Source organism: Limanda limanda, chromosome 22, assembly GCF_963576545.1.
Source record: "Limanda limanda chromosome 22, fLimLim1.1, whole genome shotgun sequence".
NCBI classification, from domain to species: Eukaryota; Metazoa; Chordata; class Actinopteri; order Pleuronectiformes; family Pleuronectidae; genus Limanda; species Limanda limanda.
The window spans coordinates 17,355,169-17,467,645 of NC_083657.1; the positions used below are offsets into that span (position 1 = coordinate 17,355,169).

Below are 112,477 nucleotides of genomic sequence, written 5' to 3' on the forward strand. Positions count from 1 at the left end.
AATACTCCCAAAAACAGGAAGAAAGTCTTTCTGTTGATATACTGCATATAAAAACAAGATTCTATGTGTTAGTGATGATCAGTAAAACTATCGCAGGGATATTCCTGCAACTGAGTGTTGTACCTCCATAAGTTGAGTGCTTTGTGTGGGAGCTGTATGTTTCCTAATCTCTATAAACAGATTATGTGTGTGAGGTTTTTTAACTTCCATTTCATTATAAAGTACAAAATGAACATGGAAGCAGAGGCCAACGGAGGACTGTTTGTACGTTTTTTAGTAGTTTTTCCTTACTCTTGTTGAGGGTTAAGGACAGAGGATGTCACACCATGTTAAAGCCCTATGAGACGAATTGTGATTTGTGAATGTGGGCTATACAAATAAAACTTGATTGATTGATTGATTGATTTGTGACCTACATTTCCCATAATGCAGCTTTAAAGCATTTTTCTTTGCACCTGATAACTTCCACCTCCCTTTAAACTCTACTCCCTCCCTCAGTTTATAATGCAGGGTTTCAGTTATAAATGTGTCGTTTTCAAACTTTTGCCTAAGTAACCGGTTTACAAATCTTCTCAAAACCACACAATGAAAAGAGTTTAGAGTCTTTACTGCCCCCTGGTGGCTGACTGAAGTACAGGCCATACACAATGCCCCATCCATGTTAGTCGAGTGACATGGTGTCAGCTGTCATTGCTGCTTAACTGGTTTCTTTGCTATGGAGTAAATAAATAGAATTCATGTTCCACCTGGTTCTTCAGTGGGCCCAATGAAAGTACAAATTAACTGTATGCATTTCTGATGCCAGCTAAAGCATGTCTTTGTTGTTCGACCCAAAAAACGGCAAAGTCTAATTTATTGGGGTTTGAATTTGAATCTGGAGTTTGGACCTTTCACTTTCTGTGTCAAGTTAAACTTCATATTTCAGTCGTTGATGTGATGCTAATAAGCGTTTACTTTGTAGAGAAGAGGATCTGTGTTTTTGACCTGGTGTATATGTAGTGGTCAAAAGTTTAGGGTGACAGTTGAATGCCAATCGGGTTCACCACATATATCCAGAATAAACTGGACGGGAGGCTGATGATTCCAGAGATAGACAATTTATTCAATTTGTACAAATGATTTAAAAAGACTGATCGAACAGCACGGGATCAGGTGCAAAGTATTGAGTACTGGCCTGTTGATATAAATAACAGATTAAAAGAGAGAAGTTAAAGGCTCCAGACCCAATTTAACAAAGCTAAAATGTCATGCATAAAACAAGCACAGCACACTTTAATAATCCCAACACTGGTGTGATTGCACCAGTCGATTATCACTGCAAACGAATACAATGAAATAACAGAAGAGGGTCTCTAGTTTTCGGAGCCAATAACTCACCAATATTCAAGCCATTAAACCAGGATTGCACAGTACCCGTCAGCCATATTGCACATAGCCCATAGAACAAAGAACAAAATAAAAGAAAGAAAGAAACCAGAAATAAAACCAATTTATCAAAAAGAAACTTATTCTAAACAAGGCCAAATAATCTAAATGAAATCTAAATGTGGGGAAAACAGTGACCGTAATTATTCTGCCTGAAGGCTGCCCTATGAAACAAACATTTCATATTAGGTCACACAAGTATTAAACAAGTTTATCAAAATGTTTGAAAACATTTACAAACATAAAACACATCATTATGCCATACCTTCAATTCATTAAAATAAAGCAGAGACCCATGCCGTCCTTATCGTCTAGTATTGTTCCCATTAGTTTGTGGGTACGCGCTGACTTGAGGAGATTATAGCGTGCATGTATGGCGATGCTGACATACACACACACACACACACACACACTTACACTACAACGTGACTTTCAGTTAATTCCCAAAGTAACACTGCTAAAACTATCCTGTTTTAGCTAAAGCTTTTTATTAAGGATTGACCACATTACATATATAAGCGATAACAGATTGATTTATTTTAAAGTGTCAGTAGTTTCAGGAAAATAAACTGTTTCACTTTGGGGAACTACATGCAGCAGTTTGGTAAAAAAGACAATGTTCTGACTTTAATGTGAAATGTTATTTCCATGCATTGTGTCACACCTGCTGACACATGATAGTGTCTTACCACAAGCTTTGTTCTGTTAGTATCTCCTTCTTCACTCTGTTTCCATATCAATTGACTGTTTGTTATCTTATCTCAAATCCTTCCTCTGCTTGTGCTCGACTCCCTTCTTTGGTACTGGATGTTCTCTGTGTGCCCTTCTGTCTCTCCTCAGCTCCCAGTGCAAGGCAGCCTCTGACTGGGAAAACAAGTGTTTAATATCAACTGCTGTGCCAGACTGGCCAGTTGCATTTCCTGGTTCTTGTCAGGACACGTGCTGCAGCATTTTGGACAAGCTGCAGAGACTTTAAGGACTTACTGCTGCCTGAGAATTAGAAATTACAATTATCAAGTCTGGATGTAACAAAGATGTGGACAGAGAAAGAAGGCAATCCCTGAAATACGTTTTAAAAAAGAATCAAAGGAGAAATTGGTAAATGGATTTGTATTTATATAGCGCTTTTCTAGTCTGATGATGACCACTCAAAGCACTTTACAGTACAGTTTCACATTCACCCATTCACACACACATTCATACAGTGCATCTACTTGCAGCACTTTGTTATTCTATGGGGGGCCATTCAGGGTTCAGCATCTTGCCCAAGGACACTTCGGCATGCAGATGGTTTAGACTGGGGATCGAACCGCCGACCTTCAGGTTGGAGGCCGACCACTCTACCCCTCAGCCACAGCCGTCCCAGATTGGGATCAAAGATGACTCCCAAATTCGCTGATAGCAAGGACAATGTCATATAGAATAAATATATCATTCGGTTATGCATCTCTAAGGTGTTTAGGAAAGAGTATTAGAACCTCTGTTTTATCTGAGTTTAATAAGAGAAAATTGCTGATGATCCAGGTTTGTATGTCCTTGAAACATGCTTGAAGTTTAGTTAATTGATAACAATGTTCTTTTTTTTATTGACAAGTATAACAGGGTGTCATCCGCATAGCACTGAAAATGTACACAAATATCTGTACTTTCAACTCTCAACTCTCTATGGACAATAACACACAAAAGACAATTCCTTGTTCTGTATCTATCAGTGCATATAAGCACAACATACGTAACACAGCGTAACGTACTAATCAAGATTAAACAAACAAGAGAATCAAGATAAGCTTTAAATTAAAAATACTTCATTCAATACATTGAACATATTTCCTCCTGGACAGTTTTTGATGCTCACAAATCTTTTCTTGCTTTAACCTGTTTCAGTAAATAGTTTTCTATTTTACTTGATGTGAGAGTGGTTCAAGTTAAATAATCTTCAAACTAAATTAATGTGACATGAGTTCTTTTTACTTGTATACTTTGAGTACATCTCAGAACCTGTGCTTTCATTTGAGTCCTATTTTTAACAAAAGTATCTGTACTTCTATTTGAGTAAGAATGTGTACTTTTACCACTTCTGCTTAAAAGCAAACAAACAGACATACACTACTGAATTTAATGCATTATTAATAATCATGCAAGGTAAAAAGCAAATATCAATAAGTACAATTGAGAAAAAATTGGAAGAGAAAAATTGGAAACAGATGTGTAATGAAATCCACAACGATACTCACTTCTCATTTTGAACAAGTTTTCCTAAAATAATTATAATTATTTCTAAATTCAAAACAGTCCTCTTCTTATTCTGGAGGAACTGTGAAGAGAGTTTTACAAAGTATCTAGAAATATTTTATAAATCTTCTAAAATTAATTGAATTTTTTTTTTTTTTTTAAAGCTGTCAGTGGCAACTAGGGGTTGAGTATCTTGCCCCAGCACGTGGAAGACTGGGATCAAGCTGCCAAGCTTTTGGTGAGAGGACGATCCGCTTTTAATTCAATCTTATATTCTTTACTCCTTGATATGTATCATTTGTATTTTGATTGTAAACTCATGAATAGTAACTAGGATGCAGGCAAGCTGCTTATATGACAATGATATTGAATTTTGGACCTAAACCAGTTTGCATCAAACTTTTTTACCACTTTGATATTCAATTTATTTTACTTTTTTATTATTTTGGTGACTATCAGACATTTATGTTGCTGTTCAATAGCCATCTTATGAAGGGCTATAGAGTGCATTTGGCCTGACAACTACTGAAAGTCATTAACTACTCTCAATGTTGCCATATCTCAGCTTAGATGTCATTGAAGCTTTTTTAAATGCAAAAATGATTTTTGTGACATCACCATTTGGCTCTTGTCAAAGTAATTTTAAAATGTTTCCTGCTTCCAACAGATACAAATTCAAGAACTGACTGTTCACTCAGTTGCTACCTCACATTTCACACATCTAACAGTAATTTCAATTAATGCATTTAATGAAACAGGAAACAGGGCAGAAGGTCCTTGAATTCCATGTTTAAGGTTTGGGAAGCCCAATGAATAATCCGTCCATCAGTTATAAAATGTTTCAGTTCATATATTTATGGCAAAAAGGTTATCTGTAGTTCAACATTTTATTTATAAAGCTCCCTTGATAAAATCAACAGTGTAGTAACTGAACTCAGTTCCTGTTTGGTCGTATGTAAACTACAGATTACATTAACACAATGTCCATTTTATTAGGTTTATATGTATGATACAATCCATCAAGCAGTACTGTTGCAACATTTCTCTTTATCAAGTTTGAGGTGTTATTGATATTGCCTGAAATGTGCAAATACAGTTTTCTGTTTAAAGGTGCTTTTGTATTGGATGATATCATACTCAGAGTCCATTCTAATATTTACATTAGGAACAACCTCTAAATACACAGCAGTCCAGTACACCACCATCACTATATGAGCTCATTGATCGAACCTGTAACACAAACTAAACATTTTACGACAGTTAACAACACAACAAAATGATTTGCCAGTATTGGACTGTACAGGTGTACCTTGATTTTCAGAGATGGCTTTTGCCCTTGAATTTAGTTGACTCAAAATTTTCATCCTCATTGTCCAGAGTGTAAATCTACTGGAATAACTATTCTGTTCACCCATGATCTGAAACTTTCTACCGGGAAGGCCACAGAATATCTGATGAACTAAAGAGCAGGAGGGAGCTCTGATACGTGACTGTACAACAGGCAGTTTTCTACTTGGATCATCATGACAGTGAAGAAGTGATAGAGTTGTATCACGGTCAGTTGTCTTCTTGCTCTGTACTCTTCCTGTAGTTTTTACTCTTAGGTTTCCTGAAAGTGGTAAAGCTGGGCTTGGCAACCTCAGTCTTTACCCCCATCCCCTCCTCTCTTTCTTTAGGCATCTGATTCTTTTTCTCCTCCTCTGGTTGACCCAAAACTATAATTTTTTTCTCCTTGTCTGTCTGTGTCTCATTGATCTCTTCTTCCTCCTGCTTTGTTCCCTTTCCTCCAGACTTTTCTTTCTTTCTGGCCTCCACCCACCCCTCCTCGTCTTCCAGATGACTGAGATGCATTCCCCTCGTATTTGCTCTGACAGCTGATGGCTGATCTGCAGACTGGTCCTTAGGCAGTTTGTTTGGTCTGGAGAAGATCATCTTCTCCTGGATGTTACAGGGGGAATCACACTCTCTGTCCTTCTTCAGACTGGACAGGAATTGGTGAGCGACCCTGCTGTTGTCTCGATCACTGGTCTCAGTCACGTCCTCCAAATTGTAGTGGGTCCAACGCTCAGGGTGCGCCACGTAGTCTGGGAATTCTTTTTTTTTTGGTGGTGTGGAGCTGGTGGATTGAGGTTGGCTCCTCTTCAAGCTCGGACACGGGGGCTGAGGCAAAGCAAACACTCCATCTGTAATGTTATCCTCGCTCGTAGAAGATGCGGTCCGCTGGACCGCATTGTCTAGTTTGTCAAAGATACTCTGGCTGCGGTTGGAGAAAGCTGAGCCCCCTCCTCTCAGACTGAATGACATCTGAGCAGCTGGAGCAGAGACGACAACTCCTCCAAAGTCCCCGTCCTCATTGTCATCATGGTCCAGCTCTTGGTCAAAGGGAGTTGTGTTTGGTTGTTCTTCCGGCTCAGACTCCTCACTGTCGGACAGACTGTCCACATCACTGTGGTCACTTTTCTGTTCAGTCATTTTCAGAGATTCACCAGCTCAAACAAATCAGCAACCTGGTGAGGGTGAGAAAAGAAGAGCTCAGAACTGTAGCAATGCTTGTAATGTAAAAATAACTTTAGTGCAGGTTAATTTTATTTATTTTTTTAAAGCAAAGGAAGTCCACTTTTTAAATCATCAATAGAATATCCTTCACGATAATTTTGAAGGTGCTGTTTTTCCATAAATTATGAAAATATTTTATTTTGCTATGAACACATGTTGAAGTGCCTTTGGGGAAGATTTGCATTACTGGTTATTTCCTTAATTGAAAGATCCCAAAAGAAAATGTGATTTTTGGTATAGATAGAACACAACAATAATCATACAATGACATAATTATGTGGTCAACTTGTTAAGTGGTGCGATATAATTCAAATAAAATGATTCAGCAATTAACAGAATTATTATTCTTGGAAAAGAACACAAGAAATGTTTTTAAACAAAAAATGTTACAGTACTACTACTTCTCATCTCTGAAACTTATGGAGACAAATGCTTAAAAAATGTGTAACTTAATAGAAAAGCTTTAACTAGAAGATAGCCCTTATCGTTTTTGAATGATCTATTTACTTTCATTTTAAATTGTATAATCCCCCCCCCCATTATATTATATTATAAGCATTACTGCTTTATCTATGAAAAATAATGCCTCACATTGTACCATGCCATTTATATTTGTAAAGGAAGTTCTATGTTCATTGTTTCTATCAATAAAGATTGAAGAAAAAAAAAACACTCTTTACGTGTGGTATGACAGTGAAGACGACACATGACCCGATCACACATATTTTCCCATGTAAACCCTGAATCGTGCAGGATCTCTGTCTAATCTGCTTTTTTCGGCTGATCACTAATCAATGGTGTAAATAATATTATTTGTTGATGTGTCTGCTACTCGCGGTATCTATGCACTTCTGTCCGTCCTGGGAGACGGATCCTCACATGTGGCTCTATGAGGTTTCCACGTTGTTTTGGTAGTTTTTCCTGACTCTTGCTGAGGGTTACGGACAGAGGATGTCACACCTTGCTAAAGCTCTATGAGACAAATCGATGAATGATTCTCTTGGACAAAGAAGAATTTTGAAGAAAATGGAGGTACTCATCGGTCCAATGCTGCATACTAACTTTCTCTGTATTGTATTTGCTACATTCTATGAATACGTGCTTAACTGTCGCAGTACATGCACATCCGCAGAATCCAGAAGGGTGCCTGCCTTTAAAGTGTTTACACATCTGATCCGAAAACACCGCGTTAGCTCAAAGTAACACATCGTTAATATTCGTTATCACGGTACGGCTAACGGATGCGGCGATGTGCGTCAGCCGAGGGCTTTACACCGACTCCATGAAACGCAGCTCGTGACACAAAAGCTACAGACTCTGCAAAAAAAACCATATTGAGACTTTCGTCGAAATTCTCTGGGTTTTACCTGCAGGAAGAAACTGGCTCAAATTGTGGCGGCGGCAACTAGCAACAACGCTTTCGGTGGCAGCTGCTTCCGCTACTTGTCTGATGGGGGTTGGCATCCAGCTTACGGTGCATTACCGCCACCTGCAGCCCCGGAGTGTGAATCTGACAACAGACTGACAGAATATAAATAAATAAATAAATAAAAAACTCTGATACCCTTTCTTATGTGTGCCCTTTATATCCTATACACAACCCCTGTGGCCCTTAAGTAAGTTAAAAGAACTCTGACCTGTGATCTCTCCCACATACTCAGTATTCATTTTAAAGATAGTTCCTGCTCCCCTAACTCCCTCAGAATACTCCTCATCACTTTCTCTGCCACGCATACTGCATACAACTCTATATTTACTCTTCTATGCTGAGTAGTAGTTGGTGTTTCCCAACAATTTTCAAGGTTTAGTTTGTGCTCGAACCTTAACCTACTTAACACCACAAGGTCCAATGTTCAAAGTATCAAAGGCTTTATTGTCAAATGCAGAAATAACAAGTTATCAGTGCAATGAAAGTCTTAGTTCTATCGTCTCTGCCTGGTGTCGCCAGTTATTAAAATGGTAAATGGTTTTGTATTTATATAGTGGTTTTCTAGTCTTGATGACCACTCAAGGTGCTTTACAGTACAGTTTACACTCACCCCTTCACACACACATTCATACAGGGCATCTATTAGCAGCACGTTGTTGTTCTATGGGGGGGGGGGGGGGCAGTTCGGGGTTCAGCATCTTGCCCAAGGACACTTCGGCATGCAGATGGGTCAGACTGGGGATCGAACTGCCGACCTTCAGGTTGGAGGACGACCACTCTACCCCTCAGCCACAGCTAACTAAAATCTATACATAAAAAAAATAGAAACATCCAAAGTAAAATATAAACATTTAAATATGTATACATATATGTACTGTAAACTACGCTTTAATCATAAACAAAAGGGATGAGATAACATCTGAGGTAGAAAGTTGATTTAGGTGTTCTAAAAACAGTAAATTACAGATTGATAGAGTGTGAATGGGAGTGAGTGAGTACACTTCCTTGAGGGGTGCCCGACAAGTTTTTCTCTCCAGTTGCACCTGCCTATTCTAGTAACTTCATTATTTTGAAACTGGTAAAATGTCTTACCTTCTCCTCTCTGTGCCACTATTGCATGTTTGATTGACTTTCTCCCAGATTACACTTTGAGCCTCTGCTTTGCTGATCACAATTTGGGTTTTGATGTTATCATTCTCTAACCCCTCATTTGCCAGCTGATCCATTCCCAGGAATTTTTTTCATTTCATTAATCTATTTATTATAAAAGTAAAATCTCTGTTACATTTATATGGACTTGACTCAGTTAGAACTGGTTTACAGCATGTACCTGTTCTGCAGAATGCAAAAGACAGAAATACAAAGACAGGACAAAATCCAGATAGGGGCATCAATAGAGATGAAGACAATACAGACAGCTCAACAGACATTCAGAGGGGGAAAGTCTTACAGTATAAAATGACCAGTATGAGATAAATCAGTGGTTTCAGGTGTAACTGTCCAGCAGAATGTGTTAATATGTGACAAATGTTATTGTTCGAATATGGTATGGATCACATTCCAGCTTTTTGTATGCAGGCACTGAAAGAATTAGGACTGTGATGTGATCGTGACTTTATTTACTGTATTTCTGAGAAGTCATAGGATTCTAGTGTGAGAGTGCAGTGCAGTGGTGGGTTCAAGCAGGAAGGTTATTATAGTTATTATAAGCTCTATTGCATACTCTTGCTATTGGTTGAATTTAACCTGATCTACCTGGTTTACTATCTTTGTGAGCAGCTTGATGGCTGTTTGATTTTAAAGACCTTAGACTAGCTAAAAGTGAAGATGAATCTGAGCAAAGTAAAATCTCCTCTTGTCTGGTTTTCTCCAACCACGTTAGTGCTACCCATACTGCCAACATCTCCAATAGCAAAATACTGGTATTGCCACACCAAACCCAGTCACCCCTGACTTAGGGTTCTTAGCACCATCTGTATTTGTTAAAATTCCCTATCCCCTATCAGATCCACTTTATCTTATACAGGCCGGCAGGTTGGCTCTGGCCATCCTGAGGCAAAAAGTCATCTTTAGATTGGCCCGAGAGTGTTTCCCACTGAAGTGAACAATCTGACGATGAGTGGAGAGAAGACTTTCTAGCTGCTGATGAGGGGACTGCGTCAGATGTGGGACTCGAGCCAGGTGCCAGGAATGCCGTACAGGGGAGGAGGTGAATAGGAGTAGATCATAGGGAAGAGGGAAAACTAATGAACCGTGGACAGCCAGAGACTTTTTGTCCACATAAATCCGATCATTGGCTGCAGATCTTGAGTCCCGAAAATTCCTCAACCATTAATGGCGATGTCACCAAGCATAACCTGAAATTCGAACAGCTTCTTTATATGTAATCCCTCTTCCCACTCTCCCACACTATTCTTTGGATTATATTCTCCCATCATCACCTCACACAAGCAACATTATGGGTTCCTCCACAGCTGCAGCATTTTGGATGCACCCCTGCTCCATACTCATGTTCAACCCCACACCAAGCACACCTCTTCTTCTCTTTACAGTTTTTGGCTGTGCCGAACCTTTGGCAGTTAAAGCACCTCAACTGGTTTTGGCACAAACATGCTCACTGGAGAACTTACAAAACCCAGAAATATACTTTAACCTCTTCCAAAACTCAGCCATGAATGGTTCACTTTTTTCCATCCATCAGTTTTTTCAGGCTCCGTGCATCCACTATCTTTCCTTCATTGAGGGGCCGTTGCTGTCACCTCAGTCCCCTCCTGAAACACCTCAGATTTCCCCGCTGTGGTTGTCTCGTGGGAGACACCAATGGAGGAGGATAACGGAGGCAGACTCAACGCAGATCCTGACCTTCCTTTACCTCTCTCCCTTTAACTGGAGGGCCTCCCATTGCTATCTGCTTGCCACCACCTGCTTCCTCTGCATCGCAGAAAACGTCTTCATCATTTGGGCCAATGCAGACATGTATTACTCTATTGGCTGTGTTAGGTCCCACGTTGGGTGCCATTTCGGCAGAGTCCCTTGCCACGCGGGGGTCTCCCAACAGAACCAGACAACAGCCACCATCTGCTCAAAATCCTTAATCATCATAAATCCTAAATAAACAAACATAAATCAACCGGCATATAACCTTTCCAGGTGACGTAGCAGCTCGGCTCTTCATGTGTCTATCTGTTCGGTGTGGTAGCTCTAGCTGCTTCTACCAGGGAGAGGTATTAGCCCACTAGACTAAGCTGTACCCTCCTTGGTCCAGATGGAGATCCTCTGCTGACCCGCCTCCACAGGTCTAAACGTGAAACTGAATTTCTTCTGACATGCATTCTGGTTCCTCCTCCATAATTAAGGCATACAAGTGACCTCTCACCGATTAGTTATTTGATTGCTTCTCCCTAGGCGTCTGTATGATCACATCACCATAAAGTATTGTAAGTCGCCACACCATATTTCTCATCTAACAACACTTTCTGAGATCTCATGGAATGTTTACATTAACAGCTTTTGCAAAGATTGAAGGGCAGAGGGAGTTGCAGCTTGTTAAGTCATAGAGACAAATTGTTATTTTTGAATATTGGCTATAAAAATACAATTTGATTGATTGAATGAAGGATTTCACAAAATGACTTGTTTAATATTTCCTTTGGGACTACACATTTCTAGCACATTCATACTCACCTTGAACATTTACTCGTCCATATGCTAATGTATCCTTAATGAATGTTAAACATCCTCAACCATGTTTCCAAGATCTGTAAAATCGTATAGAGCTGTAACCTGCCATGACAAAGTCCAAGTGAGGTCTTAACCACGTTAGTTGTTAAGTAACATCAGACATAACTTTCAGATCAGCTACAAATTCTTAAAATCTTCGTTAATCTTCTTTATACATGGGTTTGAAGGATAGAATGGCAGAACAAGAGGTGGTGGGGACATGGGAGCATGTGGTTCTGTGTGGATAAATGAAACATTTACCTTGAAATTAAAAAAAAGATAGATCAGTCATGGCAGATTTCTACAGTAATGTGTATACACAATTTATTATAATAAACAATATATACAAATTATATCAGGTCTAATGAGTTTTTTTATCATTGTTTTCATTCATCATCATTTTTTTTATTGAAACATATTCTTATTATTAATAGTTCTATATTATATGTAATTGCAGCTTTATATCTATATATCTATATAGCTGCAATTACACTGATCATTGGGTCTCTAATCCAAAATGTTACTGATGCTGAAATCTGTGGGCGCCTTAAGAAGTCATGTGAAAGAACTTGGTCATCCTGACCAAAATTACAAAATCTTCTTTTAAAAATAGAATCAAATCAATTCAATTGCACCAAATCACAACACATATTATCTCAAGGCACTTAGAGTTGGGACTGTAGTATATTTAACTAAGAGATCTTCTGAGCATGGCTATTAAATACAATGACATTTTAACATCTTAGGTGTGTGATTCTCAAATTCTCAGACTCTTTGAACACTATCCCAGATGTTATTCGTTAGCTCTATCCCCCAGAGAATACTCTTTTAAACTGTAAATTGAAGACGCCTTACACTACAAGATACTAAACATGTCCTTATTTAGGTAAAAGGCCCGGTTGTGTGATGTCATGCTATCTCTAGTTTTGGGGTCCCACTTCCCCTATAAAAGGCCTTGCCTTGCAGAGGCAAAGCAGACTTTAACTATTGGCTTGTGATGACCCCGGGTATACCATGGTATCCGTCCTGACCTGTGAAACTTCCGTGTAATAAACTCTGTTGTACTGCAAGTTCTGGGTCTGCGGTCTTCCTCTCTTCAAACACCGACTTCAACAACACTGCTGCTTGAAAGACACGACAGGACCCTACAAAATTATAGAGTTAACACTACAAGCAAGCACTTTGACGACTGAGGAGAGAGAGAAAAAACCCTTTTAAATAGAAGAAACCTGCAGCAGAACCAGATTTAATGTGGGGCGGCCTTTTGCCTCAACAGGTTGGAGTGTTAGGGGAGAGGGGAGTAGAAAGAGTAGTGACAAGTGAGAAAGAGGGGAGACCAGGAACAGCTGTGTGACCGTCATATCAGTTTCGATGATCTGATTAAGGCAAAAATTCTGAAGTGTCAACAATTCTAAAGAAGAAATAATAGAAGGAGGAAGTGAGAAAATCTTGCACAACAGTGGATGGAAAATGACGTTTGAGCTTGAGACAGCAGTAGATTCCAAGTAAAATCAAATAACAGTCTCACAACATGTTATTATTAGAAACATTACCCCCCAGTCACATGCATGTGTTCATTTTGGTTGAGCTTTATCATCTTTGTAAGTGATTATAATTTAATAAATTTTTTCTCTATTTTTGAAAAAGTACAGACTGATGGAGGAATGTAGTGATAAATGTCACCAAAAGTACTTCAATTAAGTTGAATTTAAGCAAAGTTATTGCACTATTTTTTGAAAAAAGCGACAAATGTCACAAAAAGTAATTTGAAAAAGGTTTTTTATTTGCACATCAGAAATTCTTGAAAGTAATGTGAATTTAATGTTCATGTTTATGTCATGTAAATACACATGTTAAACTTGGCCCATTTTGTCGTCATTTTATTGGGGCAGGGGAGCGTGTGGGGCTAGAAAAATATTCTAGCTCCAAAGTGGGGCATGACAGAAAAAGTTTGAGAACCACTGCTCTAACCACACACACACACACACACACACACACACACACACACACACACACACACACACACACACACACACACACACACACACACACACACACACACACACACACACACACACACACACACACACACACACACACACACACACACACACACACACACACACACACAGTTCAACACCCAAATTGATGATGTGAGCAGCAAAAAGTTGTTTTCGAGTGGTGGAGGAAGTTTTCAGTAAATAATAAAAAAGTGTACATAAATGTAGTTGTGAAAATGTTCTTTAAGCATTATGCTATGTGTTAACAAAGTGGACATATTTCAATCAGATTATTATCATTAGTCTGTTCTGATGTAAAAGCAGGATTTTGTGGTTTTGGTGGTTTTGGTGGAGCTAATTTGGAACTATTTAAAAGATTATTGTCATTAAACTGCAGCAGATTATTTTCTTCATTAATGGAGAGATTGATTTGTTTGTGTATGAGGACGTCCTTTTTAACTTTACCCAGAGCCCCAAGTGGCATCTTCACACTATTATGCACAAGGGTCATGGATGTCAGACCAGAGACAGGTTCTCATTGCATTCTATAGGTTTCCTGTTTTGCTGTATTCTAAAGAGGTGAAGTAGCGGCACAGGAACTCAGCTGTCATAGGGGAGGGAGGCTCGCTTACGACATTCGTGTGATGAGTAGATGTAAACAGAGAAGACACTGAATGACAGGTTGGGTGTGAACAGGCAGCAGTGGATTATAATACAACATTTAAACATGACTGTGTGTAACTGTAGAATGTGGCCTGTGGCTGTCTACTTATTGTGGATGTGGATGCTGGATGCTGGCTGTGAAACACAAGATCAAGCAGAGGAGGGTGAGAATTCAGTTGCTTTACATTCAGCATGGAAAAAAAAGGTTTTTATTGTAATTGTGTAAAAGTTTAAGATGTTATATGTTATATAAGATGGCTAGAAAATATGATGGTATTTTAAACTCTGAAGGGGTTGTCACAAAGTGTGCCAAAAAAGCATATGGTGATTTACAGTTGAATAAATTCACTACAAGAGATATATGGTATTGTGTATATTTAGGCAATTGTTGTAATTTTCCCCTCAGTTTATTTGGATGAAAAACTAACCTACTGCTCAGGATAACTAAGTGATGTTTGAAGTCCGCAATGGTACAGTCCAAACATGATATTAAATATCAAGAGTGTGATTTCATTTTGTGCAAATGGCAGTGTTCAAGTGCAGATCCTCGAGCCAAGAAATGTGTAAGTGGGTAGAAATAACATTTATGATATGAAAATACAAGACTTGCATTCAAAATTGTTAAAAGTTACTTTAGTATTACCAATAAAATGCACTTATAACAAAAAAGTCAAAAGAGTCAAAACAAGCTGGTTATTACTGTTGATTTATAAACATTGAGCAATTCTTGTAGCTGGGATTTACCTTCTTCAAGTTCTGCTGAGTAGATAAATGTGTAACATTAAGAAATAAAATAATGTTTCTGTATGTAGGCTTTCAATCATTTTATTGTGGAAGTAAATTTGAACCTGCTAGTTAAGTAAAGCAAAATATACATTTCCCTCAATTAAAGTGAGATGCCTAAGCATTGCGCATGACAGTACTTTGTCTTTACATAGTTTTTTTTAAAACATCTTTTAACTCCTATTATTTATTTTAAAAATTGATCCCTATCAGCTTTTACAAAGCTTGACATTTTTTTGTTTTTGTTAACACTGTCAAAGTGTTGATAATTTTTGGATTTAATTTATGTCAATGTTCCTTTTAAAAAAGAGGAATTAACTTGAGTCACCACGCTGATGAAAGCAAAATGGCACGAAACACTTCTGCGAACACTTCTGATTTACACATCTTGGAAACCTCTTCAATTACTTAACTTATTGCCTTAGACCTGGGTATTTTACAGTGACCTCTCTTTTGACAAATAGTTAAGAAACATCTCATCATGCTCAGATCTTTGCCCTCCAGGGACTGATCCTGTAAAGATCATCAATGCTTTAATTATATCTCAACTAGAATACTGCAACTCATTGTATTCAGGGTTGAGCCTACCTTACATTGGTTACATGTCAGTTTTGAAATAATTTGAAAAAGATTTGACTAATTACCTCAAAAGCACTTCATGGTTCAGCCCATGAAAGTCTGTGAAAGTCTCTGTTTTAAGCGGTCCAACATGATTCAGCAGTATAACAGTGTTGCCTTTCTCCCGTCTCTTCTGCTCAGTGGAGATTTTCCACTCTGACAAACAAGCCAAACTGGGCTGGACATCTGGACCACCCTCAGAAGTAAGATTGATCAAGGGAAATGTTTACGGCACACCTTGTCATGTACAGGAAAAATGCAGTGTAACTTTTGAGAGAATTATACATTTTAATTAAAAAAAAATTTCTTCATTGCTTTAAATTTACAAACTGTGTTATAGTGTTGTCGATCTTTGCCTTTGTTGTACATTATTGTTTTATTTTACTGTGTTAACTTTGTTATAAATAACAGTACAAGTTTGTGCTAACTCATTTACCTAATTATTATCATAATGACTAATATAGCATCAAAGCCAGAGATGACAAATATCTTCATAAAAAAACAGAACAAACAAATGCAACATAATTCCTCGATTTGGTAAAGAAACAAACACACAAGTAAATAAGAAAACGTGTAAGGGGCACAGTTATGAAATGTAAAAATATATGATATTTCAAACAAGATTATGCTATTTTCTGTTGAAAATAAATTATTCAAAAGTGATTAAAACTCCTGAAATGGAAATTTTATAAGGGGAAATTAATTTAGTAATACTCCATGAGATATTTTAAATGGATTCGTTAGAAGTCTGACCGCTGCTAGTTTACTATTTGAAGTCTATAATTTCATAAGGCTGATTTCTATCAATAATATTAATAACATTGATGTTATTATTATTATTATTTTTATTATTATTATTATTATTCATTTTTTTTAAATGAGGGTACCAGTAGGCTCAGTTTAATTATGGCATGGGTACTAGATGATTAACATGTTAACATTATAATCGTTGTATAAATATTTAGTTATATTTTGAATATTCCAGTGGTATTTTAGGTTTAATCTGATAAATGTTGTTTTATATGCTTCTGTAAGTTTAGTATGTGGCTGTTCACTAATTTTTCTTCTTGTCACTACAGTGGACTGACATTCTTATGAAACTTGGCAGACAGAGTCCAGTGCCTGTGCTCCAAGCTTGTGGAAGCAGAATTACAAGAACTGTTTTAAGCCAGTGGATGGAGCGCCAAGAAGCTCACTATCTAATGATGGATATTGCATTTGCTCAAGAAGAGGAGCCACCTGGTCAACTTGGCCCACTGAGAGTTCATCTTTTCGATACAGACACAACCATCAGAAAGTTTCAGAATGGCTTCATGGTCCTGGAACTCCAGAATTCTAAGCTTTTCCCTGGAGACACTAGACAAATGTCCAGCTACCTGAATCACAGCGTGGCCCTGAGTCTGGGCTCAGTCAGCCGCAGAGGCTTCCAGCTCGCCTTCTCCTACTCGGGGACATGCGTGCTTTTAACGTCAATAAGACTCTACTACAAGAGGTGCCTGGACACAGTGGCCAACCTGGCGTTGTTCGGTAGAACAGGGGCCGGGTCTGAGCCGCTGACAGGTTCATGTGTGATGGGAGCAGTGGAGGTTTCTCCACCAGTTAGAGAGTGTAATTTAAATGGAGTGTGGGGGCCACTGCAGGGAGGGTGTACCTGTGAACCTGGGCATCAAGTCATGGCCAGCACCTGTCAAGGTATGGAGATATGATGATTTTTCAATTTCACATTTCATATTTATGTCACACTTGTATTGAATAAAGCAGCCATTTTTGAAAACCAATAAGCATTAAATAAAGGTCTACATATGAAAAACATCTTAACATATTACACATCTTACATACTCGTAGTATGTGTATGTGCATCTTATGTAAAACTAATGTAAAACTAATCTATGATTTATGACATATAAAACAAATTGAAAAGATGTTTGAGATTGAAGTTACAATATCACTATTGGAAAAGTCAGAATTCAGAGTTTAAACTTATAACCTTTTACTTTATATCTAAATTCTGGCTTTGATTTCAGATGTGGCTCTGAAAAAGCAAATTCCGTTTCGTTTAATTAATAACGATTATATAATTAATTAATTAATGTCCAGCACACAAACAATGAAGGGTGACAGTATATTGTACAACTGTTTGATGAGAACTCACTAATGACCAGTAATATTTCTGAAGCAGCTCCGCTGCATAACCACGGGCCAAGCAAACAGTCCACTTAGATCAGGAGGGCTCTGTCGGCTTGTGGAACACAGATTTCGCAGTATTTCAAGTGTTCATCTTAACGACTTTACACTTGGCATGTGTATTATATATTGTACAAGAAAGTGCAGTGCTAAGTTTGGTTCAGGTTCAGGAGACCCATATGTCTTATGCAGAAGCAGCTTAGTGAATCAAGGTGAGCGCACAACATCTCTGTCAAACAATGCCTGACTACTACTCCTATAATATATATATATGTATGAACATGTAGAAAACACGTGATAGTTTGAGTTTGGATAGAATTTTTTCATTACTACTATCATTAAGACCCTACATAACTCCAGCATTAGAACTGAGCCCAGTATGGGATCGAGAAGTTAAAAACATTTGGCAACATGATCAATGAATGTCTTATGTTACAACGAACAGTTGTCCAACACACTCATTGCGTCACTTTAGGTAATATACAATTTCTGATGTAAAAGGTTAAAAATAACAAAACTGAACTGAGCAATGAGCATTCCTGGAAAATGTTATTTTTGCCCTGTGTCGAGAGATGAGGTGACAACTACTTACAAAAAAAATTCCCAGCTGACCATCTTGACCAACATAATCTTGACTCTTGTAACCACAACTCAGGACTTTCACATCCACTTTCTCATGATCCTCTTCTTTCCCTATTTTTGACATGTTTCCTGTCCATTGCTTTGTTGGAACTAAAACAATGTGTTAGAGGAACCTGGGCCAAACCTTTTATAGTGGTCCCTGCTTATTGCCATGTACTGTATTAGATTATAGGTTTTTGGAAATCTATGAGGAATAATACTGTATGTGTCAGCCAAAATCAGTTTACTAAAATATTAGTCCTACTGAATTCCAGCTATACAGAGAGCCCTACCTGTAGTAAATAATCATCTTCTTTGGACCATGAACATGTCTGGACAAATGCGTCAGCTTTATGGAACCCTGTCACTATTTCAACTGACTAAAAAAATGTTTTTGAAAGAGATAAAAGACTATTCTTATTCCACCAGCATGTAAGATGGGCTACTACAAACCAACCAATGACAGTGCAGGATGCCGGCTGTGCCCCGCTAATTCCGGGACACATAGGGAAGGATCGGAGAGATGTGACTGTCTGCAGGGTTTCAGCCGCCTACCAACAGACCCCACAGACCTCAGCTGCACCAGTAAGACACTGAGCAGGGTTACTGGGAATAAACAGGTGTCTTCCTATAATAACTGTAGTTTATTGGATTACAGATTAAAGTCCCTACATGAATTAAATTGGCCAGCTATGGCACCCTCAACTGGTCAGAAAATACTTTTCTCGCTGATCTGATGTTGTTACATTATTGTTATGTTATTAATCTCATTTGAAAAATGCTACATCCCTTAAAATTTCAAAAAGGGAAAATATTTTAAAGGAAAAGATAATGGAAAATTTAGCTTTGCCCCTGTTGTATATTTCTGATATCACAGATTGTTTATGATTGTATTATACAAATGGCTGAATACATTTTTTTGTGTACCTTTGTAATTGCACATTTTAATGGATTTTGACAGTAAGCATGTTTTTGCTTGTCTGTTGTGTACGTCACAGAGCCGCCCTCTGCTCCAGTGAATCTAACAGCCCATCCTCACAATGACTCAGTGCTGATGGTGACATGGGATCCACCTCTTGACCGGGGAGGCAGACAGGAAGTGATATATGGCGTTGAGTGTGAGGAGAAAGCAGAGGCTGGTGGTCAGTGGGAGTCATGTGAGGACCATGTAATTTTCCTGCCAGACTCATCAGGGCTAACCAGCACATTGGTCAGCATCATGGGACTAAACCCACAGCGCGACTACAGACTCTCAGTGCAAGCCTCGAACGACATATCCATCCAACAAGGGGCACACCAAACATCTACCGCTACTGTTAACCTTCATAGATGTATGTAAGCCTGACTATGGATACATTCTTTCCTCCTCTGGTATGACCAGTAGGTAACTGTGACTAATATCAGCTGATATCAGTTCACTTCTTCTCTACTTGTGCTACTTTTCCTGTAAATGCTGCTCTGTGGCCAGGTTCAGCAAATAGGCTTATTTTAAGGGTTGCCTCACCATACATTTTTAGAATTGTTTTAAAAAAAACAACAAGAAAGGACTTTGTAAAAGTTACAAAGAGTAAATGTAACTTATTACTTCCTCTTGTGACAATTAAGAATTCAATTAGGATTAAGTCCAACTTAAGATACATCGCTTTAATATCTATTTTGGTCTCCACCAACAACTAACAGGAGTATTGGGCTCATTATTACGTGGTCCTCTGACTTGGTATTAAAGACACTCAAGACACATTGAGGACCGATCACTTTCGAAGGTGGTTTGGGACACAAGTGGCCACATTCTTTCAACAGTGTAAACATGAATGTGTCCTGGGCTAAATTATATCTCTCCTCTATCACACACACACTCACACACATGCAGATATTCAAAACAGACACATCTGTACAGTCCAACTGGCTAAAAACAACATAATGCGGCCTTTGCAGAGAAATATAGTACATGGCCCTTTGCCTATAGAGCAGAGAAGTGATCTGCCAGATTGGTGTGAGCCGATGAAGAAAGAGCTGTCCATTTGTGATCTGATCATTAGGGACAAATGTTTTTGCAGGTCTGAGCAGGGCTCATGTTTTAGTTGGCAGTGGGTTTATCAGACGATATAAACATAGAAGAAAGATGCTGAAAAGTTCTGCTTAGCTGGCCTTTGCACTCTTGCCGAAACATTGTATATATAAAAATACTGATTAGAGCTGCATTAACATGTTGGGAGCTTCACTGGGTATCATACCAAAACCAATAAGTGCATCTTTACAGTTAATTGAATTCCTTCTGAGCCACTCAACACAACATGTTTCCCTCAGGGAAAGTTCCGTCTGTTGTGATCACTGTGAGCCCAGGCTTAAACATCTCAGAACCTGAAATGACAGCAGCTCCTCAGGACCAGAGACCCGTCTCCATGTGGCCGACTGTTGGTGCTCTGTTTGGTAGCCTACTGCTCATGGCTGTCATCCTCTTAGCTGTTTGCATCATCCGACGAAACTACACTAAACTCAGGTAAAAGCCTCTTCCGTCTTAACTGACTTTTACCTTGGATATTCTGTTGAGATACTATACCATACTACTAGGGCGGCTGTGGCTGAGGGGTAGAGTGGTTGTCCTTCAACCAGAAGGTTGGCGGTTTGATCCTAAGTCTTCCACAGCTGCATGCTGAACTTTCCATGGATGACAAGGAACAAAACATACTTTATAGTCATCATTTTATAGTCAACATTTTATTTTTGCTTTTATTTCATTTGATGACACTTCCATTTTTAATTATATGAACATTTTAATTGTCCCACAGAACAGAGCCAGAAATTGAGCTTGGGCCAGTGAGCGTTGACTTTTCCTACCGACGTCCAGAGGTGGTGGAGGCTGCAGCCCAGCAGGCCGACAGTAAGTATCTGAACGATAATAGATTAATACTTCATCATTTTTTCATTTAATCATTATTGACCCTGAAGAATAGAATGTCTGTTTGATTATTACCACCAAAGAAGAAGTAGCCCCATAGATGCTGTTCTTGAGTAACTTGAAGCATTTGGAAATAACTGTGTGAAGAATTTGCGCTTTTATGCAACCACTACAGGTGATGAGAAGATGAATCACAGGTGAACAGAGGTGAATTGGGCGGAGGAGGAAGCTGGATTGTATAACTATGACAAATCGAATAAGCCTCAGTTGAAATGTTACAAATAAAGCCTGTGTCAAAAGACAGAGGATATGCCTTTTTTATTACACCTGAAAAGTTAATGCTTGGATTTTCATTTGAGTTCCAGGGGAGGCAGGGGTTGCCGAGATATTGGAGGGGTTCAGTGGCAGCCTGCTTGCCAGTCTGAAGGAGGTTCTGGTAGAGAGAAACAAGCTGACCCTGGGGAAGGAGCTTGGCAAAGGTTAGTATGATTCCTCATCAGCTGCAATCTGCTACTAGGATGCAATACTCATCAGATCACTGAGACCTGACTGACACCCGTCACTTCTGTTTTTACATCAACATGAACTCCGTTTTGACAAAGCAGGCCAGTACACTGGGGGATTATTGTCAGGCCAACACAGGGGAAGCTCCCAGATGCAGCCTTTCAAACAGCTTGTTCATTTCAATGATTTCATATAAAAAAGGGACAAGGCTTTCGGAAGGTTGGGGCATTAAGAGTCAAAAACCAGCCAGTGCAGACCAAACGGGAAAACAAATCCAGATGAGAGCAACAGCTGGTTTTTAATTTGAAGTTCAACATAGGATATGAATCTGACATTGGCCGTCTCATCTCTTCGATACCTGTACCAGGAAGCTACTTATTAACCGTCTCATACCCGGGTTTATGTGAAAGAGGCAATCTTGTTAATTATAGGCAACATTCTCAGAACCAGGATTAAGTTCTTAATCAGAAAAAACAGTGATTGCAATTTTCCACCAACTATGACAAAGTGAAATTGGAACTGATGATCATTCAACCTCAAGTCACAAGTGTGATTCACGCACTTGTGGCTGCAGTGGAGGATGTCAGAGGACATCTAGGCAAAAAATGGTGTAAATGAATAAATGTTGGGGTTTAGGGACGCTTGGATGATACTACAGGAGCAGTATATAGGCATTTTCTATAGACTCATTAGCATTGAAACCCTCAAAATAATGAAGGACTGAACCATTTCTCATGCAGGCTTAGTTTATCTACTAAAATCTACTTGTTTTCCCCTGGTGGTGATAAACAGGACATGATAACATTGAGCTTTCTTTCTTTTTCTTACAGGGGAGTTTGGTTCAGTTCGTGAAGGGGTTTTCACACCAGAGGAAAATTTGGACATCAAAGTGGCCGTGAAGACCATGAGAGGTGTGTACAAAATAAAAGACCACAGTCTTTATCCAAACACTACTGTAATTTTCTTATTTTTAAAAAAATGTTCTCTTACATAAACACAGTTGGAATCCACAGCCAGGAAGACTTGGATGAGTTTTTGAGAGAGGCCGAGATCATGAAGAACTTTGATCATGAAAATGTGGTCAAACTACTCGGTAAGCTAATCACTAAATCAGTGATCTAATCCTAAACAGGGTTAAATGTGTGTGCAACTGGACTGTTAAAACATCCATTCAGCCACACCATGGTTGTCCATATAAGTATGCATATATACAGAGAGCACGCTTGGTTTACTTTGTTGGGTAAATCAATAGCTGATTACATTGGACCATTTTACCAGAAGGTATTTTCTTAAAACGGCTAACCCTGCAACTCAGGTTGATGATTATGCTCAGGTTACATTGTAAATTATTTTGAATCCTTATTCAAAAACACATTTAACCATAAATGGATCACTTCACAGCAAACCCAATTTCTGAGCTGGCACTGCTGCAAAATACACTATCATTCAAGTTATGCAAACTACAGTAAATCAGATGTTTGTTTGTATCTGATTGTAGAGGCTCAACCCACAGACTCTTCTCTTTTCTGCTGCTACAGCATTGACCTGTGAAAGACGTGTGTGTTTTATCCTGCAGGGGTCACTTTGCAGAGGGAGCAGGACACTCCTCTGCCGGTTCCACTCGTCATACTGCCATATATGAAACATGGAGACCTGCGTCGCTTCCTTATTGCAACACGCTATGGTGATATTGCAATGGTCAGTACATGCATGTGCAGATGGGGCATATTGTTGAACGTATGTCGGCACATTCACACAAGATATACATGAGAAACCTTTAATATTTTCAATTAAGCAATCAATCAACTTTTATTGGTATATTCACAAATCACAATTTCTCAGGGCTTAACAAGGTTCGACATCCTCTGACATTAACAATACCCAACAAAATGCAGAATCACACACAGTGGCATAGCTCCTAATTATTTCATTATCTGATCACTCATCCTACACACTATCTAAATATGTGTAATCGAATGTTTTACAAATGCACCTTAAGTTACACCAAAGTAATTGGTTGTGCTTTAGGGAACTGAAAGATGAGAACCACAGACCTGTAACCAAGGTTGGGGAAAGATTTACTTAAGATTTTCATCAAAAACTAGTAAAAATGTGTCATGTGTCAGAATTAATGCTGATTTCCCAGACAGAGTGTTGAGCTCTTTATTTTTGCACACCTCCATTAAAACTACCCACAACACGATGCATATTTTTATGTTTACAAATTTAAAATAAACACCCGCCCTTCCAGTTTGTGCCCCATCAGAGTCTCCTGCGCTTCATGATTGATATTGCAGCAGGGATGACCTACCTGAGCTCACAGGGGTTTCTGCACAGGGACTTGGCCGCACGCAACTGCATGTAAGTCCGTTAGAGGGAGACACTGATAGGAAAAAAAACACATTACAGCAGGAAGGGGTGGCTTGAAATCAAGGCTTCCTTGTTTGTCTCTGACTGTGTCTCTGTCCTCAGCTATTGGTATTCAACCATGACTTGTATCCTGAAGGGAAGCTACTCATGTGTGTGTGAGATATGTGTGTGCATCTGTGTGTGTGTGTGTTTGTGTGTGTGTGTGTGTTGCGAGAAAATTTGATCTTATTCCAGAGAGTATTGCCTTATCATGCTTTACTTATCATGCAAATGCACTTTTTAATTTGCATGTTTTTTTCACACAAGGCTGGGGGACGATCTCAGGGTATCTGTGGCTGACTTTGGCATGTCCAAGAAAATCTACAGCAGCAATTATTATCGCCAGAAAGTTGCTATCCGTATCCCAGTCAAGTGGATGGCCATAGAGAGCCTGTCGGAGTCTGTGTACACCACCAAAAGTGATGTGGTGAGTTCAGCATTCTTTTGAACTTCAACATAATTGTTTTTAAGTAAATTAAAGTAAATTAAAGTAAATTGAAGTAATTTAAAAGACAAGGTCAGATTGTAGCTCACATTTAGCCCCAACAAATAGTTATTCCTGCTGACTTAATTTCCCAAAATTTAAACACAATAAAATAGGGCCCATATTAACATGTCTCCACTTCCTTCCACTCAATCAAAATGATGCCAAAGTATCGCTATTGTACAGCCACTGTCTGTGCAATAGCGATCAGGGGATGGAGCCGTGGTAGCGAGGCCCCACCATTCGACCAATCGTGAGTCAGTCTCAGCTGTCAATAATGTTTATAACTATCAAAAAATGGAATTAAAACCAATCTTACTGGAAAATCAGCACCTGGATATACAACAGTATGATAAGAACTAACTAAAATGCCAGCAACTGTCTTTGACAAAGCTCTATTTGATATATACTTTGACTTGTTGTTTGGTAATGAAATATATTCCCAATTAAAGATAGATGATAAAGATAACAGATTATCTAATTTGGTTTTGTGCCCTCATCCCCTCAGTGGTCATTTGGGGTGACCATGTGGGAGATTGTGTCCCGCGGAAGGACTCCTTATCCAGGAGTCCATAACCATGAGCTGCTGGACTTGCTGCTGTCTGGACATAGGCTCAAACCACCTGAGGAGTGTGACCAAAAACTGTGAGTTTCTGTGTCAGAGACAGAATCATTTTGTTCTTGGATTCGTTTCTAAATCTGAACAGAAAGCTGAGGATGCTAGTGGGCAGAGCCACCTAATCAGAGTGTATCCCAAAGATAGCTTAGACAACCACTTTAATGTTTTGTATAGTGGTACTACATTTAAATATTCATATATGATATATGTTTACTTTTAGAACATTAAGGGGACTATGAGAAGCAGGACTTGTGAAAAGTCTGTCTTAGTTCAGCCTAAAAAAGTGAATCTGTACAATATTTAAAAACATGTCTCAGAGCTGATGAGATCTAGTAAGGTAAAACTTGTAAAGAGGCATTGACAATGCTTGATTTTACAGTAAGCTATTGCTAAAAAGGTATTTTACACATAATCCATAACTCCTGCCTCTCCTTGCTCCATCTCACAAACTCAGTTATGAAGTCATGTGGAGCTGCTGGGATAAGGAGCCGAATCGGAGGCCTGGCTTCAGGGAACTGGGTGAAACACTGAAAGGTCTTCTGTTGGAGCTGCCCGTCCTGGAGGCCAGCCAGGAGGCCAGTTACATCAACCAGGGGCTGGAAGCTGCTGCTGCTGTAGCTGCAACTCTGGAACGCCAGACATACTCTGAAGAAAGATGGGAAAATGACTACCAGCCTACACCTATGGGTGCTTCTGCAGCAAGAGATGAGGATGATGAAGAAGAGAGTGGCTACCTTAAGGATTTTACTGCTTCAACAGTTATAAGAAGTCACAAAGAATAATTATGTATTAGAATGTTGAGTTGGCATGGCACGTGAGTGAGAGTGTGTGTGTGTGTGTGTGTGTGTGCGTGAGAGAGAGTGAGTGAAAAAGAGAAAAAAAGTTTTTTTCTGTGTATCAACCACTCAGGAGCATTTTCAGGCATACAAGGGTGGCAGCCACTGGAATCAAATTGGCCGCTGCGTGTGCCCTCACACCAAATCTGAAAGTCAAGTGACTAAAATATAAATGGGACTGTCTTTTGCATTTTTTACAATATTTTGTACACCTTCTATCATACAGCTTTACAATGAAATATGTTAAAGTTTCACAGTTAAAAATGATCTGATTAATTTTATTATGGATTCTTAAAATACCAATATTGGTCTTGGTATTTTTGCCTTTTCTCAGTAAATATGCACTGTACTAAATATTATGTAGCCCCTTGTAAGTTGTTAAGTTTGAGCTTCATTACATGTAAAAGTTCAGTGGAAAATATAAAACAATGTCCTTACTCTTATGGAGGGTTTAGGGCAGAGGATTTAGTTTGTGGTAACTGTTTCAACTTGACTTTTTTATAATAAACTACAAATTCCAGCACTGCAATAATTGTAGCTTTGTCCATGGGTTTGTTCAATATCATGGTTTGAACATTTAAAATGCTGTGCTGATGATATGAATGATAAAATTCTAACTATTAGAAATAAAATCAACCATCTCTTGCCCTCAATTGGCACTAATATCCACCCAACAACAGAGATCTCAGAAACAGCTGAGAATCCTTCCCATTACTTAGACAGCTTCTCTCTGATCACCCGTGATCAGTTTACTAAAATAATCTCAGGTTCTGAACTAACAACCTGTATCTTAGATCCGATTCCAACTAAATTACTTAAGGAATTCTGCCCCTAATTGATAATTCGTTACTTAACACAATCAATCTGTCATTATCATCAGGTTATGTACCTCAGTCTTTTAAAATAGCTGTTATCAAACCCCTACTCAAAAAACCCACCCTAGACCCAGAGGTTTTAGCAAATTACAGGCCAATATCTAATCTCCCCTTCCTGTCTAAAATCTTAGAAAAAGTTGTAGCCAATCAGCTGTGTGAGTTTCTCCAGGAAAATAATATATATGAAGACTTTCAGTCTGGGTTTAGAACCAATCACAGCACAGAGACAGCCTGGCAAAAGTTACTAATGACCTTCTAATAACTTCAGATCAGGGACTTGTGTCTGTCCTCGTTCTGTTAGATCTCAGTGCAGCATTCGACACAATTGACCATAGCATTTTATTACAGAGACTAGAACAGTTAATTAACATTAAAGGAACGGCCCTAAACTGGTTTAAATCTTATTTTTCTGATCACTCCCAATTCGTAAAAATTAATGATGAGTCATCTGTGCGCACCAAAGTTAACCATGGTGTTCCACAGGGCTCTGTGCTCGGCCCGATTTTATTCTCATTATATATGCTTCCACTAGGAAACATTATCAGGACACACTCGGTAAATTTCCACTGCTATGCGGATGACACCCAGTTATATTTGTCAATAAAACCTGATCAAAGTAATCAATTAACTAAACTTCGAGCATGTCTCAAGGACATAAAAACCTGGATGACCCGCAATTTTCACTTATTAAACTCAGATAAAACAGAGGTTATAAAACTCGGCCCTAAACACCTTAGAGAAACATTATCTAATGATATAGCTGCGCTAGACGACATTGCCCTTGCTTCCAATGAAACAGTCAGGAACTTGGGAGTGATCTTCGATCCTGATTTGTCCTTTAATAGTCACTTAAAACAAATTTCTAGGACCGCCTTTTTCCACTTGCGTAATATCTCAAAAATCAGACATGTCCTTTCGCAAAAAGATGCAGAAAAACTAGTCCACGCCTTTGTTACATCGAGACTGGACTATTGTAATTCACTATTATCAGGCTCCAGCAGTAAAGACTCTGCAGCTGGTCCAAAATGCCGCAGCACGTGTCCTGACGAGAACCAAGAAAAGAGAGCACATTTCTCCAGTATTAGCATCGCTACACTGGCTTCCTGTTAAATCAAGAATAGAATTTAAAATTCTCTTCCTCACCTTCAAGGCCCTTAATGATATGGCACCTTTTTACCTTAAAGAGATGTTAATACCATATCAACCTACTAGAGCACTCCGATCCCAGAATTCAGGTTTACTTATCGTCCCTAAAGTCTCTAAAAGTAGAGTAGGAGCCAGAGCTTTTAGCCATCAAGCCCCACTGCTGTGGAATAATCTCTCACTTTCAGTTCGGGAAGCAGACACGCTCTGTTCGTTTAATAATAGACTGAAGACCTTCCTTTTTGATAAAGCTTATAGTTAGAGCTAATTAGTGCGGCAGATGACGCTAAAACGCACAGGGAATTTATGACACATGACACACGGAGCTTCTCTTTCCTGCTTCTCCTTCCTCTTCTCCTTACTTATCACATCAAATTAACTCTTATCTCATCAGTACATGTTACTAACTTGACCCCTTTCCCGGAGTTTCTGTGCCTTAGCGCCCGCGGATGCAGGGCCACAGCTGTGGCCGCACCATGGATTAGGATCTGTGGATCGCGTGTCGGAGGTCGCAATGGTGGATCCAGTATGGTGGATTCTGTATCGTGCCAGGTGATCGTAGTGGTAATGGAGGATCCTTTGTCGCGTTGGCAACGGATGATGGTGGACCACGACCGAGGCGGCAGCTGATAATGGATTCTAACTGGCGGCAGTGGACAATGACTGTGGACTATAGTGGATCCCATCCTGATGCTGGATCGTGATCTTGCTGGCTGCTGACCAGAGACTATGATTGCAGCAGGACTGCTTCACACACAGTATTGAAAAATGTTTACCCTCATCGATGCTGCTAAAAACTTTAATCCTGATGATGTTTTCTTACACTTGACATCTTTTGCACTTCTGTCCGTCCTGGGAGAGGGACCCCTCACATGTGGCTCTCTCTGAGGTTTCTACATATTTTTACCTGTTAAAAAGGTTTTTAGTAGTTTTTCCTTACTCTTGTTGAGGGTTAAGGACAGAGGATGTCACACTATGTTAAAGCCCTATGAGACGAATTGTGATTTGTGAATGTGGGCTATACAAATAAAACCTGATTGATTAATTGATTGATTGTGCAAAGGGTATGGGGTAAGTATGTAATATATTGAGTTTCATCATGCGACACAAGATGATATGACAAAATACTGGACTGTAGTGAAACCTCAATAAAAAACATAAAGTTGGCAGCAATATGTATAAACCCTGGTGTTGTGTTTGAGTCTGTTTCCCTATCAAGATGGATTTCACCTGAACACAACCTTACCACAATGAACAACACATTTATTAGGGCTGTTTTTAAACTCATCATTTATCATGATTATAATTGAGGCCTACAAATGTACTGAGTTAAATCGTTGTCCAGTATGAATCAGGCATTTTCAAACTTAATCAAATGGCCTATTTCCCCAAAGGTCAACAAGAACCACTTTATTCACAAGGTTTACCCAGTGGCAGACTTTCTCAAAAAAGCTTCACTTTTGAGAGGTACCCTTGTATATTTTGTAATCACACAAGACATCAGAACACATGATTTCCCATGCCCTCTTCCTAAAAAGAATTGGCTAAACAATACAAACTGGTTATCATTTAAAGCAAATGACAGTCTGACCTTTAATTATTTTCTATTTTCTAATTTCTAATTATTATTATTATTGACATTGTTCTTGTTCTTGTTGTTATTGTATAATAATAATAATATGAATCTTATTAATAATATTAATAATTATAATTCATCTGTTTCTGACATGGTTAACATGATAATAATTTTGGGTAAGTATCATTTTCATTGTAGTAAATGGAGAGATCCCAAGCTGTCTTTTGAATGTTTTACAAATGATAAATGCAAAATATAATTAAGTATATATGCAAATTATTTGTATTTTGATCCTTGTCCCTCCTTTTGTATGTCCAGTGTGTCTGTAATTATATTATATATATAAATAACTTATTTATAATTTAGTATTAAATTATAAATAAGTACTTGCTCTTAGCCACAGAAATGTCCACCTTTCACATGTTTCACAGTTTTTGTCTATAGATATTTGCTCTCTGCGACTGTTGAGTATGTTTCTGTGTGTGTGTTTTTAAATGAAAGTAAAACCTTACCCCAGCTTTAGTGGAATGGGCGGAGGACGGTGCACCGAACACATTGCAAAATCCTAAAACGTCACAAATCCCCGTATTCAAATTAAGTGCGCATGTCCAACACAACTGGGTGTTCGACGCATGTTCTTGAACGCACCGCCGTTGCCATTTAGATAACCGTTCTGCCCACAAAGACGGACATTGCCTAATGGTTTTCCGACGTTTTTTCCGGGTCCTGAATACGCTCCCGACTTCTCTGTAGTGCCACGTCACCACACGTCACTACCGCACCTGCGCGGCCATCTTGAACCTCTTGTCAGCAGCGGACACAGAAAAGCAGAAAACGGACCTAAATACCCCGAGCTAACGCGACGAAACACGGATATGTCCACTAGAATCGAGGATATACGACAGAGCTAAGATTGAATTCAAACTAGGGAACTGCTGCGGAGACGATACCACAGCCTTCTAAGTGCCTCGGAGACCCGGACCTTCAAGTCTTATCTTTTTTTTTCCGGAGTAGGAAGGAAGAGTCGAGTCACCGACTGAAAAACACATCCAGAGTGAAACCATGAATCCCGAATAGTGAGTTTGACATCAGCTGTAAAGCCGCTTCCGTTGTGTTCAGCTCGAACGCATCGTTACACGTTCTGCTATCTGCTGTGTAATCGTTTCTAAACAATGCTAGGCTAATTGCTATGTGGTTGAACAGTGTTGGCAAACAGGGGCTAGCTTGCTCTCGGGAACAGGGCGCGGACAGCTTCTTTAATGTGTCAGTCTCGCGGACGTGTTTTTCCGTGAACGTCAGCTGACAGCCTGCTCGTGCTGTGACACGCGACCTTTCACGGGACAAAGTGGACGAGCGATCCAGTAGTGAAACCGGAGAAACACGTACAGCGCGGACATTTTTCACCGTGTGAAGCAGAATGTACACGATTAGCGTTAGCTCGACAGGTCGGGTACACGAAGTAGTGAAGCGACATCTGTGGGATGACTGACCTGTAGCCTCTATAAACAAGCTATGTGTTGCTTCTTACCACCGTTTCTGTCTAATTTGTCCTCTTCGTACATACTGTATACACATAATTCAGACCTAAAATAAATTCACCCCAAATTGTAGCTTCGAGAAATCCATTTACCGTCGAGCAAAGTTGACTGTATGCCTTACTTATCCAACAACAGTGAACATGTATACCTGTGTGGTTGGTGTCGCATTTTAACATGGTTACCATCCATTTTGTGAAGGGTCCTGATCCTGTGTAATTTCGCAGACAAAACGCTACTACAGGCTTCTCTCCGTCGCGGAGCGTGTCGGGGCTAACGTCAGGTGATACGACAGCTAGCAGATGTTTTACCCGCAGCCCTGAAACGAGAGGACACCCGCCTGTCACCGAATCCCTCTCTCGGGGCTGAACAGCCCAGTGTTTCACCGAGCGTCCTGTAGCTCACAGAAGAGGCTTTGCCTTTGAATCTACGTAGAACCCGGTCAAACTAGCTTAGCTAACATCCCACACCCTTGGCTTACAATCTTTGTTTACCTTTATGTTTACATACACAGTATGAACTTCGTTCTGGTTAAAAATGCCTGATATTCCCTGTCTTTATCCACTGAATTGTGGTAGACATCCACCAGGTTTTGGTAAAACTTTTAAGTAAGGCACACCTTGTCAAAGTTATAATTATAATGGTTTTATTATTATCGACATATCATTTACTAATACTTTATACAACAGTTAAGAATTTATTAGGAACACCCGTTGGTTTGTCAAATATAACAGTGTTTGTCCTCGTTCAGCATCACCCTTAAGTCCATCAGGAACAGGGCTGGACTGGGAGAACAAAACGGCCCGGGCATTTTTTGGCTCAGACCGGCCCACATAATTAGCCGAGCACATCTGCCATTAAATTGACGTAACTTATCTTCGTCTTAAAGTAGCTCATATTAAAAGTACTTAAGTATCAAAAGTATCTGGTGTTGAAATGTACTTAAGTATCAAAAGTACAAGAACTAAAATTAAAAATGCAAAGTGCTTTTTATAGTAGGTCTATACAGACACAAAACAACCCAAAATGTTTCTCCTCAAGATTTATCTCAACTGACTGAAAAATTACAACAACAATATGAATATAATGTATATAATGTATAATTTTACCAATTTTGAACCCTAGATGCTGAGGTTCAAATAGTAATGGACCAGTGCATCTGAACTTCTAATTAACTATAAACAAGTGCCTCTTGTGTCTGCCCAAGAACATTAATAAACCACAGTATAACCACTATACTATAGGCACACAAAATAAGACACTATCTCTTATCCTATTCTAGAGGAAGTAAAAGTCGTAACAAGATTTCTGAAGGTGAACCTGCGGAGGGATAGACCAACCTCTCGCGCTTTTTTTCCCATGCTTCTCAGCGCCACCCGGGCGTTTTTTTACTCTTATTATCCATTAAGTTAAGTTTCTGTCTCAGCAGCAGCCAGTCCCGCGACTCCCCCCCGCCAATGCCATGAGGTCCCGCCCCCCCCTGGTTTGTGTTGTGATTGACAGCACTGTCAGGGCTCTCTGAGCCTGTCAGCCCATGATTGATTGACAATGACAAACAATAGACCAATAATATGTGTGATGCTGGCAACACACTGCTAGCCCTCTGTAGCCAATTGGCCGGCCCAATTGGAGGGAATTTAGAGAGGAAGAAGAGAAAAAAAAAAAAACAACAACATAGCGGACCAGACCGGCCCACATTGGGTCAACGGCCCACCGGGATTATGCCCGGTATGCCAGATGGCCAGTCCACCCCTGATCAGGAAGGATCAGTTATCACTTGACATAAAGGAAATGGCTACCCTTCACCACAGTCTATTTATTAACAACAACTGACATACTTATAAAGCATTTACTAACCATAATTACTTGTAAATGTATGATTCAGATGATCATGAAATGTCTGATTTGAACAAAATCAGCTAGTTCCATATTTTGTTTCCATTACTTTGCCATTTGACACTTTTATTTCTGAAAAGTTTTTGGGAAGCCTTATCTTCAGCTTTCTTGGTTATGATAGGAAAAAGGTTTTTAGAAATACCTCACCTGTAGGCTAATTAAGTAATGCTATTACAATGGCAAATGTGAGCTGGTAGGTCTCAATTTAACTACATATCTTGTAGTACTCAGTTTAAGAATATATGATGCAGTGCATTAAGGTGGTCTTTGTGTTGTGTGTTGCAAAATAATGATAAGCAGTCCTGGTGGCCCCCAGCATCAAGCCACGTCGAGCCATGTTGAAATAAGAACTGGGCTGATTGCAACACTACTGCTGTTGCTGCATCCAGTGTTGATGACATATTGTCAGTTGATCAAGTGTCAGGCTGTGATACATGGCAGTTCTCAGTTTCCTATGACACAAGAATAGCATGCTCATTGGGTAATTCTCTTTGGCTGTCAGTGCTGCTGTGAAGGAAATTCTTGTGAGGTTGTTTTCCTCTCAGTGATTCAGGGTTGTGGCGGCAGGTGCGGGATGTTTTATTATTTTTGGGAGATCCTGTAAGTTTTATTAACGAGCAAAAAACCTCAACATTAAAACCAGTTTATATTCCTCAAGGTTTAATAAAGTATTGTTTAGGTATCAGTGCTGGTGGTCGGGTATGGACACTACCATTAAAATGTCTCAAACCCAGCTGTAACCCCAGGCCCTGTTTAACCTGCTTGGCCAGCCTCTATTTATTGCTCCCACTCATTTCTAATGCTGCAATACTTGTTACTTAGTGGTTTTAGAATTGCTGTTTGATAATTAGGGTTGAAACGATGCATCAGCATTATAGATTACATAGATATCCAAATACATTACAAAAGTGTGTGTTTGTGTGCATCTGTTTTTTACGTGCAGGAGATGCAGAAGTGAAACTATAGTGGGGAGATAGAAAATTACCAAATCTGAGTAAAATCTTAACCTTTGTGATGAATAGTAAACACAATAATTCCTTCAATAACATATGCCACAATTTTTCAGATTTTACTTTTAATTTTTGTGTTTCAGGAAGAGGCAAAGCAAATCTTTCAACATATCAAAACATAATTTGTGAAATTGGTACGGACTGATGAATGATCATTAAATGCAACCTTAATGATAATGTAATAAAATACCAAATAATAACCAAGTATTGTCTATCAAAATATTGGATAACTAACTTCTCTGGAGTTTTCAACCATAACTGACCACAGTATGCAGCTTATGATAGACACAGGTTGATGCAGTTTAATGCTCCCACCAAAAAAACAAAAATAATTATATTCTACTTACAAATATTGGGGACCTTTATTTCTCCTCTTAGCCACAGAGCTCCATTGTTCTAAAATCTATGTAAACACCTCAGTGAGCCTTACTGCTGCAATGAATGACTTGTTCCTTTATTGTCATACACACACTGTATTTTTTTTTCACTCACTCACAGGCATGCTCTGAGTTGGGAGGTCGATTATTTTAAAAACTGTAAAACGTGTTCCTTAAAGATTAGTAAAATATGGTATAACGTGTTGTGTAGGTTTGTCTAATCTGGTTTGTGTCAGGAGGGTGGCTTCAAAGCTTGATTCAGTCAGTTTCTGATTGTTTTCATAACAGACTGAGAGTTTAAAAATGCCCTCCCTGTTCTGACCCGATTTGTTTTTCTTTCAGTGACTATCTGTTCAAGCTCCTGCTGATTGGAGACTCTGGAGTAGGAAAGTCCTGTCTTCTGCTGCGATTTGCAGTAAGTAGTGTCATACTTTAAAAACATGTCCTTCCGTTTCTGTACCAGGTCAAACATTTAGTCTTTCCTCAAACTGCTGTTGAACTGATCCCTTCCTGTTCTCCCTCACTCTTCCTACAGGATGACACCTACACAGAGAGCTACATCAGCACCATTGGAGTGGACTTCAAGATCCGCACCATTGAGCTGGATGGCAAGACCATTAAACTGCAGATTGTGAGCATACACATAACCCACGTTATTACCCCAATATGAGCCAGGGTGTAGATCCAAACACATGAGAGACTGAGCGTGCGTGCCTTTGCGAGTGTGCCTGTGCATTCAGAGCAAGCTGTAACTGGATCCTGTTTTAGTTAATTTAACAGGCTGTGCCCCCTGAAAGAGATATGCAGTAGTTTGTAAGGCAGACATAGCTTTTCCTTTATACATTCACTAACACAAAAGCACATTGTTCACGGCACACTCTTATTTTTCACTTATTTTATAAGTCAGTCTAAACACCTGGAGATAAATGGAGCATCTGTAGGTGTTTTTTTAATTTAACAACTAGTAACCTGGAGATCCCTAAAGCCTGAAGATCCTGGGTTTGGCTTGGTTTGATACAATGTTCCTCTCGTGTTCCAACTTAATTTACAAATTACTGAGTGTTGATGATATTGTAAATGTCCATTGGCCCATGGCACAGCTGGGGCCGAACATGGCGTGCAGCATGTAAAACCCCCTTGTAGTTTTGTGATCTCTTTGTCATCCTTACAAGTTCCATAGTATTTCATATTATCCTAGTCTTATTTTTTATTGCTTAGAAATATTTTAGTCTATAACCCCTGACTGCAGCCTCCTCTACCCACATAGCTCAGACCTGTGGGTTTGTCTATTTCAAAGTATCTGGTGTCATGTTCATTACACATGCAGGAGTAAAACGGTTACTGTTCCATGTTTTTTTACTTTGTCTTGTTGTGATGATGTGGCATCATACCTGCTTGACCAGTCACGAGAGACAACACTGCTTTAAACCACTGAGCAACGGTACAGCTAAACTGTCTATGACCAGTTTGATCTGTATACATGGTATTTCTGCTGACATGCAAATATTGGTTATGTTGATGGTGTTTTCTATTATGAAACAACCTACTGAGAATGTCAGCTTTGTGATTGTTGATGTGACTAATTTATTAAGTATTTATTATAGTAAGTAGCTACATCCTTGATTCAGCTTCTGTGTGACACAAACCAGGGAAATTTCATCAGTCCAGTCTGTCCATTTCATGGCTTGTTGTAGCCTCAAATGTTAAACTTTTGAGGACGTCTTTGAAGTTGCCTGTCTCCCTCCACTTGGTTTTGCTGTTTTTCTGCAGTGTGCTCGCAAATTCAGTAATGAAACAGGGAGTTCCACCACCTTTTTCGTCCATAGCATCTATCTTTAACTGTATTTTCTTAACTTAAAATAAAAAATGTTGTCCTGTTACAATTCCATTACCACAAAGTAAAATAATATTTTTGCCATTATGTATGTAAAATGAAGAAATACACACGGTAGAGCGATCGTCCTTTAACCAGAAGGTCAGCGGGTTGATGCCAGTCCTCCCCATCCTCATGCCCAGGACACTGAACCCTGAATTGCCCCTCATAGAAAAAGTTCTGGCCATAGATGCACTATATGAATGTCTGTGTGAATGGGTGAATGGCAATAATCTGTACTGTGAAGCGCATTGAGTGGTCAGCCAGACAAGTAATTTACATACAGACGATCTTCCATTTTATCATGATTTACTGAGTCTTAATGCTGCCATTTGTAATGGTCGAGGACACCATGGGAGTAAGGAATTGGCAATGGAAGACCTGCCTCCTTAAGCATGACTTACTCTAACTTAGATAGTTTTGACTAAAATAAGCTAATTGAGTTGGGTTGAGCATGCTGTGTAGAGGAATGCTAACTTCACTTCTGAGAAAACTACAAACAAATCCACTGTCTGTCACAATATCCTAAATACCCAGAAATAGAGTAATAATACAGAATGTGGCATATACCCGCACAGAGATGCAGCCCCACAGGCAACTGCCAGACACTTCAAAGTATGAGTTTCTTAAATCTTTTTATATAGATGTTTAAAATAAGACAATGCAGATCATCCCCTTATGGCCAAATGAACGAAGAAAGGCTGCTAATAAAAACATTGACAGAGGTGAAGTTAACTGTTCTGTCAGCTTCTGAGTCATCATGGTAAGTTTAGTATGATGAACAACAGAGACATGTCATGCTCACAATGTGCTGCCCCCAGTTTTCTTTAACACAAGCTTTTGTCATCCACTAATTATTTCTAACCTCTTCTATTGTTTCGCTTATTAAAGTATTGTCAGTGAAACTCAACCTGTCCACAGATTTTTTACTTTGAAAGCCTAGGAGAGGTTTAGACAGTTTGAAAGTCTGATCAAGATTGCTCTACACATATTGATCTTAATACTGAAGAAGGATGCCACAATTTTCACCAGTATAAATGGCAAGAGAAACAAAAGTAGAAAAGATGCACAGGTTTTCACGAATTCATATTTTAAATTTAAATTGATTTGAAGTTGTCAGGTTCAGGCTTTTCATGGCTGGATCGGCTAAGCTACTAATGTTGCTCAAACAACTTCTGTCTTCATGAATTAAAATGAGATGAACTTAACCTTAAAAATCTTTCTCGATCTTGCATTGTCAAATATAATTCTTCTGTAAATATCGTACTCTCCCTGAACTGCTCTTTACTATCTAATTGGCTGTCTTTTGATGAACAGACTTCTAACCCCTTCCTCTTTCCCTTTCTTTGTATCTCTGTGTGTCTGTGACAGTGGGACACAGCAGGTCAAGAGAGGTTTCGTACCATCACCTCCAGCTACTACCGTGGAGCCCATGGCATCATAGTCGTGTATGATGTCACAGATCAGGTGAGTCGGTGGTCTGGACTGATTCCTCAGTGAAGGGAAGCAACCAGCTTGTAGCTAGACAGCAGAGGAGATAGCCCTATAAAGAAATAATCACTGAATGACTGACTGAAGTTACACCATCGTTTTTCACCATTTTGTTTTGCTCTTTCAAATTGAATTAGGGGGTGTTTACAGGTGTTAATACCAATTGAGTGTCTTTGTGGCTACAGGTACCAACCTTTCAGGCTCTTTTAGAGAATATTTTCTTAAAAATTAAAAAAGGACCTAACAGTGCTTGACTTTAAGCTACTTTGTGTCAAAAAAAGTCCCTAATCCTGGGCTGCCAGCTCCAGATCAGGCTTTTCCGCCAATAAGCGACTTTATTCAAGGAACTAAAAGTTTCTGCAGACTGTTGTTCGCCTGTGTTTCCACTGTGTTCTAAAGACCAGATGAGATTAGGCAAATAGCCTGCTGACATATGAACAACTAACAACTCCAACAAACTGTTTCACTCCAGTCTACAAGGTGGCAATAATGCAGAGGAATATACAACAATAATGACACTATAGCTGCTTTCAGACATTCACTGAACTCCAGAGATTCTCCGCACTTTCTCTGGAGCGTCATGTTGATATTGTTGTTCTTATTTGGCAGGAGTCCTATAACAATGTCAAGCAGTGGCTTCAGGAAATCGACCGCTACGCCAGTGAAAATGTCAACAAGCTTCTGGTGGGCAACAAGTGTGACCTGACCACCAAGAAAGTAGTGGACTACACAACAGCCAAGGTAGGGCTCTTTTCTCCTAGTTTCATGGGAACAAATTCATTGATGAGGAATTGAAAAATCCTGCCTTATTCAGTTCAATGGTTGAAAGCATAATTTCCTCTGACGTCTTCTCTCTCTAGAAGTAGCTTGTTCAACATAGTCGGTTCCAACTCAAACAGGAGCTCCTCAGTGTCCGTCACCAATGTTTGAAATACACACAAACGGTCTTAGAAAACCCATGATAATTTCTGCATCTGCCTGCAAGGATTGTTATTATCATTACAGATTTCTCCTTCCATTTGTTCTTATTTAATGGACTTATCTTTTGGAGTACAAAATATCAGAGTAGGGGTGTGCAATATTAGATTGTGAACGATTAAAATGTCTCTTCAATCTGCTTGTAAAGAGAGATAGTTAGATCTGTCTCAAAGAAGCTGATCTACAAAAGTTAGCAAAAATCTTGTAATTATAAATTACAACATTAATTACTACAGTTTGGCCCAAATGGTGTGTTATACTTTTTCCTTCAAATGTTTTGTTTTCGTGTTGGCCTGTTTTTTTTTGTGGGGGGAAAATAGTAAAATTGTTATGTTTAGCAACTTGCAAAATAGCCTTTTAAATCAACATATAAAATGTAATCGTGGTAAGATTGTGGATCTTTATCCTGCCTGAAATTTGTTTTTATATATTTTTGCAATATCTCCCACCTCTGTCAGAGGTAGGGTTGCAAAGGGGCGGAAAGTTTCCGGAAACTTTCCATGAATTTTGGGAATTTTGAAAAAAAAAAAAAAAAATACGCAAATTAAACGCTGAGCAATACAAACATCATTCAAAACTCTATTTTAAAGATGTATGGAATGCAGCACACGCTGCACGTTGAATTTCAACCCTCCACTGTGCATTCTTCCATCACATGCACAGATAATTCCCAGCATCCTGCACACTACAGCAGGGCTTTTGAGGCCTGCTGTAGTGTGCAGGACTAGTCTGGTAAGTTTCGATGATATTACTGGGGAAAATATATTAGCATGCTGATTGAGGATTGTTCATCTGTTCATCTAGCCTATTTCCATTCGCTTATCCATCAATTATAAAATAATCTTACAGATGATTCCAATTGTTTGGCTAACTATTTATATCTCTGGCATTGCATTTGTGTTTTTTTACAAACTTTTTTCTCATCTTATTCTACAGAACAATGCCACGTGCACTATCTCATGTGTGGAGACATTTCACCCCATCAAATGTAGAAGGATAGGCTGTGTACATTAGCAAATACTGTGCAAAGACCTATGTTAAGAATTACACAACGATACAGAAGCGTAAAGTCAAGTGCCCAAAGTTTCCTCAGGGCTCAAATCAGCCTATGACAAAACAAAATGTTTATATTTATGTCTGTATATGACAAGGTAAATACAGTTAGTATAAATTACCTACAACATTTCCAGTGTATTCCCGTTAATTCCTGTTAATTCCCGTATATTCCCGTTTATTCCCGTATATTCCCGTTAATTCCCGTTAATTCCCATGGAAAGTTTCCAACTTTGAATATTCCCGGAATTTTGCAACCCTAGTCAGAGGTGAAAAATACCCATCACAGTTTTCTTCTGTAAACTTGTTTTATCTGACCAGTCCAATCACCAAAGATATTTGTGTTGAGAAGCTGGAACAAGAGCATGATAGGTGTTTTTATTCATCAATACTTAAAATGATTATGACTGCATGGTCTGTACACACTGCACTTGTGCACACAGATATCCGATAAAATATGTTGCCGGCAGGTCTGTGATATGAGTGAAAGGATTGACTGTGAAATCTCTCCTCTTCTTTTCTAACAGGAGTTTGCTGACTCTTTGGCCATCCCCTTCCTGGAGACAAGCGCCAAAAACGCCACCAATGTAGAGCAGGCTTTCATGACCATGGCTGCAGAGATCAAGAAGCGCATGGGTCCCGGGGCCACAGCTGGTAGCGACAAACCCAACTTAAAAATCGAGAGCACTCCCGTCAGGCAGTCTGGAGGGGGCTGCTGCTAAAGGACCCCCACCATCACCATCTCCACTTCGACATATCCCTCTCCTCTCCATCTGTGTTCCCCTGCCATCATCTCAGCCATTCCCACACCCACCATTCCACCCTCTTACCCACACCCAGCCCTCTGACCCCCCCTCTGTCAGCCTGCCTGGAGACACAGGATTGTTGAGGCAAACAACGGACTGAACTGTAAGAGTGTTAAGATCAGAGAACCAATTTAAAGTTTGTGAGGATTTATTCAGACCTGTATGCGCAACAAACAACAGAGAAGTAAACAACCAGTGTGTGAGGGAGGAACAAAAACAGACACCAGGGAAACTTTTACTTTCTGCCAAGAGGACAGAAAGAAAAGAGATATGGGGGAAATTGATATTGATTTATAGTGGAGTGGAGGCAGTGGAAGATGAAGTTTAGATACCACACACACACACACACACACACACACACACACACACACACTCTCACATGGCATGGGGTTAAGAAATATAAGCCTTTTTGTCAAATACTTCTCTCCTCAGACTGCGTCTATCTTTGCTGATCTCATCTTATGTGCCCCCCCAACCCACAGCCCAAACTTTTGGTTGTTGGAATAATTTATCTGCACGAACACACCACCAGGTGTAGTGTGCTTATGTCATTCTCTGTAGATGCTCTGTACACAGTAGGAAGTGCTCACTGCTAACAGTGACTCATCATTGTCATTTATTGAGCAACATTCACCTCATTAGTGTGAAAGTGATCAGCGGACCGTCAGTGTAGTCCATGTTGATTGGCCCCAACCATCCAATATACCAGCTGTACAGACATTAGCTGTAGGTAGATGCGCCTGCTTCGTGTATGGGAATGTGCTTGTGTGTGTCTGTGTTCAGGTCCTTCTCTGACTGATTTCAGAGTTCAGTAGGAACTCTGGTTCTTTTTGTTATTTCTTTTTTTAAGCTTCTCAGCCTGTACCTTTGTTGTCTCTGTATGTTTATGAAGCATCTTTTGCTCAAACTCAAGTTCTTTCAACTTGCACAGATACGCCTTCTGCTAAGTTTGCGACAGATTTTCATCCATCTGCCATTACTTGTCTTTTCATTGATTTTATATGCGATTACATTTTGTAAAATTTGACTGAGGCCTCTAGTGCCTCTTCACAAAAGAAAGATGCTCAGTGTCATTTTCTATATTCTCTCAAAAGGAACATAGTGATTTAGTGACCAAAGTATGAGCCAGAAATGAGATCATACTGAAGGAAGCTCTACATGCAAAGACAGCATGACAAAAGCATTAACCAAGGGATTCCTTAACCAAACTCCCTGCTCAACGCTTGTGGTGGAAGAGGAGCTGGCGCCTCAGTTAAATCCTCATATAAACAGAGCTGGGATGGAGGCAGTTGTTTTGAGAACTTAAATATACTGTTAGTTTTTCTCTTTAGTCTTCACAGTAATAATTTCACTTAGAATTGAAAGAAATGTAACACTTAGCACAGTGACCTGCTGGAATGACACTAAATATTACAGTCAGAGGGCAGATAGCGTCGGACACATGACAAAGTATGATTAAAAAATGGGGAGGGGGGGTGGGGACTGAGTTCTGACAAACGAAAGCAATTGGCAATATTCTGCATTGATCTTACAATTACTGTTTTATTATTGTTGTCGTTTTATTGTTTTTTATGTTTCCATTGATGCTTCTGAAGGAGACAACTTGTACACTTAGCTTCAAGTCTCATTCAGTTCACAACAAAGAATGTTTTAGGATGTGGTCTCATTCATGCTTGTTTGCAGATGAAGCTGGGGTAGAGATGCGGTATGGGTGTGTCTGTTGGCCAAGAGGGCGGGGGGGTCTTACAGGTCTTACAAAAGCTGCTGTTCCTCCCCTGAAGAGGACCTGTTCGTCAAACATAAATATCCTGACACCCGTCCTTCATGTTTCTGGTTCCTCATCAGTTCAAACCATGCCTGCTCTCACAGCTCCACCTGCCCGAGGAGTTCAACAATGAGCACATTGTTCTGAAGATAACTGATGCCTTTACATTCAGTGCGGTTTAGAAGAAATTTCCATAATCTTTATACAGACATGGACACTGCAAAACTTCCCCTCTCCTTCAAATTCTACAAGTGTGATTGAGTGTGATCAAGTCAATCTTCTATTGAACTTCTCAAAGTTAATTCTTGATGTCAAGTTTATCTGAAGTTAAGGTCTATTCTCCAGAGAATTCACCTTGGAAAAAGCTAGTAAGTGGACATTGATTTGGGTGTTTTTGTCCCAGTAAGTGTATTTATTTTTAATGAACATGATGGCAAATCTCTGAATAAATGACTAATCAATTTCAAAGCCTCAAATAGAACATATGATGATTACATGTAAGGCTGGGTTTAGACTCTAGTGCTGATACAGTGTTGGAATTTTGACACCTATACACAACAAAAAGCCAAACAAGAACTTGTTGGCCAAAATAAAATAGTTTAAAAGTGGTTAAAATTAGTAGAACAACACATCTGCTGAATGGCTTAAGTATGAAATTCCATTAAAACAGAATCACACCCTTCCCAGTTACAAACCCGTAGCTCTACGATTTAAAAGTGACCTAAAGCTCTGGAAGAGGATTGTAAGTTGACACGAGTCAAGAGGTTTTTGTACAACTATCAAAGCTGCAATTTCAATCAGAAACTGATCAAAAATCTGTCAGGATTTTTTTGTCTAGTATAAATCCGCCTACATTTTGGACCTTTGTCTATTGGTAACAGGCTGTTCACTATGACTGTCAACGGTTGGCATAGTCATGCTGAAATCAGAGACAAGTATGAGGCTGTGTACATGCGTGTGAGCGGCTCCCTGCTTCTCGTAGCCGTGTTAGCTCTCTGGTATTCCCGGGAAACAGGAAGGAATGTGAAAGAAAAAGAGGGGCCTCTGCACTCGAACGACTCCTCAGCTTTTGTACATGAAACATTATCAGACTACAACTTTTTGCCCTGTTTTAAAAGGAACTGTAAACCGAGGTGGCGATAATGTAGAAAGCTGGTTACACTTTAGATGATATACATACTGTACTAGAGTAACGTTAGGGCCTTCAAATACCTCACTCTTTTAGTTCTAGCAATCTGTGGTATGATTGTACTCAGCCCATAGTGTGGTCGTGTTTGTGTGTTGAGAAGTTCAGGGACTGACTGGTCTGGTTTTCTGACCGGATATGAACTCCCTCCTCTCCTCCTCCAGCCGACCATGTCACTGCAGCTTGACCAATTCCTGAAGATCCCGTCTGATTGGCTTATCTACTCAAACTAGAGAAACTCACCTGGGCTTTGGTTCTTCTCCTTGTTCTTTTTGTAAGTGCAACGCCACCTGGGGCTGTGGTGATTTGTCCCAAATGCAGCGGAAAAAGTGCAATTCCAGAGGGATCAGTTTTGTCTTGTGAACAATAGCCTTCCATTAGTGATGCCCTATCACTGACTTGTGTTCCGACTTGCCACTTCTGGTAATGGTGGCACCACCAATTGAGTGTGTTTTGCCATCTTTTTACACTAATGTCTTTTTAAATTGGAATGTAGTAGTTTGATGTGCAGTAATCTCACATTAAGGGGGAGGGAAGGCAGCATGTGTGTGTCTGTGTGTGTGTGGAACGGGGCAGGGATGTGTGTAACATTCCCAAGCTGTTAGGCACATCCCGGCATCATGGCAGACTCACTTGAGTAGATGCAGAACAAGCAATCATTTTAAATGAACACTCAATTCACACACACATATACACCAACACACATATACACACAAATATATATATATATACATACTGGATAAATTGTGCTTTGATTGACTGATTTCTTTTTTCTTTTTTAATTTCCTGTCGACATGTCTTGATACTCTACTGATTTTAATGTATTCTATACTGTGTTGTCTAGTCCATGGAAGTATGCAGGGATACTGGGTAGGATGGGATGTCTGCTTTGGGTGGGATTGAACAGATGTAGGGTGTGGCTTTTGCTTATGAATGTGATTCTGATGAAACAATGCTTGACATTATTTTCTTTAGTTCTCTTTTTGTATCCATTTTGGTTTGTTTGTCATTTGCACACTTGTTTGACGCTGTTCAATGGCTTAATAAAGGCACTCTCTAGGTGTTTGTTAATAAAAGGCACTGGGCAGGAGTATGCCCGTCACTCACCTTCTGTCTTTTTTCTGTTCGGCTTGCTGACCTTGGTGCTGTCTTCTGCGGATTTTGATCATGTTTTTTTTCTGTACATATATATATATGTATATGTATATGTATATACACACTCACACATACATATATATATAATAAAATGATAAAGACCAACGTCAATATGAGAGCTGGTATTTTACCTTGACCCTACCTCAAAACAAAGGGAGTTGTGGCGGTTGGAGATGGTTTCATCCAACTCTGAATATATCAATGTAATGATTATTTTCAAAAAACCTAATCCCTGTTATCTCCCTAAATAGAGACCAAACTCCCTTTTGGATAATTCAAAATCACACATTTCCTAGTTGGGCCAGAAACAGAACACTACATGCAAATCAGCATCAAAGTCACTATTACATTACTTTGCCTTGATATGTGTTTCTTAATATTTTCGACTAAATAGGAAACAGCTGAACAATTTGAATTCTAAAAGATGCTTAGAACACTTAGAGACACTTAATGTCTTCCCACACACAACTTATTTGATACCAATCAATTATCGAATAATAACACTGACAAAGCTTCTCTTGTCCGGAGCATGAAAAGTACATAACTCCTCCAACACCTAGTAACGTGTCATCGGATCAAAGTAAGAGAACAAATTAATGAAAGAAAATCATTTGAAATGAATTACGTTTTCCAGTTGCTAATAATTTGTTCTCGCTGTTAGGTTTAAGGCTGTGTTAGTCACTGACAGTGTGTCAACTACAGCCACCAGTGGACTGAGCTGTCAGGATGATACTGCAGCATCCTCTTGCTTGTTTGTTTGCAGGTAGACAACCAACATATGACTCACAGAGAAATACATACACACAATGCAACACAAAAACACACTGATAGAAGATGATGCACCATTATGGCAGTGAGCGTTATTCTGACACCAGTGAGGCTCAGCACCATCTCTAGCCACAGTGTGGAAGTTAATGAGTTGATACTACTCAAGTAATTCAGAGGGAAGGTGTGAAGTTAAAGGAATAGTTAACCCAAATGGCAAAACAACATTCTCCTACGTAACCCTAATGTGTGGCGACTATGCACAGTTTCAAGCTGGTGTCCTGAGGTTTAATAATACCTGTCTGAGACCTTGTTCACACGAATACAATTATTTTAAACCAAGCAGCTCTGTTTGAAAACATGTCCACATGACCTTTGATTCACAGAATATCAGGACATTCAGTTCCATGTACATGAACACAAAAAACACAGACAAGCCTGCCAGGCCAGTAGGTGGCGTTAGAGTCTGTAAGAGCATGTAGAGGATCTTATTTTCTAGGCAGTAAAACCGAAACAATAGTAAATTATATTTTATTTGTTTATAGTTATTAAAGTGATACCACCTTTATATCTGGACGGATTAGCTCGTTTAGCATTTTATATTTCATCTCAGATGCCTTGACTGAATGTAATGAAACCCCAGTCATTTTCTTAATTGGTGTCAGGTTTCATCCACACATAGAGTATGTCCTTTCCATAGGGGTGCACTGTTGTATATTGTCAGGACACATGTCCCTGCTCAGCATACCATCACTGACCATACTAAAAATCTGCTCTGCTGCCTGTCATCCATGTGGCAAACGCCCTTGATCTGCACCCCATCCCTCTACCTCTGGGCCTTTAAATAACCACACACAGCAGTGAGCAGAGGATCTGTAGCTGCAGGCATCATTGTGTCAAATGGAGATGTTATTAAAGACAAATGAAGACACACAGGATGTTGAATATTGCCTGTTGTCCCAGCTGTGCTCCTGGCACTGGTAAAAAAAACCTTGTGGCTGCTATTGGTGAGACTACAGCCTCTGTATCCACTATGCATTGAGACCTTTACAGAACAGAAGAGCATGTTGATCGACATCTGTGAAAACATGTTTAAAAGTGGAGTTTGTGCAATATCATGGTGGAGTTCTTGAATCTGGACAAGCCTTCAATCTGTGTTGGTGTAACATTTCCAGAGGCGATGAATAGGTAATGTGTGCAGCCTCTCTGATCACAAAGCTGCCTCTCTCTCCCTCTCTCCCGGTGGGGAGGCATGGGGCTGCTGGCGACCTTGAGTTATTTTTAGCACAATGGGGGCACTGCAAACTGGGAGCAAGGCTTAGAGACACTGTGGAGTCTGCAGCTTACTACTGCGTAGTCTGTGTGTTGGCTGCACCTACAGATGGAGGGCTTCAATCTATCCAGCTGAGAGCAAACCTGCACTTTACGGGGATGGGTATAGTACAGCCCAGCAGCTAGATTGTTGAGGCCTTGCAGTGAACCAGGTAGTAACCTCTGGAACATGATCTCTGCATCTGCATGCAAGCAACAGCCAAGTAGATGTCTCACAGTTGACCAAGTTGTCCTTTCGAGGCGGGTTAAAGGGCCACTGTCACAAAGAGGATGACCGCTGCAGTATCGTTTCAAATAGGAATGACAGTGGACTTCTTTGTACAGTAACTTCTACAATCATAGTGCTATGCTTGGTTGGGCACAATAGTTTTGTAAAAAAAAGGTGAAAAGAGCAACTGGCCCCTTAAAATCAGTGCATCTGTTTCCAATCCACTTCCTGACAGAAAGATGTTTGCTGGATTGACACGCATGAATTCAAACTTACATTCTTGGTGAAGATGCGTAGACTAACCTTAGCTTTTTATTCACATTAAATGGTTACACAGGGATGGGTGTTTTAAGCGGACAGTTTGGGTTATCATTTCACCACCATTGTTTATTTTCTCTTCCACATCAGGCCACCTCGTCAACCGTGTCTGAATGACCCCCTTGATTCCCACTGCGTCAGGGCACTTCCTTCACGATTCAAATGAATGAGGAATGAGGCCTAAGTTTGACAAACCACTTTTGTTCGTTTCCAAACTATGTGGCCTTCTTGTTTCTTTCCCCCTTTATATTTAGTAATGGTGTTGTGCTCCTGATTCTTATTAATTAATTTGGCGAGCTGTTTAACAATTTTAGCTTTAGACCTCCTGTAGTAAGCTAGAATTATAATTGACAGCTCATTCAAACCTACTGTAGATCAATATGATGAGCAACCCAGCTACTTAAACACTGAGGCCAAGCAGCTACTGAAAGATAAGAAATGATCACTAAAGACATTTTCATTTCAACACAGTTTATTTACATCTCCTCCATACACCTCTTAGTCCATGTGAAGCCTTGGCATCTACTATTGCAGGTCGCTTTCAGTTCATCATATCAACAGTCCTTTCACTGTACTTGTCATCAGTGCTTTCTCTTTTACCTCATACTTGAAATGTTCAGATTTTTGTTCTAGCACACAGTCTTAACTCTGTCTCAACTCTGTGTCACCTCTGTCCAATCCAACATCACTGTCCTCTGAGTGGTTCCTGGGTCAGGGCTTCAGTCGACAGGGCCTTGGAAGATGAGTTTGATGTGGCCCTGTTCCCCTGTCAACCAGGTACCACAGAAGGGGCAGGCAGCGTGGAATGCATGAGTGCCATGGGGTAATGGGATCTGGCTCCACCCCACCACTGTCTTTTCTGAGCATACATGGCCACAGGGGCAGAAAGCATGAGTGGGTGGCCCGGCGTCCAGGTACAATCCTCCCTCACAGCCCAGCCACAGTGGCACATAGGGGCCCACTCGCCGGCACATGGGGCACTCCCTCTCCCCAGTGCTGGCCGGTGCAGTGCCCCCAGGGCCGGCTGGGCCCTTCTCCTTGCGGTAGCCCCAGTTGTGGTAGCCATGCACATGGCCACAGTTAACGTAGACCCAGGGCTGCTTTTTGTCAACAATCTCACGCTGGGCCAGGCTAGGAAAGGCCAGGGTGTTGAAACCCACGGGGCATTGTGGTCGGGCAGCATTTAGCTCCTGGCGAAGGGACTCCAGTTGTTTGAGAGTGGGGGTGTGGCGCAGTCCAGCGGGGGTCCTCCATAGCAGGGTAGCCCCACACAGATCAATCAGTGAACCGTCCTGTAAGGTATTGGACTCATTTTCAACCTTAAGAGAAGTAAAGAAGAAGTAGATGTGGCCGGGTAGAAACAGAAGGTACATCAATTTTGGTCACTGACATCACTGGTATTAAAAAAGAGGGGATACATTGAACCAACTTTTCACTCCAGATAACAATACAGTAGAGTGGATGCATGCATCCCTAGAAATGATGTGTTGTTAAGGCACATACTGGTGGGTTTTGTTCAAATAAGAACTAAAGCAACTTTTATTGAACCAGAGATATTGCAGTACAACATTCCCAGATACCTCACAATTTGTATTCTTTTTTTTCTGGGGGGTCTTTCTGTTGAAGTGAATGAAGGTATAACATGATAAATGGACTGCATTCATATGGCACTTCTCTATGTATTCACATCCTGAAGACACAGCTTTAATGTAGGATTTGAGATAAGGCCCTTAAGCGTTTTAGGAGCTCATACCTTCCTGTGTCTTCTGAGAAAACTAGAGAAACTGATTTGTTGCAGGGAAAGATGTTCTTTATTTATTTTATGATTTACACTTGTGCTGCACATCAATGTTTTGCCCCTTACGTACTGTCCTATGTACTCTCTTTATACATATTTCCTACTCCCTGTCTGTTACACTGTTAACATTTTTGGGATGCCCATTGCCCACTTACCCCAGGTCATATGTTCATGATAGTCCACTATTGGAGATCTACCGATTCTTGTGACAAATGTAATTACTTTCTGCACGTCTTGTAAAGCTCTTACACCAACAACAACTTCCTTTCAGTACTCTGTCCTTATAATGGTATGCACAAAATGGTACACCGCGTTAAATGTCTAATCTTTTCTGCATACCATCTTACTAATGTAATACCGATCTTTGTTCTTCATCCTTATTCTGGTATGTACAGCTGTAAAAAAACAATTTTCACAGAACTACCTGCGGTTTCACGCTCTTTGGTCAAGTCAAGGGTGGTAACTTTAACCCTTGTGATCATATTACAGCAAACATGGGACTCGTTTTCCCATCAAACCTTCTTGCTCTTACCAGTTTTCCTCTCTGCTGGGCAGAGCGTGTCTCTCTCAGGGCAAAGACGTTACCACACACTGAGATTTCCCTCCAGACGCCTGGAGCCGGCTCAGACACAAACTCCCCTGCTGGGTGCATCACCAGCACCCCATTGGTGGTAAGGCCATCCATCAAGCCATCTGACGTCCTCCATTTGGCTGCCCGCTCCTGAGAGACATCCACACACACACAAGGAGCAGGCAGACGTTAAGGTTAGAGGAGTGATGGGGAGTAAGAGGGATACAGTGGAGGTGGATGTCAGAGGTGGCAGGCGAAAAAAAATAACAGCCTACGTTGCTTTGTTCTGCTTCTATATTAAGCTCAGTACAGAGTAACTACTGTACTGACTAGTGCAAAGAGGAGCACCCACGCCAAAGAATAATCCCATTCCCCAAGAGAAAGACCGGGTGTAATACAAACACAAATTAGCTCATGAGGTAACAACAAATTTCTGGCATGTTTAGTTAAAATTTTAGAAAATTGCAACATGCAGATTTAGACATAGAGATTTAGATATAAAAACATCTTTTTGAGGTTGTTGCTGCTGAGGAAAGAAAAATCATCATTTAGACAAGAGCAAATGTTAAGCTGTACTAATCAGTGTGTTTATGTCAGGAATGGTTCAAATGGTGATGTGTAATGGGAAAGGGCTCATTCCTGTGATGAGTCCACCATTATCATAAACTCTACATCTCCTCTAATCTGAACAGAGCTTTTTAGCACCATTCGACTTATTGTTTTGGTTATACAAGCGGCGACCCTATCCTGGTTGAGTCTCACTACTCTCATCAGCTTTGTATCCAGCAGCTCTGATAAACTCACTGTGCTCCAACTGACAAGCAGCAAACAGGCAGACACAGTTGAACATGGAACATTCATCATAGTAATGCTAATTTTGCATCTGCTAACATGGAGGGGGTGGGGTTTATGACCTTTACTGCAGCCAACCACCAGGGGGCAATCTCCTCAAGAATTACTGTCGTTTTTGTAAATTGTCAATGACTGTAAATCATGACAATTTACAGTCATTGTGGTATAGTGGGACTACAATATAACAGACATTGTCAGCTTTTCATGTGTCATGTTTTACTCTGCACTTTCAACAAATGCAGGCGATTTGGAAATGATCTAATTAAATTGACTTGAATGTCTGCTGTGAAAAGGCATATGGAATCAAATACAGAATGGAAATATGTCTGGATACTGTTATTTTAAGGTCTTACTTAATAGACACATGCATAATTTATCTACAACAGTGTTATCTGCATAACATCCAGAGGTCAGAGGTGAAGCACAGAGCGTGAATGAGAACTGAACTTGAATAAAAGTAAATATTTTCCAAATAAGTGTAAATGTAGTTTTACTGGCTGGGGCAGTTACACCCCAGTTGCATGTGTGTTATGTCTGACCTAGTTGTGGGAGGTCCTGATGAATCTTGCATGGGATGAAGTCATGCTGCCACAAGAATGGAGCTATTATTGGCTTGCACGTACGTCACATTACCATTGGTGAAATAAGTTTGATTCATCGACCTCCTGTTGCAGTTAAAGGATTTTACAATGCAACATGTGACTGTGGCCTATTCCAAATCTGAGGTTTCACCTCTAAAATTCTTCCTCACTACTAAAGTCACGCTTTTTATGGGACTTTCCCCTCCACAGCAGAACCAGCAGCAATGATGCAATTTATTGATATGAGATATAGACATCATCGTGCCACGTTATTTTTCTGACATGAAAACATTTGATTCGACATCTTAAAGGATCCTTACACCATGGTTTAATAAAGATGTCGACATTCAGTTTGGTCAGTATGATATTATCTTAACTGTAACACTACACAAAACGTATCCTTAAAACACCTGAACTACTGTATTTGGTTTATTACACATATCAGCATCAATACAATGTTATAAGACGTACTGATATAGAGTGTATGTTATAACATGTATCATGTCTACTGGTGATGTAACCGCACATGTCTCTGCGGTAACTTTGACAGTTACATGACAACCAGAAGCGGTACCCACATGAGACACTCATAACACACATGATTACCATCACCACCACATCTTTTCACCACAAACACACTGACACACACACACGGAGCACAAAGCTCTTTGCTCTCCCATGCCAGGTCACATGCACTGACACCCAGCATCACAGCTATGATGTCACCCGTGGGTGGCACAGTCACGTCCCTGCTGTTGCTCTTACTATGGTTGCTATGGTTACCATGGTTGATTCAACCAGTAGAAGCCGGTCAACCAGTGGGAAAAACACTCACCCCCAGGAAGATGTTCTTTGAGGAGTCGAAGCCGGCAGCGTAGATGCGGGCTGTGTAGGGAGCGCTGCGTTCACACATGATGCGACATGCGTAGCGGGAGATGGTGCTCTGAGCTGACTGTCCTCCACCACCACCCTCCCCTCCCGCCCCACCACCCTGACTGCTGCCACTGCCTGCCGTGTCCGTCACCACAAAGTCGATCATGCTCTCTGTGGAACGGCCAATCTAAGAGGAGAGAGGACCAAGACAAAGAAACACTGATATCAAAGATGAACAGCTCTAAAGAATTCTCACGCAGATACATTAACACTGATGATTAAGTAATGTGTTTCAGTTAATTCAATGACAAACACAGATCTTGTCATTTCTCTTTTGTGGTAACAGTCTATGAAGATAGATTTGGTTGTAATTATTCCAGTTTTGAGATTTGTGATGGAACCACATTCTAAAGGTGGTCAGTAAATGATCAACCACATCTTCAACACTGAATCATCAAAGGGAACTTAGTGGATTTACCCCTCAGAATAATTAACCATATCCGTAGCTATAGTGAGCCAAATCAGTAAGCTCCTCTCACTGGTGACTCAAAGTGCTATTGACAGTTCAGCTGTGATGTACAGTACTACAGTCACTGTGTGATTAAAAGCTTACTGAAGTACTGTGAATGCTCTAAAAACATGCCATGATTCAGACAGGAGTGGCTGTTAAAGAGGAATTATCAGGCTTTTGTAATTTTATCCTCACGTATATAGTGTTATGCCATTTTTCTAAAATATAGAACTTGAGCTTTTGGGAATGTGCCCTGCCAGACAGAGCCTGTGTTTGAAGGTGGTCGGAATGACTTGATCTGAAGTCGCTCTTAACTTCCGTAACCTGTTGATGTCAGGATATTACAGACATTTTAAAAATTCGCCTTACTTCGCCAAGTCTAGTGAGAGACTGCTGGGCTAGCAGCTGTAATGTAGGGAAAAGGTTTTCCATTTCATTATTTTCAGATCACTGCAGCAGTAAAGCATAAAGGCTACTTTCACAGCTGGGTTTAGCTCCCTGCCAGCTGGATGGCAGAGATTGTCATTTAGGTTATTCAATGACTAACAACATTCAATCATGTTAGGATTCTGTTCTTTGTTCTGCCACCTAACAAATCAGCCAGGAAAGAGGGATGCACCTTAGACTGTTAACCTGTCATTTAATTCCGCTCATGAAGGTTTATATTGACATTTTGTTTATCTAAAATGTCTTATATTTGCTGAGTTGTACAAAAATACAATACCAAAAAGTTTTTCCATTACATTTTAACGCAGTTTTTTGCTAGTCAAAATCAGCATCATAATTTGTAACACATAGGTGAATTACAGATGCCCCTTGCTAGATGGTTAGCTAAAAGTATGATGAGCTGATAAACAGTCTTTGCTATGCTACTGGTAGCACCATGTTGTGGGGGGTTTCAGTCAAAGTCCATTAAAAAGGTAAATAAACTAGAATTAATCCAACAGCGTTTGTTTTGTGTTTCACCTGAGCAGCACAAATTTAAATTAGCTTGAGGTAGATATCTCATAACTTGAAAATGTGAGACCAACACTATCAGCATGGACAGATACCACCAAAGTTAAGAGAGAAAGTATGTGTTCTGTCTGTGGGTGACCTGACCCTTCAACACAGTAGTGAGATAACAGACATTGATAGACTGGACTGAAGCCCTGGTGATTTTGTCTCCTGGAGTCTCAGCTTTGTGTGGATCTCTGTGATGATGAGAGAATAAGGTGGTATGAAAAACAACTGTGAGCTGAGGGCAGATGAGTCTGACTCATCCTCCATCCTCTGTTGTCTTCTTTCCTGACAGATATTCTCTTGCCTGGGCTTCCTCTTGTCCCTCACTGCTCTCTGATGACGCTGCATTCTTGAATAGTCTGACAAATCTGCTTACAGATTACCTCCACAATGAAGATGATATAAATCTCATGCAAGATCTCTGTGTGTACAGAGCTTGTCAGCACTTGGTTATAGCCTATAGCTTAGACTAATCTGTGCAGATGTCTCTTTTATAATTGAGGTCTAAGGGGAAAATGCATTAGGGCCACAGGGAATGTTTACCACCTAGGAGAGTGGAGCAGGTGTTGTTTTTACCTTGTGTGTTTGTGTGTTTCTCACACTGCAACATGATCTACCACAAGTAACAGTTCTCTACTGTCGCAGAGAATGAAGTACTGAGTACTGAGCACTCAACCAAAAGCCTTTTTCAGACATAAACTGGAGAAGTGGGTCTGGACATTCTCTGATGCGTTTAGAACAACAGAGATATCTGCAGAGCGTTCAGGTGAGGAGTGATGCACCAGCCAGAGGCATGATGGGGTATTAATTCTGCTGCAGAGATCACATGTTTTTCACATCAACACAGGAATCGGGCACAAAAGCTCTCTTGACACCTTCACCTGTGTCTTCTACATCTATGGCACCACCTTTTCCTGCAGAGATATTTGTTTTCTTTTTGTTCTTTCAATTGTTGCGTCTGTTCCATGTGACATCGGCTCCTACAGACATTCACAGGAGTTTTTACTAGGGGGCTGGCCATAGAAACTTCGGTGAATGTCCGAAGAGTCTCACTCGAACATCTTCTGACGTACAGCCCCTCCAGGAGTACAGTAAAGGATGTAAAAGTAAAAGGCAGTTTCAAGGTGTGATTCCTTCTTTGGTTGTGGTATTTCATAATGACCACTTTAAATGATTTCATCCGACAACTTGTCACTTCTCTGACTCTGAGGGATATTTATACAATAGGTCACACAGTTAAAATGTTGAGTTGGCATGTGTGTGTGTGTGTGTGTGTGTGTGTGTGTGTGTGTGTGTGTGTGTGTGTGTGTGTGTGTGTGTCGACACTAACCTGAAACATGTCTGTGTTGGTGTCATGGGTGTACTCCACGATGACAGAGTGGCTCCGTGACAGTGTGTAGGAGATGCTGTGCTGGCTTTTGTTGCTGAGTGCCTGCCAAAGGAAAAGACATTATTGCAAGGAGAGCTGAAGGTCTGGCCTTCAGGAAAATGTATCCAGAGGATATTTCCTATTCTGGGAGAACAACCCCTCTCACTGACATCATTTATAATTAAAACATATTATTATGACGGAGTGAGACAAGACATTGTATGACAGCTTTTTACAACACCTAAAAGTAGTGGTACAGAATTATAAATACAATACTCTCTGTTGTTGTTTCTAAATAAGCTGAATATTGTGTTTCAACTGTTATCAGTTCCAAACGTTAATGGTTCACTATATGACATAATTTTGTGACTTCATAGTTATGTCACAATGTCAGAGATGTCAGAAAATAAGATCATTCAAAGTTAAAAAAATCACAAGATGTACTTCATAGTAGATCTTCCTTGTGTCCTCGACTAAAGACTAGTCGAGGACACAAGTGTTTACGACTCCTCACCTTTGACACCAGAGGTGTTGAGACATTGTGGATAACATCAGGTTTGACCCCATTGGCTTTGGGTCTCTTGTAAAGGGCCAGACGACTTCTTCTACGACCCTTGTCTCCATTGGCCAGTGAACCATTGTGCCTGTGAAGCATAGGAATACAATATCCTAAATGTATCATTCCAAAGTATCATTTTCACTCATTAATAGATTTCACGTACTTTGCCATTTGTTCTCCTAGTTTTTTAAACAACAAATGATACAGCTGTCCTTCTTCAGTGTATGTTGAGCCACTGGGATCAGTAAGTCATAGCCAAATTGACTTCACTTTATTTCAGTGGCATGTGTGAATTCATTTTATAGCAGCTTCAAACCTCAACCATAGAAATATACGTTTGGCAATCTCCAACAATTTGTCTTTGGTAGATGCCTGAAATGCTTTTATTAAACTCTACAACTGTCAATGATGTTGAAAAATTATGACTCGTATTGATGAGTCAGCGAGGCAACATTGCTAAGTATTTAAAATCTAAATTTACATGTAACACTTTGACATAAATCACTAAGTATTTGTTTTTGTTGTGGTGGTTTCGGACAGATGAGGTAAAGGTCCGGTACAAATTAAATAAAATGAAGTAAAATGATGTGATGACAGAAAGAAAAAGAAATGCAAGTTTTAAAATTGGAGCATGACACAGAATAAAAACACCTATTCCCATACTGGTTTCTTTCCTGCTTGACATAATGGCCCTGTCAAGACCTGCTGTTAACATGCATCGAGAGCTCACTGACAAATAGTTAAATCATCCCAATCAGTTTCCTACCGAGACATGGCTGAAAAGATAGATACCAATCTTGGTATAAATCTGTAGCTGCTGGTATATTACAAATTCAGGTTGTTTTATAATAAATGCACTTTAAATAAACAGAAAGTAACATTTTAATAAACACTTGACACTAGCAGGATTGTTACAGCACAGTCATGATAGTATAGCAATTGGTAAAGCAATTGAAAATGCATGCACACACTTACACAGACACACACTTACACACTCAGGTACTAGAAATGAAGTGGATGTACAAGGACCTATATTTACGGCACCTCAGTAGAATTCAGCGCTACTGAATGCAACCACTCATGAATCACTCCAGAGGTCTTTGGACATGATCTAAAGCAGAACTGTGGAGAACCTACCTGGACCCAAAGTGCATCTTTTACTAAGAGGAAGGAACCCTGGTAGAAACATATAGACCTGAGGCCCACAGAAATACAATTGGACCCTACCCAAACAAATGGAATATAATTGGGACCCGGCTTAATTAGGTCCTGAGTTGGGTCTCTTTAATTATATATTTAACCTTATATTATAAACTTTATTTAGACAGGCATGTCGTTACGAACTTTTTCTTATGATGGCACTCACTCATTCATATCACAAACACAGAGTTCTGGGCAGATATACAGACAATACACAGCAGTAGACACACGAACAGTAACTCACCCTAAGACGATGAGCTCGCCGTACTTGACGGGCTCCTTGTCCTCAGGGAAGACTCCGTCGTGGGGTTGTGAGCTTGTGCTCAGAGGAGGCGAGGACTGGCTCTTGTTGCAGGATGGGCGCAGCTCCAGAGATGGGGGGGGACACAGCGCCTCTGAGCTGCCCTCCAAAACCATGCCCACCGGCCACAACTGGGGCTCGCTGCTGGGGAGGGGAGGATAGGTGTTAAGCGAAAGACAGAAACATCAAATCTTGCGTACAAAATAAAATACAATAAGACAGGATGATAGCTGAAAGAAGTTTTTGGTACGTCATCAGGTATCGTGTGTCTACTGTTATTAAAAGAGTTCCCAGAAAAACAAACACTATTCACTAATTATCTGATGAATGGAGCCCACACAATCAAAATTTGCATGTACTTCAGGGCTTAACAACTCCACTTTATAAACACACAGTGATGAGAGGGAAGGAGGAGAGACTGGAGGCATACTCATAAGGTGAGAATTACCCTTGATTTTTTGTATGAACACATCTAAGGTTCACAAAACTGAGCCTTGAAGGTGTTGGCATCAGAGTTTACATTAGCTGATTGCCATGTACTGTTTCATGCTTTACTGGCTGCCAACTGAGCACTAACGTCCAATCCTAATGTGCTATATTCTTGCTATTGTTGATTTAAATGGAATTTAATCTGTGAATGTATATCTTGGGGCTTTGTTCTCCAGCAGAATGCTTATCAGAGCTCGGATGGTTTCAGGGCCACGCTGAAATGCCAACAGTATAATGATAAATGAGAGGAAAATGGGTTATTAATTGATGTGTTTATTCACACTTTGCAATTTCATCATTAGATTATAAACAGAAAATCTTGTGGAGAAACCCTTACAGCCTGATAAGAGAAATCTATGTATATGTACTGTGTATTTGTTCATTTTGCACTTTGCAGATTGACTGTTACTTGACCATTTACTGGCTGACAAAATTCACATAATGCAAATGCCAAAATGAAGCAGTGTAAAAATGTCAGCGTACAACAGATATTTCTCTGATGACACTTTAATTTTGTCCCAAACTTAACAAATTGTAAAAAAAATATATTACTGAAAAGGTTAACATCTGGATAGAAACGTGTCAGGGTTCAGATTCAGACCACGGTCCACCTGTAAGTGAAGAACTAAAATTATAAAGTTATTGAAAAAAAATTATAATTCACTATACAAATTGTTTTAAATTAATGAATTATATATCTATATATTGGTTTAATGATTAATTAAGAGTTATATTACTTTGTCAGACAAATAAAACCCACAATTATTCAATTTTAAACAGGTTTAATAGATTACATAGACTCCACTTTAGAAACTGTAGATGATATATTCAGACTGTAAAGTCATACATTTTTAAGTGAATAGTCAGCAAAAAGTCAGAATAGTCACAAATATACTAAAACAAAACAAAAATTGTGTTTGTTTTTGGCAGGGACCCAAGCATGATATAATCAGATTAGTATACCTTTTAATTGGATTTAGCAGGAAGTGTTTTTAGTCCAGAATCTTAATTGGTTTTGTTTGAATAGGGGAATGCAGAACACAGCTAAAAGTAATAAAGTGGAGACTTGTTGGCAGGTCAAGGCTGAGCGCAAAGAGGGAAGAGGGAGGTCTGGCTGCGAATGGGACTGGATGACTGAGCAGGCAGGAGCCTGAATAAACCTGGAAACCAGTGGACATAGAAATGGAACGAAGGCAGACAGTCAAACAGGGAAACAAACTTTTCTAGCCTTGATTCCTACACAAAGCTCTTTTATTTTTATTTACTTTTTTTGCAATTCACACATTCACACACACATTCATACAGTGCATCTATGGGAAGCAAAATTCAGTCAGGGGTTCAGTATCTTCCCCAAGGACACTTCGGTTTGCAGAAAGGGAAAACTGTGGTTGACCTTCTGGTTAGAGGACGACCTCCCTAACCCCTTGAGGAAAACTACAAATTCCATTTGAATTGCTTTAGAAATAACCAACATCTTTGCATCTCTCTATTGTGTTCCGACAAACTGTCTCATCAATTTGGACTTCAATCTCAGAGAATATCTGAGTTTCTCCTTGTAATAGCAGAGTTTTTTTCACGGAAATTTGCACTCTTACCCCCCTGCTTTGCTCAATTATTTTTTAATGACCCCTAAATTCAGGAGTATTTGGCTGGATGTCTGTTACCACTACAGGGTTGTAGTGATGCTGGCTCTTGTGATAATTGTCATCCTCTTTATGCAACTGAAGCGCTTTCTGTTTGCTCACCCAGGGCCCTTACTGTACAGCCCTCCCGTCTTAATCGGGTTGGATGAGCAGAGGGGATCACACTTTTTCCACAGAAACCTGCATCTAAGAACCTTCTTAATACCTTGTGATGCATGTGCCGTGCTATTTTACTTGCGGTGATGAATTATACTTCTTGACTGCAGGTGAGTATTATGGAGCCCAGAGAGTATTAGAGACAAAAGAGCATGACCTCTTCGCAGGAGTTAACAGCAACCATCATGTGTCAACAGGCTTATCTGAGATACTGAACAATGCCCAAAGGGAGTGCAGCCTTTCAAATCACCAAACAGAGAGGAGGAGCAGCTTTACCATTGCCTTAATTTCAACAAGCTCTCTATTGCTATGGTCTTTCAAGGCTTTCAGTTACAACCTCGTCAAATCACAATTCACTTGAAATAGAAATTCATAATACAACAACATGCCCAATGATCAGCATTTAAGAAACTGGCAGGAGAATATACCCAAATTGAACACTGTGCTAAAAAAGATGAGATCATTTCTACCGCTGAGTCACTAGTCATTATATTGAAGTGGATATTTTAACATTCACTTTGCACAAGTCAAACGAAGCTCGATCCCTGTCTCTTCACACAGGTTCCAAGCCAGTTCTCAATGCTCAAGCCTATTATTAATCAAAAGTGGGCGAGACAACCTACACAGTGGAAAGCTAGAAGTGCGAAAGCATGACAAAGCTCTACAAGCTTTGTTTTCCCTTTGAGCAGATTAGATAATCGCTCTGGGAACATAAACATGATAATACTGAAAACACTGTCCCAAGCTTAGACGCTCTCCCCTTCCTTCCTTCTTCTAAAGGGAACTACACGGCCATTATGAGACCAGATAAAATTTTGGCCATTAAAAGAGGCCAGATGAGGAGAAAACCTCCTCATAATCAGATGACAGATGGCGGTAGGCAGATTCAGGCAGCCAGTGGCCATTTCATTACCCCGGCTCAATGTTACCCTGGCTGGGTATTGAGCGGTAGTAGTGATGTAGAGGTGAAGGCTGAATAGACTCGGGGGAGGCTCCATGGACAGGACCAAATGCGATGAGGGGAGGGTAAGACAAAGAGGAAGGAATGAGAAGTGGAGGCCGGGCTTGCTCTGGATGGCAGACTGCTGTGTTGTTTGTGGGGATCTTTCAGTGCGCTCATATTTTTGTGTATTTGGAGTCCAAATGATTTATCAAAAGATCTAAATAGGGTGTATAGCTCACCTGGTAGAGGTGCCGCCCCAACGAGTCAAGGCCTCAACCCGCAGTAACCTGGGTTTGATTCCGACCTGTGGCCATTTTCTGCAGGTCCTTCCCCAGTCTCTCTCTGTCCCCCCTTCACAGCTTGCTCTCCTTCCTATCAATTAAAGGCAATAAAAAGCCCCAAAAATATACTTAAGAAAAAAAAAAGATCTAATAATGTAAAACATATCTTCCCACACAACTGTTAGCAAGTCTGTATTGGAAAATTAGGGAACTGACAAACTGAATTTTCTGCTAATACCTATTTGCAATCCAATACCGGTTCCAATACTTTTTCTTAAATTCCAATTATATACACTATATAATGTTGAGCTCGTTTGGATCGTTTTACTTACTGTAACATGAGCCAGGGGTTGCTGTGGATGACATTGATAAAGAAGCTGTAATGAGAATGTTTTAATGAGAATTAGTCACATGCCTGCTTTGACCTCTGCCTTGAATAAGCACCACAGGTATGGTGTTGGGTGCATGCCTATTCTGTCTAATATGCATCTCCCTAGAAATCTACCAAATCATTTGGGAAACGCAGACTGCAACAACTGTAGTTAGTACACATAGTAGCAGGTCTCGTCCATGACTCTCAGTAGAAGACAGTTGCCTAAAGCTCCTCCTCCCTCTGCCTGAAATCTGTTTCATTGTGTCAATCCAACAGAAAGGAATAAACCACTTCTTACAAGCTAAGAATTGAGTTCCTTCCTAGGATCTTAGGGGCTACTCTTTAACATGGGTCCCTTAGTCATTTAAATGTCCTTGCTAGTCCAACTGTAAACAAAGCTACATTCTGGAGTATTAAGACGAACTACTCTTAACTCAAGGTCAAGTTTATAGCTTTGAACATGGCTTTCATGGTAGATCAATGGCAGACCAACATCAGCACTAAGTTGATGAAGAAAAGCTAGTGCATTCCAAAGAAATTTACATCAAAACAATTCTGTAGGATATCAGTGGATCATCAGGGATCATCCGAGGATTGAAAACAGTTGGTCATTAATTGATTGACGGTACGAATGCTGGGATAGATATATTGTAGCATACTTTTTTCCAAGTTTTAACATCGGTACAAAATGTGACCACTTTTGTTGGAAATATATCTAGTTCTTGACAAAAAGTAAAATGTCCAAGAGTGTGTGAAGAGAAGTCAACTACAGCCTCCAAGGTGCATGTCAGTATCAGTACACCCACTCAACTATAGCTTTAAGTTTTGAGATACTACAGGCCTTAGTGTACCTTCAATGTCGAGCTTGTCGGAACCTCTGAAAACTCCTTACCTTAATGTGCCCATTTTATATGTGGAAGGGTAAAGGTAATAATAGGTATTAAATAATAAAAATAGATGGGCTTAACATATGTTTATAGTGTTGTATATATTGAAATAATGAGACTCTTGTGCATCTAAATATGACAACCCTTTTGTCCGATTGTATACTTATTTTGTGTTTTTGAGAACATGTGCACTGGTTGATATAACTCATAGATAATTTGTTTGGTTTAAAATATCACAATAGCACAACAACATAGATGTTAATCTTCCTTGTCTGAATATGTGTGTAGAATTTCAAAAATATAATGTTGCAATGGATGCACTTTTTCTTTTCTCAGCTTCTACAATGCAGATGCAAAATTTTCCCGAGGAAAATCTGTAAAAGCAAAAGAGACATGACTGCCAGGGGTAAATGAATGGATGCAGATGAGAAGGGAAGAGAGCAGGTGGAAGGGGGAAGTGGATGCCAGCGTAGGAGGAGTGCGGGTTTGAAGGGCAAGGAGTGGGGAGGGATGGAAATGAAAGGAGAGGCAGTTGTCAGATGCTGCTGGTGTCCTGGAAAAACAACAACAACCTGGTCTCTGCTGAGGATGAGAGAAAAGGGAAATGAAGAAGAGGAGAACGAGGTGGAAGGCGTGCGTGTGTGTTTTGGAGACTGTGTCAGCAAGCGCATGTGCAGAAATGGCAGGCCTTGGCAGAGTGATGGATTGCCTGTTCTGTGCCACGCATTTTCTAATCAAGCCACAGCCACATCCTGGGGGTGGAGAGAAAGAGGGGGAGAGAGAGAGAGAGAAAGTGAGGGGGGGGTGAAACAAAGGAAAGCTATCTGACAAAGGAAGACAAAGGAAGGAGGGAATAATAGAGAGCACAGATGAGGGGAGCAGTCCTCAGTGGAGTGGTTGGAGGGTCTGTGGTAGAAACGACCGGTGCTGCTGCTGACGGTGCTTCGGCTAAACCCACTCTCACACAAACACTGTTACGCAACACAACACCGCCCTGCAAGGCCTGCAAACCCTGCAGAACCAGCCAGCCAAAACCACGCAACACACTTTATCACAGTATTATAATACTGCACTGCTGTTCACATACACAGACATCTATCTCCATATAAACCACAAGTAATGCATAAAGCAATGTAACAACACCTTGCATAACACAATACATGCTCCATTATGTATACATCACAACATAACTACACATAATTCAGGAGTATTACCATTTGGCTCTTATTTTAATTATTTATTTTTGAAGCCATAGTTTAGCAATCTAGCAGCCAGGTAAAAATCTGTATACCGAATACTGTTCTATTTTTGGCCCAATTTGAAACATACCATATCCAGATTAAAGGACATGGTGGCACAAACACTAGATAACAATACACAACACTACACTGGAAATATCACATAACTAGGGCTGGGCAACGATTAAAAGTTTTAATCGCGATTAATCGCATTATTTCCCTGATTGATCACGATTAATCGCATTTGTATACGCAAAATCCAATAATGAATTAAAAAGTAGTATATAGCGCAATTTTATTTTCAATGTTCTGCCATATGAACGAAAGTGCCATAACATTTGTTGTGCAAACACTTTTAACATCAGCATTTAATACAGTAGCAGTTAAATAAAATATTCAGTGTAAATCTCAACTTAACAATGTTATCAAAGCAAATACAAAATTAAAGCTCAATGCCACTGCCAGGGCATTAATGTTATCCTCTTCGTTATGAAAAATGTATACTCCTCCCTGCGTCTAACGTAGTCTGCCGAAGCCTCGCTCCGCTCGCTGTTTCGTTGAGTGATTTGCTGATATCAACTGTGTGTTTTGCATTTAGGTGATATTTTAGACTGGAAGTACTCCGGTGATAAGAAAATTCACCTTGGCAGTGGCTACAAATTACTTTGGTTCTGTCGACTCCGCCGTCTGGAAGAACTTTAAAATGAAAATGGCCATGTAAAAGCTCCGTACCCTTATCCATGGTTGTTTATCCGCCAATTATTTTCTTTTTTACGGTTCCACAGCAGTCAGCAACAGACTTTCACAAAATAAAAGCCTGACTTTCACAATAAAACAATAAATAATCAAACCTGAGTTAATGCGAGATAAAATAATTGTCTGAGTTAAATAAGTGATGAGTTAACTCGATTAAAACGAGTTAACTTGCCCAGCCCTACACATAACATCGCAAACTTTCCTGAGGTGATTTCAGACATGCACAGACTACACAGAGGAGATGCATGTGTGAAGATGTCAACAGAGTGTGAGGGGATAAGAGCTGACGATGTTTGTCAGGGTGCTGTAACAAAATCATGTGGTCTCCGCAGCGGAGTTAATACATCACTTCCTGTCCCTGTCTGCTGCACCCAGCTGCTCTGGATCAACTTCGTAGCCAATTCTTCGGATTTTACGCAAAGATCGTGTCTGAAAACGGCTTTGGATGCCAGGTTTCAGACATGCACAGACTACACAGAGGAGATGCATGTGTGAAGATGTCAACAGAGTGTGAGGGGATAAGAGCTGACGATGTTTGTCAGGGTGCTGTAACAAAATCATGTGGTCTCCGCAGCGGAGTTAATACATCACTTCCTGTCCCTGTCTGCTGCACCCAGCTGCTCTGGATCAACTTCGTAGCCAATTCTTCGGATTTTACGCAAAGATCGTGTCTGAAAACGGCTTTGGATGCCACGTTTCTCGTGTTTTCACCGAAGACTTCTAGCCATGTCAAACTGTAGACTCTGAATAAGTAATAATCTGGTGTCTTAACGCATCAGAGAGTTGCTGCAAAGAGGCTGTTGCTTAAACAAATGGACACTTTAATGATGTCACCTTGGGCTCTGGGACAATGTCATGATTTTGACTTTATTTTGACACTACATATACTAAACTCCTCGTGATCATTTCCTCATTAGTAGCATGTATTCCATAGCTGCAGACAACATTCAAATGATATTTATGTAAATTTGTATGCATTCTATCAATGGTTTTGATATTGCAGCTCAAAATTCCATCCTCCATCCTGTTCTTATTGGACATTTGTGGTCCCTTTTTACTTGTTCTGGCTTCCCTCTCCTTGTCTCCCAGCTTTCACTCTCTAACCGCCTACTCGAGAGGAGGGGCAAATGTGTGTGGAGTATGTGGGGGAGACAGAAAGAGGAAAGAGAGAAGGACAGGAAGAGACAAATATGAAAAATATGTCTCTTCCTGAAACAAATGAACTGAGCTAAATATACTACAGCTGACAAATGAACTCTGCTGTGAGTTATGGCCTCATGACAACCCTCACACTATTTCTCTCTTTCAACCTGTTTCAATAAAGATCTTCCACTGTCTTTGCCTGCATTAGTTTGGCTTCCTGGAATGGACAAAGCTGCTTTTGGCTGGATAATGGTTAGATGGGGTGATTATCTGTTTAACTGTATTATTATTATCATCATTAATAAGAGCAGATTTAAAATTATGAAATGGTAAGTCATAAACAGCTTACTTTTAAAGCATCAATGAGAGCCAGAGAGTACGTCTATTCCACATTATGTAACACTGATATTGTACAAATCCTACAGACATGTTATGAACGGTTGTGTTACCCTCCCCCACTATCAAATCCAGCCTCCACCCTTTCATATTCTTTCTCTCTCCCATTTTCTGATAACAGTTGGTTTCATTAATTTTTGCTTCTTCAAATCACCTATGATGATTTTCTGTTTTATAGTGTTTTTTTACTGATATTTCAAGGATAAATCTTATCTTCAATGTTTTTCTCCTCAATAATTCAAGGTGTGGTTGTCAACACTACACCTTGAAATAGAGCTTTTCTTCTGGGACTGGGGACATCATCATTCTCTGTTCTGCAACTCACAAAGCTTGTCTAGCAACATCTATTAAAGATGGAGTCTCAAAAATTGCTCGTTTAAGTAATCCAGAAGTTTCCCTCCTTGGTGATACACTCATCAAGCATGATGTTTGTGTGTGTGTGGCTGCTGTGATGTGACAGAGTGATTGTCCTGCAGTCCTGTCTGCTCCTAAATAGACCTGATGTCTGGGATACAATAAGACCAAACAAAAATAGGAAAAACTAACTAGTAATGGGAAATGCTCAGATAGAGAGATGGAGACAAAAATAAGTCAACAAAGCCATTTTCAGACATGACCTCAAAGCGATGTCCAGAGAATTTGGTCCTGGAACTTCTGCGGTGGTTACCTTTCACACAACGAAGCAGGAGTTTCTCCACTCAGACACGTTTGCAACAACACAGAAATCTCATCGGATTTCAGGTGAAGGGGGCCACAGCCGGCAGAGGCAGGCAGTATTATACGTATTGTTTCAACTGCAAAAATTACACGTTTTTGTATACAGCACATTGACACCAGCGTTGGCCCTTTACACCTAAATCTCTTCTTTTTTTTTTGCATCTGTCGTGGCAGAAACATCATTAAAACCTACACTCACTTGGGTCCTGCGTAGGATCTCCTACTCCTCCAGGCAGAAAGTCTACAGGCTCTCACTTTGACATTTGCACTCACACATGTAGAATGTCCAGAGGATCTCTGGAGTTCAGTGCATGACTGAAAACAGCTAAAGAGACACGAAAAGCCAGCATACCAGCCATACCAACGTAACACCATCATGGATTCCTGGGCATCACTATCTGGGTTTTGATGAGACATCTTTAAATTTGTGTTGATATTTAATTCTTTACAGGGATGATCAAAGGGATAGGGAAGGGATGTCTGGTGATACCAAGGACTCATCAATCGTTTGTCCAGGGGCTGAGATCGACAACTCAAAGCTCCGCTATGGGCTTTTGTGGCACGCCTTATGGTTACATCATGCGTGTTGCTAAGCAACATAAAGTATGACAACAGCTTCTGAGCTTCCTAATAGAGCATCACAGTAGGTCATCCTGATAGCTGGAGAATTATCTACATTCATTTTTAACCATGAGATTGAAAAAAATAATGAAAATGTGTTTAAAAAACAGCTGATATAAATTTGACAGGTTTATAGTAGCCAATGTAATTTCTACCAAAAAGTCCCAAGATTTCTTAAGTAAAGTAAAATGCAACGTCTGCAACGATCATTCACATGACCGTTGCAGACAGTGCCACATAATGCCTTGCTTCACTAAACAGGAAAAAATTAGATAATACAAATGCTGGGTCATTCTATGTCTAAATGACCCCCCCCCCCCCCCCCCCCGCTCGTTCCTTATGCGGATAAGGGTTGCCTGTTAACAGGGTGCAGGGAATGGTTTTTACAGTATAACGGTATGTCTTGTCAGTTGGTAAACATATGGTATCATCCTACACATGTATTCCCAAATGTCTGTGTTGACAATCTTTCCGCTAAGTCACAGGCTCCCAAACCAAACCTGACTGGTGACAAATGCTTCCAGCCGCGAGCCTCGAGGTGACTTGACTTCCTATTGAGTTGAGTTTCAACCAGAGCTTAAAAGAACCACTTCACAAAATATTACTGTGAAATTATTTTCGAGTTTTTAATCTTTCTGTTATTGCAGGCTCACCACCTCTCAGTTTGACCCCCAGGCTCTGTGAGAGCCTGACAGGTGTGCTGCTGTGTTACCTTATTTGGTTGTCACACAAAATCACATAACGTCTCTTGTTTAAAGCTTTGGTTTTAGAGATTGGGATGATCATGTATTTGTCTGACAAACCTTAATGCATTGCTTGACGGTGCACAGTATTAATTAGTTTTAGCTCCTACTTCTATTTTATGCAACTTGCAACAAGCAATATTATTTCTAGAAACAGATGGATCACAATCACAATGGCCTGCTTAGCAGTTATATTATGATCCAAAAATGTTTGATCATTTGAAGTAATTGCAAAGCTACTAAATTAGTGGAATTTAAAAAATCCACTAACTAAAAAAGTTAGCCGATTGCCACATCTCACAACAATAATACTATAACTGTTATCAGGGCCGGCCCTGGCAATGTTGGCGCCCTAGGCGGGGTTTCAGAATGGCGCCCCCCCCAACATACACATGCAAATTGTCATGCATCCCCAAGAACTTTTGGACTGTATACAGATGCACACACAGGCAGACAAAATTGTAAGCTATAAAAAATAATAAAAATATATAATAAAAATATAAAAAAGTCTGAACTCAGCTGTACTGACAGCATATCATGTCATGTCGACAAAAATAAACATTAATGATGAATTGGGGTGATTCTACCTCTATATTGTTCTTTCTTCTCCTCCCCTACTTTGCTGCGCTTTCTGAATCGTGCACCTGATAATTTAATCCTTTTTTGACTCATCTTCAACTCTTACCACAGTCTAACACGCCTCCCCACACACACACACAAGAGAGTATGTGCTTGTGTGTTTCTGTCTGTTTAGACACAACTGACAAATGTGTGGATTAAGCAGTGTTTGGCAAGTTACTGAAAATTAGTAATTAGTAACAGTTACTAGTCACTTCTTTTAAAAGTAATTGATTTACCCCACCAGTTACTGTATATCAAAAGTAATTAGTTACTAGGGAAAGTAACTTTTAAGTTACCTTTATGTCTGCTTTTTAAATGTAATGAATATGAACAGTACTGAACAGTCAAACACAATACATATATTTTTTAGACCTATTTATTGTAATCAACAGGGCAACAGGCCCATTTGTGGGTCATTTGGTACCGGGCCGCACAGAAAGAATAAACATTTTACATGTTTTCTGTTTTATCTATTATCCGGTAGTTTTTCAAAATAAAACCGTTTTATTTTGAAAAATTACCGGATCCTCTGCGTTATGACTCATGCTTTATGCATGTCAAGACGCTCGTCTCGGTCACGTCACTTTTTCGCTGACCACAGCACGGTATTTGTCGGACCCATTTGTCAACAAACCAGGTGAATCCAGCAGGTCTGTTTAAGAAAAAGATCAGCTGCCCGAGATCGCAAATGACGGCGGCCCTTAAAGTATGTTTGAGAAAACAACTCTGCCTGTGTCCTGGATTAAAGTCACGGCAGAATACCCTGAGATCGCCACAACAGCACTTACAACACTGTTGCCATTTCCGACATCATATCTGTAATGACATGATAGATCGTTTGAAATATATCAATTTTCAGTGTGTTTTCCGGCCCGATTTGCTCGCAGCGAGCGAAAAAAATAGAACAGACCCCGGAACCCTCGCTGCAGATCGCGAGCCGGCCGCGGCGCTGCCCGCAGCTTCCCGGCACAACGCTGCCGGTGCGAACAGCCCAATTATTTAACATGGGCGCGGAAAGGAAGCGGACAGCTTTCGTGGCGCCTCGCTGCGCTTCTATCTCCGGTGCGTCCCCGGGTTTAGAAGATGATGTTGTGATGTGAATGTTTTGGTTTATATTGCATGTGTCACGTCATGATAAATCAGTCCCTTGTGCCGCCCTCTCGGCATTTTGCGCCCTAGGCAACCGCCTACTTCGCCTATGCCAGGAGCCGCCCCTGACTGTTATCTATTATCTATCCAGTTGCTACTGTTGCTAAGGGTAGGTACCTGTTCATAAGATTATTTGCAATCATAACTTACTTTTGCATTGTTAAGGACATGATACGCATACCTTATCTTAGATTAATACTACCGTATTACCACCCACGTGCTGCGCACACAACATACACACTTAACTTTCTCTGAAAAGCAGCTGTATTACTTATATAACATTATTCTATTTCAGAGCTAGCTTCCTGAGGTAACAGCCTGCTTCCACAAGTAGGCATTAAGACTTTATCTTTGTTTGAGATTCATCCATTTTGGCATTTTCATAATTTCTTGATTACCCCAAGCATATGTTTTTCTGCATTATGTTCTTTAGGGGAAAACAACTTTTTATTTTTTATTTACTATGTCTACATAGTTCTGGAGGGTAAAAATAAATTCCCTGCACCCCCACAGCATCTAAGCTCCCTGATTAAGTCAGGAAACAGACCACAAGTCCAGATGAGTTCGAATTAAGCTGCTATGAAAAGAAATAATGCATCACAACAGTATAGAAGTGAGTGGAACAGAATAGGAAGTAATTATTAGAAGAAGGGCTGTTTCATATTTGAAATTATATTTATAAAAATGTTAAGCAGCCTAAAATGATGGTAGGTAACATATTTCAAAGCCACCATCAAGGTCAAACCAGGAAAAACAATCGATATAAATTAAACAGTGTTACTACAAATCACCGTATGTTAAACATGAGGGAATGTTGCAACAACTGTAAGAAGGTCCAATGAAATTACCTCACAACTGTCTAACTCCACCTGTTTATTTAGAAACACTAGCTGCTGTACGTTTAATGTTATAGAGGAATGAATATGCATAGTTTTAAAAGCAGATCATAATTTAATTAGACTAAAAGGGAACCAAAAACAAAGTCTGTAGAAATTTAAATAAGCAACTGAACATTTACTGTTAATTCAGACTGTGCCTAATCAATGAAACAACCAAAAATGTGTGTTTTATTACATGTTTTTTGTCAGGTCCCGAAAAATGATCAATGATGTATTGTTTTTTTTGGCTGAAATGTAATCACATTATAAGCGACTGTGTGATGATAAATATATTTAAGAAAGACAAAAAAGAAGAGTGGTACAATCATACCAATACTAATATGTGATAGGCCAATATCTGCTGATAAATTTGTCCAGCCAATATAAGAGTCAGACTCTAATTAGTAATGCTAATATAAAAATTATACCCACTAGCTTCTGCTACTATCAGTGTTGGTAGTACTGTTACTGTTGCTGGCAATATTACTTCTAAAATCTGTGATATTGCTAATACATTTGGTATTCTCTTATTGATGCTACACTGCAAAGGTAGTATCAATGACATTCTGTTACAGCAACTACAAATAATAACCCTATTTTCTCAAACAATCACTTATAGCTTCACAGTTACGGTATTCAGCTTTTTAAAAACAGTACATCAAGAAAGTTGATAGCTCCTAATGTGCCCTGTGGAGTTTTGAAAAGGAGTAACACAGGGAAATGAGAGAAATGCTCACTGACATGGCATTTGTTGACAACAGGTTACCTTTGAAGTTAGCCTTCCATGCCGAAAACACACACTATAACATTAGCGCAGGTACAGAGGAGTGAAGTCAGCGAACTGACTCGGTGATGTAATACTGTGTTTAAGTCGGCTAATATTGGTCATCCCCCACCGAGGAAAGATGAAGCAACAAAAATCCAGATTATCATGAAATAATAATTTCAAATATTTGTTATAAGTAACACAAGAGAAGCTCTTTAATCCAAAATATTTTATAGACTTTACTGAGACTCGGCTTTGACTGCATAAATTAAAATATTAAATCATTTCTGAGTAAAATTCTAAAATTCTGGGGTCGACAGCTGTCTTGTAGACAGACATATAGAGCACCTCCAAATTAAATATGAAGGCTGCATCATAACAATTAATAGAGAGGTGGACTACAGTAGATGCATTCATTGTTACATATTTTACTCCAAATATGTGCAACCTGCACCAGCTATGATCCACATTGTCACCACTGAGGGTCTTTGTTTTTGGCCCACTGTCATGTCAGCAAGCTAAAAATATGACTCATTACTCAGCAAACTGGTATACTGTAGGGTGATGAATAACACCTAAGCACCGCTACTACGTTTAGTGTTGTGAGCCATTTTGACCGACTCTCCCTCTCAAAGCGCCCTGAGAACCATCCAGAATCTGGGATCTCACATGAAAATGGATCAGAGAAGCTCAATTCTGCTCCTGGATGGTTCAAACATGGCCTCTTTCTCCTCTTCTCACTCTGCCCTGTGTGTGCAGATTGCAGTGGATTGCGTTTTCCCAGGGCCATCCCTCCTCTATTAAGACATGGTGATGTAGTAACCTGATCGGATTTGGCCATATGCGAAGGATTGGCACGGGAGAGTGGGGATAGGGAAATTAGTGTCCACGCAAAATTGACTCTTTCTTCTCCGTCCTGGTAAATGGAATCAGAGTCTGGTGACATAAACAGCCTATTGGCCATTTGTGGAGCGCACGCTGCAGAATAGCTTTGTACACAGACACAGGGGAAACCACCGCACAGACAACGCACACTACATACGGGAGATGTCGGCACGTACACACACCCTCCTTACGCACACATTTCCCCCAAAGTACACGCACACAAACAGCAGCAGCAGCAGCAGCGGTGATGTAGAGGTAAATAATAAAAAGACTCCAAAGCCACTGATGTGAACGCAATCTGCTCACATCACTTTCCAATCAAATTACCTCATAAAGACTCGGGTCAGCTTCAATAAAGGTGAAAACGTGAACGTCCACAGATTCAAAAAGTGACTTTAACCTCCATCACCTGCCTGGCAGGGCAGTGGATAGACAGCTCCTTTGTGGCTGGAGCTGCTGTCTAAGACATAAGGAACATAAACAGGCCCGTACCCGCTGATGTTTGCCAATGGAGGTCCGGGACCGGCTCGGGTCTGTGCGTAAATCCTCCCCTGGATGGGTTCTGTCCGTCCCCGCAAGGCCTAGAAGGCGTTAGGGCTGATTGTGAGAGTAGAAAAAGATGGAGAAGAGGAGGAGGAGGAGGAGGAGGAAGAAGTGCAGGGCATCTGGAGCAGGAGCATCCTCCGCTCACACTTCATCGGAGACTAAGGCGCGCTCATTCCTCTCGACTATAAGAGCAGACAGGCCTGTGTCACGCCTACCCCGCATCCCCCCCCCTCTCTCTCTCTCTCTCTCTCTCTCTCCTCTCTCTCTCTCTCTCTCTCTCTCTCTCTCTCTCTCTCTCTCTCTCTCTCTCTCTCTCTCTCTCTCTCTCTCTCTGATGTGAAAAGCAAATCTCGTTAAAAACATCATTTTGTACAAGTGACGTGGTGCAACAGCGTGAGATTAGAGGCGTTGTCAGCATCTTGAAACAGAGCCCAGAAATCTGTGCATTTCACTGGATAATTGCATCATGTTCAAGTTACAGTTTTTCTGAATATAATAAACACAGAGCCACTATGCTCCAGGAAAAGGTTCTGGACAGGTGTGTGTTATATTGCCACATCATTATATTTAAGCTCTGTCAGACTGGTTATTTTCATAAAAATAAGAATGATAGCGATGATTGTAATTATTAATGATAGTGGCAAAAGTCAATGATGATAATTTTAACAAAAGCCTAAATTATAATAAATAATAATATAGATTTAATCAAAATAAATAAAATGTGGAGAATCTTCACTATTTCTTTTCTGCAGCAGGAGTAAAGCCATAGGAAAACATATGATATTGCCCCATGCCCCATTAATCGTCAACCAAATAAGCTTATGATGCACTATAATGTCATTTTTTGAACTGATAGTAACATACATACCAATTATATAATACCTACATCATTAATTATCATTCGATCTACATATTTAGATCATGTCTACAGTCGATAAGACGCAGAGAAGATTTTCGTTTGAAGTCATTCTCTGACTTCTTTGTGACTTTACTTATCACATGGTGTCTTATAGGGAATCCTGTACTCATTAACGTAAGCTTTAGGTTGTCTCTCTATTATTAGTTCTTGAAAAAATTATTTTTCCTGAGCACATTTTATTTATCTTATCTTTTGACCTTCAGGCTCCTTAAATCAATAATTTTGATATAACCTCCCAAGTAATAATCCACCTTTGATGACAATGAAGTCCATGAGTTATTTTGTCTACACATGCACACAAATTGGAGTTAAAACATAATAAAAATAATGGAGAAACATACAGTTATGAATTCAATAGCCTGTGGAGACATTGAACTGACATTGAAGTTTGTTCAAAGATAATAGCCTGTAAAGTTATATACTATTAGATGGGTAGTATACAGTTTTTGTAACCCTAAAAATGTAGCAGCTACATGAAATTCTGTCACAATTCCGTTTAATTACAACATGTTTTTTTTTATGTGATTTTCCAACTGCTGCAAAGGCCTAGATTACCATGTTTATCGTGGAGAACTGTGACCAAGATGGTGACATTTACAATGATGACAATTACTCTAATAATTGGATTATGTTGAAACATAAAGCCTTTTTCCAAAAGTATAGGAAAGGTGGGAGAGGGGAAGTTGAACAGGGAACTTGTACGATTAAAAAGCATGATTGAGGGTTTTTTCTGATAGATTTCAATAAAAGTGGATCAGCTCAGATTGGTTGTAGCATCCCTTCACAGAGACAGTGCAGACCATCCGATCAAAAGACACATCATAGAGAACTCTGCCTCGAACTGAACGATCCATTGGCAGCCTAGCACCTGTGGTTTTGGGAGAGTATCAGAGGAAAGTGATGAACCAGATAATGATTGTTTTGGGGGCATAGTGAACCTTACAGCCATACACATTGAAGGACACAGAGAGGTCCACAAGATGGCAGTGACGGCGCTCACCGCCTGAAATTTCGAAGCCGAAGAAGTACAAGGGGGGGGGGGGGGGGGGGAAAGCAACATCTCATGACGTAGAAATACAGCGCCACAGGAGCTAGTACTTCAGCTAGCTTCATTAGCTTACGTTTCCTAAGGTTACTGACAGCTCCCCAGCTCATGTTGGCGGACGTTCTCTGTGGTTAGATGGTTTAGTCCCCACCGACAGTCGGTATGGCAGAGGAGGAGGGTTTATCAGCGACCCTTCTGACAGAGGGAATGAAACACAGCGATGGCGGCTTCGTAGCCCCTGACGGTTTATGCTGGGTGTCGGTGCTGTCCTGTCTGCTGCTCGCCTGCTCGTATGTTGGGAGTCTGTACGTGTGGAGGAGTGACCTGCCGAGGTGAGCCGGAGATAACACAGTGTGCTCTCATTGCACCTTACTGTCTTTCCATGATTCATCGTGATTTTGTCCATTCCGACTGTTATGTATTGAAACCAATGTTTGTGGCACGTCACTAAATGGGTCCAGTCTCATTTTTTATTCTGTTAGTTGTGGAAGTGATCACTGGCGGACAGCCCCCCTCTGAGCATGTGCTCCTCACAGGTTATGACAGACACTGTTAGCGCCGCCCTGTGGCCAGCCAGCGGTTAGCCGCTTCAAACCCTTGAAGCGGCTGCATCCGTGTCTGGACTAAGTGCAACCCCTATGGTGCAACCACATACGCACACACGCACACAAATCAGAACGGTATACATTGGAGGCATGTACTATTCTTTTATGTCACCAGTTTTTTTGGTTAGAATTTTCTTAAAGGTACAAACAGAACTGTAGTAGCAGTAACATCAAATTACTCAAATCAAGTTTTTGACTAACTATTGTATATTTCATTAGTTTGAAGCAATTATGAATAAATATATAAATTAAACATCAGAAATATTTTGACATTATTCTGTGTAACGCTGCATTTATAAATATATGAATGTTCTGGGAGGGGGGAGTAAAGTCCTTTGTTTTGCAAAATAGTTGTCATATATCTTACACCAGGCATGCAAAGAGATGCAATGCTTAACTTGTTATTTGTTACAATGCAAGCTATTTTTAAGATCATTAACCAAATGTCGAATTATCAGAAAACAAGCCTGTGCAACATCACTTATTACGGCACATACGCTTTTGTCCATGTCAGGGATAGAGACTTCCCCTTTACATCCTTGCCTTGGCGAGACATTTTTAAAGACATTTTAATTTCGAAAAATGTTTTTTTTCTTTAGTGACAGTAAAACCCACAAGTGATACAACATTACCAACACTGCAGAGTGCTGTAAATGCTGTTAGTCCTGCAGTCAGAGATGACTTCTGGACTTCAATCTCCAAACTCGTTTCCGACATGGACTGCTGGTAAAATCCAGAGAATTTGCTACGGCGTTTACCCACAGTTGGCCTTTCACACATGCACAAAGCAGCAGGTGGTTCTGCTCACAACAGCATCAAATTATCTGCATTATTTAGCTGAGAGGTGGAGCAGCCGGGTGCAGCAGGCATTAATTCCACTGCGGAGATCACATGATTTTCTTACACAGACAGCTCTTATCACCACAAACTCTCAGACATCTGCGTCAGTGTCTACTTGTATGACACCACTTTTTCACCAGTTTTAAAAAAAATATTTTTACATCTGTCACGTGTTGGAAGCTGCATCTTCAACCCCCCAACTCAAATGCGGCGAATCCAGAGAGGGATCGCCCCACTGTTTTCAATATCCTAGGGCTAGGTGGAGAAAGTCTGCAGATAATCCAGAGCCTCTCATTTAGACTTTTGCAATCACACATACATCTCTTCTGGAGAAATTAAGAAAGAGGAGTTCAGTGCATGTCTAAAAAGCAGCTAGTGTGTTGGTGTTAAAAACTGAGTGGTCTTGTAATTCAGTGTCAGTGATAACAAGTGAATGCCTTCATGTCCAAAAGTTCTGAGTTGGGATCCCACTCACTCCCGATTTGGCCAAGTCAACAAACTCATTGCCATGGAAATACAGCAAAAAACTAAATTTCAAGAAACTCAAATATCAAATGGCACCACTTCATACCCGGATAAACATAACTTTACATTTATATCTTGACAAATATCCAAATGTTTTGTTTGTCTAGTCCTGCTCCAGAAATGAAATGATAACAAACAGATGGATGGATAGGCATGCAGGGTTTCCCCCAGAAAACTTGCTAAGCCTGGTGGTAGGGCTGCTAGAAGGCACCCGCGGGGGGTTAAAAAGATACTTTGATATCTTTTTGAGTTGCACTGCTGACTTAACTTATAAGCCCTCTTTTTTATTTATTTTTATCACGTTGGAGTTGCTAGTTTAAACCTACAGTTTTGCACTTTAATATTTGAGCCTTTGTTTACATTTTGTTTTGTGCTGCATTATATGGTGACATACAGTTTGTTGTTATCAAAATAAAATTAACTGAATTGAAATGGTCAATTTGATTTTTTTGGAGGAAAATAAATCGTTTAGATTAATCGACTAATCGAGAAAATAGTCGTCAGATTAATCGATAGTGGCAGCCCTACTTAATATTAAAAAAAATTCAAGTTTGCTGTGAACATAGCAGTCAGGCCTCTTATTTCAGAAACAATGAACCGTAACAGTTTGGTTACCAATAAAAGATAAGCGTACTACTTCTTTGCTTTCAGCCAGCTACTCAAACAGACAAGCAACAAAATAACAAACAAACAAAATACACAGGCAAGTGTCGGCCTACTTTGAAATAAATTAAACACAGAACTTTGTAGGGCTATTTGAGTCCTCCCCATATTTGTGGAAAATGTATGAAATAAGAAGTACCCTATTTTTAAATAAATAAAACCAAATAGCTGCAGCCTAATCGTGTAACGGACTAGGTTTTTGTTTATGTTCGGTTTTGACTTATGTTCAGTAAAACACTGTGTTGAAGGAGCGTTCTGATGTCTGAGGGTCAGTGAAGGCGACGTATGTTCAGTAAAACACTGTGTTGAAGGAGCGTTCTGATGTCCGAGGGTCAGTGAAGGCGTCTGGGTGGGACATGTGACTGTTTGGACCAATAGGATGGTTGCTTGGGGATCGGGGCTCAATGAGGAAGTGAAGTGTTGTTGATGTGCGCGAGTGACGGATTTATTTTTTTTTTTTTAAATAAAAAAAACATGCGACGCTTAGCCTGGCCGGGGGGGGGAGTAAAGCCTGGTGGCCCGCCAGGCCTATACATAGGGCCCTATGAAATCCGTTTTGTTTTTTTCCAAATTCCGTTTTGTTTTTTTCCAGATTCCGTTTTTTCCGTTTTCATTTTCATGAATTCCGTTTTTACACTTTAAGCTATTTAAATCATCAGAACGAGTGTCAAATAAGTGCGAACGAATACATTTATTAAAACATCACAACATTGCACTGTTTTCAGTGCTTCAAATAAGAACATTACATAAATAATAAAGTGCTTATAAACTTTTCACATTGTCCTTAAAGTGTAAAAAATGCATAACTGAGGACTTGAGGACCCTTTTTGTAACAATAACAAGTGCTTATAACCTGTCCTTCATTTTAACAAATCATAACTGTGAATAAAAACATTTAGTCAAAGCACTGTTTGAAGAATACATCAAACCAGGGGACAAACAATGCAGAATTAAATTAAACCTTAACCTGCAATAATTTTAATTTAAAACGGCAGTCATGTGTTGATCAAACACTCGAGGCAGGTGAGTCTGGCGGAGGCTGCTGGCATTTTGGGGGAGCGCTCCTCCGTGTTTACAGTGTTTGACTAGAAACGGGCGTAACTTTTTTAGCTTCTCAAGGGGGATGTCAGATGCGGCGCACACAGCCAATAAACTCTACGGCTACGGCTTTCACTGTTTTTTAGATGGATTTTTGACTTCAAGTGGTCATCGCACGTATCTTTTCTTTTCCAATCAATAGTATGTTGGCATACTCGGCAAAACAGCTGATTACCTGAGTGATAAAATTGTTTCGGGTATTGTTCCGCTCTGAATTTTGGGGTTAAAACCGAATTATTAAGCTTTTTGGAAGTTTTAGGCATTTCCGCGGTCAGCCGCGGGCGCTTCAACTTCTTGTTAGGAGCGGGGGCGGGACCTATTGTTTGCATCCCCGCTAACTAGGCTGGAGTGGTGGACCGGGTGTTTTTAGCATTGTTTTGGGAGTGACTGCTAAACATTCAGTGAGGTTAATGTCACCTGTATTGTTTCCCTTTCTCTCGAAACTGAATTTCACCAGAATAATGGCGAATTCCGCTGCATTCCGTGTTAACAGTAGATTCCGTTTTTATTGTCCGATTCCGTGATTCCGTCCGCGTTTTCGTTATCGCGGAAATCATAGGGCCCTATATACAGCACTGGGGGAAACCCTGGGCATGCTTCACATCACTACATCCTCTCACATCACAGGCCAGGGAGATGATGCAGAAAGTTTCCTGGTTAATCCTGCCTAGATTAACCGTGTGATTTAGACAGTCACTTGCAGGATGGAAATCCTCATTTGTTGTGTGATATTGTGCCACTGTCCATTTCCCCTAAACCTTAACAAAAAACGTCGAATTCCTCATGCCCTTAGCAGAAACGAAAATCTGCAACTTTATAGAGGCTAAAAAGTTATTGTTGTTTTTTCATAACTTTAAATCATTACATTTTTAATAAATGGGCTTATTTGTTTTTTTCTGGAGCAGGAGATTAGTATCACTCTAATGTATGTAGGGTAGATATGTAGCTATACCAGCAGCTGGTTAGCATAAATTTAGCATAAAGACTGGAACCAGGGGGGAAAGATTAGCCTTGCTGTGTTACAAAATACTAATTGTAAAAATAACATGTTGCTGTTTTTTAACTTGGAGCAGTTGCCCAGAAACCACCAAAGAATCCAAGAAGATGTAGGTCCAGCACGAGAAATAGTTATTTGGACATATGGGGAGTAGATATGCCAAAGTAAGAGTACTCTGATGGAGAATTATCTGTAGGAGAAAAGCATGTCAGGGCTGGTTTAAGTACATGTCAATTCTGAGTGGTTTCTGTTCACTTGTGTCAGCTGCTCTTGTTGTGTTGTGATGAGTGTGTGATGATTGTCTCCACTGTTCCATTCTCAGGGATCACCCTACCGTGATTAAGAGACGCTTCACCAGTGTCCTGATTGTGTCGGGTCTTTCACCTCTCTTTGTGTTGGCATGGAGAGAATTCACAGGTGTCAGGGTGAGTCAACTGGCCTTTGTCTGTATATTCAAGTCTAACACCTGAAGATTAAATCAATATATTCTTAATATCCATATGTACTGTTGTGTCATGTTGCTCTCCAACACATCAGCTGCTGTATTATCAGACAGAGCCTGGCTTACTTTATTTATTGGTTATGTGTGTATTTGTGTTTGTCAGACTGACTCATCGTTATTTGCTCTCATGGGGATCCGGATTGAAGGCCTCATTCCTGCCATCATACTTCCTCTGGTGCTCACCATGGTAAGAAACACTACTTCCACAATGTTGATGATATACAGTTAGGTCCATAAATATTTTGACATTGACACAATTTTCATAATTTTGGCTCTGTAACCCTACAATGGATTTTGAATGAAATAATCAAGATGTGCTTTAAGTGCAGACTTTCAGCTTCAATTTGAGGGTATTTACATCCAAATCAGAACGGTGTAGGAATTACAACTAACAACTTTTATATGTGGCACCCCCCTTTTTAAGGGACCAAAAGTAATTGGACAATTGGCTGCTCAGCTGTTCTATGGCCAGGTGTGTGTTATTCCCTCGTTATTTCATTGACAAGGAGCAGATAAAAGGTCTAGAGTTCATTTCAAGTGTGGTATTTGTGTTTGGAATCTGTTGCTGTCAACTCTCAATATGAAGTCCAAAGAGCTGTCACTATCAGTGAAGCAAGCTATCATTAGGCTGAAAAATCGAAACAAACCTATCAGAAAGATAGCAAAAACCTTAGGTGTGGTCAAATCAACTGTTTGGTACATTCTCAAAAAGAAAGAACGCACTAGTGAGCTCAGCAACACCAAAAGAACCGGAAGAACAAGGAAAACAACTGTGGTGGTTGACAGAATAATTATTTCCCAGGTGAAGAAAAACCCCTTCCCAACAGTTGGCAAGATCAAGAACACTCTCCAGGAGGTAGGCGTATCTGTGTCAAAGTCAACAATCAAGAGAAGACTTCACCAGAGTAAATATAGAGGGTTCACCACAAGATGTAAACCATTGGTGAGCCTCAAAAACAGGAAGACCAGATTAGGGTTTTAAAAAAAACATCTAAGAGCCTGTACAGTTTTGGAACAACATCCTATGGACAGATGAGACAAAGATCAACTTGAACCAGAATGATGGGTAGAGAAGAGTATGGAGAAGGGAAGGAACTGCTCATGATCTAAAGCAGGGATGCCCAATACGTCGATCGCGAAGGCAGTGTGGGTCAATCGCACAACTGGACAAGAGGCAGTCACGTGGACGCTCCGGCGCACGTACCCACTTTTTTTGTTTTTGCCGCAGCCGCCACACCCCCCGCCCTGGACGATGTTGCGAACGTCATCCGGGGCGGGCTGCTTGTCACGCCAGGTTCAAAGCGGACGCGGAAGCGACGCCTAAGCACCGCGCCGCATTAATCCCTAAAGCGCCGGCGCTGGGCTGTTCACACTGTACGCTGAAGCGCCGCGCTAATAATGTCACATACTTTTGCTGTAATCAGCCTGTAGTAAAAACGGCATTTAATCATTTTTTTCAAGCATATACTTACTTGTTGCTCCAACATCAACAGCCCAACATGTGTCTTCTTTGGCTCATATGTGCTGAGGATCATACAGCTGACTGTACTTCTCCACTTAAATTATTAATTTAATGTCATCCATCTTCAAGAACTTCTCCGCTGTTTGCTATGTCGGGTGTGGAGGGTAAATTACGTATTCTCCACTCAAACCTATGTGGAGAATACGTAGCCCCCCCCTCTCTCTCTCTCTTTTTATCTATATGGCTGCTTGTGGCTGGGCAGAGGGGGACATTTAATAATGTGATTGGTAAAATTGGTAAAATTGAATCTCCAGGACAACAGAAGGGGAATACAAACTATGGGATGCATATTTCATCATTTATATCATATAAAATATAAAATATGTTATCAATATTGTTTAAAATCATTTTTCAGTGTGTTTCCTGGCGCGAAAAAAGAGGGGGTACGTGCGGGGGGGGGGGGGGGGGGGGTAGATCTTGTTGAGCTGGTCATTTCAAGAGTAGCTCACAAGCCTATAAAGTGTGGGCTAGGGCTGCTCGATTATGGAAAAAATCATAATCACGATTATTTTGGACAAAAACGAAATCACGATTATTTAAACGATTATTAATGTGGCCTTATTTTGTTTAATGACTAACCGGAAGTACCAGTCACTTCCGGTTCCGGTAAGCACGATTACGGCTGCGTGTCTCATTCCTCTGTGAAACCATGCAGGATATCGGTGCCTGGTTATTCAAACCCTTAATGATGGCAACATTAACACTCTCCTTAAAAACACTTTGTAACTGAGAACTTTGAAATTTCCTCTCAATATTAAATGTCCCCATCTGCCCCCCCCCCCCCCCCCACTACAAGCACACAGAGAGAGACAGAAAAAGAGGGGTGGGGGGGCTATGAGGACCATCATCATTTACCCCCGAACCCCGACATTGAACGGGTCAAGCGGAGAATCGCGAGCTGACCCGCGAGGGTCCGGTGAGAACAGCCGGGCGGCTGCGCGCTGGAGAATGGACGCTGCGCAGCCGCTACACTGTGTGGTGCTGCTGCTCGGAATCGAAAAGTCGATCAGACGGGGCTGCCCTCCTTCTGCCATTTTCCACTCGCGCTATTTTTTAAATACCTCCGGTCCCCACACACACAACTCGCCTCCTTCACTTCACAGCTGCTGGAGAGTGAGTGCCAGTCAGCGGGGGGGCGCTGAATGCTCCGGGGGAGGGACTGAATTGCGCATGCGCGTCTCTTTAAAAAAAAATGCCAAATAATCGTTTCAACTCGATTATAGTAGTTTGGAGATCGTTTGACCCAATAATCGTAATCACGATTATATTTCGATTAATTGAGCAGCCCTAGTGTGGGCACCCCTGATCTAAAGCATACCACCTCATCAGTGAAGCATGGTGGAGGTAATGTTATGGCTGCCAATGGAACTGGTTCCCTTATATTTTTTGATTGTGTGACTGCTGATAAAAGCAGTAGGATGAATTCTGAGTGTTTCGGGAAATATTATTTGCTCATATTCAGCCAAATGCTTCAGAATTCATTGGACAGTGCTTCACAGTGCAGATGGACAATGACCCGAAGCATACTGCGAAAGCAACCAAAGAGTTTTTTAAGGCAAAGAAGTGGAATGTTCTGCAATGGCCAAGTCAATCACCTGACCTGAATCTAATTGAGCATGCATTTCACTTGCTGAAGACAAAACTGAAGGGAAAATGCCCCAAGAACAAGCAGGAACTGAAGACAGTTGCAGTAGAGGCCTGGCAGAGCATCACCAGGGACGAAACCCAGCGTCTGGTGATGTCTATGGGTTCCAGACTTCAGGCTGTCATTGACTGCAAAGGATTTGCAACCAAGTATTAAAAGTGACAATTACATTAATGATTATGTTAGTTTGTCCAATTACTTTTGGTCCCTTAAAAAGGGGGTGCCACATATAAAATGTGTTCACCTGATTTGGATGTAAATACCCTCAAATTAAAGCTGAAAGACTGCACTTAACACACATCTTGATTGTTTAATTTCAAATCCATTGTGGTGGTGTACAGACAAAAATTTTGTAAATGTCCAAATATTTATGGACCTAACTGTATGAAGGTGTTCTAAAGACGAGCCTCCAAACAAAAGCAGAGCTGGACCCCCCCTATACGCCTTCTACGTGTGTTCTGCAAATTAAGCAAGGCCTCGCTTCCCCCTCGTATCAAAGCAGATGTCTGGGTGTAATGTAAGTGTTAGCCACGTGCTGTGCAGTAACTGTGTGCTACTGTGTGCAGACGCTGGGCAGCACCTGCCAGTACTTGGTGGTCGATAGCAGGCGATGCAATTAAGGTACATCTGTAAATGATTAAACTACATAAAATATCCCTGGTTGCACCATTATTATTATTATTATAATCACTGTACACAGTGTTTATGTCATTCATGATTCATTATAGCCCTAATAACCTAAGCACTATCTTCAAGCATAGCCATTTGATCTCTATCAGGAGGCATAATTCTTATTTCATCTACTTTTATGTTTTTTATGACACTGGCTAGAGCAAGAGTAATTTCTTGTACTATTAAACTAACAAAAGGCCGTCTGTGGTCTTGTGTGTCCCTGGTATTGGTATTAGCAAAACAGCTACAACTATACCCCTGAAACTCTGTGTGCTTTGGGCATGTAGCTTTGAGAGAGGGCCGAAGGGAAGTTTAGCCTACTCTTGCTAGTTCTTCCAGGATCCCTAACCCTAGCTTTAATGACCTCCCTGAACTGTGCGACACAAACACTGCTGCTGCTCCAACTTCTGTCCTTGTGGATTAATGGACAAAATAAGCAGCCAAACCACATCCTGTTTTAATTAGATAACCGCAATGTATCCTCTCCATGTCAGCTCATGCACTATCTTTGCCTCACATCTCTCCCTGTGAGTCAGAAATAGATCAGGATAGATGTACAAATAGATTTGTTTAGACAAATAGATTTTTTTAGACAAATGTATTCGTTTAAACGTTATCCTATTAATTAATCCATAAATCTATCCATCTCTTGCTTCTATCAGTAATACATTGAGTACTTTGCTCTAATGGTAAAAAATGATAAATTATACATATGATAATAATTATATTATAGTTTGGTTCTTTGATGTCTCAGATGACAAATCCTGTCTAAAGATAGAACCTGTGTGTGTGCTGCAGGTCCTGTTCTTGGGCCCCCTTATGCAGTTGGCCATGGATTGTCCCTGGAGCTTCATGGATGGGATCAGGGTAGCCTTTGGTGAGATAGCCAGCATGATGTGAATGATTTCAATTAATTTAAGATTTCCACCCATCTAAACAACGTATGAAATATGTCAGTGAACTTTAATTAAGCGCTTTCTTTAGAACAGAGGAAACAACCTGCTGCCGTGTCTCTGTCCTCCTGCAGACCCGTGTTTCTGGACGTTGTGTTTCAATGACATGCGCTGGTTGAGGAATCAGGTGGTTGCACCATTGACAGAGGAGCTTGTCTTCAGGGCCTGCATGCTGCCCATGTTGGTGCCGTGTGCTGGCCCTTCTGTGGCCATTTTCACCTGCCCTCTCTTCTTTGGAGTAGGTGAGTGATAAAAACAGCAAAGTTTAATACAGCAGGGCCACATCCTAAAAGACCCTTTATCAACATGGTAAAATATAGATTTGACAAAGCATTAAAAAAATTGCACTAATCATTACTTTTATACTATATAATGTCACTTTCATGGTGGACACAACATTTATTTTCTTCTCCTTACTCTAAAATTCCTCCCAGTTTGAAGTCAGTGTTTTGATTTTGTCTCTACTGTGGTTCAAATGAGTGAAGAATATTTGAGTCATATTCTTTACGTGACGCTAAAAATGTCATTCTTCATGAATGCTGATAATGCTCTTTGTCTGCTCGGTGTATACAAGCAACTGTTTTCTAACACACAAGCCATATTAGGTTTGATTTATCGAATGATGTCAAAGTTTTCTACATATTGTGCTGCTAGCAAGGAGCCAAAAAAACAATGCAGCTTTGATCCATACTTGATGTTCACATTATGTGATGAACCAACTGTGGGTCTAAGTGCTCCTCAGAACACTGTCTTGTTCTCAAGTTTTTATTCTGCTCAAATGCCAAATCATGTTGCTGCACTTGCTCTCTAATACTGTCGTCTTGCAGCTCACTTTCACCATGTGATCGAGTTGCTGAGGTTCAGACAGGGAACGCTGTCAGGAATCTTCCTCTCTGCAGGTGAGAACTTGTGTTTAATGGATGCAGCTTATTCATTGGGGCTGTGTCACATGGGCTGACTGGGTGATGCAGTGAGTAGGAAGAAGCTGATGAACTTTCCTTTGTTTGGTCAACACCAGGGTTCCAGTTTTCCTACACAGCGGTGTTTGGGGCCTACACTGCCTTTATCTTCATCAGAACAGGTGAGGAGCTTTCATTTACATCTGACACGGTAAGTGATTTGTAGGGGAGTGAGGGCGGATGCCATCCAGTTCAAAACAAAAGGCGTTTTCAGACATATCTTGCAGAGTAACTCCAGAGAATTGGGTCCGGACGGTCTCCGCAGTTTGCCTTTCACACATGCACAATGAAGAGGTTGTTCTCTGCTCAGACACGTTCCCAACCACAACAAACTCTTCGCAGGGATTCAGGTGGAAAAAGTCCACAGACACTGCAGAGGCTCTCACTCGGACATTTGTGTTCACTCATTTACATCCTCTTTAGATAATGGGGAGGATCTCTGGAGTTCAGTGCATGTCTGAAAGCAGCTAAGATGACAACAAAAACACCCAAATTAATAACAACTCTGAGTAAAAATTCTTATGAGGACACATTGTTTTAAGTACAGCATTCATCGAGTTAAGTCAGCACTTTGCAGTTAGGCATTAAGTCAAACCCACCTTCTTCCTGTTTGTTTTAGGTCACCTGATTGGCCCGGTCCTCTGCCATTCCTTCTGCAACTACATGGGTTTCCCGGCCGTCAGCACAGCCCTGGAGCACCCCCAACGCATCATCGTCCTCTCCTCCTACCTGCTGGGGGTCCTCCTCTTCTTCTTCTTCCTCTTCCCCTTCACTAACCCCTTCTACTATGGCCTCCCCACACCAGTCTGCACCCTTACCTCCTACCCCAGCTCCCTCTGCCTCTCCTGATACTTGCCCCCCACCCCCACCCCACCCCACGCACACTTGATGAAACAGTCCAGTGTTTTTTGCCAAGTTAGAGATCAGCTCCGGTCCTGTGGGGGCTGACGGCGCTAGCCATGTGGGCATATTTGTCATGGAGAGGTGAGGAACTCTGTAGCCCTTTACTGAGGTCTATGGACCCTCGATATGTCAACACATTTACATGACATATTTCAATGAATCAGCTGATCAGCTTACACAGAATGGCTCATTTTGAGTAGGTTGGATTCATGTTGCTGTGATTGAACCGGAGACTGTCGATTCTAAGGACTGTTGTTCTGTGATTGTTGGGCTATGATGCCACCCTGAATTGATTGTAGTGTAGATATATACGCAGCATTGAAGGACCATTCCTCCTCAGATTCTCTTACTCGTAAATATCACCAGTTTGTGACGAAGCATCAGTATGTACCAATTCAGTGTACTATTTATCAACTCAATCTGCCTCATCTTTTTAAAGGATAATTCTGGTTTATTCACATGTTGAATTTATTTTCATCGTTTAAAGTATTGGCTTGTAGAAACTGTACCAAAAAAAAGCTTCAAAGCTGAGCAAGTTCTTTGTTTCAGGTTTTAGTTCACACTGGGTTATTTTCATATGTATTTTTTTGCAATTAGCCTGGTGAGCTAATGATCAGTAATGAATTAAGTAAATAAAATGTAGCTTCATGTCTCAGGTTGGGTTTGGGGTTTAAATTTGGCAGTACCAGTCAGGCTAAATTGGATCTAATAGAAGTGGGTGTAGGCTGGTGGAGGCTGGGTTTGTTATCAGCTTTGTGCTCCTGTTGAAATAAAGCCAGAATTATCCTTCAGCTCCCTTTTGAGGAAGACATGGAAATTGTTGCTTTCAGCTGCCGGTTGTTTAAGAAATAGTTGTTCCAGCAAAGACAGTGAGAGTCACAACAATCGCTACACACATTATAAAACTCTGCAGAAATAGGCTGCACTGCATTCTGGTCTACAGATGCTCATGGGGATGTTCTGAGTCTTGTTCATCAGCCAATAATCCCGCTGTAGCTGCACTGGAGCAACAGGGAAATAAGAAAAATACACTATTTGGCTAAATGGTTCGGTTATAATAAGTTGTTTTTAATGTTATGCTTTTAGCCATTACATTTCAATTCATTGTTTTTTTCTTAATCTGAATTCAAACTCCAAGACGTTGCTGTTGACTCGACCATTGTTTAGTGAAGAGACTTATTAACGGTCATTTATATATCTATGCATGTTTCAGTGCTGGTTGTTGGTGAAGGCAGGTGATAGTTTATGGTGGGCTGGGGGGGTAATTGTTATACTGCGTAAAACATACTCTGTTGAAGTGCATACTTTGAACAACCACTCTTAGGTACCAATCCAAGCAGGCAGTGTACTCCTAGTGTTGTTTAGTGTGTGTTCTGTTGCTGCCTCATAGTGACACTAACTAATTCTCACTCTTGGATTATGTTAGTGGCCCAGTCACACCACTACACAAGTCAGTATTTGCATTTATCCTACTGAGTACCACTTCGTAAATTCACACTGTTCATCACCTGAAACCTCTTTGCTGGCACTGAGTACGGCTGGATTAGCAGTTTATGTCGGATGATATAAATAAATGCATATGTGGATATAATAATTGATGCCACTTATGATATGTGTTTGGTTGGAACAAACAGTTTAGTGTGGTTCATTTGAGCTGTTACGAAAGCCGCAAATCAACCATTGGTGCTAATCAACTGGATGCTCAATCACTGAAAATTGTGTATTGTGCTTCTATCCTCCTTGGACTTTGGCAATTCATTAAATCAATGAAGAAGTTTGTGACCAAATGTTTGTCACGGTTCAGACCGAAATAACAACAGGTGTGAAAGTGTGTAAAACAACAGTATTAACTGAGGCAGGTCCTGGTTTGTTGCTCAAACCTCTGCTGGAGAATGCCAGTTTGGCATCTGTGAAGTAGTCTGGAACCCATCTGTTCATTTTCCATTTTCAAGGGTGTTTTCGACAGTTGCGGAACAGACCTACAACAACCAATCAAAACATCGAAAAATGTTATGTACAGCAGCATGGCAAACTTCAACTACAGACATCAAGGTCAGCAGTGCTCCCACTGGTCACTCCCTTTTCAGTTACCAAGCCCACTCCATTTTAGAAAAATGTAGTGTTTGGGCCACCAGTTTCAAAACAGATGGAAATCGGTCCTGAGTGGGAGACCCATCAGCCAGGGTGAATAGACCTGAGGTTACTGATTTAACTGGTTTCAAGACTAGGAGAATGCTGCCTTTTAATCAAAATTATAAAATAAACATTATTTAAGAAAAAAAGAAGACAGGAGTAAAAGTTGTCTCCTCCATTTCTGCGTTTTGAGTATCTCCAAATCATTTTGTTGTGTGCCTGTTTTTGGGATGACTGGGCACTGACAACTTTAGGTAATATATTTTCAGACATGGTAAGTTTCTGTGTTTGTGTCTTTCAACAGAGTATGTTTTGGTCTTAAAGCTGGATATTCTTTTTGCTTATCAATCTCAAGCAGAGGACCTTTGAGGTATCTAAGTCTTGATGACTTATAGCATTTTCTACTTGTTTTTTTAATACATTCCTTACATCTTTGGAACAGGAGCTTACCGTTTCTAAACCAGTCGCTCTTCAAATGTCGATTTCTACATCTGTAGATTTACAAGATGTAATCCTGGCTACTTCTCCAGTTCTCTTATGCTTTAGTTATGTATTACTAAGTGTATGAGAATTTTGAGTGGTCATCAAGACTAGAAAAGCGCTATATAAATATAAAACCATTGACCATATGAGGTGTATTTAAATAGAGACAACAATGGTCCAAACAATGCATTGCATGCAGCTGATTCTTCTTTTAAGAGGCAGGAAAAGGCTCATTGCTTTACTAGAAAAAAAGCACTAGATAGAAATTTATAATCAATGAATTTCTGACTAACAGGATTTCAATAATCCATGACCTGGGTTTTGTTTTAATAGTTGTGACCACCATTAGCATCAGTTCAGAGCACATTTGTAGCTGCAGTTCTAACTGACCAACAGGGCAGCAACACAGCTGATCAAACAAACTCTGACTAAATCCACTTTGGTGTCAAAATGATCTAACCTCAAAACCTAACCTGGACTTTTGCACTTTGCAACACAAGTTTTGCCATTATTTTCCCCGCGAACAGTTTTGATACCTGACTTAAAAGTCAGCTGGCAGAGTCGGCACAGAATTCACATTCATGGTACCACTGTATGTGACATTGTGGCAGCAATCGCTCTGTCCAAAAATGCAGTTTGAGTTCCCCTACTGTTTCGCTTAGAGCATCCAGGTTCTGAATTAGTGATAAGGAATCTTTTTCTAATTAATAACCATTTGGATTTTTCTAAAACCTGACAAGGCTAAATTATTGAACACATTATTTGTGTCTTCTTTAAGACAAACAAACACTTTAGGCAAATTATACTTTGTCTGGTTCTAGCAGCTTCACAATTACCTGGAGGCTGAAGGATCCCTGTCCCTAGTCCAACATAGGTTATTGGGAGATATTTGTATCTTCAGTCCACTCCCTGCACTTTCCAACAGATCTTAAGAGCTGAGGCTTGCAGTGCTTAACACCGCTGACTGTTCAGATGTGCCAGCCTTTTCCACCACATTGTTATGCACTTGGCACTTTTAAAAGCTGTGACCACTGCAAACACGTTTGGCTTGTACTTTGGGGATTGAGCAGCCCAAGAGATGTATGTATAGCTTTATATGTTGCCAACATGCTGTATTATCATGCATACATGGTGTGCAAGGCAACCCCCATGTTTTTTAATATCTAAGCTGCTTTGCTGAGAAGCCTTATATTCTTTTAAGGCTTTTTAATAGTGCATGCAAATAACAATTTGCTTTAGGAACTTTTACCCAGAGTAAAGTTTCTGAACAGTTCTTGGGAAAATAAAGTTCGTGGAAATTTTGGTAGAAAAGCACCCAATAAACCGAGTCTATCCTTTAATGTGTCAAATTGGCAATCTGTTCAATTGCAGTGACTCCTACGCCTCAGGTTACAAGTTAACAGGTGACATCAGATTTATTGTTCTGGTAGTTGGTAAATGTAGTGATGAGTCCAGACTGACTCAAAGCATAGACCACATTGTTTGGTATCATGGCTCACTGCCCACAGTCCTTAATTTGTTCACTTGTTATCTTATTTTCATAGTCTATCATTAAATGTCATCAGAACTAACTTTAAAACAAAATTGGTCTCAATAGTAAAAGATGAGCGCTCATTTTCACTTTTGTTTTTGCATTGGCAGCATTGAAATTTGACCAATTACAGTTGTATGCATTTGGCGCCTGTGCTGTCTTGTGAGGTCTCAAAATGCATCACTGGCTAATTGAATTGAATAGTTTTAATTTTGCTGAGTAGAGTCGTGGACACAAGCAGCTGTTGAAACAGGAGAATTTAGACATTTGTGATAATTTCTCTATCAGAGCAGCCTAATTTTATTCATTACCTTCTCAATCCACTTATTGTCCTTATCTACAGCTTAGCAGCTTGCTCCTTTTGACGGAAAGAAATCTAAACGCAAAAACAACATAAGCTGTATTCATACTGTGAAGAAGTTAGCTGCTTGGGTATTCAGCAATAAATCATATGTGGGAAGTTTTTGCATTTTATTTGTCTGAAATGCATAGTAATTCATCTGACCAGTTGTCTTTTTGGCAGGTGATAGTTGAAGTTTACAAACCAAGTGAGTTGAACTGTACCTACCTAAATCAGCCAGCAGAGGGCAGCAGAGTACTTTGTGAAAGGGAGAGAAGCTGTCGATTCCATTCTGTTTATCATTCATCCGTCACTGGAGAACCACTTCACGGAAATATTTTAGGAACCCTGTGGTACGACTTACTGAGGCCAGTTTCCTCTTAAACAGATACATTTATTTGAGAGTTTTAGTCCTCCACATGGAACTAAACAACGAAATTGTTCGTGCCAATGTATAATGAAAATTCTAATGAAATTCAAGATGTTTAAATTTATTTGGGGTGTGTGTTGGATTTCAAGAGCAGGGGTGGATACTCTAAATTAATCATAGCGAAATTGAAGTGTTCCTTGGATAGGTGCTATGGTGGTGTGTATTTTGCGAGTGTGAGGTTATTTGAGGGTACCCCCCCAAGAAAATTTTATTTTTTTAATTAAAACCATGCTTTTTTGCTTCATTTTGGACCATTATCATTATAAAAAAAGAAAATGAGCTGTTTGTCACATTACATCGACTTTAGCAAGAAGAAAAGCAAACGGTTCTGGTCACTGAAGAGCTGTGTCCTTAAATTCTCTTCATAAATATGATACTGGGTGATCGCACTGTGCACCATACAAACTAGAAGTGAATGAGAAATGTGCCACTCCAACCCATTCTCCGCTTCTGGCTGTACATGGGTTGTTTCTCAGTAGCCACAATCCAGCTAGTGTAGAAATTGAGTCCTCTCAATATCAATTGCTCAAAACCTTTTTTTCTGTCGGTTCACAGTTTCCAGAACTTCATTCTGAGCTCATCATCTGTGACGGCTTGTTTCTTGACTCTTATGCCAAGTGCATTTCTGCAGTAAAGACGTCAGGAGACATTATGGATTTGGGTTGAAAGATTCCCTGTAGACATGTGAAAGCATTTGCTAACCTTGCAACATTACGACTACTGACAACCCATAATTCAACACTATAAAGACTGTAGTTACACTGGTACTCACGTTTTTGTTAAGCCAACTCTAATGAAAATTGACAGTTGGACTGTACCTTGGAATTGGGTGATCATATTACAATCCAACAGAGACTGACCACATTACCCCTAACCCATGATCTGATTGTCCGAACCTTGAACGAGTGTAAATGCAAGTATGTCATCAATCCACATATTACAACTCCTTGAGTGGAAATGCATTTTAAGTGTCGTGGTTCCATCCCATTGAGGTAGCAGCAAGGCAGCTAACTACTGGTGATGGTGTTTTAAGATTTCAATTTCCCTGTCATTCTCCTTTCAGATGAGGATCTTCTCCCTGTCCCCTTCACTTTCTGAAACGTTCAATGTTCAAGCTTCTCACCAATCAGCTAATATTTTTCTTTTTTTAGTGTTTCCTGCCACTCTCTTAACCTCAGTCATGTAGAGACCTTTGCAAGATGATCGGGATGGAACACTTACCTTCATTGCTGTGAGAAGAAAACCCTATTTATATTGTTCCCAAACTATATACTCAATAGCCAATAATCACACATATGCAGAGAGCAGCATCAGCAGAGACTGCAGAAATTATTTTTGCTAAGCATTTAGCAGCTCTCTTATTTTACTATACAACACTTGCAGGAATAATCATTTGAAATGTGCATTTTCAGAACTTGTGAATATGAATTGTTGGTCTGCTGGTGAAACTAAACTCCACAGATGTTTGTACTGAACACTATATTTTGTAACCAGATCTATTTTGGTGACAGGGTGTACAGATATTTGCATGTATTTTACACTCACTGTGTCACACAATCTGAGTTAGAGAACCATGTTTTAGTACGACAATCTTTTACAGAAACTTTGGAAGTACTGCAAAATATCTATTTGTAAATAAATAACTAAATTTTATATGTGTCAGTGTTGTATTAACTACTTTTGTATTGTGTTGACTTGAAGACTTTCCTAAGCCTTTTCTTTGGCTCTTCATTTGACAATGAACCATTTTCCCTCTACATTTTAATGCTATGTTTTGTCTGCACTACATTGTAGTATTATACCATTTATCTTACAGCAACAGTATTTCATAATTTTGTTTTATTTAAAGGAGACAGGTAATTCAATTATTGTATCGGAGACTAGACATGGAGTCTTTGGTATTTAAACTCTATCTGGATGTAATCATTTGAAGTGGTTTTCATTTGATGAGCTGCACAGGAAAATCCCCTGATGGAGTCCAGATACTGGTAGTGAAAGATGGTGGGAAATGGGCTGTAGGAGGGTGGAGAGCAGAGAAGAGGTAAATTGACTAAGCGTGAACATAGGGTTATTGTATATATTGTATTTATTTTGTATTTCCCATATTCACAATTTGTCTTAACAAGGTGCAACATTCTCTGCCCTTAACCCTCAACCAGAGTCGGGGGGAAGTGAGGGATCTTTCTCTCCCAGGAAGGACAGAAGTGCTATAAATTTCAAGTGTAGACGAGCCCATCAACAAAATAAGAATATTTCCAACATTCATGAGAAAAGACAATGTCTAATATAAATGGAGAGGCGGATCAATGTTTGACATATTTAATCAAAAGAGAAAGTCTGACAGAGATGAAGGTATCAATAATGGTTAGGCATATTGTATATCTAAGATATATCAGAGATAACTCCCCAGTATCGGTGGAGTCAAGGGCGATGCCATCCAGAAAAGCTATATTATTATACGTACGTGAGCCCCGACATTCACAATCGACTCAAAATCAGTTTATTTACACCAAGTTTTACGCCTAAATGTTCACTGTTATCTTCCTCCGGAGCCGCATTCACATGTTGATCACAGCGGACATGGTGCGGAACGTGGTGTACATCCATAGCCTGACCCAGAATATTTGAAAGAGTCTAACTCAGTGTGAGATCTGCAGACCCCACTGCAGCTTCTAACCCTGTAAAACCCAAATATTGAAAATAAGGAGAAAAGATATCCACCTGTTGGATATTGTAGGAGGCCACTGATGCAAACAAATTTATTAGGGAAGAACATTTTTAAACTGTCTGAACAAATATAAAGAACAATTTAAACCTCATTTGCAATGTGATCTGCATACAAAGCGTCACAACAATTCATAATAATCAACAAATACCTTGGAAAAAGATTTCACAAAAGTCATATTTCTATGAAATTCAATACAAAAAAACACCAATCAGTGTCATCTACTTCCATTTCAAAATCACTCAAACTCCATCAATAACATCCTGCAAACTGTATAAAGCTCTTAAGGCTGGTTGAATTCTGAAATAGAAGGAATAGTGAGCACTTGCCAGCCTCCATCCCTCCTGAAGACTCCCCTTTACAGCCTAAATGTGACGATCCGTCGCACTGAGCTGTGCATTCCTTTCCAGTAAGCTCAGCCCGGCTGAGAGGAATTACGATGGTGGGAACCCATCAAGATGCTGTTGGATGAGTGGCATCATTGGCTTGAGGGCACACAGCAGTTTCTGGTCTGGAGCAACCATAAGAATGTGGACTGTGTCACGGCTCGTGTGTCCTCCAGGGGGTGGATGGACTCCGAGGACGACGCGCTCTGTCCCCTGAACCACAGCCTCGCTATCCCAGGAAAAAACCTGAAGCACACAACTGAATGAAGTTCATAAATGTCATGCTGACACCACAGGATATAAGAACACCACTTCTCTGCCATCACTGTACAACCTCATGGTCGTTATGCTTTGGCCGACCTATGAACCGTTGTTACTTGATGTGTCACTTCACTACTCAACTGTATTTAACCTGTTGTTTCTTGTGCTGAAGCTCAGGATCACCTGTGGCTCACTGTTTGCGGGCCACACTTAGCCACTGGGCCACTGAGCAATACAATCTGTCAGGTTAATTTTACCTGGAGAGGCTTTTCTTTGTTGACGAGCACATCTCTTGGTGAGTCCCTGAGTACATTCAGCTCATGAGCCCTCTGTGTTGTGGTCAGTCACTTTGTCAGCCCAATCTTTCTTGCATGACTTTACCAACACCTTTTTTTTCTACCGGTTGAGTCTAGCCTTCCAAAGAAAACAGAGACATATCTCAGTGCGTATATTTTACAATGAAACAGACACATTGAGTGGACTGGTTCTATTTTAAAGTGAGACAAAGACACTGAGTGGACTGGTTCTATTTTACAGTGAGACAGAGACACTGAGAGACTGGTTCTATTTTACAGTGAGACAGAGACACTGAGTGACTGGTTGTATTTTACAGTGAGATAGACACTGACAGGACTGGTTGTATTTTATGGTTTGAATACATGTCTAATAAATGTGCACCGTGTGTGTGTGTGTGTGTGTGTGTGTGTGTGTGTGTGTGTGTGTGTGTGTGTGTGTGTGTGTGTGTGTGTGTGTGTGTGTGTGTGTGTGTGTGTGTGTGTGTGTTTTGGTTCTCTGCAGTGGCTGCATGATGATGTTGGTGGATGAGTCACCCAGTCTTCACCACGTGACATCATGAATCACTGCACCTCTCCGTGGGCAGAGCTGCAACCATCAACCACTCCACTCCTCCCCCTCCCACAGTCTCTCCCTCCCCCCTGCCTCTGCCCAGCCCTGTGTTACTTTTTCTTCACCCTCTCATCTGCTGTGCTCTCTCTTCTTCCACATTCTCTTCTTGTTTATTTTTACCTGCAGCCTTTCACTTGATTGTATTTCAGTTCAGCTTTATACTTAATTTAATCCCGCGTCTTTTCGTTGCCTCCAGTTCTGCTTTGAAAGTCTCATCAACTAATAAATGTCTCATTTATCATTTCCATCTTTTATCTTTGTGCATCTGACACACACACACACACACCACACACACACACACACACACACACACACACACACACACACACACACACACACATAGAGAGAGTTCCCACATCTGTTCTCAGGTTGAAATGGCGTACTTAATTCGACAGTCCTTCAATCAGCCGGCTCATTCTCAAACACCTCAGTGTTTCTCACACATTGACACAGACATACATTCGTGGTCACTGGTCTGTGTGGGTGGCTGCACATCCCCCCAGCACTCAGTCTAACCTCTAATCCCCCTGCTGAACACCCCACCTCTGAGCAGCATGACATTTCAAAGCAAGAAAAATCCTGCTCTCTGTTCCACCATCCGTTCCATTAGTAACCGTCTAATCAGCTCTCAGCCTACAGAGGGATCACAGAGGACTGTCATTCTGAACAATAGATTGTATTTATGTTTCGTGATCTTTTCACCAGTAGGAGACTGTATTAGTCACAATGTACCAGAACATCACTGAGGGAGCTACTCTGATAGTCAATCTAATGACAGTGACATAGACAGTGCAGGGACTATTGATACAAATTACTAAACAAAAACAGGTCAAATATGTTCACAAGCAGCCATTTGTGGCATCACCTAAATTTGAAGCCATTAGCGGCAACTAGCAGTCAATTTTTGCGCCCTCAGACTCTCAGCACTCTTACATCCTGCACCGTAGTGTTTCCCATCTCAAATTGAGTTTCCTGCGCTGAGCTTAAAGGGATAGTTCACCGAAAACTGAAATTCTACTCATTATCTACTCACCACCTATGCCAATGGAGGCCTGGGTGAAGTGTGTCAAGAGATCATAGAGAAATGACGCCAGCTGCAGTTACTGTCGTGAGTTCTCGTGTTCATAAAATTCATTACAGGAAGATTGCCTAAAACATGAATGCTCAGTGGTCCCACAGAGTAATTTCACTCACTAGTGTAACAAACATATTACAAAGGGGCGACTGTGGCTCAGGAGGTATAGCTGGTCTTCCACAAACCAAAATGTTGGCGGTTGGATCCCATTCTCCCCAAACAAGGGTCATATGAATGTCCTTGTGTGTGGGTAATGTGTGATGCAGAAAGTGCTGCACATAGATTCATACATGAATGTGTGAGACTGTGAAGGTTTGAGTAGTCATCAAGACTAGTTTTCTACCATTTACTTTTAACCTATATAATAGTAACTTTTAACTAAGAGGAGTTTTCAACAATATTCCTGTAACACGTTCATGAGCCCCTGAAATAAGTGAAAAATATATGTATTCAGTAAGATGGACCAGGACCTCTGCTGTCATATCTCAGACTCACATATAATCAATCATCCGTATCCACAATGAAGCGTTTTGGTAATAAAAATAGTTGACTTTATTTCTTTCTTTATGTGTAGCCAAAGTAGTCATTGATATGCGCCTCTTAACATCCAGCAAACGCATGTTTATTACGATGGTTACAACAAGGTACATCTAGAAAGACCATGGACAATACTTGCCGCATACATGACTCAAACATTGATCATACGGTACACCAATGTCGTTGTTTCTGTTAGCTTTAAGATTTTTTTAATGTTTTTTTTAATTGATGCTTGTACGAAAAAAGAATTTAAATGCAAGTATAGAGAAACGTGCAGACACTTTACCCTCATATCAGCCCCTTTTATCTTCCTTTCTCTTTGTTATTCTGTAAATTCCTCATCAATCTTATCGAAAACAGCAAGAAAATAAAACCAAAAATATACAAAAACCTTTTTTTCTTCAACTGAGTTCATTTTCTTACGTTTGACGAATGACCTTGACTAATTTGTTCATTGCTAGATTGTCGATGCCATGATTCTGTCCAGGCTTGGCAACACAGATTCTGAGGTTTGCTCGTCACTTAGCAACAGGCGGCCACAAAGGTCAAACAACACCTACAGTCCAAAGAGTAACATTTACTCCAGTTCCCAGGGACATATTTGAAAAGCAGGGAAGAAGGTGATAAAGAACAGTTTATTGATTACTGATTATCAGTAGCCATTTAAGAAGAGAAAGAAAATCTCAGCAGTACAGTCCTTTTTTGCACATTTTATAATTGTTAAAACACTGTCATCCGATCCGAGCCGTGAAATGTGTGACTAATGATAATTAACAAACTGCGGCTTGAACAGATTCACCTGAATATGAGCAAACTGTTCCCATTCTCAGTGGAATCTGAGATTTGTGTTCATCATCCCATCTGATTCCATAACAGAAGAGTTTGCAGCCTGTCTCCTATGGACAATATCAAGTTGACAGAAGAAAAATAAAGAGCACCATGGCGGAATGTCACAGTGACATGTAAGGCAGCAGATTTCTGCTCAATTTGGAAACAACTTTCCCACCTAAAAATGTATCAAATGTATCAATGATGATAATGAAACATTTAGAAAATGATTAAAAATAGACTCTGAGGTAATGATGATGATGAATGAAAAACAAATGATGTATAATTGAGATCACATCAACTGGTCTTCATTGCGGTGAAGGGAACTTTGGGCTTAAGGGACACTTTGGGTAGGTATCTTTCAACCATAGAGGGGAGTTGTTTAAAAAACGATGTCTCAGGCAAGGGACTGAGAGCAACAGTCAGGGTTGGAAACACAATCTTAGTTTTTCTCATGGGATTTAATGACAATAAAAAATATTGAAACCGTCTTATCCTTTAAAAATTTGTTTAGTTAAAGAACGGGCTGCCTCCACCTCTGCATTCTCCTCTGTAGGTGTCAACTGTATGGAGTTTGGCCAGGGTTTGGTGCCATGGCAACAAGGTAATTGAAGTTATGCAAAAGGATGAGTCATCCAAGCCATTACAGTGGTGTAAGCATGGCTTCCACTGCCCTTGTATGAAATAAGCTTTTTGGTACATTATATTTCATGATAAATAGCTTTGGTGGGTATGTGTGACCACACATAATGAAAAGGTGCTCCTCTAATGAGGTTTTTTGCTGCATTTTCATACAAATAATACAAAATGATATATTTACATAAAATATATTCATTTTAAAAGACAAGAACGGAGTGACATTGACATGAGGCCAGTCCCGGTTTATGTATGATGTTAATTTGATTTCTATAAGGTGAATTGGGCAAGGGTTGATGTTTAATATGGCCAAAAGTATATGGACACCCACACTAGTATACAGTGATATTTTTTAGCTCTCATAGAGATTCCAATGTTGTGTAGACAATTTGTCTTAGCCAAGTTGTGTTTCAACTCAACAATACCCCCCACTCATAAAATGTCCATAAAGAAATGGTCAGAATCCCCATTTGTTGTGTTTATATATTATATATGATGTTTGGTGTCCACAAACTTTTGGCTCAATTGTGCATATTTTTTCTGATGAATTATGGTTATGAAATCTTTTTTAGAATGTTTCCCTGCCTGAGATAATCCCACAAATGTTCTTTTTGTGTGTGTTTACAGTGAAATTCCTCCAGCCGTCATCACAACCCACGATTCATCTGACTCTGAAATCGATTTTTTTTTTTAAAGGTACAGATCACAAGATATTTAAGCATCCTCCTTTGTCGGCATATTAAAATGTCCAAATGGAGAAAGTTGTCATGCTGGGAATTTGGATAAGAAGTTCTTGCATGATACAATTCTTTGCCATGTCGTGCTTTCCACCAGACCACGTTCATCCTGGTTCTTCCGCCTTCACACAGGAGGAGAGTAGATGTGTATCTTTCCCTTCATTCCCCTCCAAAGTTTAATTTTATCCAGATTAATTCTGGAAGAAAAAAGTCCTCTGTATTGTCCTTGTCCAAATAACAACCAACCCAAATATTAGAAAGAAAGTTGTTACGTGTGAAAAACAAAACCAAACATCAGCAAAATAAAGAAATACACTCTTTTCTGGTCATCTCTCCTCCTTTCCATTTTCCCTATTCCCACTCGTATCCGTGCTTCACTCAAACATCTGTGGTCTGTTCAGGAGTATCTGCTGTATGTACCTCTCCAGATCGTCACGGTTGCTGCTGTTTGACTGCTTTCCAGCCACATAATAATCTTCTTTTCTCATCACTGCAGGTGCCAGGGCTGAGTGATATCTCTGCTTCTGTTGAGGAGAGATTACTGGCATTCGAGGAGGGGAACGTGGTTTGGGAATTGGCTGAAATGTACGTGGGTATAATGGGAGGGGGTAGCGGGTGTAGTAGGGTTGCTGCTGATTACCTGTGGCTGGAGTTTCCAGCTGAGGTTGGATCCAGCTGTAATAACGACGTCTGGGAGGGAACATGTTGGCATCATCCACAGAATTTCCAAGGTAGCGGTTGCGGGTGAGAGCAGGTTTGGGGAGGTAGTAACGGGGTTTGGGTCTGGGGGGAGTTGGATAATAGAAGGGGTAGTAGTCAGGGTAGGGCTTCCTCTGGTAGTAGAATGGGTAAACGTAGGGGTAAGAAGGGTAGCCAGTCCAAACAGACTTGGGTGGTTTGCGCCAGAGGTCCTGTTTGACTGACAACGTCTTCTGAGGTTTGGGCCATGGATTTTGATTGGAGCGCAGAGGGTTTACAGGTTTGCTCCAGCCATCCTGTGATTTTGCTGTTGTTTTCTCCTGGAACCAAGTTTTGAGGAGATTTGCAGCCGGAGATGATAGCTTTGATACAGGCTGGTTATTTTGCTTGTTGGAAATCTGTGACGTTGAGAAGCCATTGTTGGATGAGAACGAAGAAGACAGGGGAGTTAGAGGTTGTTGCCAATGTGACGTTAGCTCAGGTGGCACGTCTTTCTTTTTCTTCTTCTCCACATCATTGATGATGTCCACCACATCATCGGCAGGAAGGTGTAGCTTGCTGGAAATTTCGATCAGCTTGTCAATAGTCTGGGGATCGATATCGTCGTCCTCAATCATTTCCTGTTCTTCGTCAGACCTCTTGTCCTCTGCAGCGTTGGACAGAGATGAACTGTACTTCTTGTTCCCGTTATTCTGTTTGACCATGTAGCGCAGCAACATGTCTGAGGCGATGTCGGCTAACTTCTCTTCCTCCATCTTTGCTCTCTGTGCCTCAGCTGCCTGCCTCCTCATTTCCTCCTGCTCTGCTTTGGCCTGAACTTCCTCCTCCTCTGGACTCAACGCCTCCTCGTCTTCCTTTTCCCCTTCTGGCTCCTCTGGCTCATCTCCTTCCATCCCCTCCTGCTCTGCTGGAGGCTGAGACTGTGCGGCATTATTGCCATAGTTACTGTCCTCAAAGTCATCCATAAAGTTGCCTCCCTTGAATGTTGGTAGACTTAGGGCTTTCTGCGTCTCCTCCTGCCATCTCAGTTTCTTTGACATGGCAAGGTTGCTACCTTTATTTATTGGTATGATGTAATTTTGGTTACTGTAACCTCGGCTCTCTCTCTGGTTTTGCTCTGAATCCCCATTCCTCTTAGTGGCTGTGTCCAAACTAGGAAACTCCTTCATCATGGTCTCAAGGCTCCTCAGCTCCTCTGGACTGAGCTGCTCCTCCTCCTCATTATTGCCTTGTTCAGAGCTGGTTGGTCCCTGCTGGGGAGCAGCACCCTTCTCATTCTCAACTTGTCTATCTGGACTTGTGGGCTGCTGTTCTGTTTGGACCTGGACTGTCTGACTTGTAGTATGACTTGTCACCTTTTCAGTCATCCTTTCCTCTTCTTCCTGAGCTTTCTTCCTCTCCTCTTCCTCCTCTCTTTCTTGCTCCCTCCCCTGCGTGGCCATCAGCAGCTCTAACTCCTGCCGTCCATCTCTGTCTCGGTCGGATCCTTCCATCGTTCTCACTTGTCTGAATTCCTCCTCTTTTTTAACCTCCCCTCTCTCGGCTTTGATCTCTTCTTCTATCCCTTTGTGCTCCTCTCCCTCCATCCTTCTCTCTACTTGTGAATGATTTAGTGCCTCCAGTAGAACTGCTGCAAGTGTTTTGGGATCCACATCTTTAAAGAGGTCCTCTTCTGCTTCTGCCTCTTCTTTCTTTAATGGTCGTCTCTCCTCATCCCTTCTTTCCCCATCTCCTGACACCATCAGCCCAGGAGGAGTATTTCTAAATGGGCTATGAATCTCTCCAGGGGTTTTGATAGGATTGGGGCTGGACAGTTGGAGGAAGGAAGCTCCTGTCAGCAGGACCAGGAGGGTAAGGACACTTGAGGCATTACGGTACCCAGTCATATCCACTCAGAACTGGACCTGCTATGAGTAGCAAGGTTGATCAGAGATGTCTGGAGAGAGAAAACAGAAATAGATCTTCAGTTTCTCAAAAAGGGATTCAACCCTTCATTGATTAAACAATACAGGAAGTAGTGTGTTTATGTGGAGTGACATATAGTAAGGGTTTGATACATGCGATACTTAATTAGTTAGTAATTTGATTTTGGAATGTGAAATGAATATTATGAAATAACATATTGGGAGTGACAAAGCTCAACATGAGATCATATTCAAATAGCTTCAACTTCCGTTGGATAAACAAATCATGAAAAAGGACAAAATCAAAAAAGAAGAAGCAAAAAGGTAGTGGTTGGGATAGTTTAGGTCTGTCTGCCCTCGGGTACACTCACCAGGCTTTCCCTGCCCATTTGCCTGATAATCGATCATAATATATCATCTGTAGTCAGCCATGGACTATATTAACCTTTTGTCTGCTCTGTCTGTAGGTTTGAAGCTTCACTATTAAAGCTCCTACAAGGAACTTCTCGTTTCTATGATTTTGGCGCCTCCATGGACAAAAGCGGTAGTGTTTCTGTGTTATGGATTTTTTTTACTGCAATGATATAGCATGAAACAAGGACTGCATCCGTTTATATCCTCTTGGCATCACCATCGCCTAGCAACAAAGCTAAAATGAAAAGTTCTTTTGTTGATTCAAAATGTTGAAAACATGATGATTTTACAGTAGCTATTTGGCCTTGCTTTTTGCCGCCATTACATCTTCGAAAAACAGTTTGTCACTGAAGCGCAATGAATTGTGGGAAATGTTGGTCCAGGAAGAATCCTTGTTCCACCCACGGTGGAGCCTGCTTTGGCTAGAAGAACACATGTGTTGACCGCATTTAGAGGAGCTTAAGAGTTGGGAGTTAAGTGCCGCTGTGATGCAATCAGTCTATGAAGGCAGCCAACAAAGGATGCAGCCCCTAAATTGAGACACAGCCCTGGAGTTGGAACAGACTTGGGAGCGTTGGTCGGTATGGGTTAGCCTTTAGCCTTTGGCCAAGTGCTCAACAGCTCGCGACAATAGTTTATAGAAAAAAACAATTTTCTCCCTTATTCTCCCATTGGTTGTTGAGGTCATAAAGAGGCAGCAATATTAAGATAAGACCAGTTTCATAACCGGCTAAAAATAACCTTGCAGGTGCTTTAAATCAAGTGACTGTTGATGTATGCTTCCTCTGTGCATCCATTTTGGATCATAAAAAGGAAAAAACATAAATAAACAATACGAAAAACATCATGAATAACCCAAAAAAGGTACATTTTTTAATTTAGCAAGGTTTTGAGAATGTATTCTGTACTGCTGATAATGGATCCCAGGTCACTGTTTATGAACTGCAACAATGCTGCATATATTATTACAAAAACTCCGCTGACATTGACATGTTCCTCTTGTCAAATGTGATAGTACACATGTGAAACCATGAATCTATTTATAATTCCAACGCGTGGTTATTGAGTGTTCAGCCAAGGAAGATCAAGAAGGCACTGGCATTTGATTGACTGAAAAGCCCTAATGCAGCTTATCAGGTGTGGGCAGAGCAGGGAGATATGAACATATGCAGTGATGTGCCTCCTCAGGACAAGGAGGCAGCATTGCTGCGACATTGGAATGCCATTTTGCTGATGGAGCTCAGCACTGAGGACAGCTCCTGACGCTGCTGCTTGAATCTTCAATTCATGACTGCAACAAGTGCAGGGATTTTCACTGCTGGGTTAGTTTATATGTTTGAAAATATTTGTTAAGGGATAAAATGAGTTAAAATTTTCCAGTGGAGTTTTTATTTTTACGTAAAAAGAACAGGAAAAGCCAATACCAGACCAACAGACTGGTTGAGTAGGGCATATTTTGCAGGCGAGGCAAAATGCAGGGGATGTGTGAAGTGCGATGTGCAATATAATGAATTATTAACATACACAGCATCTAATGTGACTGATCGAATGTTCTATGTACAAAATGAATTGGCTCGTTGCATCTGTCACATTTTTCTGTGCATGTGGGCTTACAGCCTAAGTATATCACACTACACTTTAAACCAGCAAGGCAGATGAATAATCTGCTCCTGGGGGGCAGGAATCAGCAACAGGGGAGTCCCCTCCCCCTCCTACACAGACAGTGTAATATCCCCCAACCAACAGGGGCGTCAGTATTATGAAGACATTAAGATATGTCAGAGGATCTGTCATCATCTCTGTGGTATCCCAACCTTTTTTCTATCAGCATTACTGAAACCTAATGTACTCAAAGGCTACAGAGCTGTGCCATTTACTTCCTTTTTCAATCAGGTTATTTTTGTCAAAGTGAGTCAACGTAATGAGGGCAGGAAGCAACGGTAATTGGGATGATGACAATGATGATGACGATGACGGTGATGATGATGATGATGATGATGATGATGATGATGATGATGATGATGATGATGATGATGATGATGATTTTGGTGAACCATCTGTGGTGACCATAAACCATAAACAATAAACCATAAACCATAAACAAAGGAATATGACAAGTCGATGAAACAATAGATTCACCCTCCACGTGAGATGCAAATCATGCAACCAAATAATTGCGTGTCTATAAACAATTGACTGTAAAAGCTGTTGAAATGAATTCATGTAATTAATAACTAAATCTCATTCATCTAAAAGGAATTTTAATCTCCTGCAACCCAACAATCAAGGAAAATTGCCCCCTTCTCTGCACGTTTTTTTTTATGTGAAAAGAACTCTGCACGTAAACAAAAAAATAAACCACAACACTAGAGATATTAAATAAATTCTCAGTGATAGATATGAGATTTCCTTCTGAAGAAAGCGAAGTCGTTTCAAGTTGACACTTACTTGCAGTTGAGTGGGACGATTCCAGGTCCCCCTCCTCGTCACGTCAGCCTCCGATCTGCTGCAAGTGCTGCTCTCACGCTCACAGCTGTTGTTGTTGTCTTATGTTACGTGTCGTCACTGTTGTTTTTGTTTGTTGCCGAGTTGCGGTCTCTCCTTACGCGTCTCTCCTGGGATCCCGCGTCTGTTTTCAGGACCACGGGCAGCGGCTGCGGCTCCTTTATACCGCCACCCTCGTGGCTCACGTGATTCATGCGTCAAACGGTCCCAATTGACGTCACCGGGCTGGGTTTCATTCATAAGATTTTTCAGCAAACCTCACCCACCCACTCTTCTTACCCCCTCCCCTCTCCGGTGGAGCCAATTAGCTGCAGTGCTGGGTCTGCTGAATGAACACAAGCAGCTGAATGAATGTGCATTTCATCTTCTGTCAGGGGCGGAGAGGAGACCAGGAACAGTTCCATCAGGTTACGACGGTAAATTATGGATGTAAAGATGCAACAATTTATATAATAATACTACTACTAATACTACTACTACTAATAATAATAATAATAATAAAAATAATAATCATAATTATCATAATAATCATAATAATAATAAACATAACAATAGTTGTTGTTTTCTGAATCCTGCAGCTCTGGAGACTGCAGAGAGAGAGAGAGAGAGAGAGAGAGAGAGAGAGAGAGAGACAGACAGACAGACAGACAGACAGACAGACAGACAGACAGACAGACAGACAGACAGACAAAGCTAGGGGAAGAGCGAGGCATCCACCCGGGGATTGACGACAGGTCTGTGACACACAACCTTTTACCTGACGCATGTTTTAAATGATATGCAGGTGTAAATTCATACCCTTACTTTCAGGATTGTTGGCACTGCAACAGGATCTTTGCCTGTTCTCTACTTTGTCCCTGTTCTGCTTCTGTTCCTGTATAATGTGTGCTGCTGGCCAACTCTCTTCAAAACCTGCATCTTATTCAGCAATCCCCTCCCACCTATCGCAGTACTTAAGGACCAGCGGGAACAGTGCTACAGATCATCACATACCATCTGATTCAAGCATTTTGGCCAACTTGTCAGATCTCTATTAATTTGGACGGCTCATTTCTCTCACCGCCGGCACTGCCATCTAACCACTGCTCTGCCATGAACTCTTTTTCTGCCTCTGAGTATTGGAATGTTTGACATCAGTTCATGTTTGTTACTATAAAAAGGGTTATAAAGTACCTTTTCTAATTAACTTATGTTTGCAGGAAAAGGAACTGTCCAAATTCAATGCTTGTTTAGGTTTCAACCTGGTTCAGTTCTAATTTTAGCTTTATATTTCAACCCCTGACAACACCCTGGGCGGCTGTGGCTGAGAGGTAGAGTGGTCGTCCTCCAACCTGAAGGTCGGCAGTTCGATCCCCAGTCTGACCCATCTGCATGCCGAAGTGTCCTTGGGCCCCGAATGGCCCCCCCATAGAATAACAAAGTGCTGCGATTAGATGCACTGTATGAATGTGTGTGTGAATGGGTGAATGTAAAACTGTACTGTAAAGCGCTTTGAGTGGTCATCAAGACTAGAAAAGCGCTATATAATTACAAAACCATTTACACCATTCTAAAATGTTTGCTGGGTATAATCTCAGAATGGTTTATATTTGGGCCTGAGAAAAAAAAAATCTGAAGTCAAGCACATACTTTGCTCTCTCCCAAACATTTTCATTTGTTGTTTGACAGGATTGACACTGATTTTATTGTGATGTAATTGTAAATGTTACTGCTCAAAAAACCCACCAATGTGTTTGCTGGCACTCATCTCTTTGCACGTCAGAGTTGTAACCTGGAGCTTCTTGTAACTATATGCATGTGGCAGTTGCTCAGGAGGTAAAGCGGATCATCTACAAACAAGAGGGTTGGTGAGTCAACCCAACTTTCACTCATTCAAGATACTGTACTCCAAATTGTGTGTGATAGAGAATACTGGAACAATCCAAGGTAGAAAAAGAGTCCAGGGGTTCTGTTTGAATCTGTGTATGAAAGGGTGAAATTTAAAAACGGCACTGTAAAGCCCTTTCAGTCGTCATCAAGAATAAAAAAAGACCATTTACAATTTATGTATGTATCCCTCAAAGATAGTAAGTGCCAATTTCATTGAATTAGTAGTGCACCTCTAACACTTTACTGAGCTCTTACATATCAACTCTCTCATCCTGTCTGATGGGACCTGTCTGATGACAATCAGCAAAGTGTAAATAAAAAATCATCTTTGCTTGAGCTGGAAGACATCATTTGAGGAACTCTTGAACAGGACACAGATTTGTGCAAATGAGCCCAAAAAGGTGTTGTGGGTTTTCAAGGTGGCTTTAATTCCAAAATGAACAATGTTGTGTCTTTGTAATTGAATTCCTTTTTTCACTAAAGGTTGCTAAAGGCTATTTGTATCCATTGGCAATGTGCTGATGGGAACAGTTACCAAACTTGGCAGTAAACCACCTGATGTATAATTAGATGAAAGGAGCATACTCTATAATCTATTCTGAAACAGACAAAGCAAATATTTCAGATATAATTTTTCAAATCTTTGAATCCAATCTTTGAAATTTCTAACCATATTGTACACATGCATGTTTAGAAAAAGCGTAGTTTTAAATTTACAGAATATTTTACTCAGCTGTTACAAGAGTCACATGTATATGGGCACATGTTTCACTGATGCTTATAAAATATTAGGGATTTGCTTAAACTGGTGATGCAACACTACATGCTTACTATGTATTCATTTCTTTTCCGCTGTTATCTCCTGTGACATTGTTGAAATGTGTAGAGGTTGTGTTGTTAGATGCTGCATATTAGGATTTCTTCTCAGCCACTTCTGTAAGTTAAAAGGGTTTAGGCATTTTGAAAAAAATAACTGCTGCTTGGGGACAGTCACAAAATGCTAAAATACTGTATCAGGCTTACTTGCTACCAGGGGTGGACTGGCCATCTGGCATACCGGGCATAATCCCGGTGGGCCGTTGACCCAATGTGGGCCGGTCTGGTCCGCTATGTTGTTGTTTTTTTTTTTTTCTCTTCTTCCTCTCTAAATTCCCTCCAATTGGGCCGGCCAATTGGCTACAGAGGGCTAGCAGTGTGTTGCCAGCATCGACACATATTATTGGTCTATTGTTTGTCATTGTCAATCAATCATGGGCTGACAGGCTCAGAGAGCCCTGACAGTGCTGTCAATCACAACACAAACCAGGGGGGGGCGGGACCTCATGGCATTGGCGGGGGGGAGTCGCGGGACTGGCTGCTGCTGAGACAGAAACTTAACTTAATGGATAATAAGAGTAAAAAAACGCCCGGGTGGCGCTGAGAAGCATGGGAAAAAAAGCGCGAGAGGTTGGTCTATCCCTCCGCAGGTTCACCTTCAGAAATCTTGTTACGACTTTTACTTCCTCTAGAATAGGATAAGAGATAGTGTCTTATTTTGTGTGCCTATAGTATAGTGGTTATACTGTGGTTTATTAATGTTCTTGGGCAGACACAAGAGGCACTTGTTTATAGTTAATTAGAAGTTCAGATGCACTGGTCCATTACTATTTGAACCTCAGCATCTAGGGTTCAAAATTGGTAAAATTATACATTATATACATTATATTCATATTGTTGTTGTAATTTTTCAGTCAGTTGAGATAAATCTTGAGGAGAAACATTTTGGGTTGTTTTGTGTCTGTATAGACCTACTATAAAAAGCACTTTGCATTTTTAATTTTAGTTCTTGTACTTTTGATACTTAAGTACATTTCAACACCAGATACTTTTGATACTTAAGTACTTTTAATATGAGCTACTTTAAGACGAAGATAAGTTACGTCAATTTAATGGCAGATGTGCTCGGCTAATTATGTGGGCCGGTCTGAGCCAAAAAATGCCCGGGCCGTTTTGTTCTCCCAGTCCAGCCCTGCTTGCTACCTACCTACCACTTGATATGGATTATTAAGGAAGTTGTCCAATAGATTTGGATTAAGTTTGTGAATCCTTAGCACAAAAATGTGAGTATAAAACATTTGGAATTATGGAAAAATTAGGAGAGAACTGGTGTTGTGGAATACATTTTAATGGGCAATACCTGCTGATTTAACAACACATCAGGAACAAAAGTTTTGATTTAGTTTAATATGTTTTATTTCTTTATAAAATTACATTCACACATTGAGTCCCTTTAGCCTTCCTACATTAGGGCCCCACCACACGCCATCTCATCTTCCTCAAAATAACCAAAAAAAACTTTAACAGGAGATTCAAAATCAAAATCTTCACTGTTTGAATTCATTTCAAAACAAGAAAATTACAACATTCATTGCAAGGCATTGCATAAGAGATTAATGATACCTTAGTGAGGTAAAAAATCTTAAAGCGGGTGCGGACTCCAATGAAAAGGAAGAAGGGACGAGGATCAAGGGATCGGCGCGTTTTAAAAGAAGAGCTTGTCAGAGTGTGGAACAGCAGGAACTCTGCGCCATTAGTTTTGGAACTTTGTCAAACAAACCACTATCACGTCATACAGCAAGTGGCCACGTGAGGCAGAGTCTGAATCTCATTCATTGTGTCATTAGTGAACAACAGAGTGCAGTAACATATGCCTTCAGAGAGACTAAAAAGATACAACAGAGAAACTAGACTTGTAAAACAGGGAGGCAGGAGGTTATGAGAGCAGAGACCTGTTTGCCTTTAGATGGTGTACTGTATAAAACGTATGAAGGCCTTCACGGTCACACAAAGACAATATTTTCAATCAAAATTCTGATTTGCATTCATTTCTCCTGAATGCTGGTCCACGTATCGTTTTGCAGCTGATCATAATTAACATATTTTTAGTCTTATATGTCCATGGTCATCTTTTTCACTTGTTCTAGAGGCAGATACTGTGAATATAATCAGAAAATAATCAGTCCACATATTAAGGCCTTGAGGAGCTGAATGACCACATCGGAGGGTTCCAAAGAGACGCTGCTCCTGAACTTTGAACGTGGTGATGTCATGTTTTGTCGAACGTCATTATGGTTTTGTTGCTTGACTTTGATTGCATAGCAATGTGGTAGTTGTTTACAGACGCTCAACTCTCCTAAGAGGCAGCACAGGCAACCAGCCAATCAAATCATGATCAAACATCCCTCCTGACATCAAATGTCAAAATGAGCCCGGAAGGCTGAAATAGCTGGTGAACCTGGTATGTATATGGTATCTGCTTGTAAAGTTAATTTCCTGTGTACTTTACTTATTATTGCATTGATAGCTAGCCTAGCACTTTACCATGAAAGCAAGCAATGTCGTGGCAAACTGATTGGTTGTCGTTATGACGATCTTGATCGCCCATGGTCATGAATAATCCAATGTGTGAGTATGTCAGTACTGTATGGACAAACAATCAGGGTTCAGCTGTTGTCAATTCAATGGTTTATTGAATTGACAACAGAATTGACAGGCTCAAGCTCAATGCCTAATGCCCTCTGTCTTTTAAGGTGTAAAGATGGGAGCTAATTTGAGAGTGTAGCACTTTCTTTGAGAGTACACTGTTGCAGTGACAAGCCAATACAACAACAGTGCTGTATAGTACTTTCATATGCAGCCTTAAGTTAGGTACTCATGATGAGCAATAGGATTTTTTTTGGACACCATAATATTTACTTATTTAACTGATTTTACCACATGTTAAACAGGATTGAACATGGCAACAGCTGAGGATTTGACTGCCACAACAGAAGGTTCCTGACCCACAAACACAAACTCCAACCATCATTATCTGAAGGATTATTCACACATTCAAATCTTTGAATACCATCATCTCTGTATTGCATTTAGTCTTAAAATCAACAGCTTTCTAAGGAAGGCGGCAAAAACCGAATATCAAACTTTGAGCTTCATTAAAATCTACCACCATCCATCATCTTCCAAAAGTCTTTTACAGATTTAGAGAGGTTGTAAACAAGGAATCTGATGAATGAAAATCAAAGATATTTTCTCTTAAAGAGTGACAATTTTTTGACCATTTCAGTTCCGTAAAATGAGGGATGATACATATTTCCTGTAGTACCATAACACCTGACCCTATTTTAGAAAAATAAATAAATAATGACAGTATTTACAGTACCGGCACTGTCAGCATAAATAGAAATTTCAGCAGCAGAAAGTCTCACTAAATGGTCACAGAATAAGAAATAATCACTTAAATGATTATTAATTCCAGACATATCGATGTGGAATAGTGAATATTTGCTGACACTAATCACTTCCTGCGACACATTTTTGCTTTTAGAGAACTCATCTTGTCTGAGGAAATAAGATAAGTGAAAATGAATATGACTGCTTGCAAACAAATAGCAACATTTGAATTAAATTTTTCCTTTACTATCCTATTTTCCTAGCATTGGGAGCTCATCCTGCATTTCACAAACACATCAAACTTAGATTACCAACACCAATAAAACTGCACAGTAAGATGAATAATTAAAACATTGTAAAAAATATTCATGGGAACATAAGAAACCTCTGAGACCACTTTCGAATAATATCTTTGAATTCAATCATCAGGTGACTTACCAGCAGAACAAAGTCAAGTTCCAACTCCAGCACTGAACCTTGCCTCTTTTTATCAGTCAGTGTTTGCTGTTAGGAGGAAAACTTAGTGGAATGTGATTCCTAGCTGCACCTTGTAACATTGCATAAGACAGATTTGACATTTCCATCTCATCTGGTACATCAGTCCACTCCCTGTACATATGAACGGCTCATGTGTGAACAGGCTCTGTCTTTGGTTCATTATTTATGATTCCACAATGCACTTCCTTACCAAGTGTGTTGGGTTAGATGGGCCAATCACAAATGGAAGAATACAAAACCAAACTCTGTCTGATGTCGTAGTTATAGCCCTGAGTCCTGTCGGTTATGATCATGTTGCTCTTACATCTCTTGCTGAGTTCTGAGGATACAATGACTTCATATGGCTTTATGATGTAAGAGAATGAAGGTGAATGTTAAGGTTATCGCTTAAATGTCCACGTCCTCCCTCAGAGCTCATTCCTGCTTCACATCTGAATGGAATAGTGATCATTAGCATTTGCACTTTTACAACATGATGCACTCACTGTGTGTTTCTCATCCAAACTGGCCATTCAGAAACATGTTAAAGAGTTCAATTTGGGATGTGTTTGGTTGTTCTGTGCAAACAGTTTAGAGTAGCTGATAGGAACAATGGATACAACTATAAAATGAATTACCCAGACTTAAAACTTCAGGTGATAAATTATTTGACCACAAATTCTGCTGTAATAAATGGAAATGGGTGACAATGACTATCCTTTATGTTTTGCAGATTGCACAGCTTGTCAATTATTTTGTACATTATTACATAACTATAACCAACACGATTCATGGCAAATCATGGTTACCAAAACAAGACTGTACTGACAGAGTTTTTCTTTAACATCTGGAGATATTTTACATTTTTCTTAAGGTCAGAAAATCTCATGTGCAGGTCAAAACTGATAATGAATTGAAACCAAACAGTTTGTGTTCACTTGTGTGATATAGCTCATTCCTCAGAGACACAGAGCTCTGTGCTTCCCAAGAACCATGAGTAACACACTGCTCCATTAGGTGACATTTTCCATCATTGACAAGAGGCACTGTAGTTTACATGTTCCCACACACACCGTCCTGCTGCCACAAATATGAACCAATCAGTCACTGCAAATACAGTAGTCCCCAACAAATTGATCATTTTTTCCTATTTTAGTAATAATTGTTAAAACTACAGCATTCACCTGTAACATTTTTGGAAATTACTGAACCTTTGGAAAAATATATCTATGAGCTGTTGTTATTTAAGATTTTTTTCCCCCTGCCACAGACAGAGGAGGGATGTTTAAGTGTTCAGGACTTCACACACTAACTGCTGGTTTGGATTTTTCATGAGAATTATTTAAAATAGAAAACATGTAGAGCAACATCA

General features: G+C 40.3%; 6 protein-coding genes across 6 annotated transcripts; 3 read left to right on the top strand and 3 right to left on the bottom strand.

Annotated features, from left to right (window-relative positions):
* Nucleotides 1–4,624: 4,624 nt before the first annotated feature.
* On the bottom strand, nucleotides 4,625–7,654 carry tssc4 (tumor suppressing subtransferable candidate 4). Its single transcript, XM_061066042.1, has 2 exons — nucleotides 7,581–7,654; nucleotides 4,625–6,164 (listed from the first exon to the last, which is right to left on the bottom strand). The coding sequence occupies exon 2, from the start codon at nucleotides 6,127–6,129 to the stop codon at nucleotides 5,215–5,217; it is 915 nt and encodes a 304-aa protein (XP_060922025.1). The 5' UTR covers nucleotides 6,130–6,164; nucleotides 7,581–7,654; the 3' UTR covers nucleotides 4,625–5,214.
* Nucleotides 7,655–14,039: 6,385 nt separating this feature from the next.
* On the top strand, nucleotides 14,040–26,497 carry si:ch73-40a2.1 (tyrosine-protein kinase receptor TYRO3). Its single transcript, XM_061066270.1, has 15 exons — nucleotides 14,040–14,189; nucleotides 15,568–15,629; nucleotides 16,506–17,118; nucleotides 18,661–18,816; nucleotides 19,230–19,562; nucleotides 20,539–20,731; nucleotides 21,021–21,112; nucleotides 21,490–21,609; nucleotides 22,465–22,545; nucleotides 22,635–22,727; nucleotides 23,211–23,332; nucleotides 23,886–23,995; nucleotides 24,311–24,470; nucleotides 25,036–25,172; nucleotides 25,601–26,497. The coding sequence occupies exons 1-15, from the start codon at nucleotides 14,090–14,092 to the stop codon at nucleotides 25,926–25,928; spliced, it is 2,700 nt and encodes an 899-aa protein (XP_060922253.1). The 5' UTR covers nucleotides 14,040–14,089; the 3' UTR covers nucleotides 25,929–26,497.
* Nucleotides 26,498–30,348: 3,851 nt separating this feature from the next.
* rab1ba (zRAB1B, member RAS oncogene family a) lies at nucleotides 30,349–41,014 on the top strand. The gene is made up of 6 exons (XM_061066534.1): nucleotides 30,349–30,652; nucleotides 34,737–34,809; nucleotides 34,930–35,025; nucleotides 37,639–37,734; nucleotides 38,368–38,499; nucleotides 40,317–41,014. Exons 1-6 carry the CDS (start codon nucleotides 30,639–30,641, stop codon nucleotides 40,509–40,511), a joined length of 606 nt encoding a protein of 201 aa, XP_060922517.1. The 5' UTR covers nucleotides 30,349–30,638; the 3' UTR covers nucleotides 40,512–41,014.
* Nucleotides 41,015–48,043: 7,029 nt separating this feature from the next.
* On the bottom strand, nucleotides 48,044–60,189 carry peli3 (pellino E3 ubiquitin protein ligase family member 3). Its single transcript, XM_061066394.1, has 7 exons — nucleotides 60,143–60,189; nucleotides 56,885–57,085; nucleotides 55,396–55,525; nucleotides 54,843–54,944; nucleotides 51,962–52,186; nucleotides 49,655–49,843; nucleotides 48,044–48,643 (listed from the first exon to the last, which is right to left on the bottom strand). Exons 2-7 carry the CDS (start codon nucleotides 57,055–57,057, stop codon nucleotides 48,044–48,046), a joined length of 1,419 nt encoding a protein of 472 aa, XP_060922377.1. The 5' UTR covers nucleotides 57,058–57,085; nucleotides 60,143–60,189.
* A 13,983-nt stretch (nucleotides 60,190–74,172) lies between these two features.
* rce1a (Ras converting CAAX endopeptidase 1a) lies at nucleotides 74,173–92,590 on the top strand. The gene is made up of 8 exons (XM_061095775.1): nucleotides 74,173–74,468; nucleotides 79,187–79,289; nucleotides 79,470–79,553; nucleotides 84,004–84,082; nucleotides 84,233–84,400; nucleotides 84,986–85,057; nucleotides 85,177–85,239; nucleotides 85,737–92,590. The coding sequence occupies exons 1-8, from the start codon at nucleotides 74,299–74,301 to the stop codon at nucleotides 85,964–85,966; spliced, it is 969 nt and encodes a 322-aa protein (XP_060951758.1). The 5' UTR covers nucleotides 74,173–74,298; the 3' UTR covers nucleotides 85,967–92,590.
* A 5,925-nt stretch (nucleotides 92,591–98,515) lies between these two features.
* On the bottom strand, nucleotides 98,516–104,553 carry vgf (VGF nerve growth factor inducible). Its single transcript, XM_061066300.1, has 2 exons — nucleotides 104,494–104,553; nucleotides 98,516–101,663 (listed from the first exon to the last, which is right to left on the bottom strand). Exon 2 carries the CDS (start codon nucleotides 101,611–101,613, stop codon nucleotides 99,403–99,405), a length of 2,211 nt encoding a protein of 736 aa, XP_060922283.1. The 5' UTR covers nucleotides 101,614–101,663; nucleotides 104,494–104,553; the 3' UTR covers nucleotides 98,516–99,402.
* Between the last annotated feature and the right edge of the window lie 7,924 nt (nucleotides 104,554–112,477).

Bases quoted from the DNA above. Each gene is read 5' to 3' on its own strand.
- peli3 (XM_061066394.1), bottom strand. From the start codon at position 57,057: ATGGTTTTGGAGGGCAGCTCAGAGGCGCTGTGTCCCCCCCCATCTCTG. The intron at 52,187-54,842 runs GTTAGTGTCGAC...CTCTCCTCTTAG, and splicing joins CCAACACAGACATGTTTCAG to ATTGGCCGTTCCACAGAGAG. The intron at 49,844-51,961 runs GTGAGTGTTTTT...GATGTCTCTCAG, and splicing joins CAAAGAACATCTTCCTGGGG to GAGCGGGCAGCCAAATGGAG.
- tssc4 (XM_061066042.1), bottom strand. From the start codon at position 6,129: ATGACTGAACAGAAAAGTGACCACAGTGATGTGGACAGTCTGTCCGAC.
- si:ch73-40a2.1 (XM_061066270.1), top strand. From the start codon at position 14,090: ATGACTGTGTGTAACTGTAGAATGTGGCCTGTGGCTGTCTACTTATTG. The intron at 14,190-15,567 runs GTGAGAATTCAG...TCTTCTGCTCAG, and splicing joins ACAAGATCAAGCAGAGGAGG to TGGAGATTTTCCACTCTGAC. The intron at 23,996-24,310 runs GTAAGTCCGTTA...TTTTCACACAAG, and splicing joins TTGGCCGCACGCAACTGCAT to GCTGGGGGACGATCTCAGGG.
- rce1a (XM_061095775.1), top strand. From the start codon at position 74,299: ATGGCAGAGGAGGAGGGTTTATCAGCGACCCTTCTGACAGAGGGAATG. The intron at 79,554-84,003 runs GTAAGAAACACT...TGTGTGCTGCAG, and splicing joins TTCCTCTGGTGCTCACCATG to GTCCTGTTCTTGGGCCCCCT. The intron at 84,083-84,232 runs GTGAGATAGCCA...GTCCTCCTGCAG, and splicing joins TGGGATCAGGGTAGCCTTTG to ACCCGTGTTTCTGGACGTTG.
- vgf (XM_061066300.1), bottom strand. From the start codon at position 101,613: ATGACTGGGTACCGTAATGCCTCAAGTGTCCTTACCCTCCTGGTCCTG.
- rab1ba (XM_061066534.1), top strand. The intron at 35,026-37,638 runs GTGAGCATACAC...TGTCTGTGACAG, and splicing joins AGACCATTAAACTGCAGATT to TGGGACACAGCAGGTCAAGA. The intron at 38,500-40,316 runs GTAGGGCTCTTT...CTTTTCTAACAG, and splicing joins TGGACTACACAACAGCCAAG to GAGTTTGCTGACTCTTTGGC.